Raw genomic sequence first — 124,223 nt, forward strand, 5'->3', positions numbered from 1 at the left:
TAAGATTTCTCTATACTAGCACTTGTGCAAAAGTACCGTTGCTGGAAAACAGGGCCAAAATATGCTAGTCTATCAACAGTTGGAAATTGAGGATCTGTCATTCATCAGCACAGCAGCTCCATCTCTGGTGGAGACAGTAATGCAGTGAGGACTCAGACATTTATACCATGTTCTGTTAAAAACAACGAACAGCTGAATCCTATCTACACAACAGCTTCCACCACTGTTACCACCAGTGGAACGGCAATGGTAGTGAATTATAGGTTCTCCATTTGCTAGTGCATTTGCAGCCATATTTTACCAGGTGATTGCAAATCCCATCTTGGATCTTGGAATGAGAAGTGGTTCCTGGAGCTAGAGTAGACCTAGTCCATTAAGGGCTATTTATTTATATTACTTTTTCAAGTGAGTCTAGAACTGAAAGGGAAGGTAGTGTAGGTTGTACACTTAGCGTTTATTATTAATATGCTTTGTCTGGTTAAACCTGTTCAGAGCCACTTATGTGATGTCCTAATTACAGCATCCTCATGATCTTTGCCTTTCACCCCATGAACGCTGACTGGCAACAATCCACCTGGAATTGATCAGAACATGGTGCAGATCTCGTTCTGCAAGACTGACGTTTGTGTTGGGTTGACTTGTACAGCACAAAATGATGCATAATGTTTTAAGGGAGTAACTGGAATAAACTGCACCAGTAGAGATCATGCTGCACTGATGGAAACCCTGTCTACACTAGTGGTTTACACCAGTGAAGTTAGGTCATTGATAGATAACTTGACAAAGTAGGGGTGAGACTGCATCTTAGTCACACTCCTTTTTCTTACCTGAAAGCTTTTCTGCATTTTGTTTATTTTTTATTTTGAAACTGATGGTTTGATACATGGATTTAAATTATGTCATGTGTTTTACCATCACTTCTGTTTTGTAGCATATTTAAATATAGACCAGTAAAATTTTATGAAGCAAGCAAATATCTTTACTCTTTTTTTTTTCTCCAGGTGCTCACCATCAGAAATCAGATTTGGTTCCCATGTTCGTATGTTGTTATTGGCTAGCTATTTTAATAGTCTTTTGTTGATGCTGCTGGAGAGCAATTTATTTGTGCTGCTGCTAACATGGATGTATCTCTGTAGTTGATAGTCTGACAGATCTCCATTTTTATATTGCAGGAACTGATCCCTTTGAGCACATCTCAAAGTCCAAAAAATTAGGATAAACCATTTCTATAGTGCACAGTCATGAGCAGTCCAATGTTTCAGGATACAATTTGTAATATTATCTGGTTCACAGGATTTGTTATATTTAAAGGGACACTATTCACTTGAAATCTAATCACAATTAAACAAATAAATCAGAATAAATTTTAGACACACCCACTCTTTAATCCCCCAACAAATTGTTGGGGTTTTACAATCACAGTTCTTTCTTTTTGTAAATGCTTTTCTTCCCTGTTACTACATTTAAACAAACAGGAAAATAAGCCCCCCCCCCATTCCTGAAAAAGCTTAGGTACACATCAAACTTTAAACACTTGAATACTTCCATCAAAGTCAATAGGAATACTTACATTAAGTTATGCATGTGTATAAATGTTTACCAGATTGATAGCTCTGGCCCAGATTCAAAGAAGTATTTAGGATCCTAACTTCCATTGAAATCAAATTCTAAAAAAAAGAGAAATATTTTCACTAATCTTATTCATTTACAGTAATCCTAGGAGTTGCGTATAACAATAGCAAATAAATATAATTTCAAAATGAGTGTGGTCTTTTTTTTTTAAAGTCAATAATGTCCCTTTAAATACTTGTATGTTTGCTTTGAATTTGAATTTCTACATTGTTACAGAAATATCTGGGGCAATGTTGGTAACTTCTAGCACGGGGTGGGCAAACTTTTTGGCCCAAGGGCCACATCTGGGTGGGAAAATTGAATGTAGGGCCATGAATTTGGGGCTGGGGTGGGGGTTGGGGTGCAGTGTGCAGGATGAGGCTCAGGGTAGGGGTGTGGGGTGTGGCAGGGGTGCAGGGAGGGGTGCAGGAGGTAGGGGTGCGGGAGGGAGTGCGGGGTAGGAGGGGTGCAGCGTGCAGGAAGGGGCTCAGGGCAGGAGGTTGGGGTGCAGGAGCAGTGCGGAGTCTGGGAGGGGGCTCAGGGCAAGGGGCTGGGGTGCAGGAGGGGTGTGGGGTGTGGCAGAGGGCTCCACATGCTGCCCTCGCCTATGGGTACCTCCACATTCCTGGCCAATGGGAGCTGCGGGGGGCAGTGCCTGCAGGCGAGGGCACTGCACGGAGTCTTCTGCCTCCCGTACCCAGAGGCCGCAGGGACGTGGTGCCGACCGCTTCTGGGAGTGGCGAGGGGCTGGCAATCCCGCAGGCCAGATCCAAAGCCCTGACAGGCCGCGTATTTTGCCTACCCCTATTCTAGCAAGTTAAATTTGTAGGGATACTGTTCTGAATTAATTTTTTCCTTGTTTGGATTAAATTCTCTCTGCCTCATTAATCTGTGATAATTTTGCTTCCACTTGGATTTAAATCTTCTTCTTCTTCTTTATGGAGAAGCAGACACAGCTTCTGAGTCTATAACTGCCACTTATTATATTCCTCATATGTGCATTCCAATACACTCTTTTATCCTGCTCTGGGCCCATAAAATATGTAGCAGAGCTTTTTTAATGTTACTTAGTTTCCTGATATGCTCACTAAACTCTGCATAGTGTGTTTTGTCACCTTCAAGCTTCTAAATTTTTCAGAAAGAGCCTTTCTTTCCTGGGAACACTGCCAACATTTCAAAATCAGGTGATCGACTGTTTTCTTTAACCTTGCGTGTGTTACATAACCCATCTTAGTGTCTCTTCAATAGATACAAATTATTATTCAAACCGCAGTAACCAGTTAACAGTCTAAATATGAGTACTTCACTGATCTGCTCAGAACTTTGGAATAGTGCATTATCCTCTATTTTGGAGCATATTTCATAGAATCAATCTTCTTCCTCTTTTATCCGTGGTCCACAATTTTTACCATTCCTTTTTAAATCCTTTTTTAATTAACCTTTTAAATTCCTGGATACTGAGAGGAATCTCTATATCATTTTCTCCATGTTTAAAAGCATTTTTTGCTTCTTTATCTACTATTTCATTGCCAGGTATCCTTGCATGCACTAGAATCTACGTTAGTACTGTGTTCATGCCCAAGCATACAAACGCTGTTGTCAAAAACAATATTTCATTATTACATCACCCCTGCTTTATGGATTGACATCTTCTGTTAGGATGTTTTCTGTTAGGATGCTGTTAGGAGCTAGGCCATGTCTACATTCACAAGCTGACAATGGCACAGCTGTACCAATGCAGCTGTGCCGCTGTAAGGCCCTGTCTACACTGGAAGATTTCTGCACAGTAAAGCAGCTTTCTGTGCTGTAACTCCCGAGGTGTAAACACTGCCAAGCCACTTAGCAGCACCCCAACGAGACGCATACAGCTTTTTGTGCCAGGGCTACAGCGCTGCGGTGCAGGTGTAGACACCATGGCGATTACAGGACTGTGATTGGCCTCCGGGAGGTGTCCCACGATGCCTGTTCTCGCCTCTCTGGTCATCGGTTTGAACTCTACTGCCCTGCCTCAGGTGACCAACCGTCATCCCCACCCCGTAAATTCCTTTGGAAATTTGAAAGTCCCCTTCCTGTTTGCTCGGTGATGCATGCAGTGGTCTCAGCCCATCTTTTCAGGTGGCCATGCCTGCTCCACACACCAGGCAATCCCCAGCTTGAGCAATGCCGAGCTGCTGGACCTTATCAGCATTTGGGGAGAGGAGGCTGTCCAGTCCCAACTGTGCTCCAGCCGTAGGAATTATGATACCTATGGACAGATTTCACGATGCATGACAGAAAGGGGCCATGACCCAGACACATTGCAGTGCAGGGTCAAAGTGAAGGAGCTGCGGAACACCCACCCACAAGCTTCCGGTTCTACAAAGAGCTGGATGCAATACTTGGCAGCGACCCCACCTCCACTGCGAAGGCCACTGTGGATACTTCACTGGCTCATGTGCCAGTCAAGAGTGGACCAAGCCAGGAGAAGGAAATCTTGGACGAGGATGTGGAGCGGGAGGAGGACCCAGAGGCAGAGGAAGACTCGGAGGCCAGAGATGCATGCAGCCAGGAGCTCTTTTCTACCCTGGAGGAAGGTAGCCAGTCACAGCTGTCAGAGAGTGGCGAAGTGCAAACAGGAGAAGAGGCCCCTGGTAAGTGGATCTGATTTTGGGAATTGCTGAAGCGAGTTGTTGGGGGCAGGAGGGTTGCAGACAGCAGGCTTGTCTCCCACCACATGCCGAGTCTGAGCGGCAGAACAGGCTGTTGACTGACTCCTTCACTTCATGGGAATCTCCCTCAGAGATCTCCAGGAAACTCTCGTGGAGATACTGGGCAATCTGCTGCCACACGTTCTTCAGCAGAACTGCTTTTTTTCTTGCCCCATTAACGGTAACTTTCCCGCACCACTGTGCCGTCATGGGGGAAAGGGGGAGGGAGGACCATTGCTGCACACAGGCGAGCTGCATAGGGGCCAGGGTGGAAGCCGCAGGATGGAAGCCGGCCCCCCTTGATTCCCTGCTCACCCTCAGCAGCGAAATATCTGCCATAATGATCACATCCTGTGGAAAGTGTGGGGACAGGAATGATTATCAGCCCCCCCTACAGTGCTGGCTCTCCCCAAGAGCCATGTGCCCAGTGTACAGCAGGGTCTGGGAAGAGTGATTTACCCTGACCCTGCGGCTACTCACCATTTTGCGGGTCTTGTGGCTCATGTGTGCTTGCCTGGGGTCAGCCAGTTAGTGGCAGGTGTGTGAGTACTGGTTGTGCTTTAAATCACTGAATCAGTGTTCTCTGTGTTGCAAACAATACTGCTTCTGTAAAATGTTGCGTTTAAACTTCACAGAGATGACATTGGGAGCCCAGCCTCATTCTTTGTTATCGGCAGTTGAATGTGCAGAATAAGAAAGCGGCCAAGAAGAATGAAGGAGGACTTTCTGTCGGTGCACTCCGCCGCCGAGAAACAGGAATTGAAGGAGTGGCAGGACAGTGAGAAGAGGGACCAAAAGGAGAATGCAGCACACCAGAATGAAGCAGCGAAGCGGCTCTTAAAGGTTATGGAGTGCTTATCAACCTCCTGGCTCCAGTCTATATCCGCGGCATTCCACTCCTCTCCCCTCACAGTCCAGCACTGTGGACTCCCACTGTACTCAACACCCATCCCTCTGCAGTTTGGCCCTGCTGAAGTACAGTACCCACTGCACAGTACTCCAAAGGAGAAGGCTGAATATGATCCCTGGACATACACAAATCTTTAGCTGTCCTGGGACCCCTCTCCCTCCTGGGAACTTTCCTTCCCCCATGCCCCTCACTGCTGATGTTTTTTTTTTCTTTTGGTCTCTCCTCCGGTTGTTGTCTTTTAATAAAAGAATTGTGTTGGTTTGAAAGCAATCTTTATTCTATTAATTGAAAGCAAAAAGAGCACTGCAAAGCAACATACAATTATGTTAAACCCCCTTATTGCATCATGTGCACCAATCACCTCTTAGCATTACAAGCAGTGCAATCCCGAGCATAGCAACAAATATTAGTGGCTTTCAGCTTCAAATTGCTGCCTCAAGGCATCCCTGATCCTTATGGCCCCGCGCTGCGCCCCTCTAATAGCCCTGGTCTCTGGCTGTTCAAACTCAACCTCCAGGCGCTGAGCCTCTGCAGTCCAGCCCTGAGTGAAGCTTTCACCCTTCCCTTCACAAATATTATGGAGCGTACAGCATGTGGCTATAAGCATAGGAATATTGTCATCGGCCAGGTCCAGCTTTCCATAGAGGCAGCACCAGCGGGCTTTTAAACAGCCAAAAGCACACTCAACAGTCATTCTGCACTTGCTTCACCTGTTTTGTTGAACAGCTCCTTGCTGCTGTCAAGTTGCCCCGCGTATGGCTTCATAAGCCATGGCATTAAGGGGTAGGCGGGGCCTCCCAAGATCACAGTGGGCATTTCGACTTTCCCTACGGTGATCTTCTGGTCCAGGAAGAAAGTCCCTGCTTGCAGCTTCCTGAACAGACCAGTGTTCTGAAAGATGCATGAGTTATGCATCTTTCCGGACCAGCCTGTGTTAATTTCTGTGAAACACCCACAGTGATCCACAAGCACCTGGAGAACCATTGAGAAATACCCCTGGCGATTAATGTACTTGGTGGCTAGGTGGTCTGGTGCCAGAATTGGAATATGTGTGCCATCTATCGCCCCTCTGCAGTTAAGGAAGCCCATTTGTGCAAAGCCATCCACAATGTCATGCACGTTGTCCAGAGTCACGGTCTTTCAGAGCAGGATGCGATTAATAGCCCTGCAGACTTCTGTCAACACAAGTGCAACGGTTCACTTTCCCACTCCGTACTGATTAGCGACTGATTGGTAGCAGTCTGGAGTAGCCAGCTTCCACAGTGCAATCACTACGCGCTTCTCCATTAGTGTGACCTGAGGTTGGAAGGAAATTCACACAGCTCTTCAGTGAATGGAAATAGTAGAAGTTTTGAAGGTTGGTTTCCTATGGCAGTGTGTATAGAAAGTGTGCATTGTATCACTGTTCTTAAATAAACTTATCTTATTTCAGCCCCCTTACAGTCTCGGTTATTTTGTTTTTTATACTGTGACTGTAATGCAGAGGATTATTGCTTCAGTGAGGTGGTTTGAAAGTAGTTACTGAAGGTGTGAAGCTAAACAAGGGGCTAATTGGGTGGCACAAACATTTCAATTTGAATTGAAATTCTCCACACTAACTACTCAACCACTCCCGCTTTGATCCCTGTTGGCACTATGTGTATGTGAAGACAACTTTTCCAAAGTCTCCTGTTTGGTTTGAGGGTAAAGTACGGCAGATGTACTACTATTAAGAGGTTTCAATTGAGTGGCAGATAGGTATTGTCAATTAGGTGGCAGGAGGGATGCGAGGAGGAGCACGGTGGGGAGGGCCATACAAAGAGGTCCCTTCCAACCTGAGATTCTATGATCATGTCACTTGAAAAAATACTAGTAAAAGCAGCATGCCTGTCATACTGAACGGAAAGTATTCTGTGTAGGTCCTTACACTGTGCTCATCACTGTAGTACTGGAGCACCTTCCAATGGTGCATTTAACCATGTGACCTTCAAATGCATACTATTTCCCCATGTTTATTCCCCCCCCCCCGTTCCTCACACGTTCTTGCCAACTGCTGGAAATGGCTCACCTTGATTATCACTACAAAAGGTTCCTCCCCCCCCACGCTCTCCTGCTGTTAATAGCTCACCTTACCTGATCACTCTTGTTACAGTGTGTATGGTAACACCCATTGTTTCATAGAATCATAGAATATCAGAGTTGGAAGGGACCTCAGGAGGTCATCTAGTCCAACCCCCTGCTCAAAGCAGGACCAATCCCCAATTAAATCATCCCAGCCAGGGCTTTGTCAAGCCTGACCTTAAAAACTTCTAAGGAAGGAGATTCTACCACCTCCCTAGGTAACGCATTCCAGTGTTTCACCACCCTCCTAGTGAAAAAGTTTTTCCTAATATCCAACCTAAACCTCCCCCACTGCAACTTGAGACCATTACTCCTTGTCCTGTCCTCTTCTACCACTGAGAATAGTCTAGAACCATCCTCTCTGGAACCACCTCTCAGGTAGTTGAAAGCAGCTATCAAATCCCCCCTCATTCTTCTATTCTGCAGACTAAACAATCCCAGTTCCCTCAGCCTCTCCTCATCAGTCATGTGTTCCAGACCCCTAATCATTTTTGTTGCCCTTCGCTGGACTCTTTCCAATTTATCCACATCCTTCTTGTAGTGTGGGGCCCAAAACTGGACACAGTACTCCAGATGAGGCCTCACCAATGTCAAATAGAGGGGGACAATCACATCCCTCGATCTGCTCGCTATGCCCCTACTTATACATCCCAAAATGCCATCGGCCTTCTTGGCAACAAGGGCACACTGCTGACTCATATCCAGCTTCTCGTCCACTGTCACCCCTAGGTCCTTTTCCGCAGAACTGCTGCCTAGCCATTCGGTCCCTAGTCTGTAGCTGTGCATTGGGTTCTTCCGTCCTAAGTGCAGGACCCTGCACTTATCTTTATTGAACCTCATCAGATTTCTTTTGGCCCAATCCTCCAATTTGCCTAGGTCCCTCTGTATCCTATCCCTGCCCTCCAGCATATCTACCACTCCTCCCAGTTTAGTATCATCCGCAAATTTGCTGAGAGTGCAATCCACACCATCCTCCAGATCATTTATGAAGATATTGAACAAAACCGGCCCCAGGACCGACCCTTGGGGCACTCCACTTGATACCGGCTGCCAACTAGACATGGAGCCATTGATCACTACCCGTTGAGCCCGACAATCTAGCCAACTTTCTACCCACCTTATAGTGCATTCATCCAGCCCATACTTCCTTAACTTGCTGACAAGAATACTGTGGGAGACCGTGTCAAAAGCTTTGCTAAAGTCAAGAAACAATACATCCACTGCTTTCCCTTCATCCACAGAACCAGTAATCTCATCATAAAAGGCGATTAGATTAGTCAGGCATGACCTTCCCTTGGTGAATCCATGCTGACTGTTCCTGATCACTTTCCTCTCATGTAAGTGCTTCAGGATTGATTCTTTGAGGACCTGCTCCATGATTTTTCCGGGGACTGAGGTGAGGCTGACTGGCCTGTAGTTCCCAGGATCCTCCTTCTTCCCTTTTTTAAAGACTGGCACTACATTAGCCTTTTTCCAGTCATCCGGGACTTCCCCCATTCGCCACGAGTTTTCAAAGATAATGGCCAATGGCTCTGCAATCACAGCCGCCAATTCCTTTAGCACTCTCGGATGCAACTCGTCCGGCCCCATGGACTTGTGCATGTCCAGCTTTTCTAAATAGTCCCTAACCACCTCTTTCTCCACAGAGGGCTGGCCATCTCTTCCCCATGTTGTGATGCCCAGCGCAGCAGTCTGGGAGCTGACCTTGTTAGTGAAGACAGAGGCAAAAAAAACATTGAGTACCTTAGCTTTTTCCACATCCTCTGTCACTAGGTTGCCTCCCTCATTCATTAAGGGGCCCACACTTTCCTTGGCTTTCTTCTTGTTGCCAACATACCTGAAGAAACCCTTCTTGTTACTCTTGACATCTCTCGCTAGCTGCAGCTCCAGGTGCGATTTGGCCCTCCTGATTTCATTCCTACATGCCCAAGCAATATTTTTATACTCTTCCCTGGTCATATGTCCAACCTTCCACTTCTTGTAAGCTTCTTTTTTATGTTTAAGATCCGCTAGGATTTCACCGTTAAGCCAAGCTGGTTGCCTGCCATATTTACTATTCTTTCGACACATCGGGATGGTTTGTCCCTGTAACCTCAACAGGGATTCCTTGAAATACAGCCAGCTCTCCTGGACTCCTTTCCCCTTCATGTTAGTCCCCCAGGGGATCCTACCTATCCATTCCCTGAGGGAGTCGAAGTCTGCTTTCCTGAAGTCCAGGGTCCGTATCCTGCTGCTTACCTTTCTTCCCTGTGTCAGGATCCTGAACTCAACCAACTCATGGTCACTGCCTCCCAAATTCCCATCCACTTTTGCTTACCCCACTAATTCTTCCCGGTTTGTGAGCAGCAGGTCAAGAAAAGCTCCCCCTCTAGTTGGCTCCTCTAGCACTTGCACCACGAAATTGTCCCCTACGCTTTCCAAAAACTTCCTGGATTGTCTATGCACCGCTGTATTGCTCTCCCAGCAGATATCAGGAAAATTAAAGTCACCCATGAGAACCAGGGCGTGCGATCTAGTAGCCTCTGCAAGTTGCCGGAAGAAAGCCTCATCCACCTCATCCCCCTGGTCCGGTGGTCTATAGCAGACTCCCACCACTACATCACTCTTGTTGCTCACACTTCTAAACTTAATCCAGAGACAGTCAGGTTTTTCCGCAGTTTCGTACCGGAGCTCTGAGCAGTCATACTGCTCCCTTACATACAGTGCTACTCCCCCACCTTTCATGTTCACCTTTCATGTTCTCTGTGTATATAAATCTCCCCACTGTATTTTCCACTGCATGCATCCGATGAAGTGAGCTGTAGCTCACGAAAGCTTATGCTCAAATAAATCTGTTAGTCTCTAAGGTGCCACAAGTTCTCCTTTTCTTTTTGCGGATACAGACTAACACGGCTTCTACTCTGATAAACGCATACTAGTCAGTCCCCATGCAGAGCTGTTCTCTACCTACTAGAGCAGGCATTCCTGGCCCTTATACTACAAGCTTGCATACTAGCGTGAAGGAGGCTGTGGGTGGATAGAGAGTAGAAGTAGTCATGGCACATGAACCTGAACCCCTATTACTGAAGGTTATTTCCCAAAAACTAGTTACTACTTTCTTTATTGTAGGAATATTTGAAGATGTACACATAACATAGCTGGCATTGACCAAGATGGGCATTAGGGCTACTAGCAGTTCATAGGTCAATCTTGCTCTTCTTCACCCACCGCATCTCCCCTCTGATTGACACCACTGGTACTTAAGAGCAATTCCAGTGGTCTCTTGTGTGAGCACAAGACCTTACATTTAGCAAAGCTGCTTTATTTCTACTATAGATGGGAGCAGAAATTAGAAGAGTTGCACAGGGGGATTCTGCACACCTGTTTGTCGCAGAGAGGGGTGAGCAGTGAGTTTCATCGAAGACCCTCTGCGCCGCAAACCTGCAGGTGGAGAACCTCAGTCTGTGGTGTCTACGGGCCCGGAGAGACTCCTGACAGGCTCTTTACAGCAGCTGGGGTTGCTAAGGAACCCCTTCCCCCGAATCCCACCACTGCTCCCCCCTCTTCCAGGCCAGCCACGGGACCCTCTCTGCATTTGCCCCCCCGCGCCTCACTCAGCCAATCAGCGGCCACCTTTGCCCCAGCGCGCTTTCTCTTCCTGCCTTTCCCTCTCCCACCCGCCCCTTTGCAGCCAGTGACAGCTCGGAGCGAAGTCTCGCGAGATCTAGACATCAGAGCCCCCACCCCGTCGCCCGCCCTGCTCCTCCCCGCGCCCCTCCTGCCGCCGCGGCCGGATCTGTCTCAGGGGTGGGGGGGCGCTTGGCCCTGCGCACTGAGCGATGTTTGTCCGCCATCGCGGCGGACGAGGGTGAAGGAAACGCCGCCGCCGCCTCTGAAGACAGGGGCCTGCGCCGCCGCCGCCCAGAACCCCCCGTAGCCGCCTCCCTCCTCCCCGCCCCGCAGCCCCCGGGGGCCGCCGCCCGGAGTGAAGGTCGCCAGGGGCTCCTGCCCGGGGTCTCCCCGCAGCCTCCCCTCACCCCGCAGGAGGCTCCGCTCGAGCCGGGTCCGAAGATGTCGAACCTGAGCAAGGGGACGGGCAGCCGGAAGGACACCAAGATGCGGATCCGGGCTTTCCCCGTGAGTACCCGGCTACCGGTTCCGCGCCAGGCCCCGGCCTCCGCCCGGCCGCAGGCCCCGCAGCCGCCCGGTGTGTCACCCTGCTCCTCGCGGGGGGCGGGCTGGGGGCGAGGGGGAGAAACTCCGGGGACCGGGGGGAGGGCAGGGGAAAGGAGTTGGGGGGCTGGGGAGCCGGGGGGAGGAGGAGGATGACACGCTCTGTGCCCCCATCTGTTATCAGCACAATGAAACCTGTCACCGCGGCCAGGCGGGGGAGGAAGGACCGGGACTGGGGGGGCGGCGGCCCTGGCACTTATTCGGGTCCGGGACCGGCACTGGGGGGCAGTGGCGGCATTGGTACTGCGCCCGGCACTGGTGGGTGGCTCAGTCCCGCTCACTGAGGACTGGGACCGGGACTGAGGGGTGAGGTGGCAGCATGGGCATTTACTGGGGGAAAAAGGGGAGGCGGCATGAGCATTTACTGAGGGGTGTGGAGGGCCAGCACAGGCACTGGGGGCTGGGACTTGGACTGGTGGAAGGAGGGTGGTATGGGCACTTACTGGGGACGGCACCAGGACGGGGGTGGCTGCATGGGCATTGACTGGAGTTGTGGCTGGTGGTACTGGTGCTCAGTGGGCTGGCGGTGGCGCAGGCACTCACTGGGGGCTGGAACTGGGGGAGGGGTGGCAGTGCAGGCACTCACTGGAGCTTGGGGGGGGGGGACGCACTTTACAGAAACTGGGGATTGGGAGTTGGGGGAGAGCAGCACAGGCATTTACAGGGGATTGGGATTGGAAGAGTGGGTATTACAGACAGTTGAGGGGGACCCCTCCCATCCCATCCCATCCCAGCAAGAAGCATTCAGAGGAACCGGCACCTGTGGCGGTTCTTCCCTTTTCATAACCTATGCAAATATGTTATGAAAATATGTTTAATGCAGTTTCCAATGAAAGACTCTCAGACAAGGAATCAGAAGTTATAGATGCACATTAAAAAAAAAATAAGGAGTCTTATAAATCCATCTCTGAGCTAGTTTTCCTGCAACTTCATGTTGCAGGGATTTTAGGTCAGATGGTAAAATGTCAGGTGACATGAAGAGTTGGTAGCAACATAGCATCTGTGTAACTTTCATAGGATTGTTTCATATATCCAGCTGTGAGATTGCCAGCCACATTAGTTACTCAGTGAATGGGCCTAGTTATTACCTTGTACTGCCATAAATCTGTGTTGGTGCTTAAACAGTTTTTTCAGTTGAAGGTTAGAGCAAATGAATGCGAAGACTGCTGTTAATGGTTTCTAGCATTACAAGAAATACGAAAACTTCAGTCGTCCTTCGTGATTTCCTGTAAGTGTATGTGTGCACACACACACACGTTAAAAAGGAGACGCTCTGTTGAGTCACTGGCTTTTAGTGTTTATCGTAACTTTTTGATGTTACACCTGATGCAGGTAGCCAGTGGCAAACAATTTAAATGTGTTGCCTTCACATATAAACTGGACATACCTGTTCACATCAGTTTACCAGTATGTAATATGGCAGAGGATTTGCTAAGCCAAAATTCTTGCCAATGAAGTTGAGGATTTTAGGACTTCTTTAAATTGCTGGAAGTTATCTTTAGGACTCTGATTCAACTGGACAGCTTCCCCCTTAAACTCTACTTCTAATCAGCAATAATTCTTTATGTTGAACAGTGAATGTCAAAGAAAGCAGCACTGTGTACTGTGTATTAAAAGACTAGAATGTTTTAAGTGATCTATGGCTAGTGATCTCCAAAGAAATTATTTATTTTTAATACACTCTTATTCAACGCATAAACCTCATATTATTAGAACTTTTGGAGTAATAGAAAAATAATAGATTGCCTGAAACAGCCTTAGACAACTTGTATATCATAGAGGGATGATCATAAAAATTAAGAATGACAAAAATTCTTAATGACAAAAATTGTGCATCTATTTTACAGCAAACTACTCTTGTACAATAAAAGTTTTAAATTTGGCTAATAGGATCCATGCATAGAATCTCTTTATGTATGTAGATGAGGGTATACTAACTAGGGCAAATTCAGTGATTAGAATAAACATTATTTTGCACTTTATTTTTTGACAGTTCTTATAACCGAGCACATGAAATGCTGTTCGTGGGTGAAAAATGTTCACCCGGAGCCCTGCTCTCATAAATGCTGAGAATGCTTGATATTTTTTTACCCATCAAACTGCTTCTTGTTAGCGTTGTTTTAATTTTTCCTTTTGAGTTGTTTAAAGAACGGATTACAGTTATTTCACAAAAGTTACCTAATTATCTTCCTTAAAAATTAACACATTATTTAAGTATATATTGACATCAAGGCCTCCAAACTCCAAAGTAGAAGCTGATATCTGTGGGTAGTATTTTTCAAGTTTTGCTATTTAAAATACATTTCCTTTTTTGCAACCAAACCCAGTCAAAAGTTCACAAAGGATTTCTAACTGAAAAAAGAACATGGAAGTGAATGACAGCTTTTAAGAGTTTACTATCATGTGAGTAATTATAAGAGAGAAAAGTTATCTCACACTCCAAAAACTATAATCCCAGTTCTGTAAAGATGTAGGCACGTGTGTAATTTGCTCAGTTGACTTCAGTGGACTCATCATGTAAATGAAGTTACATGTGTTTGCAAGACTGGGACCTGTGTTTAGTATTTACATTCATATCTGGTTACTGTTCTTTCTTTTCACCTCCAATTCCGATGCATCGTTTTTAGCTTTGAATTGTTAATGTTGCCAGTGTTACGCCATTTCTCTGCTCTCTGGTAGTTTGTCGTATATCTTCAGCAGTCTTACATCTCCATTTCCTTTATTTTGTTTCAGTTTTTCATTTGGGAATAAATATTTACTATTTCATTATCTGGAAAAGGTAACCTTGTTGGACAAGTAAGGTTCCTGAAATCTAGCAACGTCATGGTTACTCCCTAATGATGGCCATGGCCCTTCATATTCTGTACTTACCTATAACATTTTAAGCATTTCTTTCCTATAATAAACATGGGTGAATAATAATGGAAAGGTGTACAATAATTTTCTTTTCAAATTTTTATGCTTTTGCTGTTTCTTCATGTATGAATTAAAAATAGCATAAGTGTAAACTCAGTGTTAAAAACTGTTGCTCAGTCACAAATGCTCTATCTAAGAATCGTTATTTTATTGCAAAATTATTTTCTTCCCAGTTTTTTTAGTTTTCTGGTAATTAAGGAGTGTAAATTAAGGTGGCAAATGCTCCTCCATAGAAATGTCATTCAGTATTAACCTGCTGCTGGTATACAGAATCTCACTGACTCTGCTCTTCCTTCCCTCAAGGGCAGTGGCAGAGGGCATGTTTTTGCAATTAAAAACTTGCAACCAGCCTATGCCAGCTCACTAGTGCTCATGGGACTTGGGCTAAGGGGCTGTTTAATTGTGGTGTAGACTTTTGGGCTTGGCCGGAGCCTGGGCTTTAGGACCCTGTGAAGCAGGAGGGTCCCAGAGCCCAGGCTGCAACCTGAACCTTACACCACAGTTAAACAGTCCCTATGTTTGCACTGCAGTTAGACACTCATGACTGACCTGTGCCAGCTGACGGCTCCCAAGGCTTGGCTAAAGGGCTGTTTAATTGTGGTGTAGATAGGCTCAGGCTGCAGTCTGAGCTCTGGGACCCTCCCACCTCACAGGATGCTAGCTCTCCAGCCCAAGACCAAATGTCTACACCCCAGTTAAAAAGCCCCTAAACCCCGAGATCCTGAGTCAGCTGGCACAGGCCAGCCGGTGGTGTCTAATTGCAGGATAGACAGAGGCTTAGAGTACTTAGGAATCTAGAGACTGAAGTGGGCTGTTCAGTAGTCAGAAGCAGTCAATGACTAGAATTCCCTGAGCAGTAAACCGCCCTTCCTATTCACAGTAGAAACAAATAAATTTGTGTGACCAGTTTAACTCTAACATATCAAAACAGGTGTTTATGCAACATTGTCTTATTAAATGCACATTAAAGCATATGGGTATTTTGAGTGTGGCTAGATTGTGGGATTAGGCCATAAAACAAACACAAAAAACAGATGGTATAGGGTTTTTTTTTTAATTTTACCTTTTGAAATTAAATCTAGAAAGAGTAATGGAAATAACTTTTTATTATCTTGTTACTAAAGTTCTGTGTGTTTGCATTAAGCATACAATGGTTACTTAAGGCTGTGCAATAAAATAATCTTGTGTATGAACTTTCAGGAGTTCAGAGCCTGTACAATAATGCAATTTTCAAAAATATAACAGGATAGTCTTAACACTTAAAATATGTACTCATACACACACCTCTGTCAGCATCAATAATTCAGCTATAAAAATTTGGAGATGAAACTTGGCATAGGGTTGAAACTCTGCAAGTTTTTTCAACAAATCTCTCTTTAATTGGTTGGCTATGTGTTACACAGAAGCCAGAAAAACTTAGTGTGCAATGGATGCTCAAGTCAGTTTGATTTGACATGTTAAATGTGGCAAGTGATTAATTCATATTATGTTGTATATTGATAATAAAGAATGTCTGTACATTAGCTATATTTTGTAAACGTTCACATTTGAGGGACTAAAACAGTGCCTTGCAGAGTACTAAGTCTGCCGCACAAAACACACATTGAAGTTCTAGTCATGTTCCCAAAATATGGGGAAGGAGTTATATTTTTTGCTCTCTTTTATCCTCTTGTTAAAGTACTCTAGCATTCTTATGTTGCTTTTCTCTACTCAAGTCACAATGGGCCTGTTGTTGCTGGTTAAAGGACTACTTAAAAAGCTCTCAAACAACATTATAACAAATATAATTTTTAACATGATTTAGTTGACCTGTGTGGATGGAGCAAAAGCATGCTAGTTCTGTCTTTAAAACTTTGTTAGAGGTGAGTCAATGCAGGCCTGACTTTACTGCAGCTGCATTTGAACTGTTTTGTTATGACTTTTGACCAGTGAACATAAAGGCCATGAGTGCATACTGAAGTGTCAGAGTATAGTGAAAAGACAAAATAGCCTTAATATATCCAATTCTACACGTTTCTTGTGAAAATACATACTACGTGAGAATTGGGCTAACAGGAAGTGTTTTATAAAATTACACAAATAACATTACTTTAAGAGCTATTAGATGGACTCTCACCAAGGATTCTTATTACTTTTATCACAAGAAATTAACTGTTGTCTACAAGAAATTGGTTGGTTAGATCAGTCTGACTTGAAGTGAGTTATTGATTTGTTTATGCATCATACTTTGTTAATGCTTTTGACCATCTTAATTTCCTGTAGAGCTCTCTTTCGTATTTTTGGATAATCCTACAAAATATTTTTCTGCCAGCCCTCGGAACATAACCAACTGTTCCTGTCCGCTGTTGTTGCAACAATAGATACAGGGCTACTTAAAGAGTTTTAGAGAGCGTTAGAGAGATCCCATACATGTGTGTTATGTAAAATGAGAGTCTGTTTAAATATACCCCAAACCGTAAACTGATGCATTTAATATGGAATGGATAGGATAGTTATGCTCCACTTTGCCCAGCCTTCTTTTGCATAAGTGTCGCTTGGATGCTTGTTCTTTTCAACCCCAGTGATCAGCTTACATTAGTTTTACGTTTTCCAAACTATTGATTCAGAGCAAAGAGATAGTGGCTTAATTTTCGTATTTAAAAAATAAAGAAGGCTGAGAGTCTCATTGACACTCCTACATTCTCCAAATCAGAGTGGCTGGTACCTGTGGCATTTGCATGGCTGAAAGAAAACTCTGCTTCTGGGAACATTAGCTTCTTTTATGGCTTGTTTTGACCTGGGGGGGGGAGGAGGGACAGGATAGGGGGGACATGCTGTACCTTGAAGTGAAATTAAAATTTACATTAGATATCCATAATGCATGGATCCGTCCAAGCATTAAAGAAGTTGCTTTAACATCTGTAGATTCACATGAATGAGTCTGAGCTGAGATTTCAGAAAGAACCTGGATAATTTGTTGATGTAGACTAAAACTGTGAGTATTCAGGTGGCAGAAGCTGTTACATTTAGGGCATTCTACACATGTACCGCTGCAGCTCATCTCCCATCGGCATAATAAAACCACCCCCACGAGCAGCAGTAGCTATATTAGCGGGAGAAGCTCTCCCGCTGCCATAGTGCTGTCCACGCTCGCACTTATGTTGGTGTAATTTACGTAGCTCAGAGGGGTGGTTTATTCATATCCCAGAGCGACATAAATTATGTCGACATAAGCTGTAGCTTGGGGAGGGGAGGGGGAGATTGATCTAAGATACGCAACTTCAGCTATGAGTATAGCATAGCTGAAGTTGACGTGTCTTGGATCGACTTAGAATCACTTACTTGGCGTCCTCGTGGCGCGGGATCAATGGCCGCTGCTCCCCCGTCGACTCCGCCTCTCGCCGTGGTGGAGTTCCAGAGTCGACGGCAGAGCGATTGGGGATCGATTTATCGTGTCTGCAGTAGATGCGATAAATCGATCCCCAATAGATCGATCACTATCCGGCGGGTAGTGTAGTCATGGCCTTAGACTCATAGTACGTGTTCTCTGTGGTGTGCGTTTTGGGATGGGGTGTGGGGCGAAAGGGAAAATGGTTTGTCACACATTTGTTCAGCTCCAAATAAATGAATTAATATAAACATAATGACTGATACTATTCACTTCAGACCATATAGTTAAATAAACATATCACATCCATCTGTTTGTGAGTGTATGCTGTATTTCACATGCACAAGCCATATTTTTATAAAAGCAAATGAGCTTTTGGCCCGTAATAAAATATGTAGTAATAAGTTGGATATTCATCAGTTAAGTTTCACTGTAACACATTTAGGGCTTTGAAATAAAAAAGACAAAGCTGCAACATTATTTACCTTGTTGAAAGGAAATGGGCATTGTTTTGGAAAATTCCCATTTAACAGTGGTATACATTCTTTAATGTGAAAATGCTCTTAAATTTTACCTAATCATGAACATTGAAAGAGCATCACTGGATTTAATTAATATTTCAGATTAAATGGTGGCATGAGTTGAAGAGGTTGGACTCTGAAAACTAGCCATCTGTTCATTTTCACCATGTTTTAGGTGTTTGAGTTGATAAAGGTGTGCTAATACTAATTTTAGGAGAAGTTTTACAAGAAATTTGTATGGTTTTTTGTGTGTGTTTTTTCCTAATTCTATGACCATACTATGTCTAGCTGTCGTGTCATCAGATCTTTCAAGATAGGCAGGGACAAGTCTATTCAGCCCTTATATGGAAGAGTTTCAAGGCGATTCCCAAGTCTTCTTGGTGTTAGTTATTTAGCAGCACTTCTCTCTGCAGGCCTGGTCTTGATAGGTATTGGGTACCCCTGATTCCAGCTAAGTTGGTACTGAATTAAATACCTCAGCATGGTGTTGGTAAGCACCTTGCTGCTGGAGGTTACTACCATCCTTTAAATGAGATGGAAAAACAAAAGATCTTGGCCATTTGTGATTGATAAAAATTCTTTGGCAGTCTTTGCAAGAGAAGGAGACAACAGTAGTAGTCAGGCCAAATTCTAATTTAGGTGATTAAATTTTTTCTGCTTTTTTCAGTGGATTTGTTGGTATTTGTTTTCTGCTAAACTGTTGTGTAGTTTAACTGCTGTTAAGCATTGACCCCCTTTTGTCCTATGTGTATCTGCATCAATGGTGGGTGAATGAGTTAAATGAGAATTGCTTTACAACTTACGCAGGATGGAAGATGCTTTTTATTGTAAGACCTTTTAGATGAAGGTTGCGTAAATTATTGGGGTCTCTGAAAAAATACTGTTTCACTTTTGTGTTGTGTTTCATTTGTTAATTGCTTCCTTCATATGATGCAGCCTGGAACATTTGTAATAATGTTCTATAGGAGTGTGAGTGCAGGTTCTTGATTTAAATGTAAAATAAAATTTTTGCAGTTTTCTAATTAGTGGACTTCTCCATCTATGCTCCCTCAAAAGAAAGCAGGTGGTTTTTAGTAGTTTAAAGTTCTATTTTGATTGTGAGACATAAATTTTTAAATTAAGCTACAGGTAGTAGTGTTAGGACTACCTTTACTTTTTTGAGTTTTCAGGATACAGAAAATAAAGAGCTCCTTAAAACTGTTGTTTGGGCCTCACTTCCATGTGTTAGCAGATTGTTAGTGACAGTCTTGTCTTCCTGATCTCTGTTTTTGGAAAAACATGAAAAGGATCTACAAATAGATGTCATTTTTGCCGCAATTTGAAAATGTCCGGAGGAGGACCAAAACCTAAGCTCTATATATAACTATTAAGGACAACTATTGCAAAACTATATCAATAGTACCTCACTATATTTAAGTTAAAAAGGAGTCATAAATGCTGAAGAGAATTTGGAGAAATAGAGACCTTCTGTACATGTGGCAGGGATGCTCTAAGATAATAGATTTTTGGAGGAAAATAACAAATAGAATTTTCAAAATAACTGAAGTTAGCCAATCCACCTAACCCATAATGGTTCTGTTTTAGGTTACAGACCAAAGAAGGTTATTGATTTGGGGATTGCTCTCATGGTTATGGGATATTGACTCAATGACTGCTGTAAGTGAAGTGTGTTAGCTTCTTTTTGGAAAAAGACTGATCCTCCCAGAATTAGTGGAATGTGGAGAAACAAGGTATGGGAAAGCTGTCATTTTTTTCTATTGCAATGCTTTATGTGAGGATGAAGTAGATTTCATAATTTATAATTACTCTTTTTGGAGTTTAATCAAAATAAATATTCAGGTAATGATATGAAGATGACAGGTTTCAGAGTAACAGCCGTGTTAGTCTGTATTCGCAAAAAGAAAAGGAGTACTTGTGGCACCTTAGAGACTGACCAATTTATTTGAGCATGAGCTTTCGTGAGCTACAGCTCACTTCATCGGATGCATACCGTGGAAACTGCAGAAGACATTATATACACACAGAGACCATGAAACAATACCTCCTCCCACCCCACTGTCCTGCTGGTAATAGCTTATCTAAAGTGATCATCAAGTTGGGCCATTTCCAGCACAAATCCAGGTTTTCTCACCCCCCCCCCACCCCCATACACACACAACTCACTCTCCTGCTGGTAATAGCTCATCCAAAGTGACCACTCTCCTTACAATGTGCATGGTAATCAAGGTGGGCCATTTCCAGCACAAATCCAGGCTTTCTCACCCCCCCCCCCCCTTTCCTGGGGGAACACACACACAAACTCACTCTCCTGCTGGCAATAGCTCATCCAAACTGACCACTCTCCAAGTTTAAATCCAAGTTTAACCAGAACGTCTGGGGTGGGGGGTAGAAAAAACAAGGGGAAATAGGCTACCTTGCATAATGACTTAGCCACTCCCAGTCTCTATTTAAGCCTAAATTAAAAGTATCCAATTTGCAAATGAATTCCAATTCAGCAGTTTCTCGCTGGAGTCTGGATTTGAAGTTTTTTTTTTGTAAGATAGCGACCTTCATGTCTGTGATGGCGTGACCAGAGAGATTGAAGTGTTCTCCGACTGGAATATGAATGTTATAATTCTTGACATCTGATTTGTGTCCATTTATTCTTTTACGTAGAGACTGTCCAGTTTGACCAATGTAAATGGCAGAGGGGCATTGCTGGCACATGATGGCATATATCACATTGGTGGATGTGCAGGTGAATGAGCCTCTGACAGTGTGGCTGATGTCATTAGGCTCTGTGATGGTGTCCCCTGAATAGATATGTGGGCACAGTTGGCAATGGGCTTTGTTGCAAGGATAGGTTCCTGGGTTAGTGGTTCTGTTGTGTGGTATGTGGTTGTTGGTGAGTATTTGCTTCAGGTTGGGGGGCTGTCTTTAGGCAAGGACTGGCCTGTCTCCCAAGATTTGTGAGAGTGTTGGGTCATCCTTCAGGATAGGTTGTAGATCCTTAATAATGCGTTGGAGGGGTTTTAGTTGGGGCTGAAGGTGACGGCTAGTGGCGTTCTGTTATTTTCTTTGTTAGGTCTGTCCTGTAGCAGGTGACTTTTGGGAACTCTTCTGGCTCTATCAGTCTGTTTCTTCACTTCCGCAGGTGAGTATTGTAGTTGTAAGAAAGCTTGATGGAGATCTTGTAGGTGTTTGTCTCTGTCTGAGGGGTTGGAGCAAATGCGGTTGTATCACAGAGCTTGGCTGTAGAGGATGGATCGTGTGGTGTGGTCAGGGTGAAAGCTGGAAGCATGTAGATAGGAATAGCGGTCAGTAGGTTTCCGGTATAGGGTGGTGTTTATGTGACCATTGCTTATTAGCACTGTAGTGTCCAGGAAGTGGATCTCTTGTGTGAACTGGACCAGGCTGAGGTTGATGTTGGGATGGAAATTGTTGAAATCATGGTGGAATTCCTCAAGGGCTTCTTTTCCATGGGTCCAGATGATGAAGATGTCATCAATATAACGCAAGTAGAGTAGGGGCTTTAGGGGACGAGAGTTGAGAAAGCGTTGTTCTAAATCAGCCATAAAAATGTTGGCATACTGTGGGGCCATGCGGGTACCCATAGCAGTGCCACTGATCTGAAGGTATACATTGTCCCCAAATGTAAAATAGTTATGGGTAAGGACAAAGTCACAAAGTTCAGCCACCAGGTTAGCCGTGACATTATCGGGGATAGTGTTCTTGACGGCTTGTAGTCCATTTTTGTGTGGAATGTTGGTGTAGAGGGCTTCTACATCCATAGTGGCCAGGATGGTGTTATCAGGAAGATCACCGATGGATTGAAGTTTCCTCAGGAAGTCAGTGGTGTCTCGAAGGTAGCTGGGAGTGCTGTTAGCGTAGGGCCTGAGGAGGGAGTCTACATAGCCAGACAATCCTGCTGTCAGGGTGCCAATGCCTGAGATGATGGGGCGCCCAGGATTATGGATCTTGGGTAGTAGGTAGAATATCCCAGGTCAGGGTTCCAGGGGTGTGTCTGTGCGGATTTGTTCTTCTGCTTTTTCAGGAAGTTTCTTGAGCAAATTCTGTAGTTGCTTTTGGTAACTCTCAGTGGGATCATAGGGTAATGGCTTGTAGAAAGTGGTGTTGGAGAGCTGCTGAGCAGCCTCTTGTTCATATTCCGACCTATTCATGATGACAACAGCACCTCCTTTGTCAGCCTTTTTGATTATGATGTCAGAGTTGTTTCTGAGGCTGTGGATGGCATTGTGTTCCGCACGGCTGAGGTTATGGGGCAAGTGATGCTGCTTTTCCACAATTTCAGCCCGTGCACGTCGGCGGAAGCACTCTATGTAGAAGTCCAGTCTGCTGTTTCGACCTTCAGGAGGAGTCCATCTAGAATCCCTCTTTCTGTAGTGTTGGCAGGGAGACCTCTGTGGATTAGTATGTTGTTCAGAGGTATTTTGGAAATATTCCTTGAGACGGAGACGTCGAAAATAGGATTCTAGGTCACCACAGAAGTGTATCATGTTCGTGGGGGTGGAGGGGCAGAAGGAGAGGCCCCGAGATAGAACAGCTGCTTCTGCTGGGCTGAGAGTATGGTTGGATAGGTTAACAATATTGCTGGGTGGGTTGAGGGAACCATTGCTGTGGCCCCTTGTAGCATGTAGTAGTTTAGAAAGTTTAGTGTCCTTTTTCTTTTGTAGAGAAGCAAAGTGTGCATTGTAAATGGCTTGTCTAGTTTTAGTAAAATCCAGCCACGAGGAAGTTTGTGTGAAGATGTACATTCTGGAGAATAAGCGGAAGTGGATCAGGGCAGATTTTTGTATATGGTAGTTAGTTATGACTTATAAGATTTATGAGGTGAGGAGAAATAAAGAAGGAAAAAAATTCCAGGGGACTGTGTGATACCATAAGATGGAATCACTTTTTTATTAGGAGAATGTGTGCTGCGAAATTGATTAGACTCTTTAAATTGGTATTCATGTTGTTGCTGATTACAGGCCTGAAGCCTTTTTGATACTTCTAGGGTAAAATAAGGTGGAATTAGGAGAGGTGAGAGATGTAAATTGTTATGGTTAAGATTTATTCTACTTGTGTGTAAATATGGATTTATTAGGTTAATATTAATAACAATAAACATCTGCATAATTTAAATATATTATCAATTCATGTGTTTGTTTATATACTTTAATTACGTGAGCTTCAGCTCTCTCTAAAAAAGACCCCCAACAACTATGGAATGGAGGGCGAATCTTTACTATTTGTAGTCTTAATTTAAGATATGTGCAATACAAAACTGACAGCTTGCCTTATGTTTCACATTAGTTTGAACCTAAAAGGGGTTTTGTTTAAGTAGTCCATTGCAGCTCTTCACATTCACTCTTCCAATCTAGAGTATTGAAGTGCTAGTTTTCTCCCCTCCACCACCACCCCTTCTTTTTGGCTGATTTTTTTTTTGTTACTTGTGGTGGGGAGGGATGGGAGACACTTCGATGCTTATGAATTTGGGAGAAAATTGGAACTAAGATTAGTGAGGCCAGACGCCCTTTAAACTTTCTCTTACAACTCTTAATTCGTTGCTTTCTTCCTGTGTTGTTCCAGTGCTAGGGTTTTCCAGGCAATGGTTTCTTGTGTGCCAAAAATTATGGTAAATATGTTAAATATATGAGAGAAAAAAGAAAAAATGTTACCATAGTGCACCAATGTAGATTACCCACGAAATTCTAAATGTATTACAACTTCAAACAAAGTGGAAAAGTAGGCCTTTTTTGTCCCTTTTAGGCCTCTCTCTCTTGCAGTGTTGTGGGGTTATCACGAGAAAAAAATAGTTGTGTTCAAGCCCAGAAGGAGTCTAAAGCATTTCTTTTCCCTTATGTTTCTTCTTTTGGAATGCATTCTGGAAATGGTGTTATAATCTTTGTAAGTTTCCTGTATATATTGTTGTGTGCTTGGAACGCTTCCTTTTGATCTTGATATGTTCTGTTTAACATCTATATAACAATTTCAAAATATTAAACATTTAACCTATTTGTAGATTCACTTTTTTTTTTAAATCATATGGGTATGTTTCTAGTGGGGTTTAGATCGAAATTAGTATTGTGGCTCAAGGAAACTTTGAATGAGAGCTGAAAGGCTAATGAACTAACAAATTGTTAAGTTGGGAAGATGGTACCTCTGAGTAGACTTGGTGCCTTCCCATGCCCCAATTTCTCTGGAAGTAATATTTTTCCCTTCTCCTACTAGTTCCCAACTAAGACCTGACAATATAGTATCTGCATCATGCTCTGAAGTGAGTATCTTTTTTTAATGTCTGAGTTTTTGTAGTAATCAATAGACATGAGCTGGCAAAAAGGAGAAATTAATTATCTCTGCCTACTGTGTGTAAAATCATTTAAATCTCTTTTTTTCTTAGTGGGTATTACCTTAAAAACATCTATTTAAAGAAAATTTGTCAGAACAGATCTTGAAATATACATAATCATTTTATTCTAAGTCAGGATTCTTTGGATAGATTTGGGAAGCCCTACACCAGTGGCTCTCAACCTTTCCAGACTACTGTACCCCTTTCAGGACTCAGATTTATCTTCCATACCCCCTTAAAAACTACTTGCTTACAAAATTGGACATAAAAATACAAAAGTGTCACAGCACACTATTACTGAAAAATTGCTTACTTTTTCATTTTTACCATATAATTGTAAAATAAATCAATTGGAATGTAAATATAATATATAGAACAGTATAAACAAGTTGTCTGTATGAAATTTTAGTTTGTACTGACTTAGCTAGTGCTGTTGCAAAACTAGGCAAATATCTAGATGAGTTGCTGTAGCCCCTGGAAGACCTCTGTGTGCCCCCAGGGGTATGTGTACCCCTGGTTGAGAACCACTGCCCTGCACAACCCTTTTGTATCAGCTAATCTCCCATTATTTCATTACAAATATTTATTACAAACATTGGTTCTAGAGCAGTTCTCCAGCAGTGGCTCTCAGACTGACTTAGTAAACCATATCTACAACTCAGAAGTACTTTGGGTACCACCGTCATAACTTTAATCAGTGTAATTATAAGAGATTCCTATTCTAATATTATACTCAAGCTGTGATATGTGAGGAGAGAGAGAACTGCTGCTCTGTATATTTCGCATTAAATGGTACTAGAAATATTTATCAAAGCTAAGATGGGGAGACACAAGTTCGGGTCCCTGCCCTGCCTGATTCAGAGCATTCTCCCCCTCACTTCCCTCCCCCACCTCCCATTGATCTGAAGGCTGAAATATAGTGCCACTTATTTGAACAGGCACACTTTATCTGTTAAAGTAATTACAGGGCAAACTGTTGTATGGAATGTCATCTGAAACACTTTGAATCCTACACAAGGATTTTCAGAAGAGCCTAGGGAAGTTAGGTACTCAGATCCCATTAAGATTGATGGATAAGTAGTTATTTTAGGTAAGTGATTCTTTATGGTTAGATTCTGATACTCATACAGTACCGTACTCCATGAGTAGTTCCAGTGACTTCAGCACTGCATAAGGTGCTATTGATTGTGAATAAGGGTATCAGAATCTGATACTTACTATATATAATGAGTAAAAGGAATTAATAAATATAAGTAGGAAAAGGAATCTTCAAAGCAGCTGATAAAATACTGCACCTGTCATTGTTTCATAATCTCTTTAGTGCATGTGGTTGATGCTGTTATAATAGTGGGGCTGACATAATAACTGCACAATAAAGTTTGTTAATTTGGAGTTAGGGTTGCTGAAGTGACGTTTCCATCAACCTGAAGCCTCAATCAGATTAAAAAACAGTGAAGCACATACAAACCATATTGCAAGGACATACTCTTATGTGCTTAACTAATCCTGTTCCTATTGACTTCAGTGGTGCAGGATCATGCCCTAACTCAGAGATCTATCCACCACCTCTGCCAGAATGACCAGTAAACTGTGCCCACACATCATGCATGTAAACTTATTTCAACATGTAGATGAACATATACAGGAAGCCCAATTTGTGATTGCAAATAAGATTAAATTAATCCTCTTTCCTATTAGAACATATTGGAGATGAGTTTCAACATTGTAAGGTGTATATATTAAAAACATTTAATGGTTGTTTAGAAATTTAAGATCAATGTTAATAGATTTTTAAATTTAAACAACTTAAGTTCCGGCAACTTTGAAATTCACATTTCTTATGCTTTCTAGTAGGAGAATTTTTTTTTCCAAGTTCTTGGTATCTCTGAATGATCAAGGTGGTGATTTCCTAATTGAGTGTTTTATTACATTTAAGACAGTATTTTAATGACCTACCTTTCTTTATAATTAGAAACAATGATCATCTTCTAGTTCTCTTTTAAAGAAACTGTTTTTGGAACTGTTGATGTTTGTGGCATGGGTGACAAAAGGACTTCCTTGCCTGCTTTGTGGCAAGTCTGAACTAGATTCCTCTTTCATAGATCAGTATACTGCAGTTTTTATTGTTTCATGATACCATTTTGTTCTATTTTGGGTGGAGGATGAGTAAGAGGAGTTAGATATCACAGTTTGCATTTGTTCTGCCAGTTCATTCAGGATGTATTAATTTTTCTTTTACTGTGTAATTCTGAGCTCCTGGTAAACTATTTCCTGTAATTTTTAACGGATCACAAGCAAGGCAATTTACTTGAATTGAAGAAACCAAGACAGTGAGATGTGGCCTCCTATGTTAGCTATATCACATTTGTATTGGAGATTGTGAGTTGGACCAGACAAAACACACAGTGCGCCTTCCCAGATACAAAACACTTAATTCATCTCCTACAACTCTTGCTAAGTAAGAATCCAAGGATAGTTTCTAATTGTTCACTCTTCCCAAACCAAATTGCCATGCATACTGATGCACCAGGCTGACTGGATCTGTCTGCATTGGAGAAGTTTTCTAACCTGTTTTCAAACCAGTTTTATAAAATTGCTCAGGCTATTTTAAACCCCTGAATCTAGATCTCTGCTTTGGCTCTAACCAAGTTTTAGAATTAGGTTAGGTTGAGCTAGCCTTAAAATCAATTAGAAAAATTCCACAGTATAGCCAGCTCTCTCTCTCCCCCAAACTGTTAGGTTCAGATATTTTTGAAAATGAGCACTTTCATTATGGCCATTCTATAATACATGCTAAACTTTTTCTGACTTGAGACACTATGGAAATGACCACCATGGAAATGTCTCTAAATATTTGCTGTAATCCTTGGTTAATATTATAGGCAATGTCTGTATTTTAGGTTGTATAAGCATTTCCATTTCAAAGGGCCATTTGCGGTTTGATATAACTTTCTTCAATTTATGACTTTTGAGCTGAAACCTTCCCTATTTGATTTCTGATCGAGATTCACTTAATTTGAAAGCTTGAGCAAATCAGCTAAGCCATTAAAAACAAGTTACCAAAATATTGTAACTCTTTTGAACAGCTCTAGCACCTCAGTGTGAGATGATAGGAGCTTGAAACTTAGCAGGGAGATGGTGCCTAGTTTACAGATATATCTTTTGGTGGTCTGTTGAAGAACCATTTATATTTGGCAGAGTTATGACTTTGTGCAGCACATGCACTGACTTTGTGCAGAAACGAGAGATCAGTTGAAAAACATTTCTATTGGGATTGCAGAAAGGGAAGATAAGTGTAATTTCTCATTTTAATTAATATGATACTTCAGGATTTGTGTGGAATGAAGCAGGGCTCATTTGGAACCCAGGCCCCTGAGGAGCACCTCCTCATTCAATGCAATATGTAAAAGTGGAAACAAAACAGGGCTGCGTCATTCACAGTCCACTGACCAACTTCAGCAGTTTGAGGATGGTGTCCTTCAGAACGTTGCCTAATTCACCAACTGACCTGTACGTGTTCTGGGGAAAATAAATAGTAAGATCCAGATTAGAACAAAGCCTACACACAAGGGGGAAGAATTAAGGTTGTCGTAAAGAAACTACGATATTCACTTACTTCAAGTGCTTCATGTTGCAACCTTGTGTGGTGGGTTTTTTTAGAATCGTAGTTCATAGGCATGAATATTAGAACTGAAATTGGTGACTTGGTTTTGATTTATGCATTGAATTTCTAATTGGTGGTAGGCAGCATTTTATGTTTTTTATCTGTAACAAAAGGAGTAAATTGTCTACAATAGATTTTGTAACTTTGCACCACAAATAATTTCATAGCAAAATTATGTGTTGTTACATTATCACAACAGAAGTAAGTATTAGTGATGTACATACCTTTTAAAATTAACCGTTTAAATGATTAAAGGGCCAGCCTGCCAGAGCGGCTGGGGCTGATCCGGCTGGCATGGCTGGGGCTGAGGCCGCTCTGGCCGGGCTGGGCGACCGGCTCGGGGTTAACAGTTAAGGCGGGTTAACCGGTAAGACTAATGCTTACCAGTTAACCTTTTACATCCCTAATAAGTATACAAGGCAACAGAATTCTGATTCCAAATAGGAATAATACAGTAACTCCCCACTTAACATCCTCTCGCTTAATGTTGTTTCGATCTTGCGTCCCTGCTCCACTACAGAACATGGTCATTTAAAGTTGTGGAATGCTCCGCTATAACGTCGTTTGGCTGCCTGCCTTGTCCACGGCTGACAGCCCCCCCCATTCCCTTCCCTCCCGCCAGCACCTCCCCGCCTGCTGGCGGACCCCGCGAATCAGCACCTTCTCCCTGCTTCCCCACCAGTCAGCTGGTTTGCGGCGTTCAGGAGGGAGGGGGGAGAGGAGCAAGGACACAGCGCATAGGCCTCCTGACTGCCACGGGCAGGAGGCAGGGGAGGGAGCGGTGAGGAGTGAGGACTCGGCGTGCAGAGTAAAGGGGAAGGAGGTGGGGGGGGAAGAGGCGGGTTAAGGGTGGAGGTTTGGGGGAAGGGGTGGAGTGGCCGGGCCAACGGTTGAGCCCCAGGCAAAGTCGGTGCCTGTGCTTGCACAGTGGGGAAGCTGCCGCTTCTCCTAGTCTATGGCACCTTCAGCCTCCTTGCTGCCTCATTGTCTGCAGTGCCAGTGGGCTGTACCTGTGTGGGGTAAGGCGGGGGCGCCTCCCAACTATAGTACTGTACTGTATGTAAAACTGTTTAAAACTTAAACCTGTATTAAATTGCTTGTTTAAAATGTATGTAATGCCTTTTGTCTGGCAAAAAAAAATTTCTCTGGAACCTAACCCCACCTATTTATATGAATTCTTCTGTGGAAATTGGATTCACTTAACATCGTTTTGCTTAAAGTCGCATTTTTCAGAAACATAACTACAACGTTAAGTGAGGAGTTACTGTACTGTTATACATAACCCTTAAGTGATTTAATTTCTGACCCTGTGATGTGTGTAATCCACCACATTTTAGAGACATCGAAAAACTTATCCTTTCACAGTTGTGATATCCTGTGAAATGCGATCTTTGCTTTTAAAGCGTGCTGGTCTCAGTCTTTCTGTACTTGGCTAGAGATTTTTCAGCTTATGGTGGTATTTCTGGTGGTCACAAATATTTTATTTTAAATGTAAATTTAGTGATGGAAAAAGGTGCTAGATTAACAGATGTGGAGGGAAGTCTTCTTTATTCACAGAATCAGGACAGCATGGACAATAGCATTCCATGACTAGCTATTATTTATCAGTGCCTAAGGGCCAGCCAAGCATGGGATCCCACTATGCTACAGTATAGAGTAGAAGACAGTCCCTGCCCTGAAGACTTTACAATTTAAATAGACAAGACAGGTGCAGGGTGGAGGGAAGGGATAGAACACACAAGCAGTGAACAATGTGATGGCAGCAATGACTATATTTAGACTGACATCCAGAATTCCTAAAGTTGTAAATTTTCTAGAATAAGCTTTGAACTATAAAGAGCTTTTGAGTATATTAATTCTGTTTCTTTGATTGCTTCAGAACTGGTGGCTGCTCTAATTTACAGTCGGAATTCAAACAAACCTATAAAAACAATTACTTTCCTAGGAATTTACAAGATATTACAATGGAAAAAATACAGAATGTCATAAAAATAGAACCTGAAATCCAGATTCATTAGTCAAGCAATGAAGGAAATTAATGTGTGTCAATCTTATTCTGTTGGGGCCATTTCTAGGAGAGGAAGGATAGTTAAATTTCTGTTCATTAGTTTAAATTCTCAGTCTCCTAAATTTGTCAAAAACGCTGCCAGATCCGGATAAGGATATGGTTTAAAGTCTATTTTATATGGGGCACTGAATACTGTTAGATGATGAAACGCCAACCAGGTCTGCATGTTAGAAAATTTCTTTCTGACTCTGTCTATATCTTGTTGCTGTTGCCCTTAATTTAATCTTTTAAATTGGAAAGAACTGTCCCCTCTCCATTAAGTCTTTGGAAAATGCTGTTGCAACTCACCCTACTGTTTAATTTAAAAGAACGCTTTCTCTCTTCCATCCTCAAATTGTCTGAGAAATGGGCTTTGAAAAGCCCTCACAAGCAGCAGTGATTTAATTTTTAGTTTTCATTTGAAAACTAATATAGTGCATGAATTGAACTCTACAACTGAACAGCAATTCATTATTTTAAAACGTTTACGTCAACAGTTCCAGTAAATCTATCGATGCGAGGCAGGGAATGAGCAAGGAAGAACATTAGGGGACTGGTTCTTCACTCAGAATTGCTAGTGTGGATCTGTGAGCACCCTTTTGTTGTGAGGGGTCTGCTCTAGTGGATCAAATTGCAGAATCAGGGCTTTAATTTTCTAATAATACATATATGCCTGTTCTTATCCAAGGATCTCAATCTAGATCTCAGAGGTACATAAATGTTCTTATGACATCACAAACTAATTTTATGTCTCTTAACTACCATATTGGAACTTTCAGTATGTTTGTTTTTATGGAGACAGTTTTTGTTACAGCTGTCTTTAGAAAAATATTTTCATTTTATTTAAAAATTTTTCATTTGTGACAGCGTCACAAGCTAAACAACCCAGAGGTAACGGTTCATTGACATTCTTATTTAGTTTTGAGGAAGCAAATATTGGCCAGTGTAAGGTCCTATGTATTTTGTGCAAAAGTTTTAAACAGAGCTTTTTAACAGAGGGGAAAACTGTAAGACTCTTCTTACTAAAACTTACATACGTAACTTATTCACTGCTGCAATACATAGTAATTTAAGTTCTTAGAAAGCTTTGATTTGCCAGAAAACCATCATTGCAAAGCAAGTCAACTATTTTTGATGTCGAAGTAGGGGATAATATTCTCTTAATTTGTCATGATAAAACTTCAGCAAACCCATTTCCTAAAATTTATTCAAGTGCTGCTGCTACTTGAAAGAGAGAGATGATTAATTGAAGGAGAATATGAAGCTACACCAAAAGATGGAATATTTAATATCAAATATTAAAAGGTAATATATTTCAAACATTCTTTGTGATAACTTTGTAAAGTTGTCTTCTATAGCTTGAAATTTCCTGGAATTTCCCTTCTGCAGTTCTCTGAAGTGGCCCCAGTGTGTGAGTTATGATTAGAGCAGCAGGTTGTTTACCTTTATATTTGGGGCAGATAAGGATAAAATAGCAAATTCTAACTTTAATCCCAGTCCCACCAAAGAACAGAAAATTAAAGTTGACAGAATTTATTATTCCTATTACAGGGAAGGGCTTTTACTCAAGGTAATGCCTCAGTCCCAAAAAGAATGGAAAGGGGGTGAAGACCTGTTCAAGACCTCAGATACTGAACATCTTTATACAGCATTGAAAGTTCAGAATGAGCACCTTGGCCCCTATATACCCTCCCTCAGCTCAGGTGACCGGTTTACAGGCTTCAGTTTGAAGGATGCTTCTTTTCATTTGGATATTCATCCTGCTCACAAAAGGTTCCTGCAGGTCACAGTGGGCCAGAAGCACTTTGAATACAGAATGCTCCCTTTCAGCCTCTCCATGGCCTCAGGTTATTTATGAAAGGTGTTGTGGTGATGGCTGCATACCTCTGTAGACAGGGGAGACAGATATAGCCTTACCTGGACAATTGGCTGCTTACTGGTTGGTCATACCAGGAGATACAAGCAACAGTCACTACCACAATTCAACTCTTTGATTCCCTAAGACTTCAGACATTTTGGACAAGTCCATATTAACTTGCACAAAATATTACCTGCACAAACCATACAATTAATCGGGTGGACCTGAACTTAGACACAGCAGGGCCCTGCTTATCTCTGGACCAATTCCTTGCCATGAGGAATCTCCTCAGCCAGCTTTATCTCAGCCCTCAGACTACAGTCCAGTCCTGCCTGGTTCTGTAGGGGCATGCACTTATGTCACCCCGTTGACATGATTGCATCTACAATGTCTCCAAATCTGCATGTTCCAGGGCCTACTGTCCCAAAATGAGGGCAGTGTAAAGCACCCCAGTCCAGCATCCCTACATCTGGCAGCATAGCTTTAGGACTGACAATGAGCGTAGAACAAACCTGCTTTCAAGACATTTGAGCCGTCCTCCAGAACAGCAGGAGACGCCCTATGGGAAAATGCTACTGCTCTCTCTTTCGTGCCAGCAGCATCACTTTCTATTGAGGTGTCAGGTATGCCTTTCCTACTGGAGTATCTTCTTTTGCTAAAGACACCTGGCTTGTCATCAGCTCCCTGTGAGTACATTTGGCAGCTGTTAGCTCTTTCCAGTCCCTGGTGGAGGCCGCCCTGTTTTTACTCATCCCTCTATCAAAAAGTTCCTGAATGGCATCATAAGGACATTTTCTCTAGCTTTGCAACCAGTTCCTGCCTGGGATCTGAACTTCATTCTTTCTGCTGTCCTTTTGAACCTTTAGCCCCTTTTTCCCTCCGGCACCTTTCTTTGAAGATCACCTTCTGATAGCTGTTATCTCTGCGAGAAGGTAGGGAAACTTGGAGCTCTTATGGTAGACCCACCTTATACAGTTTTTCACAAGGGCAAGGTTTCTTTAGGTCTATGTGCTAAGTTCATACCTAAGGTGCCTTTGAGTTTCATCTTAATCAGGCTATACACCTACCAGTGTTTTATGCTAAACCTCCCTGAAACATGGAGAAGGCAAGTCTCCATTCCCTAGACATACAGGGCTCTTGCCTTCTCTCTGCAAAGAACAATTCCTTTTCAGAAATCTCCAGGGTTGTTCATTGCTGTCGCCGTGAAAATGGAAAGGAAAGCTGTCTTGGATCATCCATTCATTCTTGTACATTCTTCCCAAAGACTAAGTGGATAGCCTCTTGCATTTCTCTCTGCTATGATGTTATGAAAGCCCCTCCTTCTCAAACTGTCAGGGCCCATTCTGTGATTGCTCAAGTGGTACCAGTAGCTTCTTTACAGGGAATTCCCCTCTCTGAAATTTGCAGAGCAGCCACCTGGGGCTCCTTACACGCTTTCACCAGGTATTCCAAGCTTTGACTACAGATACCTCCTTTGGCTCAGCAATCCCTCACTCTGCTACTGTTACAGCAATACTTCCTCACACCCTCCTCTTCAGTGACCACTGCTTGGGAGTCACAGTAAATACTCCTAGGGAGCAGCACTCTTAAGAAAAAAGGAATGTTACCTACCTTATGGTAACTGGAGTTCTTGAAGATGTGTGGTCCCTATGGGTATTCCATGACTTCTCTCCTTACCTTCTGTTTGAGTCAACCTGATTCACAGTAGAGTCCAAACTGGGGGCTGGTCGATTTGCTCCATCCTTTATGCCCCTGGATGGAAGCATGAGGTGGCACAGTTATGAACTAATGGACCCTGCTGCTGAGGAATTTTTGGTTCAAAGCATATGCGCACCACAGTGAATCCCCATAGGGACCACATATCTCTACTCCTTTCCCTAGTGTGTGTTAACATAGTACTGTTTGAAACGGGACTACGTTAGTATACATTTGGTAATTTTTAGTGCACATCAGCAGGGTCTGCACAGGCCTGTTAGTGCGCAGCACACAAGTGTGCACTAGATTTACACCCCTCTGGTGCAGACTAATGTGCTGTGTATACAAGCCTTTAGTTCCAAACTAAGTGCATGCCTACACTGACCTGCAGTTTATACTAAGAGCGTGTGAATTACAGCATGCACCAAAGTGCTGTACTGTAATTCCCTGTGTGGACACTGTGGGCACACACTTAAAAGTCCTTAGTTTGCACTAATGAAGTCCTAAAACAGGACTTCATTAGCGCCAACTAAGCTTCAGAAGAGAGACCGTATCAGGCATGTAAATTTTAAAGATAAACAAGACAATATTAAAAATAGGTTTACTTAGTAATATATATTAACATTTTGAAGATGGGAGGGGAAATTCTTTGCAATTAATCTTTTAAGAGGCCAGAGTCCACATAAATTGTGTACTATTTAAAAGCCTTGGGAACCCAATTTTGAGATTCTTGCCATTTGTTCTCATGCATTTTGTACTGGATATGTGAAACCCCAATTGTGGCCATAGTTAAGAGGACAAGGTATATATTTACGCAGAAATTAGTCTGACTGCTCTAGAGTATTCATATTTCAGGACTTGTCTATGCAGGCCACTTTACTTCCGAATGAGAACTCCACATAGGTGAGGCTTATACCATGGCCTAAAATTTGTCAGGTTGTATGTTAGTGTGGGTGAAAACTGGAGATTGGTTTCAGAGTAACAGCCGTGTTAGTCTGTATTCGCAAAAAGAAAAGGAGTACTTGTGACACCTTAGAGACTAACCAATTTATTTGAGCATAAGCTTTTGTGAGCTACAGCTCACTTCATCGGATGCATACTGTGGAAAGTGCAGAAGATCGTTTTATACACACAAAGCATGAAAAAATACCTCCCCCCACCCCACTCTCCTTCTGGTAATAGCTTATCTAAAGTGATCACTCTCCTTACAATGTGTATGATAATCAAGTTGGGCTATTTCCAGCACAAATTCTGGACTTTAGATAAGCTATTACCAGCAGGAGAGTGGGGGGGAGGTATTTTTTCATGCTTTGTGTGTATAAAAAGATCTTCTGCACTTTCCACAGTATGTATCCGATGAAGTGAGCTGTAGCTCACGAAAGCTTATGCTCAAATAAATTGGTTAGTCTCCAAGGTGCCACAAGTACTCCTTTTCTTTTTGGAGATTGGTTGTTATATTTTGGGGGAAAACAAGAATTTTTTCCCTGTGGAATCAGGGTTGAATCCTATGAAAACTGTATTTTTGAAGGAAAAAATGTCATTTAAAAAAAAAAAAGATGCTCTTGATGGTGTACAGTAACTCCTCATTTAACATTGTAGTTATGTTCCTGAAAAATGCAACTTTAAGTGAAATGATGTTAAGCGAATCCAATTTCCCCATAAGAATTAATATAAATAGTGGGGGTTAGGTTCCAGGGAAAAATTTTTTTTGCCAGACAAAAGACACACACACACAGTATAAGTTTTAAACAAACAATTTAATACTGTACACAGCAATGATGATTGTGAAGTTTGGTTGAGGTGGTAAAGTCAGAGGGTGGGATATTTCCCAGGGAATGCCTTACTGCTAAATGATGAACTAGCAGTGCGCTGAGCCCTCCAGGGTTAACTCATTGTTGTTAATGTAGCCTGATACTCTACAAGGCAGCATGAATGGAGGGAGGGGAGACAGCATGGCAGACAGAGACACAAACTCTGTGTGTGAGTGTGAGAGAGAGAGATGCGCATTTCCCATGTAAGTAGGCTGACCCCACTTTTAAGTACACTGGCTTGTTAAGTTAATCAGCAAGCTGAGACCACAGCTTCTGCCAGGAAGCTCCCTCCGTCCTAAGCCCTGTGGTGTGTGTCCCCTACTCTATGGAAGATGGGGTAAGTGGGGTGCAGGAGCAGGGGAGGGGGACATCCTGACATTAGCCTCCCTCTGGCCCCCACCCCTGCACAGCAAGCGGGATGGTTGGGGAGCAACTTCAAGGCAGAGGACAGGAGCAGCACATGGCAGTGGGGGAAAGGACAGCTGAACTGCCCAATAGATAGCCTGCTGGGTGGCTGCTACACAGGGAACCTAGGGGAGCGGGGAGCTGATAGGGGGGCTGCCGGTCCACCCTGGTTCCGAACTCCTACCAGCTAGCTGCAACGGGCTCTTCCTGCAAGCAGTGGACAAAGCAGGCAGCTGCCAAACGACTTATAAGGGAGCATTGCACAACTTTAAATGAGCATGTTCCTTAATTGATCAGTAATGTAACAACAAAACAACGTTAACCGGGACGACTTTAAGTGAGGAGTTACTGTACTTGGAAAAATCATAGCAAAGGCTATCTTTGACTCAGTGGAGTTAATCCCTACCAATCTTGTCAACTCTCGTTGATCTAAGGTTCTGATAAACGTCATAAATTTTGAATCGGAGAAATTTGACAGAAGTCATTACTGCTGCTTTCAAATTACAGTGGTTTCCAGCTAATTTTCTGGTAGCCACAGTTCTTAATTCTGGAAAATACTAATTTCTTTTCTTCAATATTGCAGATGACCATGGATGAGAAATATGTAAACAGCATTTGGGATCTCCTGAAAAATGCGATCCAAGAAATCCAGCGTAAGAACAACAGTGGTCTCAGCTTTGAGGAACTGTATAGGAATGCATATACTATGGTGTTACATAAACATGGAGAAAAATTGTACACTGGACTACGAGAAGTCGTCACTGAGCATCTCATAAACAAGGTATCTAACTAAACTAAATTTTAAATCAGTGGTTTTCTTGCTGATATGTAAGATGAGCACTATATAATTGTGGTTTGTGACAAAAATCCAAATTTTGGTACTTTAGTTTTAAAACAATGTTTTTACTCATATATAATACCAGTTTAGGACTAATGTCAAGCATAAGATGATCTCATGTTAGAGGTACCATTTATGTTTAAACTACTAATGAATAATGAAATGTGCAAATTTAAATGTTTATGAATATGTGAATCAAGAAATCACTTTTAGTTGAATCATTATTGCATGATTGCATAGGTACGTCTGCTAACCTGTTTGTTTGTTTATTTATTTATTTTTTAAGTTGTGGCTTTTTGATAGAATTGAGTGGCCTTCTTGGGTGGGGTCGGTTTCACTTACTAGTAATAATAACCCCATTTTTCAGTCTGGGAGCTAACTACATCCCGGAATAAGAACTTGCTTGTAATGGGCTTTGTTCGTGATCTAATGCAATAGTTGTGCTGGGATTACATTATATAAAGAGTAGAGAGGCATCGTTCAATGCGTAAAATCAACTTGACAAAAAACATCCTGAACAGTCTGAGTCCTTAAATTTCAGTCTTTTCAAAACATACATTTAATTTAGCCTAAAATTTTAAATAAACAGTCCTTTTGATTCTGAATATATAAGATATAAAGACCTTCCGTCTCGCCTCAGACCACAGATTGGACCTCTGTGGCTTTGTGTTGGTGAAGAAAAGCAGTCCTGTTTAGATCTGGCGTAGCTAGCTCACGTTAGCTAAACCCAGCCTTGACTTGACCTTTTTCTGAGTTGAAACAAGGCTGAAAACTTATTGCTCTAAAGAGGTCCAGCACTTGTGGCAGAATCAAAGATGCAGCCTGGAGAACAGCTGCTTTTCCACTGTGCCCATTGTATGTACTGACCAAAGCACTCGAGTAGCATCATAGCCTATCATGCCCTTACTGCACAGTTTAGTGAGTTGAAGTAATCAGTGGACTGCTTCCCATTTTTGGTGGTTCTTTCAGGTGAAGACGTTTTAAAGACTTCGCTCCAGACCACTTCAGTCTAAAATATGCTTTAAATATATATATTTTTTACACTGTGTGAATGGAAGGACAGGTTGAGTATAAAGTGACTATAGGATTTTGCACGTATATGTCCTTTTATTATAATATATTAATGCCTCAGAGATATTACTGAATTTGTCAAGACTAGTCATGTAACATGGTAAATGTCTGAGACTTTTAGAAATCTATGCCTGTAAACATCTCTACATTATCATGGACTTAGTGGTGTTTAGGAGCATATACACAGGTGGTAGAAGTTGGTTCGGTTCTGAAATTAGACATCTCTTCAGTTTTCTTGTAGTACTTGTTGCAAGGCAGATGAAACAACTAATTACAGTTCAATCTATTTAACTGAGCATTTTACTTAACTGAAAGTTTAGTGGAAAAATCGTTACATCTTTGATAGCTCTTTCCAACACTACTACTTATGTCAGTATTTGAAACATTAAGTATCTAATTAAATCACTGGAATGCATTCTAGTCACAGGTGTTCACTTATCTATACCTTCAAAGAACAAATGGTGGATACTAGGGCTGGTTAGGAAAATTCTGACAAAACATTTTTTGCTAATTTGTCAAAACAAAACATTTAGTGGGGACAGCTTGATTTGATGAAGTTCCAATAGAATACAGGCATGTTTAGAAAACTGCCTGGTTTCCTGTCAGTTCACCTGGCAGACTGCATTGGACAGGGGGACTGCAGGGTCTGTGGTTCCAAGGCAGCTCACTGGGTAGACAGCACTGGAGCTGGGGCTTCATTCTTTGTGGATACCCTTGTGAGAACAGGTTACGTTCTCGTAATTAAGTATACCAGGTATGGGGCTTGTGCTGTGCATGTAATACAGAGGTTTATCTGTGGTTAATAGACACCAGAGATTAGCGAGCTGCTACTCATCTATTTGAAAGCATTTTTCATGGTTAGTGCTGTTCTGGTTTGGAACACAAATGTATATTTTTCTTGTGTAGGTGGGAAGTCTTGCTCTGCTATCTTTAATTGCTTGTTGAAAGTTGTGTTTGGCCAGACTTTACTTAGGAAGAGACCAGACCAGGGGTAGGCAAACTTTTTAGCTTGAGGGTCACATCTGGGTATAGAAATTGTATGGTGGGCCATGAATGCTCACGAAATTGGGGGTTGGGGTGCTGGAGGGGGTGACGACTCCAGCTGGGGGTGCGGGCTCTGGGATGGGGTCAGAAATGAGGAGTTCAGGGTGTGAGAGAGGCCTCAGGACTGGGGCAGGGGATTAGGGTGCTGAGAGGGTGAGGGCTCCAGCTGGGGGTGCAGGCTCTGCGGTGGGGCTGGAGTGCAGGACAGTGCTCCGTACTGGGACCAAGGGGTTCGGAGACTGGGAGGAGTATCAAGGCTGGGGCAGATGGTTGGGGTGCGGGAGGGTTGGGGGTGCAGGTTCTGGGGTGGGCCTGGGGATGAGGGGGTTGGGGTGCAGGCGGGTGCTCTGGGCTGGGCCTGAGGGGTTGCAGGGCAGGAGGGGGATCAGGGCTGGGGCGTGGGGGGGCTCAGGGGTGCAGGTGCCAGGCGGTGCTTACTGGAAGCAGTGGCATGTCCCCCCTCCAGCTCCTAAGCAGAGGTGTGGCCCCGGGGGTAGGGTGGGCGGAAGTCTTTAAAACATCTTCAGCTGAAAGTTCCCGGCCAAAGGGAGCTGCCGGGGGCGGTGCTTGGGGTGGGGGCAATGTGCAGAGCCCCCTGGCTGCCACCATGCATAGTTGCTGGAGGGGGGACATGCTGCTACTTCCAGGAGCCGCACAGAAAGCTCCCCACCCCGCTCCCCGGCTGGAGCGCAAAGCGGGGCAAGCCCCTGACCCCGCTCCCTGGCAGGAACTTGAGGGTCAGATTAAAAGGTCCAACAGGTTGGACATGGCCTGTGGGCTGTAGTTTGCTCACCCCTGGACCAGACCTTTTGAGGAAAAAAGTTATGTAACTTTAAAAAACAAACAAAAAGCCACTAGCTGATACGTTTTTTGCAATATATTTAGTTGTAATTAAAATCATTAATGTTTTCCCCTGCCAAGTCCCAGCCCCACTTATGAGCACTGGCACTAAAATTAAAATGTAACAAGTATAAAATCTAAGAAAGATAAAATTAAAAAAAACCCGGTATATTAATTTTAGCTAGATAAAAGTATTAAACCACCCTCACAGTGGTTCAAGCATGAAATAGGTCTGAATTGTTGTAGGTAGTGGGACACCTAACTTTTACATTTGCAGTTTCTTCTGTGTATTGTGTAGTTAATGAGCTTAAAAATAGCTTTTTGTAGTTACTTGAATTATAGTTACACCTTCAGGTGCTAACCAAGATTGAGGCTTCTTTGAGCTAGGTTTTGCATAAACACAAAGCAAGAAATCATTTTTGCCCCCTACAGTTTACATTCTAAATAGATAAGACAGGTAAAGAATGGGAAGGGAAATGGAACAAGTGACGTTCTGTGTCCAAGATGACATGGCAGTTCAGTTGTAGAGATTAGAATAGAAACCAGGTGTCCTAACACCTAGTCCAGTGCCATATCTACTGAACCATGGTGCATTTAAGTAGTGGGAGATCATACTGTCTATCAAATCTAAATAGATTGATAGGTAACTTTGTTCAAGTGATGGCACATGTGTATTTGCTCCACGTACAGTTGCTGGAATTTTTTCCCTCAGTGGTAACTATCTGGGTGGCTTGAGCGCCCTCTCCTGCTGCATGCCACTGTATCTAGTAGTATAAATGGCCAGCTGACCATGAGCTCACTCAATTCCTTCTTATTGCCCGTGATGGTTGCTGTTCTTCTTGCTCTTCATAGACCTCGAGAGGTCATCTAGTCCAGTCCCCTGCACTCACGGCAGGACTAAGTATATTATCTAGACCATGTACTCTCAGTGGACTCTGTTCTCTTGCATTTTATTGTAAATAGTTTAGTGTTTGCTTTGTTAGGTTTTTACCCCATCTGATGATTTTGGTTGATTCCTGGTTCTGAGGGACATCTCAGTCACCAGGCTTCAAGGCCTGCATTTCTTGCCATAGGCCTATGCCCTTGAGTGACCCACACTCAAGTTGCTTGAAGTGCCTTGGGGAAGATCACGTTGGGGAGCATTACCAAATTTGCAGGGACTTTAAGCCTTGCACAAAGAAAGATCATGAAGTCAGCCTAAACTTTTTACTCATGGAGACCTCCATCTGAGTCAGGTCGGTAAAACTTGGCACCGAGTGCCTCAACGTCGGTAAGGAGTGCGCCTTTTACTGAGCCTGAGTCCCAACAAGCACTTTGCCATCCCGAGTGCCTAGGAGGTATTAGAAGCAGACTGCTGAAAGGGGGAGATCCCCAGCACTGAAGTCTGCTTGGCATGGGGATAAGTGGAGTGCAGTCTGAGTATAAGCACTCCTCTGCTTCAGAAGATGGCACTGTTGATTACAGCAGCTTAGGTAGGCTGTGTTAAGCCCAGAGCTAGAGGAAGCACCTTCCACACCTGTGGCACTGCACTGTATAAAGTTTATCGTGGAATCGATCATACTAGAGGCATTTGCAGCTGCCAGAGACCTCCTGACTCCATCAGTGCCAGTATTACTGGCAGTACAAGAGTCGATGCTATCAGTTCTGGCGAACGCAGGAGAACCAGCAGGACTGCTACAGCGGTCGGTATCATGCCAGCCTCATGTACCCCTGATGGCTTGTCCTTCTGTACCATCAAAGGGAAAACCCACAATGTTTGCTTTACTGCAGACCTCTCAATGTTGGCACCGATCGCCAACACCGATTGTCTGGAATGGCGCCTCCATGGTCAGTGGAAGGAGAGTTGTCGTCTTCTGAATTGGAGGTCATGTGCAACGTTTCCCAGTCTCGGAGCCACACTCTCTACCCCTCCTCCAGATGTTTCCATCCTTTCATGTATCCTGTCACGGGAGCACCATAGAGTGGGTGGCCAGGAGATCACTGGGGGCCCTATACCTGTCCAGTGTCTTTTTTTTGGAGTCTGTGGGTCTTTCCCCATTTCCAGATCGAATTCCGGGCACTTCTATTCGGTGGCATTGGAAGGGCCTGCGGCACCTCCTCACTGGGAAGCACCCATTCTTGACTCTGGTACAGAGTCCAGTGCCAGATAGCAAGAACCAGCTCCAGGGCAGATTGGCAGAGGCCCTGGGGATTTTCGCCTTCCTCTGCAGCGTGGGACACAGGTCACTTGCTGGAGGATTCTCTGAACCTTGAAGTCTTTAAACCCACGATTTGAGGACTTCAGTAGCTCACACAGACATAGGTTAGGGGTTTATTACAGGAGTGGGTGGGTGAGATTCTGTGGCCTGCATTGTGCAGGAGGTCAGACTAGACTATCATAATGGTCCCTTCTGACCTTAAAGTCTATGAGCTCAACAGGACCCTGCAGATCAGGAAGTGGAGGAGCATCTGCAGCCAGTGCTGGGCTTCTCTTCCTCTTCCCCTCATGAGGGAGTCTCAGGAGGGGTCATGTCATCTTCCCAGATGACACTAAGGCACACCAAGAATTGTTAGAGGGTTGCTTTAAATCTGGGCATACAGGTGGAGGAAGTAAAAGAATCCTCACACTGCCTAGTCAGTATTTTAGCCACTGCAGATCCTTCCAGAATGGCTCTTCCTCTCAGTGAGACAGTTAAGGGTCTGTGGCAGACCTCTGCATTCTTCTCCCCACTTCAAAACGGGCTGAGAACAAGCATGTGCCTGCCCAAGGTTATGACTTCCTGGTCCTCTCAGTGGCAACTCCAGTCTCACTTCAGTTGCACCCGGATTTGATCTCTCAGGACCACAATCAGCTGCTCCACCTGAACTGGCAGTCCCTTAATTTAATGGCCTGGAAGTTCCAGGGTTAAATCCCAAAGAGGAAGCTGGCTTGGAACAAGTTTGCCGGGTCTTACTAAGTAGCAGAAAGCTCTCCGCCAAGGCAACCGACCTGTCAAAATGGAAGCAGTTCTCTATCTGGGATTGTCAAACCGGAGTCTCACCAATGCAGATGTCCATCCAACATATGCTCAACTTTTTGCTGTACCTGAAACAGCAAGGTTTAGCAATTTTCTCTATCAAGGTTCACCTCGCAGCAGTATCAGCTTTCCACTCTTGCATGGATAACTTATGTTTTTTCTAATGACATGACAATTTGATTCCTTAAAAGCCTGGAAAGATTGTGCCCTCAATTAAGGGAGCCTGTTCCTTTCTTAGGACTTGAACTTGGTTTTGTCTAAACTTATGAGACCACCATTTGAGCCTTTGGCAAAATGCTGTTTACTATACCTTTCGTGGAAAATGGTTTTCCTAATTCCTATCAGTTCTGCCAGAAGAGCCTCTGAACTGTGTGCCCTTGCATCCGATCCACTGTACAGCCTTCTTTAAAGGTAAGGTGCACTTATGTCCTCATCTGAGTTTTCTCTCTAAGGTAGTTGCAGATTTTCACATCAATCCATGTAATTACCTGTATTTTACCCCAAACCACATGCAAATAGGGATGAGCAACGGTTTACACATTGGATGTTAGATGAGCACTGGCATTCTACATAGACAGGACCAAACAATTTTGTGGCTATAGGGACAGAAGGAAAAATCTTTCAGGGTCCTAACAGAGAATTTCATCTTATATCTGTGCTTGTTATGATCTAGTAAGCATTTGACCACCATGCAAGCTGGTTGCTCACTCTGCAAGATCGCAAGCATTCCTCAGTGGCATTCCTAGCACAGATTCCCTATCCTGGACATGTGTAAAGCAGCAACTTGGTCACCAGTGCATACTTCCCATTATGCCATCATCTAGTACTCTAGAGACAATACCAAATTTGGTCGAGCTGTACTACAGTCTGTGTGTATGTGAACTCCGATCCCTGTGCTTGGGAGTCACCAAGAGTCAAATGCTCATGTGCAATCATTTGAAGAATTAAAAACAGTTACTAAACTCTTGTAACTGTTTTTCTTTGAGATGTGTTGCATGTGTCCATTCCATGACCCACTCTCCTACCTCTCTACGTTGGAGTTTCCAGAAAGAAGGACCTGAGGGGGCTCAGGATCGACTGGGCCATTTAACCTTATGCCAGTGGTGTGCAGCGGCAGAGCGTGCTCAAGCTGCCCTAAGAGGTCCTGCTGAGGGAAAAATTTCCAGCATCTATGTGTGGGGTGCACACACACCAAGAGTGGAATGGACATGTGCAACATATGTCAAGGAACAACAGTTACGAAAGGCAAGTAACCATTTTTTGGTGACATCACTGCTGGTCCTATGCCATCTGTATCTGGCACCTTGCACTTCATTTGTATCTGTTTTCTTGCCCTGGGCTTAGCTCCTAGCTTCACCTCAGGGCTTTACCCTTCCATGGCTTGGTCCCACACATTCCAGATAGTGTTGTCCCTTTGCTCCATTTGTGACACAGCTATGCCGGGACAAAAATCTCACCCTAAATATAACAAAAGCCAGCAGGCCTAGAGCCCCAGAACCTTTTGCTGATAAGCAATACCATGGCTAGAAAAAAGGAAAATCTACAGTTAAAAATAATAAAATGTTAAAATGTTAGAGGAGAGAGTTGTGTGGTGGTTTTTTGTTTTTGTTTTTAAAAAACCTGGTAGATAATCCAAACTGACACTAAAATACCATACCACAGAGTATTTTCCTTCATGGGTAATTGGCATATTGTGTGTGTGTGTGTGTTTAAGGTATTTACATTTTACAGTAATCTGTTGTGTACATTTAAAAAAATGTAAAAATCTTTTACTAGAAAGCAAATGTGATTCAGTATTATGTTTTTTATTCTTTCCTCTAGAAAAGGGGCAAAGGGTGGGGAACAAATATTCCTCATGGAAAATACAAAATTACACTGTAATACGTTATTTTAAAGCTACATGTGAATACAGAGTATCTAATGTCACAAATGTAGAAACTCTTTTACTTTAATAATACCATATTATAATGAATGGAAAACTTCTGCAATAAAAGCTTTTAACTCGAATTTTAGCTAAAAAGCAGATTTAGGCCCCAGTTCAGGAGGTACTTAAACATACTTAAGTACCTTCATGAAATGGGAGTCATATATTTTATAATTTTTTTTCCTCCCTACAGAAGATGGATATGGCTAGCTGGGCCAAGTGGTGTAGTTTAGGGAATTACATGGCTGAACTGTTTGTACTGTACCAGATCTCAAAATTGCAAAAGGAAAAATGTTATACCATAAATCTACTGCACAGCCTATTTAACACTAAGTTAGTTAAAAGTAAAGCTATGCAAGGAGAAAATTTTAAAAAGAAAAACAGTTTAAAAAAAAAGCTAAATTTCTTTAAAAGCCAAGATCTCTCTAAATTAGGGCTGTCAAGCGATTAAAAAAATTAATCGTGATTAATCGAGCAGTTAATAATAGAATACCATTTATTTAAATATTTTTGATGTATTCTGCATTTTCAAATATATTTATTTCACTTACAACAGAATACAAAGTATACAGTGCTCACTTGATATTTATTTTTATTACAAATATTTGCACTGTGAAAAACAAAAGAAATAGTATTTTTCAATTCACCTAATATAAGTACTGTAGTGCAATCTCTTTATCATGAAAGTTGAACATACAAATGTAGAATTATGTACAAAAAAATAACTGCACTCAAAAACAAAACAGTGTAAAACTTTAGAGCCTACAAGTCCACTCAGTCCTACTTCTTGTTCAGCCAGTCGCTCAGACAAACAAGTTAGGTTACAATTTGCAGGAAATAATGCTATCTGCTTCTTGTTTACAATGTCACCTGAAAGTGAGAACAGGCATTTGCATGACACTGTTGTAGCCATCATTGTAAGATATGTACATGCCAGATGCACTAAAGATTCATATGTCCTTTCATGCTTCAACCAACATTCCAGAGGACATACATCCATGCTGATGACGGGTTCTGCTTGATAACGATCCAAAGCAGAGTGGACTGATGTATGTTCATTTTCATCATCTGAGTCAGATGCTACCAGTAGAAGGTTGATTTTCATTTTTGGTGGTTCGGGTTTTGTAGTTTCCGCATCTGAGGGTGGCTCTTTTGAGACTTCTGAAAGCATGCTCCATATCTTGTCCTTCTCAGATTTTGGCCAGCACTTCAGATTCTTAAAGCTTGAATTGAGTGCTGTAGCTGTTTTTAGAAATCTGATTGATTCCTTCTTTGCATTTTGTCAAATCTGTGAAAGTGTTCTTAAAATGAACATGTGCTGGGTCATCATCCGAAACTGCTATAACATGAAATAGATGGCAGAATGCGGGTAAAACACAGAGCAGGAGACATACAATTCTCCCCCAAGGAGTTCAGTCACAAATTTAATTAATGCATTATTTTTTAACGAGCATCATCAGCATGAAATCATGTCCTCTGGAATGGTGGTACCAAAGCATATCTGGCACGTAAATACCTTGCAGTGCTGCTACAAAAGTGCCATATGAACGCCTGTTTTTGCTTTCAGGTGACATTGTAAATAAGAAGCAGGCAGCAGTATCTCCCATTAATGTAACAAACTTGTTTGTCTTAGCGATTGGCGGAAAAAGAAGTAGGACTGAGTGGACTTGTATGCTTTAAAGTTTTACATAGTTTTGTTTTTGAGTGCAGTTATGTAACCAAAAAAATCTACATTTGAAAGTTACACTTTCACGATAAAGAGATTGGACTATAGTACTTGTATGAGGTGAATAGAAAAATACTATTTATTTTGTTTCATTTTTACAGTGCAAATATTTGTAATCAAAAATAATAATATAAAGTGAGCATTGTACACTTTGTATTCTGTGTTGTAATAGAATTCAATATATTTGAAAATGTAGAAAAACATCCAAAATATTTAATAAATTTCAGTTGGTATTCTATTGTTTAACAGTGCGATAAATCACAATTAATTTTTTTTGAGTTAATCGTGTGAGTGAACTGCGATTAATCAACAGTCCTAGTCTAAATGAAAGTCTAAAACAAATCTTGTGCAAGCTTTCTTTCACCTTTGTGAATATAGGAGGCTATCTAACTTATTCTTAAATACATACACTGAAGCAATTAAACACGTGTGTGTCTTCTGTATAGTTCTATAGATAACTCACACAGCAAACCTTCAGATAGGTCTTTGATAGTTTGTTCAGTTTGTCTCAAAGTCTGAAGACAAGTTCAGTGACAGAGCTGTGTCACTGATTGCAAGGCTTCAGCTACCCTTTAACAAAGTTACTTTTGTATTTTATGCAGATTAGTTTATAACTCCAAAGAGTTAATTGTTTTGTGACATGTGAGCAAGGCTAGGTAGGGTTTGTCGTATTATCAGAGTTAGCCCAGGCTAGTCTTGCATGAGCCATCCACATTGCAAGCCTTAACCAAGTCAAAGCTATGTGGCAGTGTGTACAATGGTACTGTACTAGCCCCTGTGCTGGGCTGGATTTCTAGCAAGACATCCCTGGTTCTTAATGATGCATTAAAGTGGGCCACTCTCTCTGAATTCATCCTGATGTCACACCACATTTTTACCGAAAGGCTGGTGTCAGATTCTGGCCAACTAGCAGCCTGTGAGGAGGATTTCTTGAGCAGTATCTCTGTTCAGATACTGTGGAATGCAGCTCAAGTGGAGTTGGGGAATGTGGGGGTTAAACACTGAGCCAGTGGTTTCCAGTGCAGAAGAATGGAGGAATTAAGTCGACAAAGTAGAGCCTAGGTGGAATTGTGGGATATGTTTTTGAAGGGCTAACAGCACCCAAGCTTGATTAGCTGGCATTCTCACCACAAAGTAGATGCTGCTAACCTGGGCTGAAGCAAAACCCAAGCAAAAAAACTGATTTTGAGCCTGTACTCAGCTGTGCCTGCAAGCTTAGGCTTGAAACACCCTCATAGCTCTGGTTAGAGGTTTTTCTTGGAAGATGGAATGGGGTTAGGGGCAATGTCTGGACTGTAGCCCTCAGTAACTGCAGTGAAGACACCCATAGTGACCACAGATCCTTCTTTTTATGCAAACTGTTGTAGACTTAATATGTGTCTTAGATGAGGAAACGGCAGAGAAATATTTGTGGGAAAGTGAGTGCAAAGAAGCAGCATCCTAAGTGCTTCTATGTGTTTTAAAAACACTCAGCATAACATTCCAAATACAGCTTAAAGTAAATTCTGGTATCTGAGAAATATAGAGGGCTGCACATGTCTATATTTCTTATATCTGCTAACTTACTGTCACCTGCAAACAGCTAACTTTTGGGTGATATTGGTTAATTACAATTTATTCTGTAAGAAACAACATGTCGTGTTTAACTATTCCATATTGTTATGGTGCCAAGTGCGAATGGTTTGCATGTTGAGGGTCATTGATGTATATGCATCCAAGATGAAACTCAACTTAGCCACGTAGTAACTTCTGTCTCAGTTGTAAAAGGTATTGTATGGATTAATGCACTCTACTTTGTCTAGCCATCCAGACGCTGACAGGCACCCTGGGGCTTCTAGATGACAGAGAATGTTAAAACAGTCACATGTGGAGATAAATGTTATGGGACTGTAAAATTGAGAAAAAACAAAGCCATCTAATGCTGTTTTTGTTCCAGTAACTTCACTTACAGGGTAAGGGATGATAAATTCAAGGGAAATCCTGCTGTACAGTGACTGGCAGCACATTCTGTGTCTATCTAATGACTGCTAAAAGCAAGAGATTGATAATTTGGAAAAAGCTTTAAATGAGACTATGCCAAAACTAAAGTACCAGAGCCTTCAAACTGTCCCTTTAATAAGGTACCAAGCTCAAAATAACCTCAGTTAGACACTATATGAAATTTTCAGCAATTGAATCATTCACACTGCCCTTGCGAATATAGAGACCTGAAACCAAACAGAATTCATCCCCCTAGATGGTGGGGGGAAAATTCTGACTGACCACAAGCAAGAGGTAAAGGGCAAAAAGTATATGGCAAGACCTGGAAGAGGAGAAAGGAGGGTTATGGCACAACGTACTGTCCCCCCCACCCCCAAAATGTTTTACAAAATTTTATAAATAAACTCAGTCATTAGAACATTCCAATAATTAATTATGATTTAAACACCCAAACATTGCAACACGGTGGTAGCTTATGAAAACTGGAACTAGTTTGGTTTCACTGGGTAAACTGAGTGCAACAGTAGACAAACAGCATTAATGGTTAAAAATAAATGAATATCATAGGTTGGGAATTTGTTCATAAAATGTCATTTTTAGCCTCCTTACTATCAATTACTGCTTGCTAGCTCCCTAGTCCTTTCTCTCTCCTGGAGTTCTGTTGTTAGTGACTGCACTGGTACACTCTGGAGGAATCTCTTACTAGATGAATGCTCCTTTTAAAAACTCTTCTTTGCTGCCAATTCTTCATACCATCCCTTTTTAAACTTTGCCATGTCCAATGGCCCACCTAAACTCACTTCTGATTGTAACACTTTACAGTGATATTCATTGTTTTGAGTTGCTGTGCAGTGGGAGTCATAATATTCATTTCTGTCATAGAAATCTTGTTTTTATTTTGATTTGCCCCTTACTTAAAAAGGGACTGTACCAGCTATATGCAGCTAATACTCTTGGAGAACAAATATAGAATGTTGTATACTAGCTAGTAACAGTCCTTGCCTTTGTATTTGTGGTAAGTAAACCTTCCTTTTCCTAGCTGTTTGTTTAATATTTGTATGACTGGTCCAAAATGTAAGTAAGTGTATGCTTTTTGTTTGTCTTAAAGATGAATCTTTTTCATTAAAGTTAAACTATGGTTTCATTTAAGTACATGCAGTGGATGTCATCAGGACAAAATGACTTCAAATGTCTAAGAATATTCACTTAGTTTTGACACTGCATATTAGGCAAGCTAAATAGCAATACTAGTATGTGTAAAGGTTATGTGCGTTATTCATATTTTGATAATTCAGGCATCACTTTCAAAGCGGATAATGGTAAGTAAGCTTTGGCCTTTTCTCCCCCACCCCCGAGATGTTGAGCACCTGCAATTTCCATTGAATTTGAATAGGAGCTGTTGGTGGACAGCAGTTAGGACAATACCCTAGTAGCTGGCATTCTTGAGATAGTAGCACAGCAAATACATATGGAGTAGCGGTCTGCAGATTTGAAGAAGAACTTTCTAGTGTCAAAACTAATTTGTTAATGTGTCATTATCTTCCTGTTTCATTACAGGTGCGAGAAGATGTGTTAAATTCATTGAATAACAACTTTCTTCAAACACTAAACCAAGCGTGGAATGATCATCAGACAGCAATGGTGATGATTAGAGACATTCTCATGTACATGGTGGGTAATAGTGGTATTCCACTTTTCATCATTTACAGCCTGGTCCTCAGAAATGTAAGCTGCTTTCCTTTTAGACCACCGTGGCAGGAGGAGGAGCAGTAAGGTATGCACAGTAATCTGCTTTCCTAGAGAAGTAATTTATCTCAAAGATAAACTACTAAAAAACCTACATGAACAAGAAAATGGTAAACTGATCTTTTTATTTCATCATCATGTTGTTTGGTAGACAGAGCAGAGCTTATTGAAAGTGTTGTTCAATTCTTTGTTTCTTGCTGTCACTCGTGCTTCAGGGATGGAAAAGGCTTTCAAAAGCCAAGCAAAAAGGTAAGGGTAATTGATTCAGAATACATGGTTTACTTTGTTTTTATTTGGGCAGTTGGTTCTGAATGGTTCCTCTCTTTGAATTAAAGGAGCTTTCACTTTTCTCAGACTTGTGCCAGTCTAATATAGTAGTCTTAAACTGCCTCATGATATTTACGTTTACACATTCAGCGTAGTCTGCTATTTATCCATTGATGAGTGAGAACCCAATTTACAGATTGCCAGGTTTCTGAGAGGTGTAAAATTGCAATGAGGTTCCACTCTAAAGTCCTAGATTAGGACACCTCTATTATCACCTCTAAATTCGGCTTGGAGACTTCCAAACATACTCACTATAAATGCTCAGCAAAATCTTGAAGATAATATTATCAGGATGCTGTAGAATTATAGGAAGACAAAATTACCCTGATTTGAATTTCTCTTTTGTCTAATGTTTTTGTTATCCTGAAACTGAAAACCAGATGGTGACTCTTCCATCAAACTTACAGCACAGTGGAATCTCCTTGAAACTTTGTGCTAGCTGTATTTGAGGAAAATAGACAGTAAGCAAAATTATTTACGAGTCTTGTTCTGGATTTACATGGCTCCAAATTATTATTTTTGCTATTGACTTAGTGGGAGCAGAATCATTCATGGAGCATGTGTGAACATGTTGCCTTCAATTGGATGGTTATAATTCAAAAAAACATAAAGATCCTTCAGTGCCTGATAGCTAATAGAGGTCTTCTTTCAACTTGGATGATGGTGTCCTTAGTTTTTGGGTCTGTAGCACTAGGGTTTTAGTGTGGTTTAAGTTAGCCACTATGGAGTTTGAGCTCTCAGAAGGGAATTTAGTCTCTGGTGAGGAGGTGGTAGAATGGACTCCTATATGCTCTCAAACCACAATTCATATTCCAGAACCAAAAAACTTGTTTGCAAAAACCAGTTAGGGTTGTAAAATGACAGTATTGTACCTAACTACCACATTACTTAGGAAAATAAAAGGATGTGGTGTTGGTCACTGTCAGGAGACAGTATTGGACTAGATGGACCTCTGATTGGTATGGCAATTACTATGTTCCTTAGTAGGTACTACTTTTTAATTTAGACGACTAAAAATAGGACTTAGGTTAAAGGAGGGGAACAATCAAGTTTAAAATAAATCTTTCATTGAATTCTCTCACTTCACCTTCTTCCCCTGTAGGTAGTTTTTTATTAATCTTTAAGCTTGTCAGTGCAGGAAATCTGACCTTCTATAAGTCTCAAGTGCCAACATTAATATTTCCTTTCTAAATACCTGTTTTCAGCCAATTACAGCTTCTGAATAAAATTATCTATGCAAAAGCTTGGTGCACACAAGATTTTTTTTTTTTTTGAGGTATTTTTGAACTTGAATTGAGAAAAATATACAGGTTATGGCTATGGGTACTTCCTGTGGACCACATCTTGCAGTCTTTATAATTAATTCATTAAGTTCTATGTGTGTTTAATGGGCATTTTCCTTGAGGAAGATCTTTTATTCTAAGAGTTTCTAATTAATACTCATATGATTTGGTGATCTTCTGGCAATGAAGTCTATGTAACAATGCATACATCCAAAATGGCAGAAAGGCTTGCATTTTGTGTTACCTACGTTCAGATATTTCAAGGCAACACAGGAAACGTAGTTAAGAATAGTATTTTTCTGAAGTTTGCTTTTACACATTTTAACAACATGCTTTTTACAACAAACAGAACCGCTAAAGGATAATTAGGAAAAAAGTTATCTTTTTTTAAAATTTGTGGTAACACTCTGCATTAATGTTTCAGTGGAGAGTGCCAGCAGGCTGGATCAAGATCTGGTATCTAGAATTAGTGAGTGATACTGAGGGTGATTACAGATACTTCTGCAAGTGAACACAAGTTGTTAGTAGGTGTGTACACCAATCAGTCGCTGAAAGTCAGATCATATTCAACATATGAAGCCTTAGGCCTTGCCTGTATTACAAAGGGCTTGCTGGCGTAGCTATACTGGCAAACGCTCCTGGTGTAGACACTGTTTATAGCAGCAAGAGTTCTTTTGCTGACAAAGCTTATACCTGTTCCCCCAAATGAAATAAGGTCTACAACAAAATTACTTTTTTGCTGGTGTAACGGCATCTGCAGTAAAGCTTTTGCTGGCATAGCTATGTTAGTTATGGGTGTGATTTTTTCACACTACTAACTGAGATAGCTGTGCCGACAAAACTTTTAAGTGTAGACCAGGCCTTTTAATTCTATAGTTAAAACTTCAGTCTATGGGTGAAAAACACAAGTATTAAAAGACCAAGTCAACCCCTTGTTTCTCCAGAGAATGTAATTTAAAAACTTAGCACTTTGGAAATAAAGTACTATATAAACATTAACTGATCCCCAAGACATCTTCAAATTAGTTAAGAAGGAATGATACTTGTTTTACAGACTAGGCAGTGAGACAGAGGTTGTGATTTACGGACTCTGGAGTTCGAGGCTCAGATCCAGCACATTCTGCTAGACCGTACTGTAATCTAACAGGGAAAGAACCACAGTACTACATCCTCTAAGCCAGAGCCCAAGTATGCAGATAAAAGAAGGAAATAAACTTTTCATTTTAACTATAAAGTAACACGAATTTTAGACATATTTATTAATGTAAATCTATGGGTCTAAATACAATAAGTAGATGGATATACAGATAAATTGGAACAGAAGTGGCCAAAAGGATTCTGTTTTGAGATAAACTCTGAGATAAATTCGGCAAGGCTAGTAACTAGACAGGAAAGCAAAAAGGATTAGTCTACATCTATTAAGTGTAACTCAAAATAAACAATAAGACCAATATCTTGAGAAAATATAGAGATGTATTGAGTTGTGTGCCATCTGTATATAAGAACCAGTTAATGCAGCTTTTGATATAAAGGAATGTAGAACTTAAATAAATCCTGTGAAACACTTAGTAGTAAGGCATAAGAAGTTGGATTAATACCCCAGTTTACCAAAAGTCAGGTGCTCAGAAAGGTGGTTAAGCAAGAAAGTGTTCTGCGCCTTGGTTACCAAATTTAGACTGAGATGATTGCTTGTGCTGCAGCATGTCAAGAGTGCCAGTGGATCCAATAAAATAAAGATGGAGGATCATAGTTTGTTGGAATTAGCTAGAACAAAGTCTTAATTGGTCAATACACTACTAAAAGGTAAACAACTTTGTGCTGTGGGACTCTGTTCGGAAGTGCTACACTCCACGAGTCTCCAAGTTATGGTGAGCTGAAATATTAAGACTGTATAGAAACCCTGCTCCCTTATTGGTTTTATATTATAAAATTTGAGTGAAATTTAGTGTTTGTAAAGGTGCAGTACTAACAGTCCTGGAGACTGAAGTCCTTTACCTAGAGAACTTGTGTAGTCCCAGGAAGATCCAGTTTCCTGATACAGACTTGTCAGTATACCTTAATTGCGGTGTGAAGGAACCACCAGGGAAAAATATAGTGGTTCAGTCTTCATGCAGAGTAAGTATTCCTCTGTGTGCGCCAATCAGGATACCAGTGAGTGCCATTTATGATTTGAGTTTGAGTGTGCACTTATCCTCTAACCCAGTGGTTCTCCCAACTTTCAAATTGTATGATGTTTCTTAAAGTAGGGATTCCCTTGTAGGATCTTTTTGTGGCAACTAGAGTATTTGGTTACGTGAAAAGCAATAGATAAGAGGCAAGATGAATGAGGCTGGTTTAATATGATGGATGTGGCTTTATTTCCTCCTAACACCTCATATGTATATATACTTCCCCCCCTCTTCCTAGTTGTAGTATTTTAAGTTTAAAATGGACACTTTCTGGTTGAGCCCATTATGTCAAACCTTCAAGGTCACTTGTCTGTGTGTGTGTGTGCGCACGCCTCTTATTTTGGTGTTATCAACAGAGTGTGGTATTGGTTTAATTTGCATGTGACAGTCATGAATTACTCTGCAGTTACAAGTCCTAGCTATGTAGGGATCTCTGCCTTAAGATTGATGAATACACTATTGAAACTTTCCAGGTTGTTGGGAGGCAGTCTTTTGTTATCAATGTCACATGTTTTACTGTTGTGCTGGAAGCCATTGTGTGGATCGTGTTGTATTAATCCATAATATTTGGTTGTAATCACTAACATAAATTTGGACATAATCACCTCCATTTAAAAATTGCTCCTATATGTTCCTACTCTCAGGATTAACACACCTCATGCATGAACTTGTAGTCTTCTCTAGTGTATGTCTACACAGCAGTCGGGAGGTACAATTACAACTTGTGCAGGCATACCCAAGCTAGCTTTGATTTATGTATCTGGGGTCCCAGACGGGATTGTATCTGGATGGCTAGCTGAGCCTGTGCTGCTGCAGCTACAGTTATTTTTAGCAAGCTAGCTCAATCAAAGCTAGTGCAGGTATGCCCATACACACTGTCTCAATAACAGTGTAGCTATATCCCGAGGGGAAAAAAAAGCAGTGTCTGCTGGGGCCATTCACTCCTCTTCCTTCTCCCAGGGCTTGATGGATAAAAATGGTAGTGGGCCCACCAGCCTTCCAGTGTTTTGACTTTTGAAAGTACAGTGAAGGGAGAGGCTAGGGGTCAGCCAGGGTCTGCATAGGGGAGGCTCTCCAGCTCCCTAACTATTCTTCCCCCCGTCCTTCCAAAAACCCCAGTTCCATGCTGCTTCTGTCCACACTCAACAAACCTCCAGGTTCATTCCCAGGTTCCTTCCCTTTTCCTTAGCTCCTCCATTACCCCTGACTCCCCGAAGCCTTTGCACTGCTTCAAAGGGGTCATGAAATACATTTCTTTATTGTAGTTTAAATGAATTACTCAATGTTCTATATTAATATGCCTACTAAAGAAGCTGTCAACAACAACAAAATTCTTGAATCTTTTGTTTTTGTCTGGTTTTCTTACAGACACACTTGCTGACAATAATAAAATTTGAAATAAATCGCCAAAGTAATTCAAACTGGTGTGATTATACTGTGTTATTTTGACAAATAAAATATGCAGAATTTTGCAGAATTAAAAAATATTGTGAGCAGAATTTATTTTTTTATTATAATTTTTTTTGGGGGGAGTACAGAATTCCTCCAGGAATAAATACAAATGATAACTAGGTACATGTTCAGTCTTCTTTTTCTTCTCCATCTGAACTTGGTAGGGCTGCCTCAGATTCCTATATATGAGTGAGGCTGGGCTTGGGCTGGGCTGGGCTGGGCTATTTATTTAGTGTATATATATTATTATTACTGGTGGCATTCTGCACTAAAAAATGTGCACCAAAAATTAAAAATTCTGTGCACAATATTTTTAAATTCTGCAAATTTTATTTGTCAATATAACACTGCATAATTATGCCAGTTTCAATTATTTTGGTCATTTATTTCAAAATACCTGCCTGTAACAGTTCAAACCTGCACAAAAATTCCCCCAGGAATAGAGAGTTAAAGAAACCCCTATGACAACACAGTTCCTGTTTCTCTGCCTCCTTTAGCCCTCCCTCCCCCAAGACCAGCCAGGGTGCCAGACACCTCAGCCCCTCCCCCCAGAGCCCAGCCGCAGGGCCCCCCTCAGCCAGTACACCCAAATCTCCCCCTGCCCCCCAGAGCCCAGCTGTGGGGCCCCCTAGCCCAGATACCTTCACCCCCAGAGCCCAGCCATGCCCCGCCCCCCAACCTAGACATCCATCTTCCTCCCCCTCCAGAGCCCAGGGATCCAGAGGGAGAAACAGTCTGATGCTCAGTCTCAGGTTTGCATGGATTTTCCTGTGTGCGGCTCTCTCCTTCCTTCAGGGCATTCTGGGAACTGAAGCTGCCAGGAACCCTTTTGCTGCTTCCTCCCCCCAGCAGTGTCTTCTGTGTGCGAGCTGGGCTCTGCTGGTTCAAGTAGCCCCTAGTAGTGGCTAGTAGCACTGCAGCCCATTTCTGTCGGGGAAAGGAAATTCTGCCTGCACAACATTAAGTTCTGCAAAATTCTGCATTGCGCAGTGGTACAGAATTCCCCCAGAAGTAATATATGAGACATTGTGTAGTGCCAAAGAAGTAAAGTTGACCATCTGTGTTTAAATCCACTTACTAACCTTGGTTAGAAGTAACCAATACTAGGTTACTTTGTGGAAACCTTCAGTGCAGTATTTGGCAGCTCTTAATACTCCAGAATAGTCGACTGCTCTCTTGAGGCTTCCATTTGATTAATTAGCTGCCTCTTTCAGCAGGCTTTTTTTTCCCTTACACCAAAGTGAGAACCTAATAGAGAAAATGAATTACATAAAAAGAAATGTTATCAGAAGAAAATAGCTTTGCCTACAGCAGCAGAAATACTGAAACTTGAACTACATATTTGTCATTTTATTTCACTGAATTATAAACTTTTACAATGATAGACTTTAAGAAACTATTGAACAAAAACAATACATGTTTCTTATCTATTAACATGTTGTGTAAAGAATTGGTCTAATAAAACTTTCAAAAGTCATAGAGCTTTATTTAAAGCCTGTTTCTAAGTAGACTTACCATTTCAGATAGTCTTCTGTTATTAAAAGGCCAGTCTATACCTTTCATTTTAAAATTTCATTTTACCTCCTCTATCATTTTTTTCCAGATAGCCCTATCTGATAGGAAACCAGCATGTTGGGCAGGGTGCTTTCTTTCCTATGGATTTGGAAGGCTTGCTATAGATTGAAGGGCTCTGCCATGGGAAATGAGTGTTATGATCCAACAGAAGGCTTAAGTGTTGGCTTAAAAATTTAGCACTCCCGTATCTTTGCAGTTTTACACTTCTTCTGTTTGTTTCATTTGAATGGACCCTTGATACAATGTATGCTATTGGTTTAAAATAGGACGGGGAGGAAGGTATGTCTGAGTTTTAATCACAGTTGTACGACTTGATCAAGTAACCAGTAGCATCTCCCAGTGATGTTGAGACTTAATTGCTTAGCTCTTTAAAGATACGTAAAGTACTGCGTAATGCAAGGTATTATTATTTGCTCTTATTTTATCCTCTAAAATGAGTCTGAACCAAAAGTAGTAAATATGACTGGCATCTATCATTACACTGTGATGCTCATTATGTCGAAACTACTTATACGCGTCCCCACATATAAGCACAGGTAAAGTCATAAACGATATCTAAATGTAGCCAAATTTTTGTACCTTGTTTATCTGCAGATACTGTCAGCAGAGATGCTTTTGTTTAGTAAAGAAAAGGAGAATGTTTTGTACATTCTAAATGAGGGACATCCCCTAGACCATGTCCTCAGGCTCAATCTACTTATTTACCCACTTGTTGGATAATTAGTAAACATTTCAAGATAGCCAAAGTACCCATTGTTGCATTCTTATTGCTGATGCTTCAGTGAATGCATTGCACTTATTAATATCCATTTTATGTGTGTTAGTTTTCATCCATCACACATGTATAGTTCACCAGTACCTAACAATGTGGGTCCCAAGTTCAGCTGCTTCCACTTGGCGTTTCTGATGTTTATGAACTCTTGGTTTTGAAGTGTAGGTTCATTATTTGCAGAATTCAGATTCCCATGGTTTATCAGCAGAAATGCGTTTGAACTGCTAGTGAATTAATATCAAGGCATAAACTTAACATATGATAAATTCCTTTGGTTTAAAATGTCCCTTTGAATGGTCAGATGGACAGGGCTATAAACTGAGAATCCTTACTATCTGAGAAAACCAGGTATGCACAATACCATGCCACCAGTCTGCTTTCAAGCCTCAGGTCTACCCACATTTTTCAAACCATATTAGCACCTTAAAAATATAGATATATTTTTTTAAAAGTGCGTTTTTATTCGAGTGTGCGTTGGTGTGGATCCCATTGTAGGTGCTCTTGGGCTCCATGAGTGCAAGATCAGTGCCAGGTGTTTGCCCTGTGCCTCAAAGAGCATAACAGCTGTGATTCTCCCTCATTTTCCCACTTAGTGCCCACAGCAGTGAAATGGAACCTGGTAAGCGTCCAACTTGTTAATTAATAGCTATTAAAATTAATGGAGAGCTAAATCTCTGAAAACTCTTCAAAAATCTTCAAAACTCCTCTAATCTACAGATATGCACCTAATATACATGCAACCTGGCTGAACTGAATGCCAATAAACAGTCCTTCTTTTATAGCCTCCTCCCCAATACAGGGCTCCTCAGCATGGTGGATTTACCCACAAAGAACAGTTCATTCTTGCTTGGATGGTGCTAAAAACATTTGAAAACCATATATACATAGCTTTGTTACAGAATGACTTACAAAAAGTCTACCTAGTTTACTGCACTGTTTAATTGTTTTGTAATGGGTTGAATCTATTAGAATCTTTCTACCAAGTAAGTTTAACACCTTCCTAGAGTTGTTTTAATGTGAGCTGAAAGCTAAATACATAGGGCCAAAAGTAGCTGGGTCCATCAGTCTCTTATATGTTAATCACCTAAGTGAAGAAAATAAACAAGGATGCCAACTATATGGTGATGGTTTTTATCAAATGTACACAGTTCCACTAAAAACTGGAGCGAAGATACCGATTTATTTCATAAAAGCCATTAAAATAGCACTGGCTGTTGGTAATTGTTTTACTACAAATTTGTTTCTTAAATGTGCCTATGGAGATTATAGATCATTTATTATATTGTAGATATTATAGATCATATTATTATATTGTAACTACTTGAGCTGCCCTTGGAGGATGGCTTTGTTTATAAATACTTGTACTTAACTGCATAGGTCACATCTTTCTGAAACACTGTATCCAAAGCAATGATGATCAGGAAAAGGTGGAATTAACTAATGTGCAAGTTTGTTTTTTGCAAACTGCAGAAATAATTTATAATACAAAAACCTAAAATAAAATATGAAAGTTTCAAACTTACACACAAGTTGAAAAAAGGAAGTTATATGTGGGTAATGTTGATAAGCTAATATTGCACCTTTCTTTCCTCTTTTTTGTTTAATTTTACTTCTTTAATGTTAAAGTACCATTTTCAGTTAGGTTAATAATGTGTATATACGTATAGTTTTATGCATTTTTATACTAATAATCATACCTGGGCCAAGATGTTTGTTGTAGTGAGTCACATTTATGGTTTCAGTTGCCTGATATTGTTGTTCTGATATTGAAAACCTTCTGTAAATTATAGGACTTTGCTAGTTTTGAGTTACAGCTTCTTTAAAGCAGAAGTGCATTATGTTGTTGTTTTTTCTTTAGTTCTGTCTTCCTTGAATGTTTCCTGGCATCAATCTGAGTTTCATGTAGGTCCATTACATAATAGTGCATGGTTCTGTGACCTGTAATTGTGTTTTAAAGGCAGTATTAGCTCACTTGACATATTTCAGTTTCATAATTGAATTTGAGTTGTTTAGCTATTCCATATGTTGTTACATATGTAAACAAGCTCTACTTCTTTTGATTTACACATAGTCTACGACAGCCAGTGCCAAATTGCATATAACCAAAGATTCTCTGTAAACCTGAATGGACAGGCAGATTTAAACAATTAAGGATAGCTTGTGACATGAAGCTACAACCGAGCCCTAGATTGGGTGGTGTGGAATGTACTGCCTTAGTGGAGCTCTAGCAAGTAGAGCATAATGCTATCCAGGACTTTCTAGGAATGCATATTCTGTACTACCTTTAAAGAACGTTCTGTATGTATTACTTCCATGCTGACTGGGGCACAGAACAAGAGCCCATGACCCTCCACATTTCCTTGGCTTAGGTCCGCACTGATGGATAGGCCTGTGAGTTCTGCCCTCTGAATACAGGGGACTCCCATTGTGCATGGCTCATATGTGTGGGGGCAGGGAGAAGAGGCTCGTTTATTTTTTATCATGGTAGCACGGAGGAAGCTCGGTCCAGGATGGGTGTGTGCCTACACGGCATTTAAAAACCCCTTGGCAGCAAGTCTCAAGGGCTTGTCTTCACTACAGACTAAATCAGTGCTGCTGCGATCAATGCAGCAGGCATCGATTTTAGTGGGTCCGTGGATGCGATAAGTTGATGGGAGAGTGTCTCCTGTCGACTGAGCGCAAAGTAGATGCCGCTGTATGTTACGTCCACTTAAGTTAACTTAAATCGACTTGCATGGTTAGTATGGACACGGCCTCAGAGCCACGGTCTACAGACACAAGCTTGCATGGCTCATGCTACAGCACAAAAAAAGCTATGTAGATGTTCGGGCTCAGGCTGGAGCTTGGGACCTGAAACCTGGTGAGGGAGGTGGGTTTTAGAGCCCGTTTTGCAGCCCAACCCCAAATATTTTTACAACTGTTTCTAGTGTCATAGCAGAGTCCGAGTCTGTAGAGCCAGGCTCTGATACTGGCTGCCTTGGGTTTTAAAATGCAGTGTAGACGTGCTCATTGTGCTAGGCACTATACAAAAAAGGTGACTGAAGACAGTTTCTGCCCCAGAGAACTCATCTTTACTTTCTTCCTTTGTATACCCATGGAGAGACTGGGAAAGTAGTTGATTTTAGAATAGGTAACTTGTTTTAGGTTGCGTCCATAATCACTTCAGCAACATTCTAGCTTGTGAATCATTGCCAACCCCTGGCTCCTGGGAGTTTCTGTTATTCTTTCAAGCACTTGCTGCTGCTGCTTTTCCTGGGATGTAAATGCTGCTCCCTGGTCTACAACTTTTGTGTACTAAACCTAGGCCACAAGGGCTTTAGTCCCACAGTTGTTTCTAGTTTTTGAAAGCATCAAATAAAAAAAATAAAAGTAACTTGTCCCCAGTGGAAAGCATATCTGCAGCTTCAGGAGCAACAGTAGTGCTGTTCTAACTCTGTAGCATCACAGATTCACTGGAGTGTGAGGTGCTACTGTTGTAATAGCATCATTAATACTGATACCATGGATACTATACAGATCAGTCACTTTCCTGGTTTTAATCTCGTCAATTGATACCCTAGTATTTAAACTCTGTTCATAAATTTTCTTTGGAGCTAGTATGCCCTTTTTTTCCTCAAAGTTGCCTAGAATATTAAGTTATTTTTAATTGCCTCAACTTTGTTGATTTTTTTTTATAAAAGTACACTTTGTCTTGGTTTTATTCAAGAATCACAAGACAAGGACTATAATGTTCTTGCGTGCAAGCCTATAAACAAGGCAGTGAAATAAATAACAATGTCTCAAGGTATCAGGAAAGTCTGGTTAATGGTGATATCCTCTAGCGACCATCTTCATTATGTGACATGAGGAGGGTGAATTTGTTAGGCCAGTTAGTAACAGTCATTGCTTTGAGGCCAAATTGTTAAATGATTCATATAAGTGCCACAGAGTGTATGTTTCTCACCTGTTCACGTTTTACTGTTTCATTTCTCTTTGTATAGTATCTGTTAGAGCAGTGGTTCCCAAACTTGTTCCGCCGCTAGTGCAGGGAAGGCCCATGGCGGGCCATGCTGGTTTGTTTACCTGCCGCATCTGCAGGTTTGGCTGATCGAGGCTCCCAGGGGCTGCAGTTTGCTGCTCCAGGCCATTGGGAGCCGCTGGAAGTAGTGGCCAGTATGTCCCTTGGCCCGCACCGCTTCCAGCAGCTCCCATTGGCCTGGAGCCGCGAACTGCGGCCACTGGGAGCCGCAATCAGCCGAACCTTCGGACACGGCAGGTAAACAAACCGGTGCGGCTTAACGGAATATCAATTAAGTGTTTATATCTCCAATTCAAATACTGACCTTTTTCCTACAGTGAATTTGTATGCACTCTGACATGCATAGCTATAAAAATCTCCATAATTTTTTATATTGTACAAGCTGGTAGGAATGAACTAGCACATTTTGAAACTAATGTGTATTAAAATTAATGAATATCCTGAGACCTTAAAAATGTTGGTGTAGGAATGTTTTCAGTAAGTAGCGGATTTGCTATTTGGAGTTATGGAGCATGCTCTTAAAAATAAGGGCAAACGTTTTATCATCTCACAACAGTACTAGTACAAACCACAAGAACTTCCTCCTCTTGATGGTGTCTTAGTAATGTCACATGCATGGTTTCATTCAGCACTATACTATTAAATGCCAGATAACAATTGTAGCCCCTACCTGATTTATTCACCTCATCCTGTTTACTTTTGGAGAGAGGAATAGAGATAAGAGAGACATACAAATGAATGGGGAAGGAAAGTTTATCAGGCACTCTCTTATTTACCATTTCTCCTAATACAAATGTTAGAACACTCAACAAAAAGTGGGATCACTGATTTTCTTTTGGTCTGTGTGTATGAGAGTAGGAGCCACTATCCAGTAATGGGCAGGTGGGCTCTAGAGGAATGGTCTTTAGGCCATATGTAATAGGTGGAATACTGTTTTATGAGGATTTGTGGCCCATATTTGAAATGTATATTAAATAGTGTTGGATATATGAGTTTCTTGGCCAATGCTTCAGGTTGAGGCTAAGCAGAGAGATGGAGGTGGAATAAGTTTGTTTGTGATGATCTTAAAGAAAAATGTCGGTCTTTTAACAATTGTGTGCAGTGTTGTTGTAGCCATGGTGGGCTCAGGATATGAGAGAAACAAGGTAGGGGATGTGATATCTTTTATTAGACCATCTTCTGTTGGTGGAAGGGACAAGCTTTTGAGCTTCTAGAGCTCTTTTGTAGGTCGCTCACTAGCAGCCCTTGTCCTCAAAGGAAATCTTCACAGCATCTTCAAAAGTTGATTTATTCGTGGGCATGCAACGGAGGACTTCTGAGAACTCAGCCAGAGTGAGAGGCAGCTCTAGCTGGTCCCGGTTGCCCACGCTGACTGTCAGGAGTCCATCCCAGAGCACTCTGCAAGCGTTGGGATCGGTCGGATCCGGGAAGAAAAGTCTCGTGTAGAAGGCCCTGGCCCTCCCACACATCTCCTCTGGATCTCTGAGGGAGGGTGCCGTCCTCTTCCAGAAGGCAGGTGATGTGCTTCTTAGCCCCCTTCTTTTTCTCCAGGGCATAGAAGAAGTGGGAGCCACGGTCCATCTCCCGAAGGAAGTGGATGTGGAATCGAGCAAAGGCACTCCGGGCCCGATGGGAACTTAAATGCATAATTCTGTTGGGGCACTAAAAATTGTGGTCTCAACAGAGACGCTGGTTTTATGACTCATTACAGCAATTTGTAACTACCAACCTTCCGTTGTCCTCTGCCCGTAGAGGTGTTAATTGCCCACTTCATCTTACCTGGTTTTTTGCAACATGTGTTAAGTTAACTCCTCATGCTTAACAAACTGTCTGACCTTATATTTAGATGTGACGCTCTGGTTATGTTTTCCAGATCTGAAGATGAACTCTGTGAAGCTCCAAAGCTTGTCTCTTCCACCAGCAGCAGTTGGTCTAATAAAAGATATTACCTCACCCACCTTGTCTCTTCCTTAAAAAGCAATTTGAAAATTTCATTTCCAGCAATGTCGTGAATCAATAGATATTTGTTATAGAATTAAAGTTTAAAATAAGGGTATTTTTGATTGGGAACTAAGGTTCAGATTTGGAATGTGCGAATTTTTGCAGTACTAAGCTTTTTTTCACTTAGGGGAAACATAATTAAATTGGTTTGTTCCCTTTAAAAATAAAAAGGGTGGTGGGGGGAGCTACTTCAGATTATACATGGGCATTTCCACATAGTATGGCGATTTTCTCCTATGAACAGCATAAAGGATACAGATTTGTCTTTGACATGTTTTTCTTCATATAATGTCGCCACTAACAATGTCAGCATTGTGTTGATTAGTCTAGCCTTTTTTTAATCTGTGTAAATAAAGACTTGGAAAGCTAAATACTGAGTTTATAAAGGGTAGCAGTCTGGGTGTGGGAGCGTGGGGGGGAGAATGTAATTCAATTATTCCGCTGTTTCCATGCAGTTTAAACCATGAACAATCTCTTGAACACATTTTGAATTATACAGGTGTGTGGGATATAAACTTATATTTACATTTATGTATTTTTTTCCTTATAGGACCGTGTATATGTGCAACAAAATAATGTGGAGAATGTCTACAATTTGGGATTAATAATTTTTCGAGATCAAGTTGTACGTTATGGCTGTATAAGAGATCACCTACGACAGACTCTGTTGGATATGATCGCAAGAGAGCGGAAAGGAGAAGTTGTAGATAGGTATGATGGCTCTGACTGATTACTGTTCTATTTAATCTTTAATCATAGAGTGGTAAGTAGTATTTACAAGATAAAATATGTATAGCTTGCTTGCTTGCTTTGCAAACCACCAGTTAGTCTGTAATTCTGATCACAGGTATGTTGGAGAGTTGTTCTTTAAAAGTCTAGAGACAAAAAAAAAGATTTTTGAGCACTTGTCTCCTGTAAATGTTGAATGCATATGTCTGGATAACTTAAAGTGTACTGCTAAGAAAACTGTTAAATAAATATTTAGTTTAACTACAAAGGTTTCATATTTACTCCCTGCTTTTATTTTTTGTTTTTGTTTCAAGTCTTTCCCATTACTTTGCTTTCCAGGTTGCTCTAAAGTTTGCGGTTAAGGCAATTCCTTGTGCATTCCTTCTCCTTGTTTCCTCTTTTGCCTGGACACTCCTTGTTTGACCTTTTTGGGGTGGGGGAAGGTTTATTTTTTCTCTCCATTTTACTTTTCTAGAGTTTAACGTGCCTTTCTCTGTTAATTTGTTCCTTTCTAAATACATTTCTTATTCTGTTTTACAATTTCATCAGATGCTGATTGCCATGCCTCATGCTACATCTGAAGTAATTTGCAAGTTTTTTGTGCCTCTCCAATTTCACAGCAGCTGTTGGGTGTGGAGGCATGTAAACTGCATGCTGCTTTAGTTGCAGTAGTGTCATTGGGATTGCCCAACAGGCATTTTATGAAGAGAATAATATTGTCTGTCAGCAGCTGTATATTGTCCCCTAGTGCCACACACTGGGATTTTTCCCAGCCTGACTAATCCTTTGCACTCTTACATTATCTTTATTGACATGTACTTAACCATGTTTCGACTTGCTGACTATCTCTTTTGTCAGTAATAAAAAATACTGTATACTTTCACTGGACTAGACCAGTGCTACAACTTTAATTGTGGGATTGTTCTGGGTGAAATAAATTGCTCAGTTCACTCCACGTTGGTAGCTTTCAACTTAGCTTAATTTAAAGCAAAAATCCTGTTGGTTGTCCATTGTACTGTGGAATTTACTGTCAATATAAACTGAAATGGATTTCAAAACTGTTTACTGCTCTTGTCAGACTAGTTCCTTTGAAAGATGTTGTTTTTTTTTAATAATTTAATTAAATAGAAAATGTAAGACCGTTATATTTTAAAATTGCTTATAGTGGATTTGATTTCCCCCCCTCTCCCACCAAATTAGCGGTTTGGGACATTAATGAGAGAAACCATCTTAGCAGCTTTCTGTACCATTTTATTAACTTTTATTCTTCTTTTTGCTCTATCTTCAAAGCATGTCTGAATTTCTAAATTGTTAACATCTTTTGGCAGAGGCGCAATAAGAAATGCTTGCCAGATGTTAATGATTCTAGGTCTTGAAGGAAGATCAGTCTATGAAGAAGACTTTGAGGCTCCATTTTTGGAGATGTCTGCAGAATTCTTTCAGGTACGGCAATGTTGCCACTTAAATTTGTATTTTAATTATATATGGAATAGAGCTAGTACATTTATAATTATGGATATGATTTTATCATGGTAAAGTTAAACAAAATTCACGCAACAGTTATGGGGGAAAATGTATAAAAATCAAGATATGATCACGGCGAGGCCGAAGCCAGAACCCCGCCGCCTGGGGCTGACAGCTGGAGCCCCACTGCCCGGTACTGAAGCTGAAGCCGAAGAATTCACGGAGATCTGCTAAAGTTATGGCGTCCGTGACCAAATCATATCCTTATTTATAATTTCCTGAATAGTGTGACAATTGATAAGAATCAAAGCACAGCATTCGATAATTGTAACTTGATAAATAAGGAGGGTGTCTGTGTTTTTGTGTGTGACTATATAACAAAAATTTCCAATTAACCTTAAATTAGGGTCCTTTATAATGTCAGTAGAAAAGGGAAATTATTTGGAAAACTGCCTTATGAGAGTGATTAAGCGTATTGCAGAATTTTTAATTTCACAGGCTCTAATTGCATAAAATAAAGGAAGAATAATGAAATCTTCGTAAATAGCCTTTTGAGGGTGGACCTGAATAATGGATTAAGAAAGTTTAACAAATTTCATAGCTAAAAATTGAGTTGGGGGAAAAATGCCACTTGTTAAAAATGGTTGCGATTCAGTCCTGCTCTCATTCATGGGGATGAGTTCCTGTATCCTGCAAAATTACTTGAAATCAGCAAGCATGTGCAGCATGATTTTTAAAAAATTACACAGCAGTATGTACCTGTGTGTGATTAGTATTTAGGTGTCCAAAATAATCCAGAAAAATTCCCATACCTGAATTTCCCTAATCTGAGGGAACTAAAATGAGTTGCTAACAAATGTCAGAATCAAAAATGTTACTTCATTTGTGAACTGCAGCATGGTGTACATGTGCTGACTTTTTAAAAAGTCAGATTACCAAAAATAATTCTGGAAAGGAGACTGGAGAGCCTTAGTTCAATATTAGGTAATTTCTTAAAGAAAAATGATCATTGCAGGATTTATGATTTATCTATCTTAACTCTTTATTGAAAAAAAAAAAAGAGAGAGGAGGGAAGAAAGTTAGAGATGGACAATTTTCAAAGGAGAGAAACTGTCCATCTCTAACTTGTAAGAATTATTTATTTGAAAGATTTGACAAACAATAGATTTAAAAAGTGAAGAATTTTCTTCCAAAAGGGTTTGGGTAAAATTTCTTACTCGAGGCTATTAAAGAAATTTCTCAAGTGTGAAAGAGAAAGTTATGTCTTAATTTTAAAATCTTGTTGATACAGAAAGTGGGGGAGGAATAAATAGCTAATTCTCAGTGTGTCTGAGTTGAATAAGGCGTGCTTAAGTCAGTGGTTCTCAACCTATTTACTATTGTGATAAATATGCAGCTCTCTGTGTGTTATGTGAGCTGCATCCACATGATATATATACTACCTATATGGCCCTGAGGATGTCGTCATGGGCCACAGCTGTGCGCTGATTGGGCCGTGGGTTAAGAACCAGTGGCTAGGGCTAGTGGTGTTCACTGTATTAACTATCTGGGAGTGAGAAAATCAGATAGCAAAATTTGCTGACAGCAATTTAGGTTAGTCAATTCCAAATAATTGAACTCCGAAAAAGACCTATATTAATAAAACTAAGCAATTTCAGCATCATAATGGCAGACAAAATTTACCGTAGGTTCACATTGGAAGACTAAATTGAAATAATCCAGTGGAACAATTTGATTTCAATTCTTGTTTTCCGTATGAGTTCTAAATACCTCAGAGTAACTGTGAACACTGATTGAAGATGTTTGTTTTATGTGCATTTGTGGTTATAGTGAATTAAAGATGTTGGGAGGTATAATAAGAGAAATAAAAGTATAATATTGACCAATAGGGATTAAAAACAATTTGATATGAAATTAGCTGGAATAATAAAGGCTGAGAATCGTCACATCTCAATTTATCACCAGCGGGCGTTAAAGAGAAATTTCTATCTTTCCTTTCTTTCCTCTTTTCCCCCATAGTATAGTACTATACAGCTCGGTACACTGTATTGGGGGTTTTATGCCTTTCTCTGGATCGTATGACCATGGCTACTATTGGAAATTTGGCATGGCAAATCCCGTGCCCAGAGAAACTGATGTTCTTATTGTGTTCACAGAGGCGTGAGCTTAACCCTGGGTATATGAGTAGGCCCTTTGAGCTCACATACTTCGAGTTAAGTACATTCATAAATCTTTGTAGGATCATGGGTATGGTGATTTCACATTTTTGTCATTTTTTTGTTTGGTATGGGCCTATTTATAAATGATGTGATTAATACAGAATAAATTTCATAGTACTTTCCCACTTTAAAAGTATCTCAGGTATTAATTTGTTTTTTTTAATCACAGATGGAAAGTCAGAAATTTTTAGCTGAAAATAGTGCTTCAGTATATATAAAGAAAGTAGAAGCTAGAATTAATGAAGAAATAGAACGGGTGATGCACTGCCTTGATAAATCAACAGAAGAGCCAATTGTGAAAGTTGTTGAAAGGGAACTTATATCCAAACACATGAAGACTATAGTGGAAATGGAGAACTCTGGGCTTGTTCATATGCTGAAAAATGGAAAGACAGAAGGTAAGACTAGATCACACTGGAAGCAAAAATGCCTGGAATGCTGCTGTGATTCTTGTGACACTTGTAACCTTGCTTTTAAGTCTCAGTATGGGTTCTCTTTACACCTTAATATTGATGTTCCTATGGAAGCTTAAAACCCCAACTAGTTCTATGTTAAATATATCTGGGAAAGTTGCTACAACTTTAAATGCATCTTAAGTAAATTAGGTCACAGTCACCTCAGGGCAGGGACTGTACCATCCATGTCATATATTTCTGCTTAATGCCAAACGTTCTGCTTCTCAGTGAAATATAAAAGAGTCATTGGCAAAAGAATGAATCGTATTATCCTGTCATATGTCTCCTACCTTCTGTGAACCACTGTAATGCCAACCTGCCACTCTTCCAATGCATTGTTCTCAAAATGCATCTTTCTGTGGAGTGTCAGAAAGGTTCCATGGATTAATTTTGGCCAACAGGCCATAGTTTGAGAACTGCTAGAGTAAGCCATTCACTTAACAGTAGACTTGCATGATGAATGCATTGACGGAAGAGACTAAAAACTGCATTGCAGAGAATTGTCTCAGTTCTGTTTAATAGTAATAAAAAAAAAAGCACACAATTATTCTTCTCCTCAAGATAGCAATTTAAGAGGTGAACATGAGACATGGAGTGATTAGTTATAATTTCCTGCAGCAAGAGAGGCCTTGAGCCTTCAGGACAGGAAAGAGGTGAGTGTAGTGTGAGTGGCTCTAGTAGTATTCAGTACATATTCACTCATCCTCAATCTTCAAAGTAGTAGTACATCCAGGAATTGATAGATTTCAAAAGGGTGTGAGGTAACTAAAACTCTTATGACTTCAGAATTGTAACTTAAAAGGAGAGACCGTAAAAGAAACATACAATGGAAACAGAACTTCAGTCATGTGGCTAAAGCACCATTTTAAGGTAGAAAAACTTGTAAGAATAAGGGGAGTGAAGAAAAGATGAGAAAAGGAGGAAATCAACAAAGTCAGTCAAATGCAGAGGCTCATATTAAGGAAGAATATTAGTCACACAAGTTCTGTATCGATTTCCTCATCTGTTTAAAAATATCTCCTTTTATCACTCAAAGGGGTTTTGAGTTTACATTACTGTAGGGCTTTTCAGAGGAGAAATGGCACAGAAGTGCTAAGTAATGTATCAGTATTTCTGTGCAATAAATTGTACAACAGTGTTCATATCAGAACAGGAAGGTAACTGAGCTGTCTCTTATGCAAATAGTTCCTTGTTCCCAAAGCAACTTTAGAAACACGAGGAAGTCAGATAGAAGGTAACACTAGTCAGTGACAGAGAACCAAGGTGTGAGTGGACAAAGGTGTTAGCTGTGTGGAAAGAGAAAATGTTCATCTTCTTTAAAGAGGAGATGACAGGACTATATTTAACTGGATATTGGTGTATAAAGTAAAGTGACTCTGAGATTTCCAGCTGATGAGACGAGTGGTTGAATGGTCAATGAAGGATTATATGGAAAGTTATCTTCAGCTTTGGAAGTATATCTAATCCGAGTTAACTAGGGATTCAAAACTGTATGAGAAAGAGCTCAAAGTAAGACTGGATAGAAGGGAAATATTTGTGGATGAAGTATTATGTTAGAAAATCATCTGCATAACAATAGTGACTGAACTTAGAGGACTATGATGTCAAGAGTGTGTGGAGGGAGGAATTGGATACCAGATACCAAAAACATGACACCAACAGAGAGGAGGAGAAAGGAAGGTAAGGAGATATTGAAGGAGCAGTTGGTTGGTAAGGGGAGAGCCAACAGAAAGCTAAAGATGGAAGATTAATCAGCAGCATCAAAGGCAGCAGGCAAAGAAGAAAGGGATAGAGAATCCCCATTAATTTAATAGGAGGAGTTCCAGGGCTAGAGAATAGGAAGTCAAAGAAGTGCAAGTAGATGGCAGATACTAAGATTTTTTGAGGCTAAGATGAGGAGGAAAAGGAGATGGTAGTGAGTGTAGTAGGAAGAGAGTGAGAAAGGCAAGTGGGATAAGCCAAGATTTTTTTCAAGATAAGAGCATGCTTGAATGCAGAAGATGCTAATAGTGGGAGAGCCTTTAAAGGTAAGTGGGGTGGATAGGAACAAAATAGGGAGCTGGTGATGGCAGAACAGGCACAAATTCAATGGGGTAGGCATGGGTTAGAGGCAAGTAGTAGAAAAGACCTCCGACACAGTTACAAAGGATGATGATGGTTCTAGAGGAAAGTGTGTGTGTGTGGAGGGGGGGGGTGTTGAAGTATTATATAACTTAACCCCCTCTCCCCTCCCCCTAATCCTCTGGACCAAAGAAGGGCAGGGATAAAGGGGCTCAACACAGGAATGGAGGCAAGAGCTGAAAATTGTTACTGCAAATAAGATTAAGTTTTTTACGTTATTGACAAACAGATATAAAATGATGAATTTGGGTCTGTTTTAGCTAAAAACTCATTTTTGCTTTGGGAATTTAACATTTTAGCAATTTTAAGTGAAAACTAGAAACTGTCATTTAACTAGCCCCTTTCTATTTTAATTTTTTAAGTATTCTCTCATCCTTAAATAAGGTGTTTGATCTTTGGGATGGTGAATTTGAAGAGTACATTGCTGAACAAGATTTACAGCACATCCTCACTAATAAATGTCTCATTATCTAGAGAATTGTGATGCTGTATTTTTTGTTCTGTTAGCAGATGTTGGCTTTTTTTTATTGGAGAGGCTGTTCTATGTGAATCTCCTAGACAGAACTTGTCCTATTCATACCTATTTTGCATGTCTAATGAATGAGATGCATGCAGATATGGTACATGTTGGCTGTAGTGCACAATATTTCACTGTTTCTGTTTTCAGACCTTGCTTGCATGTACAAGTTATTTAGCCGTGTGCCGAATGGCCTGAAGACAATGTGTGAGTGTATGAGTTCGTACCTGAGGGAGCAAGGTAAAGCTCTAGTATCTGAAGAGGGAGAAGGAAAGAACCCAGTTGACTATATTCAGGTAGATAAAACTTCTCATTGTTGTCTTTTCAATGTTTTTATTTGTCTCACAGGGTAGCAAAGATTTTTGAGCAATGCTTTGTTTGGGAGTTAAACCTCCAAACTGATGCACAAATGGTTAGTAATAAAACTATACCTTACAGTTTTAGGTTGTTACAAACCTGTCTGTGGTGAACTTTGGGAAATATTTTCAATTATTTTCATACGCATGGTGCTTGGAGAATAATACTTTGTATATTTGTTTTTATTTGCTTATTTTATTAAATGAAATATATTCAGGCTAATTAAAGAAATTCCTAGGAAATCTCTGCTTTTCTCCCAATAAGTGACAAGCACTAAAAGTTTCTAGGAGAATACTTCCTCTTGACCAGAAATCTGTACTTAGCAACTCCAGGTGTAATGATTAGGAGTTGTAGGCAAATGAACAACACAGCACATGGATGGATGTACACTTTTTTAGGCCACAACTTTATTAATTTTAACACTGAGGAGAGGGAGAGTATGCACCCATGCCCTGCTCCCACATACTAGGAGTGTAGAGTTAAAATTCCCACCATAAAACAGTATCTGGGGGTAGACCCCTTGTAGGCCTACTCCGAGGACTTGTGCCTGAATCCTCTTTGCCTTCCCCCACATGAATGGGGAAGAGATGGCCAACGGGTGACCTTAGTACACAGACTTCAGATCTCCTTTTCTTGTATAGGTGCAGAGTCCATCAGCTCAGGTCTCCTTTATCTCAGGAGCTAGCAGGCTTTCCCGTATCCTTGCTGGACACCGGCCATAAATTGCAACAACCTAAACAGTCTTACCTTTCCTAATATTAAACATTCATGTTCTATTTCGTACAACTCAACTGTGTCACTGTTGGTATGACTATATTGCAGTTGGGAAGTGTGATTGCAGCATGTGTAAGCTTATCTAAACTAAATCAAAGCTAGCTTGAGTAACAATAGCAGTGAAACTATGGCAGCAGAGGCAACTGCACAGGCTGGCCCCACCTATATGCTAGGGCAGCAGCTGCGTGAGTATTAAACCTCAGAATTACGAACACCTCAGGAATGGAAGTTGTCCATAACTCTGAAATGTTCATAACTCTGAACAAAACATTATGGTTATGTTCTTTCAAAAAGTTTACAACTGAACATTGACTTAATACAGCTTTGAAACTTTACTGTGCAGAAGAAAAATGCTGCTTTTAACCATCTTAATTTAAATAAAACAAGCAGCTTCCTTATCTTGTCAAGTCTTTTTTAAACTTTCCCTTTATTTTTTTTAGTAGTTTACATTGAACACAATACTGTAATTGCCTTTTTTTTTTTTTTTTTTTTTGGTTGGTCTCTGCGACTGTCCGGTTGTGTAATTCTGGTTCCAAATGAGGTGTGTGGTTGACCTGTCAGTTCATAATGCTGCCATGGCTTAATTGCTGTTGTTACTCCGCTTAGTTTTGATCTAGTTAGATGGAAGCTAGCTCAACTATGTCTATACGTGTTGCACTCACGCCTCCCGATTGCAGCATAGACATGCCCTATGAAGATGTGAGGAAGGTGGAAAAACCCACCAGACCTCTGCCAGTTTGGTCCTGTGGGAAAAGTTCCTTCCTGGTCTCAAAACACGTGATTGGTCTGACTGAGCATCCTAAAAACACAACTCCTAAAGGAACATCCTAAAAATTCAGCTGAGACTAGGGGAAAGGTGGGAGGATAGGCAGGTGGGAAGAAGAGGTTTTGGGAAGTAATTATAAATATCTCCTAGCCAATGGGAAGGTGGCAGATCTGAATGGGGATGTGGACAGCCCCTCACTCTTGCCATGCATGCTCTCTCACTTCCACCCAAAATACCTCTTCCAGGCAGTGTTGCATGCCCTGTTGAGTTTGGGGGCAGAGGGAGGCAAGTAGAGGCTCTGAAATGCAGCTTTGTAACTTCTGTTTTACTTTAATACTCTACAGTTGTATGGGATGTTTGAAAGAGGGACCTGAATATTAGTAATAGTAATTTTTATCTTGTTTAGAGTTTTTGGTGGTAGTTTTTAATTGTGTATTATGAGTGAAGCTACTGTTGAATGCAACAACCTGCCAATGGGTGTCTTCTCAAAAAGCAGGACGTATCCTCTTTGTTAAGGAATGAGATACTCTCCCCCCCCCCCCCTTTCTCCCCCCCAGGTTCTAGAGGAAAGTGATGTGTAGCACCTGGTTTATCAAGGTCACACAAGCTGAGCCAGGAGCCTATTGTCATCCTTTCCACTCTGTCCTCTCTCTTCGTAGAGGAAAAAACCTTAGTTTTAAACCCACGCAAAGAAGTCTGGAAATGTTCTTATTAAAATTGATTTCTTTTCTAAGCACTCATTTTATCTTTTTAAGGAAAACCTGTAGTTGCGGCATTATTGATTTACTTCTTACCCCATGCTTTCTCTTAAGGTGAAAACTGTTGTTTCTTCCTTAAACTCTTAAATTTGTGGGTGTATGGGGGAGGATGGTCATTTGCAAATGTCTTGTACTGTATCTAAATGCAAACATTTAGTGTAATTTCCTAATTATCATCGCTATATTAAGAGTATGGTGTTTTATCTATCAACATGGAATCAAATGACCTTATTACTGATTACTAGTAAAAGAAGCCATTTGAGTATAAAAATATTGATATTAATTGTGGAATTAATTAGTTATGTGGCAGTGCTTAAGCAGCTTCTTTACCAGACTCAAAGACAAGAACCACTTCTCAAAGAATTAAGAAGAAAATGCCTTTGATGATGAGATGAGTTTTAAAACTCTAAGAATAATTTTAAGTTAAAAAGCATAACAAAACATCTATTTTAAAAAGCTGAAAGACTTTAATATAGAAAATAGGAGTTTTCAGACTACTTTGAAACAGAATTTCAAGTGTTAAAACCTGATGGAACTCTAAAGGGATATCTCAGAAAATGAACTGAATAAAGAGAGTTAAGACTGATTTTAATGATATGCTGAGAATTTCTTGCTACAAAAACAAAAGCAATATGACCATAAAGTTGAAGATTTGCAACCCAGTTACGTATGCATTAGCAGATAGCATCTTCAGCTCATGAACATGCAACGAAAACCATCCCACAAAGATGTTGAGCCAATAAAAGTGTTACAACAGTTCATATTTGTATTCTGCCATGCCCCTGAAAGTGGTGCTGACCATAAATTTGAATTACAGCAACTAGAAACATAATTTTAAATCGAAGTAAAGATTCTGAATAATACTGCAAAATATGTAGTTAAATGCTAAATTAGCAGAATCTCTGTTTAACTATGGTCTTCTGAAATGCAATATTGCAGTGTAATTTTCTTACTAGCCATATTATATCTGTAAAAATAAAATGTTATGCTCTGTTTTTCTTAAGGGTTTACTGGATTTGAAGAGTAGGTTTGATCGGTTTCTTCAAGAATCTTTCAATAATGACCGGCTCTTCAAACAAACTATTGCGGGTGACTTTGAGTATTTCCTCAACCTCAACTCTAGGTCTCCAGAGTACCTCTCATTATTTATTGATGATAAGCTGAAAAAAGGAGTCAAGGGAGTAAGTACAAGTTCAGTTACGAGACTATACGGAATCTATGGAAAACAGTAGCAGGTTAAACTAAGCTAGTTGTCTTTTTATACTTTTATAAAGCATTATGTGACTGTGTGTGTAAAACTTCTTAAAAATGCACTGTTATATAGTGCGTTCGTGTGTGTAATGCTTTAGGTATGTAAAAAAAAGTTGCCTGTCACAAAAGCCTTATAAGCTAAACAGTTAACATACAGACAAAGGATGAGGGGGAAGAAATTAGACTCAAGCATGGTAAACAGTTGCTCAGTTTTTATTTATTTTTTTATGTCTTAAATTGCAGTTGGGCATGCAAGTTACAGTTACACTTAGGCATGAAAGTGGGGGGCCAGAGATGGTTAGTGGAGGAAGTCTAATCAAAAGAATTAACTTTTAAGAGTAAGTTTTTTATTTCTGCTGGACTGTGATCAGTATTACTTGAATATAAAATATTACACAATAAAAATGTATACTAAGCCAAGAGATTTTCCTTTAGAAAAGATGTTACAGCTTACTCAAAAAGAGTAAATACTACTAAAGAATAAATACTAAAGAATAAAATACTGGCCAGTTTTTCTGTTTTATTGGCTCTTTCTAATTTGAAAGAAAACAAAGCAGGATAGTTTGAAAGATCAATCAAAATGGAAAGAAGCACAGACCATTTTTAATTAGAGGTGCATATGCTGAGTGTTGCTGACAGTCTTGGTCAGAATTGCTTGCTTTTTATTTTGTAATTGTTTCCTTTAACATGTTCATATTGCAAGAAAATCTCTGAGATCCTTATAGTTTATATTTGTTCTTGTACTTCAGAAATTAAATTATAAATTCTATTTATAAATTATTTTATATTATGAAATCTGAAAATTCAGGTTGCAGTCTGAAACTGTCTTTTAACCCACTTTCTGTGTAACAGTCAAACTCAATAAAATGAGTTACGAACTGGCTTTCAGTCTTAATTTAAAATGACATGTCATTTCAGCAGCACTTCTGTTCACTTTGTTTGCAGCTTTCGAATAAAATGCTGTTTTTTCCTATTGTATATCACAGCTTTTCCCCTCCTCATTGTCTCTTCTCCATTTTCATACTAGTGGGTTTTCTTCTTTGCATGATATGACTGCCCTGCCCTTTGGCCATTTTGCTACCACAGTGGTTCCACTTCTGCCAATCTGCAATCATACTTCCCACAGGCAGAATGGGATTCTAATTAAGGGAAGCAAATTGCGTTGATGGTATGAATCATAAAAAGAGAGTCTTTAATTTGCCATAGTGGTGGTGAGGAAATGCTTAAGGATGCAGGAGTTAAATCCAATTAAATCAGACATTTTAGCATTAGAACTTCCATGCTTTGTCATGGGTGCAAACTGATCTAAGGGCTTGTCTATACTTAAAACCTTAGTGTGGACACTGCATGCATCAGTGGGTGGGGTTGTCCCTTTGGTATAGGTAATCCACCTCCCCTGAGAGGTGGAATAATTCTTCCGTCAGTCTAGCTCTGTCTACACAGGGTCTTAGGTCGGCTTGATTACGCCACTTGGGTGTGCGTTTTTTTATATCACTGACTGATGTAGTTAAACTGACCTCATTTGCTAGTGTAGAGCAGGCCTAACTTTGTCCTGGGTATGTAACTGGATTGTTTCACAGTGAAATGTACTCTAGTATTGATTGGTTGTGTGTGCTGGCTGTAGATTACTTTTCCATTACTTTTGGTTGTATAAGAAATTTGTACTCTGAGAGTAAAAATAGCAAATTAATTTTTTCTTTATTTTATAGCTAACGGAGCAAGAAGTAGAGACTATATTGGATAAGGCAATGGTTCTATTTAGGTTTATGCAAGAGAAAGATGTTTTTGAACGTTACTATAAACAGCACTTGGCAAGAAGGCTTCTTACAAACAAGAGTGTTTCAGATGACTCTGAGAAAAATATGATATCTAAATTAAAGGTAAGATGGCTACCTACACGCAGCTTATTTCCGTCAAACTGTTCTTAAATTGAGTTTTATTCCTTTATCTCTTTTCTTTTTAATAAATGTTTAGTTGGCATAAAACTGATTACAATATACTCATTAAAATCAAATTAAAGTTTTTAATAAACAGAGAAAACACTAATCAGCTTTATTTCTATATATTAAAGGTTATCTGTCAGAAAAAAGAAATACTACTACAACATTAGGGTTCAATGTCCCACATTGGGTAGGAGGGCATTTTAGAATATTGAACTTTTTGGGGGAGGAGGGTGGCTCTAAGAACAATTTTTCAGCAAGAAAGTGACTCCAGTGAGGCAGTGTGATCTAGTGGTTTGAGACCAGGAGTTTCATCTTGATCTTATTCCTAACTTTTCCACTGACATACTATGTAACTTTGCAAAAGATGCTTACCATTTCTGTATCAAAATGTCCTCATCTTTTAAATGCTAATAATACTTAACCATCTAAAGCACTTTGAGGTCCTTTGGTGAAAGGTTCTCTGATAAGCAGCAAGTATTATTTCTTCTGTATGAATCCTCCTTTCACCTATATGCATTCTAATAGTGATACCATACTAATCTCTGAAAACAAACTTACCTTATAGTTTCCTTCACTTCCCTCATACTCAATACCATGCGGTTTCTAAAATTTTCAGTAATCTCACTTCATAACCTATAGCATCCTTAAAAAAATTCTACTTGTCTAGAGCAAATGAACTTTTTGGATGGATGGATGAATAAACTATTATGACTTTGTTTATCAGTGTCATGGTAAATGATAGGTAAATGTTTATGCCTGTCCTGGTGAATTTTTATGACAGTTTTGCATAATTGTCCTGTATGATAAGAGATAAGGATGTTTAAAAGAAGTATTTAGAAAAAATGCAGTAGTGTAAGGAGAGATGAGAGAAAACAGATTTTACCATATTTATGTGGGTAGGCTTTAGTCCCCACATGCAAAAGAGCTTCCAAGACCTGAAAATGGGCTAGGGGTAGAACTAAGCTAAAGAAAAGTATAGAGAATGTCCTCTCCATGTTTGTCGGAGTTAGTCACTGAATGTCTCAAACATTTCAGGATTTAAGTGTTTGCAGATCCATTTTATAATTACAATACAGCAAATAATTTTTTTTTGTAGACTGAATGTGGATGTCAATTCACATCTAAACTGGAAGGAATGTTCAGGGATATGAGCATCTCAAACACAACAATGGATGAATTCAGGCAACATCTACAGGCTACAGGGGTAAGAATCATTCAGATCTTTTCTTGTGCTTCTATTTTTACATATAAACACAAACCTGCACTGGAGAGATTCTGCATTACTCTTCATTTGCTCACTTCTCTCAACAAAATAAGAACTTTTTAACTTAACTTTTTAACCTTGCAACCTTTTTCTTACTCACTCTGAAAATATTTGGATCTTGAGATTTGTTTGAAGCCTGACTTATTACTTTGAGTGACACTAGTATTCTTTAAGTCCTGTTGAGTCTTTTACTGTGTCAGTGTTCTTCTAAATCAGTGGTGGGCAACCTGTGGTCCGTGGGCCGCACACGACCCGTCAGGTTAATCCACTGGCGAGCCGTGAGACACTTTGTTTACACTGACTGTCTGTAGGCACAGACGCTCGCAGCTCCCAGTGGCCGCAGTTTGCTGTTCCCGGCCACTGGGAGCTGCAGGAAATGGCACACTCTCAGAGACATGCTGCCCGCCGCTTCCTGCAGCTCCTGTTGGCCGGGAACAGCGAACCGCGGCCAATGGGAGCTGCGGGCAGACGTGCCTGCGGATGGTCAATGTAAACAAACGGTCTCTCAGCACGCCAGCGGATTACCCTGACAGGCCGCAGTTTGCCCACTGCTGTTCTAAATAGTTGTATGGACTGTCTTCTATAAATGAGTCACACAATTGCAAAACTCTAATTTATGCCAAAACATAATGTAATAATTTAAATAAAAGTTAATTCATGAAGTAAAAGTTATACAGTATATTTGCATAGACTTAGTGCTCAGTAAAAGTAGGAATAATTACAGTGGACATACAGTCTTGTCAATACACCAGTACATGACAAGATTTGAAAAGCTTCGTAGCTAAACTTATGAACTGTTAAACTGCTTTACCAGCAGGTGGCATACACTTACTTGTTGTTGAAGCAAATAGATGATAAATGTTTAATCATCAGTTAGTATTTGAACTCATGAGCTCCACTTTAAAGTCGCATTTTTGTATGTCCCTTTTTAAAGAAATGTTTGTGCAACTCTTTGTTATTGTCTGTCAGTTCTGTTTTAATTTTTTATCAAGGATTTTTTCCCCATGTTTTTTTTATCAAAGGGGCCTTTCTTTTTATCTCATTTTGGTCAAGTTTCTTTTTAGACATTTAGTTTTTCTTTGTGTTTGGATCTTAATTGGTATGAAATACCTTGAAGTGTTTAAAGGCTACAGAATTGAGTTTCTGCCCTTTTGGGAGTCAAAGTTTTGTATGAGATCCATCTACTTTGGTGCACATCCAACAGAATTAGTTTTATGGCAGCACTTTGACAAACATGTTTCTAATTTTTATGGGGAGATTTTGATAGTATTAACTCTGTTGGGAGTCACAGATAGCACTATTACAGGTGGTCTTGCTAGTTCTGTTGTTCTGAATGTATATGAGTTAGATCTTAGATAGTTATTGTCACCTATGATGCACTTTTTAGATATTGACCATACAACCAACAAAATTTGTTTCCTTCCTGATTCTTTAAAAATAATTAGAGGTGCAGTTTCTGCCTGTATGTTACATCAGTGCAAGTAAACAAAGCATTTTATGGTGTTTGAAACATTAGAACAGTGCATCAGTTTATGTCCGTGTTCTCTGTGACAGCAGTGACTTGAAGGTTAGTTTAATCCTTCCACAAAACACACAGCAAGACTTTACTACTTCATTCACTTTTGCTCATTATTAGTACATGGGTCAGTTTCTGGAGACTGTTATTCCTGATACTGGGAAGAACGATGATGTGCCTTGTGGTGTACTACCTATAGAATGTGCTCATTTTGTTTCGTAGGTGGTTTGGCATTACAAGCTCCATGTTTTTATTTCTGTTTATAGCAGTCCAAAGTGCTTTGTGCTCAACATTTTTTAAAAAAAAAACTTAAAATTCACAGTAATTGAAATACAGTAGACAATAATGCTAACAGGCTTCCAAATACTACCAGCTCACAAATACGCAAAGACTCCTGTTCACCAAGCAAACCTGGATATTCTCTCTGCCAAGCCATTTTAGAAATCTGAATACTGTGAATGATTTTTTTGCCTCATGGGAGCACCTCGGTTGAGCAATGCACTCTGAAATTTTCACCACCTTGAAGCAGGCCACTTAAAATCCTTATGCTGATTACTGGGAGGTGAGACTGTCCCACAAGTGATTTGAAAATGGATTCACAGACATGTTTTATTTAGAGAAATCAAAGAAGTCCACCTAGATCTTTTACAGTTTCTCAGGTAACAAAGAGAACCACAACAGAAAACTCCTCCCAGAGACTGAGCTATGTTGATTTCATGAGTAGGATTGCTACAACCTTCCCATTTTCTATAAGCAGCACTTGAAACTCTGGGCAGACATGGTATTCTTTGAGCTTAAAGGCTCTTGTTTATTGTGTAAGTGTGTATCCACAAGGTTTTGTGCTGTGTGAGTTAATGCCATATGGCTGTATACTCATTTCTGTATTACTGTAGCTGAACAGGTGAACTTAAATATCTTGTGCCAAAGAATGACAACAGCAGTTAATTTGAACTTTCACTTTCCCCAAGCAGCATAAATTTCCCATGGCTACTACACAAGATGTTGGTGTAGTGTGAGATAAGTTTACTGTATCTTGCCTCAATAGGTCTTGGGAGCCCTTGCATTCCAAATAGCCTTTACTTATCTCAAGCACATGTGTCATACACAGCCCTTGTAGAGCTCCCCCTGACTGAACACTCACCAGACTGCTGTGTTGAGCCCCAGCACATGGGACCTAAGCTTCTTGGGTCCAAGTAGGCTGGACCCTCTTTTCTCTTGACCCTTCTCGCATGTTTCCCAGGAACAGACTTTGTCTGTTATCCCTTCTTGGAAATGGGGCCCTGCAGCCCGACTTCCCTAGACCCCCAGGATCAATGCTGACTCCTCAGATTCCCAAGTAGCCTAAGCACATCCTTTCTCAGAGTTCCATCTTATGGATACTCTGGGTTTATAGTTCACCTCTTCAGGGATACGAAGAGTGAAAAGCAAACAGACACAAGGCTTTGTAAGGATTTCTTAAATACTCTTCACTTAGGCCATGTCTACCCTAGCATGTACGTTGGCAAACTTTTATCACTCAGGGTGTGAAAAAAACAGACCCCTGAGCAACGTAAGTTTTGCCAGCATAAGTGCTCATGTTCACAGTGCTATGTCAGGGAGAGACTCTCTCCTGCTGACATAGCTACTGCCGTTTGTTGAACTGGTTTTATTATGTTGACAGAAGAGCTCTCTCCTGTCAGCATAACGCAAGCATTCTTATAGCAGCACAACTGTACTGATACAGCTCTGTCGCTGTAAGCTTTTGAGTGTAGACATGGCCTTAGATAGCACAGAAATATACAGACCCAGACAAAACAATAAAACCTCTGTGCACCATTCCCCTCATTCTAGCTCATCCTTCCTTTGGGAGTGTGTCTTTGTTCAGCAATTCCTTCCTCTCTTCCCCCCCCGCCACCACCTCATGCTCCTGTACAGGCTTGCACTGTGCTTCAAATCATGGAGTATCTCTTTCCTGTCACTTTGTGTCCTCCTTTCTTGGCTGGTCCCACAGTTAAACAGGACCCTCTGCTATGGGAGCAGGCTCCTCTCTTCCTCTAGATCTGAGAGTCCCTTAAGTTTATAAGTCCTATCAACTCTCGGTTCACTTGCTGCAGTGTCTAGGATTTTTCTGTTTTCTTAACCCAAGTCCCCTGCAGAGAAGCTGGGGAAAACTGGTGTTACCCTAGAATGCTCTCTTATTCTCTTCAGGAGATCTGTTCAGGTGCTGACAGTCTTTAATGATTGGGTTATTCAGAGAGAGAGATGGTGGTGCCAACCCCTGTCTCCTTATCACAAGGAGCCCAAGGCAGTAAAAAGTAAGACAATCATAAGACAAGGGATCAGAGAGTTGAAAAAATCAAATTGGAATTCATAAGTTTATATATAGACAGGTTCCTCAAATTGTCACATCATGGTTTATAAGTTTCAGGGCAATGAAAATACAGTAACTTAAATTCTTTACATGGTGTCAAGTATCGGGGGTAGCCGTGTTAGTCTTATCCACAAAAACAACAAAGAGTCCAGTGGCACCTTAAAGACTTACAGATTTATTTGAGCATAACCTTTTGTAAGTGAAAACCTCACTTCTTCAGAAGCATGGAGTGAAAGTTACAGATGCAGACACAAATATACTGACACATGAAGAGAAGGGAAGTGGCGCGGGCCGAGAGATGTGCTTGCCGCCCTTCCTGCAGCCCCCATTGGCCTGGAGTGGCAAACCATGGCCAGTGGAAGCTGCGATCGGCCGAACCTGCGGACACGGCAGGTAAACAAACCAGCCTGGCCCGCCAGGGGCTTTCCCTGAACAAGCGGCGGCCCTAGTTTGAGAACCACTGGCTTAGAGTACATACAGAGAATGGGAATGCATGTGTTTCTCTAGCACAGTGGTTCTGGGCCTGCGGGCCGCATGCCACCCAATTAGCACAAAGCTGGGCTGTGCGGCGAGGGTCCGGGGATGCCAGCTGGCCGGCCCTGCAAGGTTAGCAGGGGGGCTGCATCCCTGCCCTATGCAGCCAGGTCCAGGGTCGAGGTTGCCACCTGGCCCCACACAGCGGGGTCCGGGGGTCCCTGCCACTCAGCCCCCCACCCAGGGTTCTGCTCCTGGCCCCACTCCGTGGAGGGGTCTCTGGGCAGGAGGCATTGGGCATAAGGGTCTGTAGGGGAGATCCAGGCGGGACGCGCTGTGGTTCTCAATCTGCGGCCCAGGGAACACATTGTGGGTCGCATATGCAGCCCACGATGATAAATAGGTTGAGAACCACTGCTCTAGCAGAACAATTCTGTAATAAAAGATGGCGCTGGGAAAGGAATCACAAGTCTTTCTTCATATTACCATTGTGGTGCAAGAGGTTCTAGAGTTTCTATTGAACAAATAGCCCCAGTGTGTTCTTTTTTTGAAACAACTGTGGTGCAATGCATGCATATGATCCTTCCTAGATAAGAGTCACAAGCCAGCTCTTCCTCATTCAGAAGCCAAAAGCCTCATAGATCTAAAACTGAGTTAGTAGGTATTAGGAAGGATAATGCAGCTGATGATCGACTTTGTACATGCAGCAGTACTTTCTTTCCCTGAGAAGCTGAAGTAGGAGAAGTCAAAAGATTATAGGACTTTAGACATTTTCCAGATTGATGAACCTGAAACCTTGGGTTTTGGAGGTCATGCAGCACAATTCTCGACTTGAAAGACACTGTCCCTCTATTAGTCCATGCTACACACATGCTGGTGATAAAAGGAGTCATATGAGACTTGGCATTCCTAAAACTTATTCCAAATCAAATATCTGACCCATTATGTTTAGTACTGCATCTGTGAGAATCTGAATGAGCTCAGGCTCTTGTCTATGACAAAGATTCAGTGGGTAAGAAAGCATACTCTTCTTTCCAGATACGATGTTGCGGTTCCACTATATTCAGTAAACATATTTTCCATACCCTCATGCCCATGCTGATACCACAGTTCACAAGCAAGGTATTATCTGGAAAAAACAAAAATACTTTAATTCAGTGCACCTTTTTGTTGATTGTATGCATTGGCTTAATGTTCAAGGGTATGTCTGCACTGTGATAATAGACCTCTGGCACAGCTGTGGCTGGCCCAGGTCAATTGACTTGTGCTCATGAGGCGCAAGCTATGAGGATATAAAATTGCAGTGTAGACATTTGGGCTCCAGCCCAAACCTGAACATCCATGCTGTTTCATCCATCCATTTCAGAGCCCCTCAAGTCTGTCAGCTGACCTGGCTCTGAGATTTGGTGCTGTGGTTTTTTTAATCTCAGTGTAGACATACCCCATCTCTAGATGGATGATTGACTGCATTTCTCTGAACATCAGTGTCATGTTAAGGCTCATGAAATCAGAAGCATGTCAATAACATTGGATGGCCTTTGGTTCACTCTGGAGAAACCTCAGTACAGTTCTTTATGTATATTTGTAAAATATTGTTTTAGACTGTTCTCTTGAGTCCAGTCTCTGTTAAACCCTGTTTCTGGATTGTGTGGCCCAGCTGACTTTTATTTTTTCCCCGAAGAGGTCTTTTGATGTTAGTTCTAATGTATTTATTAGGTGCATTTTATTCTTCTAATATAAAAATAGCATTCTTAATACTTCTCAGGGATGCTATGTCGCTATTTAACTTGGGAGGCCTCTACTTTTTTTCCCAATGATATTTGTGACTTTTTTGTCTTTAATCTGATCCACTCTATTGCTGTATATTAGTTTTTGTAGTCTGTAAGAACCTGGATCTGTTTATAATTATACTTTTTCTTTTTAAGATAAGAAAAGTACTTACCTATAAGCATGTTCCTTGGAGGTATTAATCGTAAGCCGTCATTAACCCAACTCATTTCCCTGTGGAAGCTGGAGATACACTCAGTTATAAGTTTGGCACTATGGAATTTAGTTGAGACACTTTTTGACAATTGTACTTTGATTTCAGATAGATGTGTGCCACCTGCTGATGAGACCATTTAGACCATTTAGAACATCAGCTGTAGAGTGTTCCAAGCTTGTGTGAATACCTATGTTAATAACAACTTTCAGAGAACAAGTGTTAAAGCCACATAATTTTTTCAGGCTGAGCAAGAAACCAGACCTTTACATAAAACAATGGGAAAATATATATGTAGAGGATTTCTGCTTTAAAACTCCAAAGAGGGAATGGCAGGAAAAACTCCCTATTGCTTAGTGTTGAATGTCAAACTGTTGCTTGTACTTTTCTGCCAGAGGGCAAGTACAAAAACTGTTACTTTGCCATTTGTATTGTTAGCAACACAGCATATACTTTTTTCTATCCAGTCAGTTGTATTGGAAACAGAATAAAAGCAGAAGGCAAAATATGACACATATTACCTGTAATGCATCTGGCCATGTAAAGCTCTGAATTTCAGAATTACTGTTTATTATCATGAATACTGAACAGTTGCATAGTATTTTTTACATTGTCATATTCTGTATAGTCTTAAATTGCCATATGGGAACAATGTGAGCTTTTTGGCTCCTGCTCCAGCAAGGATGAATTTTAATTTGTGCAGCTCAGAAAGAATGGCAACTACAATTTCTCCTTAGCCTGTGGAAAGTAAAAAAAAATGAAAGTCTAATTATAACGTAGGGGAAGTGGCAAATACTGTCCTGTTTTAAAACGGTGGATGTCTTCTTCCAATGTTGCTGTAGGTCTCATTAGGTGGTGTTGATCTCACGGTGCGGGTTCTCACAACAGGCTACTGGCCTACTCAGTCAGCCACACCAAAGTGCAACATTCCTCCAGCCCCCAGACATGCTTTTGAAGTATTTAGAAGGTATGTATTAAATCAGGCTTCGTATTTTTAAAACAATGGGTACAGTAAATATACTTTTGTGAGTATTAAAGGCATATTAGAGAGCTGCTTTGTTCTTTTTTGGGAAAACTAGAAAACCAACTACTCACTACTTGGTTTTTTGTTTCAGATGAGACCTTAACCTCAATTTAATTTTTTTTTTTAAGAGTAATAGTTATATGTTACACTTAGTACATTCCCTCCTGAAGAATTCAAAATTATCTACATATGTAAAGTGATTTTGGATCATCTGCATAAAATGTGCCTTATAAATATGTAAATTTTCATTTTAATTGTCTCATAGATTTTATTTAGCCAAACACAGTGGTCGACAGCTGACACTCCAGCATCACATGGGTTCGGCAGATCTCAATGCCACTTTCTATGGACCTGTTAAAAAGGTAAATGTCTATTTGAAAGTGTTATGATTTAATCTCAAAAACTTTGTAAATGTAAAGATAAATTTCTATCAGTTTTGGATTTTTTTAGCTATAAATTAAACTGCCAGTATAGGACATAAATACAAGTTTAAAAAAAGTGCATCTTTTTTTTAATTCAACTCTTACCTTGGCAGCAGTTTGGAATATACTTACAAGCATACATTTTGTAAGCCTGAATCAAATTTGAAACTCTCCAACCTGTTGGTTTAATTAAATCATAGGATGATAATGGACTTTAAGGTCAGAAGGGATCATCATGATAATCTAGTCTGACCTCCTGCACATTGCAGGTCACAGAACTTCACCCACCAACTCCTGTAATAGATCCGTAACCTCTGGCTGAGTTAATGAAGTCCTCAAATTATGAATTAAAGAGTTCAAGTTACAGAAAATCCACCATTTATACTAGTTTAAACCTGCAAACGACCCATGCCCTGTAGTGCAGGGGAAGGCGAACCCCCCTCCATCTCTGCCAACCTGATCTATTTTAAAATTCCTTCCTGACCCCAAATATGGCCATCAATTAGACCCTGAGCATGTGGGCAAGACCCATGAGCCAGACACCTGGGAAAGAATTTGCTGTAGTAACTTAGAGCCCTCCCCATCTAATGTCCCATTACCAGCCATTGGAGATATTTGCTGCTAGCAGTCGCAGATCAGCTGCATGCTGTTGTGGGCAGTTTCATCATACCATCCTCTCCATAAACTTATCAAGCTCAGTCTTTAAGTCACTTAGGTTTTTTGCTCCCACTACTCCCCTTGGAAGACAGTTCCAGAACTTTACTCCTCTGGTGGTTAGAAACCTTCGTCTAATTTCAAGCCTAAACTTGTTGATGGACAGTTTATATCCATTTTATTCTTGTGTCCACATTGTTGCTTAACATAAATAACTTCTCACCCTCCTTGGTATTTATCCCTCTGATGTATTTATAGAGAGCAATCATATCTCCCCCAAGCCTTTGTTTGGTTAGGCTAAATAAGTCAAGCTCTTTGAGTCTCCTCTCATAAGGTATGTTTTCCATTCCTCAAATCATCTTATTAGCCCTTCTCTGCCCCTGTTCCTGTTTGAATTCATCTTTCCTAAACATGGGATACCAAAATTACACACACTATTCCAGATGAGTCTCACCAGTGCCTTGTATAATGGTACTAACAGTTCCCTGTCTCTACTGGAAATACCTAGCCTAATGCACCCTAGGACTTCATTAGCCTTTTTCACAATTGCATCACATTGGCGGCTCATAGTCATCCTGTGATCAACCAATATATGCTCTGGTCTTTGTCCTCCTCTATCACTTCCAACTGATACACCCCCATCTTATAGCAGAAATTCTTGTTAGTCCCTAAATGCATGACCTTTCAATTTGTGCTGTTAAATTTCATCCCATTTCTATTACTCCAGTTTACAAGGTCATCCAGATCATCTTGTGTGATAGTTCGGTCCTCCTCTGTATTGGAAATACCTCCCAACTTTGTTTCATCTGCAATTTTATTAGCACGCACGCACTTTTTCTGCCAAGGTCAGTAATAAGAATGTTAAATAAGATAGGTCCCAAGACTGATCCCTGAGGAATTCCTTTGTAACCTCCCTCCAGCCTGGCAGTTCACTTTCAGTATGACCTGTTGTAGTCTCTCCTTTAACCAGTTCCTTTTGCACCTTTTAATTCTCATATTAATCCCCATCCTCTCCAATTTAATTATTTCCCATTTGGAACCGTATCAAATGCCTTACTGAAATCCAGGTAGATTAAATCTACTGCATTTCCTTTGTCTAAAAAATCAGTTATCTTCTCAAAGGAGGAGATCAGGTTGGTCTGACATGATCTACCTTTTGTAAAATCATGTTGTATTGTATCCCAATTACCGTTCACCTCTGTCCTTAACCACTTTCTCTTTCAAAATTTGTTCCAAGACCTTGCATACAATTGAGATCAAACAAAGAGGCCTGTCATGTCCCGGATCACCTTTTTCCCATTCTTAAAAATAGGAACTGTATTAGCAATTCTCCAGTCATATAGGGTATGACCCCTGAATTTAAAGATTCATTTAAAATCCTTGCTACTGTACTTGCAATTTCATATGCTGGTTCCTTTAATATTCTTAGATGGAGATTATCTGGGCCCCCCAAATTAGTCCCATTAAGCTGTTTGAGTGGGACTTGTACCTCAGATGTGGTAATTTCTACCTCCATATTCTCGTTCCCATTCGCCACTCTGCCATTATTTCTAAGCTCTTCATAATCCTTATAAAAACTGAGCAAATATTTGTTTAGGTGTTGGGCTATGCCTAGATTATCTTTAATCTCCATCCCATCGTCAGTGCTTAGCAGTCCCACTTCTTTCCTTGTTTTCTTTTTTATTTATATGGCTATAGACCCTTTTCCTATTGTTTTTAATTCCCCTTGCAAGGTCCAACTCTGCTTGGCTTTTGGCAGTTCTCACTTTATCCGTACACTTTCTGACCTCCAAGAGGTAGCTTTCCTTACTAATCCATCCCATCTTCATTACCTGTTGGCTTTCTGCTTTCTCTTAATCACTGGTTTGAGATTCTTGGTCTGTGGCCCTTCCCTATGAATTCCCCCCTCCCCCCTTTCTTGGGATGCAGGCTTCAGATAAATTTGCAGAAACTGACTTAAAGTAAATCCAAGCGTTCTCCACATTCAGATCCTTGAGTTCTTCAGTCCAGTTCACTTCCCTAATTAATCCCCCCACACCTTTTTTTTTAAAGTTAGTTCTTTTGAAATAAAAGACCCTAGCTGCAGATCTATTTTTGTTTATCCTTCCATTTAGTTTCAACTGAACTAGCTCATGATTAAGCAAGGTTTTCCCCCACAACCAGTTCTTCTATGAAGTCCTCACTTCTCACCAGTACCAAACCTAAAATGGCATCACCACTTGTTGGTTCAGCATCTGTTTGGCGAAGAAATCTGTCCTCTATCACATCCAGGAAAATCTGGGCCCTACTGTTATTGGTAGCACTTGTCCTCCAATCTATATCTGGGAAGTTAGTCTCGCATAATCACACAATTCCCTGTAGTATTTATTTCCTTAAAAACATTAGAGAGGTCTCTATCCATATCCATATTGGATCTTGGGGGTCTGTAGCATACCCCAAGCACTAGCCCAGCGTTTCTCAGTCTGGGGGTCCTGACCCAAAAGTGGATTGCAAGCCTATTGTAAGAGGGCTCGTGGTATAGCTGCCCTTACTTCTGTGCTGCCTTCAGAGCTGATATTGCCAGCCACCCAGCTCTGAAGGCAACGCTGCTGCCAGCAGCGGCACAGAAGTAAGGGTGGCATGGTAGTATGGTATTGCCACCCTTACTTCTGTGCTTGTGTCATCAGCACTGTCTTCAGAGCTGGGCGCCCAGCCAGAAGATACTGCTTTCCAACTGCCCAGCTCTGAAAGCAGAGCAGAGAGTGGTGGCTGCTGGACGTGTCCCCACATCTGAAGGCAGCACTTCTGACAGCAGCAGTGCAGAAGTAAGTATGGTATGGGAGGGGTGTCGTCATTTTTTTTTGGGGGGGGGGTGTATCACAACCTGAAATATTTTCAGAGGGGGTCCCAGTTTAAAAAAAAAAAAAAAAATTGAGAACCTCTGCACTAGCCCAAGGGAACCTCTAGTAGTTTCTTCCCCAAAGTGATTTTGGCTCAGACAGATTGTCTTATCCATTTCATCATTTCTAATTTCTTTACAGTATATTTCATCATTAATATACAGTGCTACTCCACCATCTTTGCCTTTATTTCTGTCTTTTCTGAACAGCACATAGCCTTCAATACCTGTACTTCAGTCATGACTGCTATTCCACCAGGTTTCTGTTATCTCTATAATATCTGATTTCACTTTCTGTACCAGTAGTTCTAGTTCCTCCATTATGTTGCCCAAGCTCCTTGCATTGGTGTACAAACATCCTAATTGTTGCTGCTTGGCTTCACCCACATTTCTCGCCCATTTAGATGCAGTCATTCTACTCCCAGTATCACCTACCTGACTGTTAGCTTTATTGGTATCGGCACTATATTTTCTCTTAATGTCCATTCTTCTACCCACTGCTTTCCTTTCTCCATTGCTGTAACCTTTCTTACTTGATTTTCCTCCCTCTCAATAGTATTCAGGTGTGGAGATTACATAAGTATCATCCAGCCGTCTCTCCCAGGTCACTCAGTTGTGCCAGCCTCTATCCCAGAAGTCTACTTCTCTCCCTATTTAGGTGGAGTCCATCCCTTGCTAACAGTACTCTGTCCATGAATGCCTCCCAGTGGTCAAACATAGAATCGTAGGACTGGAAGGGATCTCGAATGGCAATCTAGTCCATTCCCCTGCGCTCATGGCAGGACTCAGGTTCAGCCGATCACGGCTCCAGGCCACTGGGTGCTGCAGAAAGTGGCGTGGGCCAAGGGATGTGCTGGCCGCCCTTCTTGCAGCCCCCATTGGCCTGGAGTGGCGAACCACAGCCAGTGGGAGCCGCGATCAGCTGAACCTGTGGACACGGCAGGTAAACAAACCGGCCCGGCCCACCAGGAGCTTTTCCTGAACAAGCGGTGGCCCTAGTTTGAGAACCACTGATCTAGACCATTCCTGACGGGTGTTTGTCTAACGTGCTCTTAAAAATCACCAATGATGGAGATTCCACAACCTCCCTCGGCAATTTATTTCAGTGCTTAACCACCTTGACAGTTAAGAAGTTTTTCTTAATGTCCAACCTTAACCTCCGTTGCTGCAATTTAAGCCTATTGCTTCTTGTCCTATCCTCAGAGGTTAAGAAGAACAGTTTTGGTCCCTCCTCCTTGTAACAACCTTTTTTATGTACTTGAAAGCTGTTATCATGTCCCCTCTCAGTCTTCTCTTCTCCAGACCAAACAACCCAATTGTTTTCAATCTTCCCTTTATAGGTCACGTTTTCTAGACCTTTAATTATTTTTGTTGTTCTTCTCTGGACTTTCTCCAATTTGTCGACATCTTTCCTGAAACGTGGTGCCCAGAACTGGCCTAATCAGCGTGGAGTAGAGCGGAAGAATTACTTCTCATGTCTTGCTTACAACACTGCTGCTAATACGTCCCAGCATGATGTTTTCTTTTGTTGCAACAGTGTTACACTGTTGACTCCTATTTAGCTTATGGTCCACTATGACCCCCACATCCCTTTCCGCAGTACTCCTTCCTAGGCAGTCATTTCCCATTTTGTATGTGTGCAACTGATTGTTCCTTCCTAAATGGCGTACTTTGCATTTGTCCGTATTGAATTTCATCCTGTTTTCTTCAGATCATTTCTCCAGTTTGTCCAGATCATTTTGAATTTTAATCCTATACTCTAAAGCCCTTGCACCCCTCACAGCTTGGTATCATCTGCAAACTTTATAAGTGTACTCTCTTATACCCTTATCTAAATCATTGATGAAGGTATTGAACAGAACCAGACCCAGAACTGATCCCTGCGGGACCCCACTCGTTATGCCCTTCCATCATGACTGTGAACCACTGATAACTACTCTCTGGGAATGGTTTTCCAACCAGCTTTATTCCAGCGAGAATCTAGCTGTATCATTTGTTCCCACATGAAAAACAGTCACTCGATTCTTTCCTGCTCCCATTAGGATCCATTTCAGCCTCAGATCAATATTCTGTATCTTAGCTCCTGGCAGGCAGCACACCCTTCTATTCTCTGGATCAGCTCTGGTGACATGCCTGTTTGTTCTTCTTAGTAGGGAGTCCTCAATCAGATAGATCTGCCTTTTTCTGGGGATGGTGTGATTCTCCGGCCTTTCTCCTGTTCTTTCTGGCTGCAAGTCCTCTTGTCTTTTATTCTCCCTTACAATCTTCTCTGAGTCAACCAGTATCCTCCTGCAGCTCTGAACTCTGGGTATCTCCATCGATTCTTCCTCTCTTCTTATAGGACTAGCTGTTCTTCCTTGCCCTCCCACCTTATTTTAGGCTGTGACTCAGACCAAAGTGAAATTTCTCCATCGTTGTTACATTGGAATTATGCTCAAATAAATTGGTTAGTCTCTAAGGTGCCACAAGTACTCCTTTTCTTTTTGCAAATACAGACTAACACGGCTGTTACTCTGAAACCTGACATTGGAATTAAGGTTTAAAAAAAAATTTCAAGGCAAACCTAATGTAGTTTCATAATGCCACTATTGTAGATTACACTTTTCAAAGTTATAGAAAGCTTAAAGTTTAAATTATACAAACAAAACAAGTAAATTTCATTTGTGAGAAATGGGGAGTAGTAAGCGCTGGAGAGATCAGCACTGGAAAGCTAAGCAAAGGTTAGAAGGAAGGAAGAGATTGTATGGTGCATGAGGACAGAGAAGGTAATCGAAGCGTAACTGCAACATAAACATAAAAGTAAGATTAGGACACACCCATAATATTGATTACTAAAATGTTTTGGAACTGGTCTGATTGGAGCAAAGGGACAAAGATTTTTGCTGCAGCTATTTTGATAAATTGGGAAGCAGGAAGACCTGAAGAGTATATTACAGTAGTTAGGCAAAATTGGAACCAAGCATATATTACTCTGGAACTTGTGGATTTAAAATCTCAAACTTAATATTGCTTAAGCATAGTTCTCCATTGGCTACATAAAAAGTTTAATCAGGAGATGGAAAAAATGTTTCTAAAAATGATTTCATGACTTCTTTTAAATTCAAACAGGAAGATGGCTCAGAAGTTGGTGTAGGAGGTGCCCAAGTAACTGGCTCAAATACAAGGAAGCACATATTGCAAGTCTCCACTTTCCAGATGACGATACTAATGCTCTTTAACAACAGAGAAAAATACACGTTTGAGGTATGTTTTGTGGCTTTCTAAGCTGACTTTAAAAAACTGTTAAAATGTATTCTGCAGATAGATGCAGAGCATATGTAGATCTATGGTATTATATATCCGCCTGTACTCTTTCAGAAGTTGTGTAGGAAATCTTGACCTATGTACTCAGACCTTTTTGATGCCAAGGGGATATACCTCATTCGTCCTTCACCACCACCACCTCCCCCCCTTTTTTTTTTACTTGATAGTGAGAGTTCAGAGTCCATAATAATTTACTTTTATGGTTAGAGAGATTGTTTTTAGCTCCATAATCTTGTCTGACGTATTGTTAATCCCTTAACATACGGAATGTGCGTTTTTTAGAGAGGTTTCCATTGGGATTGTATGCTGTGAAACCCATATTAAAGATACGGGCTGTGTATAGCTGCAAGCCCCTCTTCCTTGGAACACTTATACAAAGGGGCCAGGGCCCTTAACCGTTTGTTTCCTTTAAAGGTGTTGAAAATTGGCTGATAGCCTTAGTCATTCTCTGTTCCAGAAACTCAGGATTTAGAAGTATATACCTTTAGACCCCAGCTGCGTTTAGCGAAATGATATTCTTCACAGCAGTATAAAATACTATTTTAAGACTGCTTCAAGTTAAAAGGTTTTAATTCAGTATAGCCAGCTAGTGAAGATGGGGCCCAGATTGTTTTTGGTCCTTTTATTTAAATATTCTTTCATGAATATGAGGATCCACTTGTACCTAAAGCATTAAAAAGACTGATTTCATTTTCTTTGGTCTTCTTTTTCTTGAAGAAATCTTTATTCTTGATACATGTTTCATATTCTGAGTTATCAAACCTTGCAATAGGAAGAATCTGCCTTTATTTGATTGCTGAATAGTAGTTAATATATTCAGTACCAGTAAAATAGTGATGCTTTGCTCTGTTGACTTCATGATGTCCTATGATAGCATGACTTTGCAGATAGTGCATGCATTCATGAAAGCATAAGATTGCCAGAACATAGAAGCACCACTGATGTGTAAGTGCTTGTGCAAAACATAGAGGTTGATAGACTGAGTTTATTTTTCAGTTGCCTTTGAAACTGCACTTTGCTGTTCTTTTTCTGTTTCACACAAGTATACTCCTGAGGGCATTCCATGCCAAAAAATTAGAAATTCTGCAAGTTTTATTTGTCAATAAATAAATGCAGAGACTCCAGCATTGCAGTGGGGAGCACAAGCCACTGGCTGCATAAAGGAGGGAGATCACTCTGCAGCCTTCCAGTTTCTACCCCTGGGATATGGGCATTCCGTGGTGAGGCTGCACCTGACCTAGACACAGCACAAGGCCTGGGGCCCTGTCCCTCTGTGCCAGGTGCACCAGGTGTGGGGCAGGCAGGCTCAACCAGGAAGGATCCAAGTGTGGAGGGGCTCAGTGTGGGGTGAGAGGATTCTGTATGGGACAATCTGGGTGCAAGCAACTCAGTGGGGGGCATCTGGATGCACAGAGGCTTATTGGTCCTGCTTTGAGCAGGGGGTTGGACAAATGACCTCCTGAGGTCCCTTCCAAACCTGATATTCTATGATTCTATGATTCATGCTGGGTGGGGGTTCCAGGTGCAGGGGCAATGCGACTCTCCAGGGGCTTCCAGGTGAAAGTGGTTGGGGCTCAGCAATGGGGTCTGGCTGTGGGGGGTCTCAGCAGCAGGTCTGGGTGCTGGGGGAGTGAGGCTTGGTGGGGGTCTGGGTGCAGCTAGTGGGGGGTCAGTGGCATGGGGGTATGGATGTGGGGGGTCGGCCATCGGTGGGGGTTTGAGTGCATGGAGCTCTGGGGGGTAGTCTAGGTACAGGGGTGGGAGTCCAGAGGCAGGGGGTCTGGGTGCAGGGGGACTCCAGATGCAGGGGTTGAGGTTCAGTGGGGTGGGGTTTGGGTATGGAGGGCTCGGGGAGTTCTGGATATACCACGTGGGGCTTGGCACAGGTGTCTGGGTATGGGAGGTCCAGATGAACAGGGATTGGGTGGATGGGGGAGCAGCTCCCCATACAGTGACCCTTCCCCCTCTCCCCACAGCTGAGGAGCGATGGAGGCAGAAAGCAGGGGAGAATACTGGGCTTGCTGCGTCTGCGGGAGGTTTCTGGGGGTGGGTCTGACACAGCCCCAGCAACTCCTCTCCTGCCTGGAGCCCAGCCTGGACTAGCAGCTGATTCCAGCTCATGGTAGGAGCCACTTGCTGGGGTGTCCCCAGCCCAGCAGTGATTTACCTTTCTGCCAGCTGCTCCGGGTACCTGAAATGATGTACCTGCGCTGCTAGGGAGTGGTGCATGACAGCTCTTGAAGCTTCCCTGTCAGAAAGTGATTTTTCTGCAGGGGACACAAATTCTGCGCACATGCAGTGGCACAGAATTCCCTCAGGAGTGACAAGTACTGATGGGAGGTTGGACAGGTAGAGATCACCACAGCAGCCAAAATGGACAGTGAGTTCTAGTTTTTAGATTGTCTTCTATAGACCTATTGACTTAACAGTGCTGTCCCCACAAACAGTGGGAACCTATTGAGGCACTGGGGTGGGTGGGCTTGGCCCTGCCCATTGCTAAAGGCTACGAGCATGAGGGGAGGAGCCACCGAACCCAGGCATCAACTAAATCCAGGGGATAACAAATTAAAAAATAGGACTAGGAGTGCAGGTCACAGGGATCCAGGGGGAGACACCGAGCAGAGAATCCCAGACAGCGCCCCTTGCCCCTCAAGGCATCCAGGGAGGCAGTAGACATCACCTAGAGGAACTCTGCCCAGAGACAAGACTTAAAGAGCGATCAGAAGTAGGCCCCACAGTCACAGAGCACCCTGCCTTCCAGCTTCCTTTTCTGATGTGATGGATGGCCATTTTGGCCAGTGTCAGGAAAAGGTGGACGAGGAGGTCTCGTCACTTTGTGGGGTCACGGTCTATTGCTAGCCAGAGCCTAAGAGGGATAGAGGCCACTGAAGTCTCCCACTTAGATTGACTTGAAGTGATTTCTTCTATCCTTTGATGGGGGTCAGGAGACTTTTTCCCCATTCCAAAATAGCCATGACATTGCTTGGTATGTGTGAAAATCTCATTGTGGTAGGTCAGGGCTTCTCCCCAGCTTCCAATCATACGCTGCCACACTGTCTCCTTTAAGAAGGCTTATTGTCCAAACATAAGTGAATAAAGGAAACAGAAATAGTCCCTTAGCTCACCCTTGTCCTAGGGTTTCATGGTCTCCCCTCCTACAGTCTCTGGTGATCCTGCTTCTTGCAACTTCCCAGTTCCAGACAGCTCTGTTCCCTTTCTGGAACACCAGCACCAGGGATAATTTCCTGGGTACCTGGCCCTTTGCTCCAGGGACTCTCCATGGGAATTAGCTCCACTTCTCTGTGGCTTCACTTCTCAGACCCAGCCTGTCCCAGTAACTTATCCCCTTCCTGCCCTCTGATAAGTCTGTATAGACCCAGGTGTAATCCTGGTTCCTTTAATTGGCTCATTTGGGCCCACCTGCTCTGATATATGCAAGCTGGTTCTGGTCTACTCACAGGGACCAGCTACCCTGTGACACTCTATAGACTTTTGAGTGACCCAGTTCCCATTTCCAGCATTCTGCTTTCAGCACTCTATAAAGTCAGTACTGTAAAGGACACGATAGTACAGCATAACGCCGAAGAAGTTCAAGTACCCTCTGTGCTGACGATAAGCAGAAGCACCAATAAAAAATTATGCCTTAGCAAAAGAGGAAGGAGTTTTGTCTAATCAGGCTTCTGTTCCCAGCTCTGCCACTGATGCACCAACTTTTAAATTTCCCTAAGCTCTTAGCCCCCATTTTGGATAAGTGGTAACTAAGGCAAATACTTCCTCTTTTGAAGCAGTGCTGACACTTAATACTTGATGAGGTACTATAGAAGCACAGAGTAGTAGTAAGACTTTGAGGAAAGAGTTTTGCTTTTTAATTGTTGGAGGTTCATATGTTAGGGCTTTATGTAACTAGTTGGATATTTTTGTGGAGAAAAAATGGGCTTGTTTTAACGGTGCTTCCACATGAGAGGGAGGTTTTTCTGAATAGCTTAAGCTTTTGCATTCTCTTAATAACTTATCCCATTCTTTCCAAGTGGGCTACTCCTTATATTCAAAACTTATGTTGTTGCTCATTTCAGTGTCTGGTGAAGAATACTTAAATATTTTGAAGTATATAGCATCAAAAGCTTGATTTGTTCACAAATTGAATATAAACTGAAGATTTGTCCCATCCCTAACCATGTCAATGTGAAATTCAAAATTTGATGTGTGAAAGTGTTACATCATTCAGCGAAACTAGTTCATTAAAAGTTTAGACTGACTTCTTAATTCATGCTGATTCCTTTTTTCCCCTTTTTCCATGTTGGGAGAGCGTTTAAGGTTGGTGAAGCCTAAGAATTTAAAATTCTTTGGCTCTGTTGATTTTTCAACCATGTTAATGTTGAAACAATTATTTAATTCCTTGCTCTAAGAAAAAACCTTAAGATGTCTGGAATTTAACACTTTGTTTGTTAGTTATTGCAGCCTATTGTGTAGTTTTCCAGACATAGCTCCTTTAGATCTGTTTTAGATATGTTCAGCTGCATAATAGGTTGTAATTATAGCTTTCCTCCCCAAAATGAAATCTGTAACATACCAGATAACTGAAAGTAGGGGGAAAAACACTTTTAAATATCTATTTTTAATCTTAAAAAGATATTAAGTGTCTTTATAAAAAGATGTGCATTTCTAAAAATAACATGCTGATGACTTAACTTTGTTAGGATGCAGTAACTCCTGTTGATCATGTTAATAGAAAAATTCTAATTCTTCTACCCTTCTTCTAGAAACCTTTCTGTGCTACAAATTGCTTAGTACTCTCCACCCCCACCGAAGTCAACTAGTGGATGGTGCTCATCGTTTCACAGCATCAAACCGTTTCTGTGATGCTTATTTAAAGCCAATTTGTGCATTTCTGAAGGACCAGATTTAGTGCAAGTGTCAGTTTAAGGATGAACTGTAATGTTGAGAATTAAAATACGCACAGGGTGTAGTGAATGCCCCACATTGCCTGGTTAATAAGGGTGTACAGCATAAAAACTGATTCTTAATTTTTATTTTAGTTCTGTATTTCACTTTCAATGGCAGTAGTCAGAATACTTTATTAAGATGAAAAGTACAGCAATGATTATTGATGGATTGATTTTAATCCTTTGGCATTCGAAATCAGGGTGTTGGACTGAAATCTCATTGGCAGCGGTAGGTTGTGCTGGAACTGCTGGCCTTGAGGCATTAAATTTAAATAAATAATTAAAAAGCTTACTTACTCATCGTTGTAAGCAGTTAATTTATATGGTCAAGATCCACTTCCTTCTGGTTTACTGAAGTGATCCTGATTATGCCATTGCAATAAGGTTCATTTTTCAAGACAAAAATGACTGTAATTTAGTCTTTAAAAATGCACTTTAGCTGAAACTTGATAAACAAATATAGGATAGAACCAAATTGGTGGTTTTATTTAAATGAAACTGGAAATGAGCAAGTATCAGCTCTTCATGTCACCCTAGAGGTGGGCTTTTTGGGTATTGGCAGGTGTAATGTGAAGGTGTTCTGCTAACACAGTCTGAAAGCACATTGCAGTAGTTCAAAACTTCAGCATCCATGAGAAAGTGGAAAATGAGGATTGATGCCTCAGCTTCTAAATGGCTCTCAGTAGACCTCTCAGAAACACGACTTTCTAACATTTTTATGAGGAAGACAGCAAAACATGCCATAGTTTATATTTCTCCCAACAAAAAGTGACTCTGAGAGGCACTAAAACTACAGAAGCACTTGGTGGAAGTTTCAGAGGGACTTGACAGATAAGCTGATAACTCTGCTTTAGAAGACTGTGTGCAAAGCACTGCTGGGGTATATTTCTCTAGGAATTTTGTGCTTTGTGTGGTTCTAACAGTGTTTTAGTAGACATCTTCCAAATGTCATCTCTTGTACTTTGAGCTGAGGTGAACCAGACACTCAGTTTTGTTCTCTGCTGAGGTGGAAACAAAACTAATCTTAAGCAGCTCTATGCTTTATTAGGAGTGTACTCTGCAGAAGGGTGAGAAAACACGTTTTTGTGAAAAGGCTGGTGCCAGGATGAGAGTCCTATTTGATATTTCTTGTAAGGCTGTCGCCTTTTCATGTTAACAAACTGCCTTACCTGGCTTGATAAGGTACTTTTGATAGCTTTCTGTCAGAAATGTCCTTGATCGCGATGTATATTTTTTTCATTGAACTGATGATGAAAGTAACATTGGAACTCAGGTTTCATTCCATAAAGCAACATTGGAGAGAATGGAAATAAACCCTTTTGGCTTTTTCAGGAGATAAATTGATTGATAACAGTTAATTATTTATTTTGTTCCTTTCATCACACTGGCAGCTGTTCACTTTAAATTATAATAGAAGAAATCCACTTTCTCTAAATCAACCAATGTTCATCATAAGCCTTTTTGCATAGTGCTTATTAGACTATCACTAAATGAATTCTAACTTTTCAAGCATCTAAAGGATCTAAATTTCAGAAATTAGTTTTGAGAGACCAGGATTATCTTTTTGAGCAGTCGTGGTTCCCGCCCTCCACCCAATAAATACATGAATTTAAATAAATAAAGCTACCTAACATGTTCTGACATTATTTATAAGCTATTGATGATGTCGTGATTTTCCTTCAGGAAATTCAGCAAGAAACTGATATCCCTGAAAGAGAGCTTGTTAGAGCCCTACAGTCCCTTGCATGTGGCAAACCAACACAACGAGTTCTCACAAAAGAGCCTAAATCAAAAGAAATAGAAAATGGTCATATATTTACAGTGAATGACCAGTTCACGTCCAAATTGCACAGAGTCAAGATTCAAACAGGTAAGTCTGTTTTTATATTCAGTTCTTGTACTCCAAAAATAACTTAAGTTGTAAAATGTTGGCACCTGCCTTGAAGGTAAATGCATCACGCTAGCAAAAGGAAAATATTAATCTGTAAAACTTGTTGTTGTCATTGACTAGTAGCCTGAAAGCGAAAATTTAAATGCTGAGGAAATCCAAAGCACTTACAGAAAGTAATAGTTGAGTTAAGTGGGGATGTTTTTTTTTAAAAAAAGTATGTAGTCCTCTCCAACTAGGAGAAGAAGGTGGAAGGACTGTAGCTTTTAAATTAAATTACTATGTTTTAAAACTTACTAGGATGTGTTCTGATTTACTTGGCGAGAGAGACATCTATAAGCGGTTCTCAGACTGTGGATTGGGACCCCAAAGTGGATCACAACCTTGTTTTAATGGGGTTGCCAGGGCTGGCTTTAGACTTGCTGGGGGCCGGGGCCAAAGCTGAAGCCCAAGCCCCATTGCCTGGGGCCAAAGCCAAAGCCCAAGGGCTTCAGCTCTGGGCAGTGGGGCTCAAGTTACAGGCTACCTGCTTGGGACTGAAACCCTTGGGTTTTGGCTCCCCCTCCCTCCCCCCTTGGGGCAGTAGGGCTCAGGCGAGCTCAGGTTTCGATTCCCCCCTCCTGGAGTCGTGTAGTAATTTTTGTTGTCAGAAGGGGTCGTGGTGCAATGAAGTTTGAGAACCGCTGGTCTATCTCATAGATGTATAATTTGCTCTACTGCTATGAAATTACTGATTTGATGTTTTCTTCAGTGAACACTGGGTGCTGTTCCTGGCTGTACTAGATGTTCATTGTGTCCTTGTTCAGTCATTATTATTTAATCCGAGATTCGTTTTCCTCACTTGTGGAGTCAGGATGATACTGCTACTAGTTGGAGTGGCTGCAAACATGTATTCCACTCAGGTGTGCACATGCCCAGCGCACTGAAGCCAGTTTTATGCAGCAGTGCCCATCAGGTTGATGCATGCACCCTGCACATCCTTGTGGCCCCTCCTGAGGCTACAAAAGGGCACTGACACCTCTACCCCCTCAGTTCTTTCCCATGGATTGAGTTGGAGCTTGCTGTGCAGTTTTCCTCACATTTTTTTCTTATGCATAGATGGCTAGTTTAGTTTTCTGATCTCTAAGTAGTTAGTTAGCAGTTAATATTTGTTAATTTATTTTTATTTTAAAGTTTCCTTTTAAGCGATTGTTAGTTTCAATGCTAGACACCATGGACATGCAGGGTTTGTTGGGCTTTATGCACTGCCTGTCATGTGGGTATATATCCTGAATAGTTACCCCCCTTAAGTGCTGCCTTTTCTTCTTTGCAAGAGGCACATTAAGGAGAGATGCAGTATTTGTTGCTCTTTCAAGAAAAGAATGCAGATTTTGAGAGACCATGACCTCATGGAGAGTTTTCAGGCTTGTCTTGACGCCCTGTTTCCTGCACTCAGACAGATCCCTGGACTTGGACTCTTCTCCACAGTGAAAGAGTGGGCAGTCGTCTTTTCCAGTGCCTCCCCATGAAAGGACACATAAAACAGACTGAAGTCACTCCAAGTCTAAGAACTTTGTCTTCTCTGAAAAAGGATTCAGAGCATCCTTGGGGCTCATCAGGTATCCAGGATAGAGCTGAGCCATTTACCTTTTACTTCCCCAGTATTGCATGGGAGGAACTTGGTACTGTGCCATCAACTCCATAACTGACTGCAGGACAGCTGTTGAGTCCGATACCAGTGGGACCTGCAAGCATACAAGGCAGCAAAGTATTTGTATTTCTTCTCTGTTCCAGGCTCTCCTGTAGTTTAGGAGTCCATTGCTTTGAGGGCAACTCTTGGGGTACCGGGTCCTTCTCCTCAGTTCTGGTACAGAGACTGTAGCGGTACCAACATGAGTACCAGTTAAGGAGCGTGGCCAGGGTTCAGCTTCTTCTCTGGTACCATCTTTAGCGCGCGGTGCACATTATGTCAGCATCAGTACGGTCTCCATCCTCTCTTTTTGTCTGTCTCTGTCCTGGCACAGTCAGCCTTGGTACTAGAGTGAGAATTAGCTTGGATACTTACTACAGTTTGTACCACAGCACCAACTATGAGATATTTCCTGGCACCCTCTCATGATGCTGTACCATTGATGTCTCATGATGCCTTTAGGGTACAGACCGCCATATCTACTTCATTATGGCCAATATTGTCGTCTTTATGATGCACTGGAGATCAACCAAGTCACCTCCTGGCCCCATCTGATTTTGCACCCCAAATGCCTTGTGACTATTCAGATGATTCCCTGCAGTGTGGTTTGGAGTCCTTCAGTAGTTTGCTGTTCCATCCTCAGTGCAAAAGGTCTAGCAAATCTTCCAGACTGCCTCCAGAAAGAAAGCATTGGTCCCAGGACAGGTCATCAGCAGGGGACAGTTGACTGGCCTAGTTCTTACTGGTCTCCCCTGCCTTATACTTTACCTCAGTGGCCATTTTGGATTCCCTGGGGTGTTTCCCATTCCCCTAGGTCTCCAACATCTATGCAGTTTAGGAGAAGGTCACCAGAGCGTACGATGATAGAGTTTCCAGAGCTGCCTTGCAAGTATGATCAGGCACTGTTACCCCAGACCAGCCAGTGCTGCAGGAGAAATCATTGCACAAGGAACTGATTTTTATCACAGGAGGATCCATTTGCTCCTGTTAACCTTTTTTCTTCCTCACATGTTGACTCCATGATTCTGGATACTTCTTCTCCAATTCCAGATTATTTGAAGTTTCATCAGAAGCTTCTGAGAAGAATGGCTGTGGCTTTGGGCATACAAGTTCAGTTTGAACAAGAAGACACAACCTTTTTGACATTCTCCAGGCTTGTGCTCCAGGGAAGGTAGCCCTCCCTATTAATGAGGCTGTTCTAGGGCCGTCAAAAAACTTAAGGCATTCATCAGCCTCTTTAGCTCTAACAGCCAACTGCCTGGACAAACACTATCATGTCCCTTTGCAAACTGGGATGCAATGTGTAAATTTACTGAGAAACTGGTTACCAGAGGAGACAAAGGAAGAATTTAAGGTTTTCCTCGCAGAAGGTTGTACGGTAGCCAAGACATCAGTCCAGTCTATGCTTGATGCAGCTGCTCGGGTGATGGCCTGTGCAATAACAATGAGGAGAGCTTCCTGGTTATGGAACTAAGGAATAGCTACAGACATGCAAAAATTGGTATGCAGGGCTTGTTGGGCTTTCATTTTATGGTCGGTAGTGCTTTTTGGATAAAACCGATGAGACCTTACATTCTTTTGAGTCAAGCTACGCTTCGCTCATTAGAGATCTGTTGCAGTCCCTAACAGGTGACAATACAGACCTCAACAACCCCAATACCAGCAGCAATATTACAGGCAGTCTTTCAACACATCAAGGCAACCAAATTCTTCAAAAAGAAACATAAATCACTGACTCCAGCACCACACAAGCAGCTCATGCTCAATCAGTTGTAGGGAAAAGCCCGAAGTCTGGGCAGCTACTGGTGGGCCGCGGTGCAGCCACCGGTCTCCCTATGGGCAGCACTCAGGCTCCCAGTGGGGAGCTGGTAGCTTTGTGGGCGCAGCCCGGCTTGGAGCGGGGAGCCCAGGGGAAAGCTGGCTCAATACAGTCATTTGCATGCATTCTTCCTTTTTTCTCAGTGCTTGGGAATTTGTAATGACAAACACGAAAGTTTATGCCCAGATAAATTTGTTAGTCTCTAAGTTGCCACAAGGACTCCTCGTTGTTTTTGCTGATGCAAACTAACACAGCTATCACTCAGTAATCAGTTCTAAGCACTGTAAGAACGAATATCCTTTTCAGTTTCTGCCCATCCCTTTTCAGGGCCCCATCTCACAAATCAATACTCCTTACGAAGTTCGGATTCTGCTTACACTAGGGGCCACAGAATAAGTTCCCCTTCAACCTCAGGGAAAGGGATTTTATACACAATTCTTTCTGATTTTCAAGTCCAAGAGGGTTTGAGACTCATTCTAGATCTTTGAAATCTCAGCAAGTATGTGAGATTTTTGCAAGATCTCCCTAGCATCAGTTATACCTTCCCTAGATTGCAATGACTGGTTTGCTTTACTCAATCTGCAGGATGCTTACTTCCATGTGGTGGTCACGCCAAATCACAGGAAGTTTCTAAGACTTGTGATAGTGGGACAGCGTTATCGGTACACAGTACTTCCCTTCAGCCTATCATTAGCCCTGCCACTATTCCCAAGTGCCTGGTCATTTTGGCAGCCTGTCTGGAGGAAAGGAATTCATGTTTTCCCTTATCTGGACAAATGGTTCATTCAGGGCAGATCTGAACATCAGGTTCTCCACCACATCAGGTTTATCCTTTGTCTTTTCAACTGTCTAGAAGTGTACATTTTTCCCAACACACAATCAAGTTCTTTAGAAGTCCTATGATTCTGACTGCTTTTCTCCCTCAGAAGAGATAGATTTCAGACAATTCATAGTTGTGCATGTCTCTCAAGTCACACTCTATTACCACAGTCTGAGCCTGACTGAGGTTACTAGGCCACATGGCCTCACGTACTTATGTGACCCAACTTGTCAGGCTGTGCGTGCACATCTTCCACAGATGACTAAAGTCAGTCTACTGAACAGACATCCCTTAGACAAGTTGGTACATGTACTTCCTTCTGTCCTAGTGTCTTTAGAATGGTGGATGGATTAAAAAAAAGTATGCGGGGGGGAGGTATTATTTTCTTGTCGTCTTCCATCCAAGACTCTCATTATCAGTATGTCTGATAGGATGGGATGCTTACATAGGTTTGTTAGCCAAGCATTATGGACAGAAGACAAATCGACCCCTCATATCTAATATCCTCAAATTTTGGCCAGTTCTCAAGGCTTGCTGTGCTGTTCTCCCTCATGTCAAGATATTGTAGGTCCAGATTATGACGGGTTGCCCCCCTTTGGATGCCACCTGATGTGCTGAGATACCACTGAGCCTGCCTGTTGTGCCAACCTGGGCACCCTTTTTACCTGTCTTGCCGAGCCAAACTATTAAGCTTCCTCCAGCACACACACAGGCAAGGCCACACCAAACTGCAGAACAAAGCAGATACTGAGATTAGTTCTGGGAAGGTTCATTTTAAGGGATTTGCCCCAGCACTCAGGTGTCCACCTCCCTTGGAGTGCAGACCCAAAGATATATTTTGAAATCCGCCTCCTCCCTCAGTGTGGGGGAAGGTATGCACAATTATGAATTGTACACACGGGGTTATGTTATAAACAAGCAATAAGTTTATTAACTACAAAAGTGAACTTTAAGTGAACATAAGAGATAACAAATCAGAAAAAAGCAGATTACCGAGCAAGTAATCCTAGGTACGTAGGCTAAGATCAGTATACTTAAGAAACAGGTTACAAAATGTAATTTCTTACCCTAAATGGTGTTTTAGACAGGTTGAAAAGTTTGTGGTTCAGCATTCCAGTTATATTTCTTTTCAGACTGGACCCCTGTTTCAGTCTGGAGACCCCCCTCCTCCCCGGCCTTCCCTTCAGGTAGCTTTAACAGTCTTTCTTCTTGGGCAGACAGGCCATGGAGAGGAGGAGTCCCATTTGCCTTCCTCCCCACTCTTAAAGAGGATTTACATAAGGCAGGAATCCTTTGTTTCCCAAACTTGATCCCCCTTCCTTTACCTGGGATGTCTTGTAACTTTCCACTGTAATGTTTAGTATCAGGTGACAAGACTACCTGACCTAATAGTGTCACAGTTACATCCCCAGACACCTCCAAGAAGGGAAAGAGATTAGTATCTTCATGGTTTTGTTGTTCCTTCCTGATGGCTCTTCAAATTTGATGGCCTGTCTGGTGGGTGTCTTCTCAATACACACCCAGTAATAATGGTTACATAGTCCATATTCCTAACTTTAGATACAGAAATAATAAATGCATACAAATTGGATAATCATTTTCAGTAAATTATAACCTTTCCAATGATACTTTACAAGATCCATCTTGCATAAAATACATCTCAAATGTCCTATCTATATCATAAGCATATTTCCATAAGGAATATGGAGTGCAAGTCCCACAGATACTGATTGATAATACAACCATTATGTACTACCCAAACAGATGAGGAGGTGCATGGTCCAATAAATTTGGTCAAGAAGTAATGAAACTCTGGGAACTTGCATCAAGAAGGGCATTACTACTTTTAATTTCAGTTTACTGCTAAGCTCCCAATACCTTTTGGCCAGTCATCTCAGGATTTTCTCAAAATCTCAACTGGTCTCTGAAGAACCATCTTTTTCAAGTTTGGAGTATTCCATCAGTCAGCCAATTTCAACAAAAGAAATGCCATCAATTCTGTTCTTCATGGGGGCAGAGTCTCATATATGCATTTCTCTCCTTTCATCACATATGTGAGGCTCAAATTGCAGCAAGATCATGCCAAGATAATTCTTCTAGCTCCAGCATGGTCGAGACAGTGTTAATTCTTGGATCTTCAAGCCAGGGCTCTCAACTCCATACGCAGCTCCCTGCTGAGAGCCCAGCTCCCCCCACCCAGCTAGGCTCCACACCCAAAGTCCGGGCAGCTCCTGGTGGGGCTGCGGTGCAGCTGCTGGGCTCCCTGTGGGCAGTACCCAGGCTCCCAGTGCGGAACTGGTAGCTAGATGGGCGCAGCCCGGCTCGGAGTGGAGAGCCCAGGGGTAGCGGGGCTCTAGCTGGAGCCGCCCATCCTCCCCAGGGTGACAGCTCAGCTTTTTTCTCAATATCACGGCTCCATGCTGGAGCCATGAAATTGACAAGAATGACAGCCAACAACCGATATAAGTAATGCATGGACACTGCATCGCCCTAACTAAACCGACATAAGCTCTACACCCGTCATGGAGATGAAGTTATTATGTCTGTGTAGTAGGGCACTCACATTGGCGGGAACAAGGCTGTAGTGTGTACACTGACCTAATTAGGTTGACATACACTGCTATATGTCAACCTAACTCTGTAGTGTAGACCACGCCTAACTAATACTTAACTAGTTCTTTCCCTATTTTAGCCTCAGATTTTCCCCATTTACATTGGTGGTCACTGCAAGAGTTGTCCAATCACTGCTAACCTATTCTGGTGAAAACTGAAACAAAAAGGCATGTAACACTTTGGTCTTTGCTGCATTTTCTGTTACTCTGTCCCTCCTCATTGAGCAATGGGCCTACCCTGTCATTGGTCTTGATCTTCTTGTTTCTGATGTATTTTTAAAATGTTTTCTTGTTAGCCTGTATATTGCTAGCTAGTTTAATCTTTTTTTGTGCTTTGACCTTTCTAAGTTTGTCCCTACATGCTTGTGTTTTATATATTCATTGTTCATAATTTGACCTAGTTTTCACTTTTTGTATGACTCGATTTTGAGTTTCAGGTCATTGAAGATCTCCAGGGTAAGCCAGGGTGGTCTCTTATCATGCTTCCTGTCTCTCCTATATACTGGGATAGTTTGCTCTGGTGCCCTTAGTCATGTCTCTTTAATAAAATTGCCAACTCTCCTGAACTCTTTTTTTTTTTTTGCCTTAGACTTGCTTCTCACAGCATCTTACCTACCAATTCTCTGAGTTTGCTGAAGTCTGTCTGCTTGAAGTCCATTGTCTTTATTGTGCTGTTTTCCCTTCTGCCATTCCTTAGAATCATGAGCTCATCATTTCATAACTTAGACCCAAGCTGCCTCCCACCATCAAATTCTCAACCACTTCCTCCCTATTTGTCCGAATCACTCTAGAACAGCCTCTCCCCTAGTTGCTTTGTTCACCTTCTGAAATAAAAAGTTGTTTCCAGTGGATTCCAAGAACTTGTTCAGTTTGCATTCCAGTTTGGGGAAGACCTGTTTTGGGGTGGGGGTTTCTTTCTTTCTCTCTCTCTCTCTCTTTCTTTCTTGCTAGCTGATGGTTTCTAGACTTTTAAAAGAGATTGTGTAATTCTTTCCCTGGGTAAAGGATGCATTGCCACCTTGGAATCTTAATATTGTATAGGCCGCTTTAATGGGCCTTCCATTTGAACCTGTAGGCCACCTGTTCTTTCTGTCGGCTATGTCAGAAGACATCTTTTCTCATAGTCATTACGTTAGCCAGAAGAGTGGGTGAGCTTCAGGCTGTCATGGCAGGACTCCCATATATACTATGTTTTCAAAGATAATGTAGCTTTGTGGCCACAGCCGAAGTTCCTGACTGAACTGGTATCTGCCTTTCATCTGAGCCAGACAATATACTGACTGGTTTTCTTCCTTCAAAACCACACTTACACAAAGATGACGAATATATACGTACTTTGGAAGTAAGGTGAGCATTAATCTTTTAACTGGACAGGACTAAATCTTTCAGGTTGACTCCTTGACTGTGTATTTCTTATGTTGATAGAATGAAAGGTCACATCACAGACAATTTCTAGATGGAATATTTCCTGTATTATGGTAGTTTATGGATAGCGAACACACCACTTTCACAGAGACCGTCTGCTCATTCAATCAAAACAAACTACTTCAGTGGCTTTTCTGAAGGACACATCCATGTTGGATGTTTGTAGAACTGCCAGTTGGCCCTCAGTGCATACCTTCACTCATCATTACACCATCGTGACTGCTCTGAGATCTCATGCAAATTTTGGGAAGGCTGTGTTGTGGTCACTATTAAAGTCACTCTGAGCCCTACCTTCTAACAGTACTGCTTTTTGAGTTACATCTGTGTAATACACATGTGCAGCCACTTGAAGAAACAAAAACTATTACTTACCTGTTTTGTCACTGTTTTTGAAGATGTTGCATGTGTGTATTCCACTAAACCCTTCCTTCCCTGTGCATTGGAGTCCTGTTTCATATTTCTGGCGTGAAGGAACTAAGGGGGATGGGGGAAGCGCTGCCCTTTTACAGACTCAGGAGAAGCCATGAGTATGTGCAGGGTGCATGCAATGCCCTGACGGGTACTTCTGCAAAATACTCTTTGGCTCCAGCATGCTGGGTGTGCTGGGAGTGCAATACCTGTGTGCAACAACATCTTGAAGAATAACAGTACAGGTAAGTAACCATTTTTGCCTAGCTCACTAAAGTTTTGAAGTTAAATTGTTTGTGAAATATGTTGAGACGCTTGTATATGTGTATGCATATGTGAGTGCAGTGTGTTAGTACTTATTATTTATACACTTCATGTATGAACTAAGATCTGTCTAACCCCTATCCCACAATACACAGTGGTAGCATTTAAAAAGCATCTTAAAATATTCTGTAATTTTGAGAGAGTGTAATAGAACATATCACTGGGACTGGTAGTCTCTCAGGTACGTTTTAACTGCAATCACTGTACTTCTCTCATGCCAGACATTGCAAATATTACAGACATTCTAACCCTTTCCTAACAGTGGATGTGGACAAGGCTGCAAACGTCTTAAACACAGCAGTATGCTCTTATGATTACACTACATATATGTTGTTGCATACACTACAGTGGACTTGGGTGTCTGCAGATGCAAGCAAAATGCCAAGGTATCCATGATTTAACATGTCTACCTTGGATGGAGTATTCTTAAGGTGGCAGAGACACAATAGCAGGTTACAGGTGTTTTAGAGCACCTTAACTAGGGCCTCACATACTCCGTGGCACAAGGGGACCAAGTTCTGTGGCAACACCTAAATTCCAATGGGATACTAAATTATTCTCTTACTGTGCGGTCCTCTTATTCCCATCACCCTTTGCACTACATAAACAAGTACAATATGGCTCTTAATTGAAAATACTCATTGATGCAAAGTTCATACAGTTATTTTCATCAGAGATTATATTTGAGTTTTGGCCTCTTGTTTTCTCTGCTAGCAGCACAGCAGAACCAATTCTTGTCTCCATGAGAGGATGTATCTTGCAGCATTCTCTAGTGAACAACTGAAAAAGAAGGTTCTTTCTATCCTTAGCCAGAGGGAAGGCTGCCATGATGTTCAGGGTTTTTGAGTGGAGAGAGTAAAATGAGAAAAGAGGATATTAGAAGCTAGAAGAATCCTATTCGAAAGCAGGAAATATTGAATTTGTGTATGGGAGAAGAGGTGCCCAGAAATAATATCTGTAGGGGGAGAGAGACTGGAAGCAAGCAAGGACAGAAATAAGAAATTGGTAGAAAATGCACAAAATCCAAAAGGGGCAGAGAACAAAGTGAATAGGTTGATTAATATTTTTCTTTTGGCTAATTATCTTCAGCAGTTTAACTGGTTTGGAAAATAAACTTGTAAATAAAATTCTGTCCCTTTCCTTACTATGTTGCAATTCCCACTGTAATTGAAACATTGCCTTAATTGAAACAGTCTCCTGACAAGCAAAGGAAATAAAAACCAACTACGCTGTCAGAATTTTTTTCTTTGACACAAACTCTAAATTATGTGCAATTTAATAAGAAAACACCATATATAACCCATAGCTCCAAAGTTAATTTGGCAAAATCGGAGTAATTTTAAATAAAAGAATCTTCAATCTGACAGTAGCCAAAAAAAGTTTTGCAAAGTTCAGTACTGTTTGAAAAGCAGAGAAGTTTACTACATTAAATTTTAAACAGTAAATAGCAATTGACAACACAGTAACACATACATAGCAATCAATGCATGTGTAAGTACTTTCTTACATGTCTGTCTTCTTGAGGCCACGTTTCATTAAAAACCACACTTGAAAATGTTACAAACCAAGAAACTTAATTCCACTGTGGGTGAAATTAAATTTTGTGCATGTTAATGTTATTGAAATTAATAATTTTGACTTTTGCTTAAGGTATTTCATCTTCTCTTTTAGTTGCTGCCAAACAAGGGGAATCAGACCCAGAAAGAAAAGAAACAAGGCAGAAAGTAGATGACGACAGAAAACATGAGATAGAAGCTGCTATAGTGCGGATAATGAAATCTAGAAAGAAGATGCAGCACAATGTGCTAGTAGCAGAGGTAACATCACATGTAGTATTGAGATGGTTAAGAGGTTAGGAAGAGGGCACATCTTAGATTTCTCTGTCAATTGTTACTCTTCTATTGTAGCAAAGTTACAAGTCCTTGTCAGCTGTTAGATTTTTAAACTGATTCTAGAGAGACTTTATATTTTTATCTCATATCTCTGGAAGCATAGATATATTTAATTCCTTTAGTTCCTATTATGTCAACCAGTTGCTTATAGTACAGTGGTTTATAACAAAAAACAGTAAGTTGACTGCAAAAGATTGATATCCTGTATTGAACTTGTAAATTGCTAAACACGGGGTCTTATGAGCTGCCAAGGGGAGTGAGTTTCAAAGAGTGAACCTTTTGTAGGGAGAGTCCTGACACTCATAGTTACTAAATTTGAAGGCTGTACAGAAAACAAATGTCTTCCAGCCAGTTCTAACTGCCATGATTGGTGTAGGTTGAGAGGCTTCATGATGAACACTCAGTTGCACCAAGAAGTGAGAGAGCTGACGATGAGGAAACTTCAGCACAGAGTTCATGCCAACCATTCTTCTTGACATAAATTGATTGGCTGCTGGTGTGAGGAAGGATGTTTTTCCCCATATGTATAACTGCTTAATGGCCTTCCCTGGTGCATTATTAGGTTTTTGTCTTTCTCTGAAATATCAGCTATTGACAAGAATGGAGGTCCAATATTGAATGTGATGGACCACTGGTACAGAACTAAAAAACAAATTAATTTTTATATGGATTAATCTAATTTCTATTACAAACTCAAAATTTTTCACTTGATTAGTACCTGAAGTGTGGAGCTGGCCATGTAAACTTTAAAGGTTACACACAACCTGTTTTTAACATGTTTATGATTATTTTTAGTGTGCATTTGTGTTGTGCAGCCTTACGCATTATCATCTGCAATACAGCATTAATTGTTCTTGTTTTTATGTCCTAGGTAACTCAGCAGCTGAAAGCCCGATTCTTACCAAGTCCAGTTGTTATTAAAAAACGTATTGAAGGACTTATTGAGAGAGAATATTTGGCACGAACACCTGAGGATCGCAAAGTATACACTTACGTAGCATAAAATGCATTCAGCAAATTTGATTTATTCTTGGACTATACTCTTCGCATGAACTGGGAAGTTCTTTTAAATCATTAATATTAAAGACGACCATCTCTTCTATTAAATTACAATACATGTTCTAGACCATGCAGATCAAGCCTTTACTCATTTTGAGAGTTTTCAACATCAATTGATTGAGCTTCAGGCTTTTCAACGTTATCCCTGTAGAGATCATTCTTATAATTCCTCGGGAAAATGTGAACGTGCTGCGTTTGTTTTCAAAACTGTATGAAAACAGAAAAAATAAAAACAAATTTAGAAAATACAGCTCATTAAAAATAAAATTGTTGGAATTTCATTTCCCCAAATCTTCAGTGTTGATGTAAATGTGTTTCTGTAGTGTTGCTTAGCACTTTGCGCATTGTATAAGTTGGGTTTAAAAACAACACAACTGGTAAGACAGAATTCCCGGTTATATTGCTCTGCTTCAGACATTTCTTTAACTAGCCATGTTTAATTTAAATATTTGGTAAATTTATAAAGACCCAAGAATACAATTTTAGCATGCTTCACTCTTCCACTCTTCATTATTGTTCTGGCAATATGATCAGGAACCTTTTTGGGCTCAGTAAAGACCGTAATAATTTTGGCTTTCCCTTCTGTAATTTGAGTTCTTCCAAATTAAATTCTATATTGATTAGGTTTGTTCTGGTTTCTTTATAGGAAAAAGGAAAAGGTTTTAGTGTGTATAAACTGTATAATAATTTTTGCTGTTGTACTCACTGCTGATAGTGGATTGTACAGGGCGATGTTTTTATTTCACTTAATGTAGACACAATAAATTTAAAATAAATGGATTTAGTGTACACAAACCACTAATTCAGTTGTTTTAGAGCACAGGGAGTACAATTTGTTGAACTAAATACTGCCCCTTGAAGAAACACACCAAGACTACACCTTGTTTATTAATGTCATGACCGACCAGAAGGTTTTCCACCTTAAGTACGTATTTCAGGAGATTAAAGTGAAGCCATTGTGCACTATTAATTGTTTTAAAATGCAATCTGAAAATGCAATAAATATTCTTACTTTAATCTTAATGAAATCTTCAGTTCTTACAGTAAAACTTCTTTCAAATATTGTCAATGTGGTTCAAACCGTGGATTTCAAAATTGTGATTCATGGGCATCGTTTTTCTTTGATAAGTCCGTTTCACTGCCTGCGGATGTGTATTGTACTAAAGATTCTTCTGATTAAGATATAGTTTTGACCTTACAAACAATGTACTCTATTCAGCTTCTCTTCCATAACTATGGTTTTCTCCATTTTTCATCAAAGTACTGTACTTTTATTCTCGGTTCTCCTAAATTGTGCTTTTTCACCTGAGATTTAAAAAGATAATTGGGAAAGGCTGCTTATAATATAGACACCAATTTGGAGTAAAAAAACCTGGTTGATGATCATGAAGCATTAAGGTACTGCTGATGCATTTGTTAACTGTATCTGACAAAGGTTTCTGTTCAAATATATGGTAAAGTATATCATCGTAATTTCAGTATGGATAAAGATGCCACATAGCTGTTTCCATAGCATTTTGGGCAATGTTTTTACTCTGGTCTGCATATGTGTAGATTGATTTTACTTTTGTTTCACTGTCCGCATTTGACAGCTAAGAAAATATATTTCTATCTCAAACATTTTATCTTGAATATTTTGTAATTTATGCAACATGCTTCAAAGTCCAAATAAAAGAGTGTCTTTCATTTTATCCCCAAAAGTTCCAAAAATTTTGACTAGACCAGTTCTGAGTGATCAGAGGGAAAGAAAACTCCCAGGCTTCAACATTTGCTTTGTATTTCACTAACTTCTGTTTCAACATTGATATTTGGCAAGCAGCCAGGCTGGAAGGTCTCTGTGGTGTCAGTTATTAAATACCTGTGTGTATATGAATAATATATTTTAAGTGACAAAGGTATTTATTTTCAATAATGCTATGGATAGGTAGCACCCTTCCATGATTGGTTTCCAAGTACAGTACACCTACTAAATGAGATAACAGAATTATTTCAGAGTACCTCTATGGACTGTTGTGTCCTAAGACATTTAAAATTTTCCCCAAATATGTGCTTTGTCTCATGTTTTCTGATGCGTACCTTTTACAAATTTTCCATAAAGGGGTTTCTTTTCAGATACAGGAAAAAATTGTTTGTTTTGTTAAAAGGCGTTGATGTGGTAAAGTATCAAAAACCTAGACATCCAAATTTAACACTATATAATCTGTGTTTTTGAAAAGAAGGGGGGATGGAAAAGTGAAATTCTAATTCCATTGAAGTCAATGGAAGTTTTAGGATTTATTTCAATGGGGATAGATGTTAATGTTGCATGTGTTCTAGCTCTAGGCTGTCTCACATTTAATGTTATGTGTAAATAATTGTGTGTAGTTGTGTAGCTAATGTTTTTTAACCTACATAAGCATAGTATGTGAAAGGATAGCAGGGTAATTTAAACCTCCTTAAGTAACAAGGAATGGAATTTTTTACAATTTAAAATGACTAGAATTTTAAAGAGACAAGATGGGTGGGATAATACTTTTTATTGGACCAACCTGTGTTGGTGACAGAGACAAGACTTCAAGCTACACGGAACTCTTCAGATCTGGGCAGCTCTGTGTAGCTCGAAAGCTTCTCTCCGCCAGCAACACAAGTTGGTTCAATAAAAGACATCACCCATCTTGTCTTTCTAATATCCTGGGACCAACATGTCTACAACAATACTGCAAACAACAGAATTTTAAAGACATTAATGATTTTAAAATTTGCTTGTGTGATCCTTTGAAAAATCTTACCCATAAACATTAAATGTGAGGTAATGAAGCAGAAGATATCTTTATGTATCTAGATGAGGATATTCAAACTGAAGTCAGACTTAGAGAACAGCAGAAAATTGCTACAGCTCCTTTTAAGGTGAGTTTAGTACTATGTTTTTAGAATGTATACATGTGAATTTAAAATGTCTTGTGCAAACTGTGGAAATGTCCTGCTGTTCCTTATCTGATTTCACTTCTGATCTTCTTTTCTTAATGAGTTAGGCTCTTCCTACGAATCAGATGTCAAGAATTATAACATTCATAAACCAGTCGGAGAACACTTCAATCTCTCTGGTCACGCAATCACAGACATGAAGGTCGCTATCTTAAAACAAAAAAACTTCAAATCCAGACTCCAGCGAGAAACTGCTGAATTGGAATTCATTTGCAAATTGGATACTATTAATTTAGGCTTAAATAGAGACTGGGAGTGCCTAAGTCATTATGCAAGGTAGCCTATTTCCCCTTGTTTTTTCCTACCCCCCCCCCCGACGTTCTGGTTAAACTTGGATTTAAACTTGGAGAGTGGTCAGTTTGGATGAGCTATTGCCAGCAGGAGAGTGAGTTTGTGTGTGTGTGTGGGGGGGGGTGGAGGGTGAGAAAACCTGGATTTGTGCTGGAAATGGCCCAACTTGATGATCACTTTAGATAAGCTATTACCAGCAGGACAGTGGGGTGGGAGGAGGTATTGTTTCATGATCTCTGTGTGTATATAAAGTCTGCTGCAGTATCCACGGTATGCATCCGATGAAGTGAGCTGTAGCTCACGAAAGCTCATGCTCAAATAAATTGGTTAGTCTCTAAGGTGCCACAAGTACTCCTTTTCTTTTTGCTCTTCCTACTGAAATTTATGAAAATGGCATATATAGTTTACACAGCTGTTTGTATTGATGGAGAATATGAACATTATCAAGCATTTTTAAATACTGCTATGTGTAATTCCTTTATTAAATTTATTTTTTTTATATTCATCTAAGACAGTGAAGTGAAAAATTAAAAAAATACCCTGCAGTTTTTCTTGTAAGATCTCAGGGCAGAATTTCAAACCAGTGGTGCCTAAAATTACTCCTAAATCCATATTTGCCAATGGTGCCTAAAATTAGACTTCTAAATCCATTTTTAGGTCTCTAAACACACATGGCCAGACTTCAAGATGTGCTGAGCATTCCTACGCAAATTGTAAAGTAATAGTTAAGGCTGCATGACTGCAACTTCAACAACACATGATAAAAAGTCATTGCATCAATAACCACCCCATCTACACTTATCGGTTTCACTTCTCAACTTCAACTACCTCCCTTCCCCATCCACATCGCCACTCTGAGTTTTCTTTTATGAGCTTCCTTGTAAATTCAAAATTTATACCATAGTGTTAGCAGCAGCATGGTTTAGTGCAGTGGTCCCCAAACTTTTTATTGCATGCCCCCCTTTATTTCTATCTGTTCCCTCCCCCTTCCCCCTGGGCTGGAAGCAGGGCTGCGCCTCCAGGGAGGGGCACGGAGTAAGGGGGCCACAGCTGGGGCTGGGAGCAGAACCAAGGCCAGGAGCGGAGCTGGGTGGCGCTCCCTCCTCATCCCATGTGGACTGGCCCGGGCCCCAGCCACCCCCCCCCCCCCAATGTTCCTTTGCACCTCTTAGGGGAGGCATTCCCTACACTTTGTAGACATCTGGCTCAGTGGTTACAGTACAGGATTGGGAGTTAGGAGGCTTTGGTTTATGAGCAGCTATGATTCCCATTTGCTGTGTGCCTCAGATAATCCAATCTAAAAAATTCCCCCATGCCTACAAAAGTATGTGAGGAGGTTAAGCTTAATATTTATAAAGCAGATTCAGAGTCTTGGATGGGTAAGTGCGTAAGTTAAATGGTGATAGTTATTTTTTTTCCCTAGACTTTTTGCAGTCACACAAGTCATTACAGGAATCTTGAACTTTCCTTTTCCTTTGTAAAAGTGAATTCAGTGCTGGGGAAAACCTGCTCAGATAGCCCCGAAGCCTTTCACATAAATCCCTCTCCCACTCAGTTCTAGTGTATACTGGGATGTTATAATATTATTAGGAAATCAGCAACTGCAAGATACCAGTGTTGTGGACCTGCAGAACAAAAGGGATAATAAACTAAGTGCACCCATTGACTGAAATGCCCTTTATCCATGGATTGAATCAGCTATTACTGTAGTTTTCTGATGCCCTATATAAAATATATATATATATATATATTTTTTACTATTGCATTGTTCATGTTGTCTCCTTAAGTGGAGAGTTCCTTAATTCTTCAGGAGAAACTTGAGTCGTTCTGCAGCCTTTATTGAGGAAGGCTTGCACAAAGAGAGGAATCCTTTCTTGTGGTCCAAAGTAGCCACAACTTGGACTTTTCTTTGATCTCCAGTTGTAGTGCATGGCACACATGAGGACCTGCCCCCATAAGTGACTGGTTCCTGATAAATTCATCCTGGGCTCCAGCAACTGCAATGTTCCTGATAAATCAGGTTACAGGAGAGGTTGCCTGTATTTTGGAAGTTACTGGAGTAAGAATTCAGACTAGTGTTGATCCCTTGAAGCTAGTAACATTTAATGCCACTAGTGAGATAAAATTTTGCAGGTCCATTTCTGGTAACAAAGTAGTACCGTATACCTGAACTTGCTGCAGTGGTATTTTTATTGTTGATGCTTTATTACATATTGGATAACTTACATTCATCACAACCATCCACCATGCAAAAAGCTCTTTTTATTACAAGCACAGCAAATGTTGAGACACTCTCCAATCACATTACCTTTCCATTCAAAGCATAGCCCCAAACAATTAATTACCTGGTTTAATTCACCTACGCATTAATTTACACTCTAGCTTGAAGAGTCCTTAAAAGAAGGTGGCAAAGGGCACTTCCAAAGTTGAAAAAATGAAATTAAAACAACCAATAAACTTTGGTCCAGCTAGCTGTCTTGCAGTAAGCTGTACACACTCATATTAGATTGTAGGTATGTGGCATTTAAGTGGTATTTACAAGTGACACCATTTTTGCAATGGAGTAATAGAATAATCATTGTATCGACTGCCCATGGAGAATCCTACAGCAGGGGTCAGTAGAAAATTGCATTTTGGGATACCAAGTAAAACAACCAGTACACAACTCTGTGGTTTAACACAGCATCGATTATCCTCTTTGCTTGGTGTTGCTGTACCATCATGTGCAAATGGTTTTATTTAGGGCTCTCTTCCCTTGACAAGTTGATTTACCACTTTGATAGAAAATTTGGAGATGCCCATGTTAGCATCAAGAGGTTTTGACTCTGCTCCAGAACTGAGTTACCAAAAAGTTCATATCCAGTAATCCTTAGGCAGATGGTCTCATTATCTACCCTGCTCTCTGCTTTTTCCTGCTGCTCCCTATCCCCTTCCTATTTTGTTACTTCTGAACTTCACACTTTTCCAAGGGCTACTACATTAAAGCCCATTAAGGACTTCATAGTGGTGCACTCTCCATTTCTCAACCCCAGTTCACCACTTGCCACATTTGTCACTTCCCCCTTCTTTCACCTGTTCCCCACTTCTTTTGACTTTTGTCTCCTGAGCTACATGCACAGAAGGGGAATGTAGTAGTAGAAGGGACACAGCTTTGTACGCTCCCAGTCCAATATGGATATAGTATCTGGAGTGATGTAGATTAGACATAGATTTTCTCTCGTATTTTTGAAATGAAGAGGTATACTTAATCCACTGGCTTTTAGCTTGAGTCCTGATTTCCTGTCCTTACAGTTTCTACTCTTGTCTAATTTACTCTGCTGACTTTCAGTTTGTTTAGTCAATATTTGGGGTGCCACTCTTTCTGCAGTCCTTCTTTGTGTCACAACGTGGATTAGTTCGTAGTCAATAGTTCCTCCCTTTCCCCTATCTTTTATTTCTATTACTGGTTCTTCTTGCTTTAAGATAAGGCACATGATTGTATCAAATCTTCTTCTTAGTTTTTGGAAGCAGAAACAGAACAAGGTGAGGGATGTGATACCTGCACCATGCTCCTTCAGGAGTACTACATTCCCCCCGGGGTTCCCTGCACTCACTGGCCACCCCTTTCTTTCCCACTCCTGCTCCTCCTGTCCCAATACCATCAAGCACCTGTCCTAGCTAGAGCTGCCAAGTTGTGTGCAGCTCCTTGCCCTACCCTTGCCATTGCTTGCGGCAGCGTGTGTTACATATAGATGCATATATATAAACATTTCCCCAGAACCGTGGCTCAAGCCTCCACCCTGGTGCTTGCTAATCTGAGGGCTTTCTTCCCCCCTCCTTGCTTGGGTTGGCTCCTGGGTTCTTTGTTGCGACCTCTGGTGCCTCCAGGCAGGGTGATGCCTCTTTGTGCCTGGAACACAAGGAGTGCTGTCCCTTGTAAAAATGACTGGTACTGCTACTCTTAGCCCAGTACACCAGAAACAAAATACACACCTCAACAAATGAAGTGCCACACCCAAAAACACCAATGTAACAAAGGGACACTTTACTGGGGACAGAAAACAGAGGGTCTAGGGAAGGAAATAGTCACTGTTAACTAATAATTGATAAAACATTAATAGTAGAACATATTCCCCACCTCCTAACACTTCACAACTGTACCACCAGCCCCAGGACCCTCTTGGCTCCTTCTCAGGCAGAGGGAACACGTAGGGCCAGGCCTGAGATGGGTGTAGCAGTGCTGCAAATGTTGGCAAGCTTAAAGAGAACAAAAAGGGTTTTGGTTACTTTGTTTTCGCCTACAAGTGGGTCCCCTCCTGGCTGCCTGGGTTGGAGTCCTGTGAAGGTCTCAGCTGGCTCAATTCTCTGCCTCGGTTGATGCTGCTCTCTGCTGGGCTGGAACTGTCTGACCACACACTGGATCCTGCAGCAATTCAAAGTCTCCCTTTGTGGGGATTGGGAGCTAAGCAGAAACTTTTGCTTCTCTCTCAGCTCCAAACTCAAAAGCTCCAAGAGTGAAACTAAAACTAATTTGTCTTTGAGTCAGGCTCTCTCACCACCCCCATCGCCTCCAGTAGCCCTGGTTCACCACTGATCCAGCAAACTGCTTGTCCATATCTCCGCAGGCAGAAGCCATCCAGTCTAGTCTATCCCTGCCCCAGACACTTTTCAGGCTGTGAAATGGTGTCAGGAGGCCCTGGAGCCATTGTTCGTTGTTGTCTATAGGTTAAGTCTCTACTCATATGTCTACACAGCAATTAAACACCTGCAGCTGGCCTGGATCAGCTGACTTGGGCTCACTGGGCTTGGGCTGCAGGGCTGTAAAATTGCTGTGTAGACATTCAGGCTCAGGTTGGAGCTGAGGCTCTGGGATCCTGTGAAGTGGGAGAGTCCCAGAGGCAGAACTTCTACACAGCAATTTTTAGACCTGCAGCTCAAGCCATAGTCACTGACGCAGGCCAGCCATGGCTGTGCCGTGGGTCTTTTGTTCCAGTGCAAACGTACCCTTAGACTAAGCTCAGGCCAGCGTTCCAGGAGGTGACAAACTCCAAAGGGGGTTACATATGCAGATTAGTACACTAAATAATCGGCATAAAATGTCGCACAAGTAGCAGAACAAGATTTGGCAGCTGGGCTACAAAATTCCTTACCACCCTCCTTCCTGGCGTCAGGCTACAACATTAAAGACACAATACACACCATCTTAGGATGTAGCCATCTTCAATGAGGGCAACCTGCCTTCATACCCTTTGGAAACAATAGCCACTTTTAGAGAGAGCAAGATGTCGCATGATGCCTGAAACTGCTCCTGTGATCCTGTCAAGCTTCAATAACCCAGAGGCACAAACTGCAGGGGTCGTGATAGAATTGTGAGGGTCAAACAGGAGCAACAATAGGTCAGGGCTTGGAGGGAGTCATAGGATGAGAAATTTACAAACTAAGGCCCAGATCTTCAATGGCATTGAAGGCCTACCTCACGTTGATTTCAATGGGAGGCAGATGTCTAAATACCTTTGAGGATCTCGCCCTTCGTGACACATTTCAGATGCCCAGCGTCCCTATAGCTCCAGGTGAAGTGAATGGGAGGTATGGGGGCTGAGCTACTCTGAAAATCAGGCCCTATATATGCATTGTTTTGCAGACTGCCCAGTTGAGGTGCTGAATCAACACTTGTGGGCTGATCCTGCCATTTCTGTGGCTGTGCCAGGTGATCCCTGACGGAGAGGGAGTTACAAACAGACTTAGGACAGAGTGGGGCCCACAACCTGGATCATTAATCAGTTGAGTATGTTAATTCTCCCCCTTTACTAGCATGGTTTATAATACATATCCGTGAGCGGTGAAGAAGTGGAAGGATCAGAGAAGATCCTGATCCATCCTTGAAGTAGGAATTAAAAGATGGAGAGTTAGTTTTAATTCTGAGAAAGTTGAGAGAGTAAGCACAGGGATTTCAAGCAATGGAGTAATGTGACTACAAACGAAGTGGCTATGCCAGAACTGAAACTTTTTTTAGATGGTCTCCCTGGATTTCTTTCATAGTTTAGCGCTATTTTGCATTCATCCTTTCATACCCATTTCTCTGTCGGACATTTGTTTTTCTTAAAGCTTGCTCTTTAAAGCTCTGCACAATAAATTAATACTCAGCTGTGCTGTTCGATACATAAGTGCTTCTTGCTTCACTTGCTGTGAGTTTCAACTCATTTTCACCTCTCAATATAATTTGAAAGAGGTGTTTGTTTCAGTGACCACTGAATTGTTGAACAGGGTTCCCCAACCTGGCCAATACTGAGGTAAATGGAATGCACTGTATGAGTGGGAAAGAGCAGAGTCACTTCAGAAGTGCAAAAATGCTTAGCGCATAGAATCATCAGACATGACTTACCTTGTGTAGTAATAAAACTGAATTTGCTCCTCCTGCTATCTTTGCTGAATTATTTCACACTTCATATGTTTTACATCTTCCAAGCACTGTACTAATGCTCATCTTCCCAACTCCCTTGTGTGGTGGGGACAGACAATGTGGTGTGTTGCAAACTGTGTTGAAATTATAAGTGCTCACTTTAAGTTGTAAGGGGTTAACCTTGCCTGCAAGTTAGACCAGAGGCTCTGTAGGGAAGCTTGTGGGCTGGGTCTTCAGCAGTCAGTCTGCAAGAGCCAGTCTGGAGCAAGGTGGGTAGAGTTGTGCTTCTCGGCCTTAGACAGTAGTCTGTTCTCTCTCTCTCTCTCTCTCTCTCTCTCTCTATAATTGGTTGTGTTTTAGATTTCTGGGTTCTAAGGAATAAAGTAGTCGTGTGCTGCACCCTTTCAGGAAGAGTGTACATTTTCCTTTTTTTCTGACTTTCCGTATACGCCATGAATAGAACAGGTACATGGTATTACTTTCATTTTTCAAATGAAAAAACAGAGGCATACCTTAAGCCCCATCCTCAGCACAGCACACTAAGCTAGTGACAGAGGCAGAATTAGAATTAATCAGTCCATAGCTGCTGGTCCTGTGTTCAGTCCACATTTGTTTCTTGGTCAGTGAAGTGCCCACTTTGGATAATCAGGAATAGATTAAAGGAGAATCCTTGGATCAAGGACTTGTGCTCAGAGGGGATCGGAATGCAGCAGTGAGTTGGAGGGAGAGCGGCAGGTGCAAATGCCTATTACTTCTAGTTCACTGTCAGCTGGGCTGGGCTCCGTTGCCTTGACTGGATAGGGAACAAGGATTCAAGTGGAAGGAATACAACTATCTCCCCAAGGAAGTGCTGGGAGGAAGAGTCTACAGGAGGGACAGGCTGGGCTGGGAGGAAATGTTTTGTGTGTTCTGGAGATGTGGGTTAACTTCGAAAGTGGTGGGTTCTCTTTAGCCTTAATCCTCCCTAAATCTGTGTGAATTTCTAAAGATCAGAAATGTCTCTTGGGCAATGATCATGGGCGAGTTGTAATATTGGTGGTAGTTAGCTGAGTGGCATTCAGTGCTTTGCATAACAGCACAGGACCAGATTCTGATCTGCTGTAAATCCAGAATAAAGCCAACAGCTTTACTGAAGTTACCCTGGTGTAACTCTGCTCCGAATCTGGCACTTCAGTCATGGCCAAGAAGAATTTACAACAGAAGTCAAATTATCAAAATTCCAGGTATAAATGTTGCTGGCCTTGCATGGTACTGTGGCTAGGATTTTTACTTTGGGGCAGGGGGTCTCAAACGTTTTCATAGTGTGGGCCCCCTCTTAAGGTAGTATAACCTAGTAGATAGGGCTCTGATCTGGGACTCAGGAGATGTGGGTCCAATTTCTGGTTCAGCCGCTGGCCTGCTGGGTGATCTTGGGCAAATGATTACACTGCTGTGCCTCAGTTTCCCCATCAATTAAAAAAGGGGATTATGATATTGATCTCCTTGGAAAAGGACTTTGAGATCTAAAGATAAAAATGTTAAATTAGCAGTGTGTGTGTGTGTGTGTGTGTGTATTTATTTATTTATTATTAATGGAGTGTCCCATAAACCAACTTCCCTTCTCACATACTGTTGGATAACAGCCCTGTAGCAATCACAGCAATTGCATTAGTATTAGAGCTGATTAAAAACCCAAAAGTTTTCCCATGAGAAATTACAGCTGAAAAATCTACATGTTTGAAATTTTTCAATTGCAAAATTTGGGTTTCCTGTGGGAAGCTTTGAACTGATTTGAAACCATCAGTTGTTTAATTTGGCTTAAAATATCATTTTGTTTGGTTCTTCAGTTAATCCTTGCCCCCCCCCCACCACCACCTCACCCTATCCCACCCAACTCTACCCCAGATTTTTGTTTTAAACCAACATTTTGACTTAAAATTTTTCTATTTTATTTTTAAACCAAAACATCCAAACCACACGACATTTTAAGTGTAAAGGAAATAACGTTTTGGTTTGGAAATTTCCTGTGAGAGAACCAGCGGTTTTGTCTGAATTAATACTGTCCAGGGGAAAACTTTGGTTTCCACACAATTGTTTTTTGCAGTGGGAAAACTTTCCCCATGAAATACTAGAGACATAAGGTGGGTGAGGTAATGTGTTTTATATCAGACCAGCTTCTGTTAGTGAGAGAGACAACTGTCGAGCTTACACAGAGACCTAAGGAAGAGCTGTGTGTGGATTGAAAGTTGGTCTCTCTCACCAACAGACGTTGGTCCTATAAAAGATATGACATCACCCACCTCGTCTCTCTAGTATCCTGGGATTGACACGGCTGCATCAGGACGAAGAACGTCAACTGGTTTTATTTAATATTAGGTAAGATTAAGTGTGTGGGTAGCTGTCTTTAATACAGTGTGACAGCTGGAAAGGAAGAGAAGCTAGCACTGCTCGGCCAGGCAGCTCTGCAGGCGCTCTGCGGCTCACTGGTGGTCCATATGCCACAGTTAGAGAGTCTCTGGTTTGGAGCCAGGGACAAGATAGTTTAAGGGGCGAGTGCTGGCCTGGTGGATTTCCCTGGCTGCCTCTCTTCCTCCCCCTTCTTTCCCCCAAATCTCCCCTTCCTACAGCTTATAAA

The 124,223-nt window shown here is 41.2% G+C and overlaps 1 protein-coding gene across 1 annotated transcript; it reads left to right on the top strand.

Moving 5' to 3' along the window:
* Positions 1-11,045: 11,045 nt before the first annotated feature.
* Positions 11,046-112,992, top strand: CUL3 (cullin 3). The gene is made up of 16 exons (XM_048863011.2): positions 11,046-11,424; positions 36,719-36,916; positions 50,112-50,225; positions 64,447-64,607; positions 65,954-66,068; positions 68,478-68,706; positions 71,552-71,697; positions 75,061-75,237; positions 77,017-77,187; positions 78,347-78,454; positions 85,678-85,802; positions 86,125-86,221; positions 92,922-93,056; positions 99,743-99,929; positions 110,696-110,841; positions 111,788-112,992. Exons 1-16 carry the CDS (start codon positions 11,359-11,361, stop codon positions 111,917-111,919), a joined length of 2,307 nt encoding a protein of 768 aa, XP_048718968.1. The 5' UTR covers positions 11,046-11,358; the 3' UTR covers positions 111,920-112,992.
* Positions 112,993-124,223: the final 11,231 nt, after the last annotated feature.

This window comes from Caretta caretta, chromosome 9 (genome assembly GCF_965140235.1).
Source record: "Caretta caretta isolate rCarCar2 chromosome 9, rCarCar1.hap1, whole genome shotgun sequence".
NCBI classification, from domain to species: Eukaryota; Metazoa; Chordata; order Testudines; family Cheloniidae; genus Caretta; species Caretta caretta.

What these genes read in the sequence shown, in the direction of transcription:
- CUL3 (XM_048863011.2), top strand. Translation starts at nt 11,359, where the DNA reads ATGTCGAACCTGAGCAAGGGGACGGGCAGCCGGAAGGACACCAAGATG. An exon ending in TGTCTGCAGAATTCTTTCAG is followed by an intron (nt 66,069 to 68,477) that starts GTACGGCAATGT and finishes TTTTAATCACAG; the next exon opens with ATGGAAAGTCAGAAATTTTT. An exon ending in GAGAAAAATACACGTTTGAG is followed by an intron (nt 93,057 to 99,742) that starts GTATGTTTTGTG and finishes ATTTTCCTTCAG; the next exon opens with GAAATTCAGCAAGAAACTGA.